The 140,000-nt window shown below is 46.0% G+C and overlaps 3 protein-coding genes and 1 long non-coding RNA gene across 4 annotated transcripts; all 4 read left to right on the top strand.

Moving 5' to 3' along the window:
• Positions 1 to 34,073: 34,073 nt before the first annotated feature.
• LOC119394882 (ubiquitin-conjugating enzyme E2 Z) lies at positions 34,074 to 34,871 on the top strand. Its single transcript, XM_037662183.1, has one exon. It carries the CDS (start codon positions 34,074 to 34,076, stop codon positions 34,869 to 34,871), a length of 798 nt encoding a protein of 265 aa, XP_037518111.1.
• A 4,579-nt stretch (positions 34,872 to 39,450) lies between these two features.
• On the top strand, positions 39,451 to 102,951 carry LOC119394060 (protein argonaute-2). Its single transcript, XM_049416007.1, has 6 exons — positions 39,451 to 39,459; positions 40,175 to 40,781; positions 49,042 to 49,733; positions 98,940 to 99,946; positions 100,362 to 100,491; positions 102,334 to 102,951. Exons 1-6 carry the CDS (start codon positions 39,451 to 39,453, stop codon positions 102,949 to 102,951), a joined length of 3,063 nt encoding a protein of 1,020 aa, XP_049271964.1.
• A 31,581-nt stretch (positions 102,952 to 134,532) lies between these two features.
• On the top strand, positions 134,533 to 137,825 carry LOC125758556 (uncharacterized). The gene is made up of 3 exons (XM_049415896.1): positions 134,533 to 134,837; positions 136,739 to 136,874; positions 137,691 to 137,825. The coding sequence occupies exons 1-3, from the start codon at positions 134,618 to 134,620 to the stop codon at positions 137,785 to 137,787; spliced, it is 453 nt and encodes a 150-aa protein (XP_049271853.1). The 5' UTR covers positions 134,533 to 134,617; the 3' UTR covers positions 137,788 to 137,825.
• Positions 137,826 to 139,251: 1,426 nt separating this feature from the next.
• Positions 139,252 to 139,914, top strand: LOC125758555 (uncharacterized). The gene is made up of 4 exons (XR_007416216.1): positions 139,252 to 139,298; positions 139,622 to 139,666; positions 139,757 to 139,789; positions 139,869 to 139,914. It is a non-coding gene; the product is annotated as an uncharacterized LOC125758555 (long non-coding RNA).
• Positions 139,915 to 140,000: the final 86 nt, after the last annotated feature.

The following is a 140,000-nucleotide window of genomic DNA, read 5'->3' as shown; positions in this document are numbered from 1 at the left end:
GGTGTCATTCCTGTAGTTTCCTGTCGAGCGGCGAAAAACGTTGACTTTGGTTGACAAGGCCCACCTTGTCAGCATTACCGGACAGGCCTGACTCGTGGAGTGTAGTATTACGCCATCCGTGGACAGGCCTAGTTGCGTTATTGGGGCGTTCAAGTGTCCAAGCGATGACTAGCATGGGAGCAGCTTTTCCGACGGACGTGGGTGGAGAATGCTGTGGGCCATTGGCTGCGATATTCTGGCGCCAGATACCGACGTAGAGTCCCAGCACAGCCCGAGTCCGGTGTTTTTACTAGGACAAGCTACGCAGCTGTCTGATGATGGAGTTGTAGTGCTTAGTCGCAGCCCCGAAGTGGTGCCCCTCCTCAGCTCCATCCTCGGCAGTAGTCTGCTCTCTGGTGCCGTAAGGAATCTGGCCGAAAGCGCCAATCACGGCTCTACTCCATTCCGCCCAGGACTCTTGTCTCACGTCTTCGTACCTGTGCCACTCCGCGGCACCATTTAGAAGGTAGTCTATGGCCACGCACCAGGCCTCGCGAGCTGCAACAGCGTTCACGGTCGCCACCCAAATGTCAGCGTTGTTCTGAAATCCCTGGAACTCAAGTAGCTGGCAGACAGCCGGAGAGCGTGGTGCAGCAGGCGAAAATCCGGAGTGCTCCGACGCTAAGAAGCCCGGTTAGGTTGAGAGCTCCGTGAGCGCACTCCGGAACTCCACATGGTTCTCGGGTGAGCTGGCCTCAATGTCTTGTGAGGCAGCTGCAGCCAATACGGCATTCATTGCGCACAATGCTGGAAAGACGGCTGGAGGTAGTTCGCGTCTCGACGCTGTCAATGCTTGGATCATGACGTGGAGCTGCGCGATGGAACGCAACAGCGCTGCGGTGTTGTCGGGTGATCTGTACGCGGAGCCAGTGGCGACGACCGATGAGTAGGAGGCAGTCACTGTGCTCACGGCAGCAGGATTCTTGTCCGAGGGAGCTCAGACAGCACCAAGGTGCCGATGGAGTTCAGAGAGAGGGGGGGGGGTCACAACGGGAAGCGTCAACGACATTCCCGGGAAACAGGAGGCCGTGCGCTCTCTTGTCGGCGCCGGGATATGCCTGCCCTCAGGCCATGGAGGAGGCCTTGACGCCGTATTCGAATGGTGGCATAGGTGCTTGCGGCAGTAGTAGTATCCTGGTATCCATGATCGAGGAAGCATAGACGTCGTTCCGACCCGCATTGCCGCAGACCCTCCAGGACACTTGGCTTCAGCCTTCAGGTTCAGTTGCCGTAGACTGCGCCATTGTAAAGAAGAGAGAACAGAGCCAACGACCGTAGGCTGAGCCCGCTGTTGTTGTTCACCTGTACTGACTGTGGCTCACACACGCTATTGGGCATTGGCTAAGAATTGAGCGCTTTTATAAAATGTTAAAACAATTTCAAATAAGGAAGTTTATGGAATATAAACGTTGCAAACTTATTCAGGAAATTTTGGTACACGATAAATTATATAAAAAAACTTTTTTACATATTAGTTATAAATAATCGAATAAATAAAGCAATAACCTAATTGTTTTATATATGTGTATATACAGGAAGATAAGAATAACGTTTAGCTAGTTAACCAATTGGTTTCATTTATATAATTACGCGCAGTCACACATACCTTTGCTTTAGAGAAATCAGAAATGGAGGCTCCAAAAGACAAAATGACAGGCACAGATAAATCCATTCCAAGAGCACGTAAAGGTGTTTCTAGCGGTGTTTTTCGTGCTGTAGTAAATCGCGTGCAGGTCAAAAACAAATTACCTATTGTTTCCATCTCACCACAGAATGCACACAGCTAGTGCAGAAGGAGCCTGACCAGACCTATGTTGGCAGAAATTTAGTTTCGGTACATGAAAGTGCAACCTCGTAACGGACACTTCCAGTCTACGGCTATGACAAAATGATCTCTGCCAGGGATATAATAGGTGCCGATTTTCGACGGAGTTCTGTCAGTACTGCGTCTGCAAAGACTTCCGTAATGACACATCTGAGAAATCGAGCAGCCGTCAATAATAATAATATCTGAGGTTTAACGTCCCAAAACCACGATATGATTATGAGAGACGCCGCAGTGGAGGGCTCCAGAAATTTCGACCACCTGAGCAGCCGTCACATAAGCGGATGATGGAAGGTACGGTAAAACCGATTCACTTATTGACAACTTCGCTAAAGAATCAACAGGTTGTTTGAGAAACAACGCTTTATTTCCAGGCACCCAAACTGATCGAACTTTTCTCAAATGTGCAGGTACTAGTGCACGAAACGCCTTCATTACGTGGGAGTCAGCACCAACAGAAAGTGCAGCACAGAGAGATTGAGTCCTCGATTATAACAGCAGATGTGAGCGCCCTGATTAACTTGCGTAAGGCAAGCACCACTGCCAGAAGTTCAGCTACAAAAACGGGTATGAAATTTCGAAAGGAGTAAGACCAAACCAAATTCGGACTGTTGAGCCTCTGCACATGGCTGATACCCACACTGGGGGATTGGCCAAGAATTGTTGATATGTAGTCTTAAATATTCTCCCCTGCGTCTTCCTCTGCTTCGCGAAAGCTGCCAGTGCGCCCGAACCCCAGCGTCGTTCTTCGTCATCACATTAATTACATTAAGCGAGTAATTTCAAGAAAGTTGCTTATTATTCACCCAATTACTTTTAACCAAAAATATTACATGTCGTTTCCCTTATGGCATATAAAAAATGTTCAACTAAGCATAGGCGTGAGCAGGGTTCCCCTTCAGGGGGTGGGGGGACGAAGAAGGAGGCTCATCGAAGACCCCCCCCCCCCTCTTAGGGAACTTGGGGGCGCCTCCCCTGCCAACGCCACCTGCGCACGCCTATGCAACTAAGAAAAGGAAAATAACAAAGACTAGTTAATCTGAGTGCCAAGCCTCAAGCGTGGAAAGTCGAACTAAGATGTCTGAGATTTTAATGTATATGTGCTGTTAATAAAGTGTACATGAGTTAGTGCATCGATGATAGTAACTTCATCACTTCTGCGAAGTGATAGCAATATATCATCATTAGTTTTGGTCAGCTGTAATTTCTAATGCAAGTTAATTACATTTAAAGCAATTTTGGAAAGTAATTAGTAATGTAACTTAATTAGTTTTTAAGAGTAATTTCGCCACCTCTGTAAATGATGTCCTTTATGAAGAGATAGGCATGGTGGAGGGGGCAAGATATTTGGCGCGTGTTGCAACGGGCTGTAATAGAATTCGCGTAAAAGAATAGGCGAATCAATGCGGTGCCTGATTGTCATAGTACAGCGCTTTAGTAGCGATATGCTGGTGTGAGGGTGAACGAATAAATCTTGCCGCGTGATAATTTACTGCTTCGAATGCACTAAAACTGCTTGTTTGTTAGATTCGGCGACCAGACTGGGGAAGCGCGTTCAAGTTTCGGACGTACAAATGTATTCCATGTTTGCAGTTTATCATAATGAGGTGCATGAAACAGGTCACGTTTCCAGAATCCCAATTTTTCCTGCGTTGGTCTAGGTGCCGTAAAGTGGACGTTTTCGTTGGTGGACGGTTGTTTGAGGCAGTAATTGCTTTAAGGTATTCGACAACGTCCTACGTAATCTGGAATAGATCAGGGTGTGGGTATCATTTTAAAGAAATATATTTTCGCCCATTTGTTGCCATATTATCGGGCTGCGTGACACGTCGCTGTTCATAGTTCAGGCTCCTGTGACCTTGACAACATGATAGGTAAATTACTGCATTTATTTGGAAGAAGTGCAAGCTTTACGTAAATAAACGAAGTAGAAAAATTAAGAAAAGAGAGAGGGGAGGAGAACGTGCTCATTTTCATGCGCTTATACAAGGGATAGAATTCAATTTGGGACTCAAAATGTTTCCTTCTTGCGGCTATCAAGAATCTGAAGCTATATGAAATTCGCACTTCTAGAATATTAAGTAGCATCCATAGCTCTTGCTAACGGCACCTTTGCATTTAATTACCAGCAAGGAAATTCATAACTGTGCCAGAAATGTCCCAATGTAGGTACAATTCAACAATGAATATTATGCTTACAATTTATTGCCATGCCGCAAGTTGCTATTATTAATACAGAAGATGTTTGTCGTGTCTCATGGGTTTGTTTGTGTATTCTTTCTTTTTTCGTTTAGCTATTGAAAAGCAAGCATAAGAAGGCATAGACCTGATGGTTTTTTTTTTTTACCGAGAATGTAAAGAAATTAAATGTTCGGCTCCAACCAGAACATTTTTGTATGTTCAATGCAGTACACAACAGAAACAATTAGACGTGCCAGAAACACTATACATGTGCGTATACAGAGTTTAAGAGTTTAGTTTAGAGCGCTAGAGAGTATACGTGGACGAATGTGCCTAAATACCATTAAGTGCGTTGGACATGGTCAATATAACATAGCAAGCTGCTCTCAGTGCCTATCCTTGTAAGCTATGCTTTATACATAGTATTTAACTCGACTGACCCCTCACTTTTCAGACCACGCTGGTGCACAATTTTTAACATCAGCGTACAAGTCACAATATTTTATATAGTTGAGAATATTTCACACATTGCACTTGGCTGAGTAGATACGAGAATTTCTCCTAAAGTAAACTGTGCCATGGAGTCCGTCTTAAAATGTTGTAGAGTTAGCTGAGTATCAGCTAATGATTTTTATCCTTTCCATACTATGTCATCCTACGTCGTTCTCATTTTTTTTTAAACAGAATTGAGAGAGCACTCGAGCTAAAGCTCTCCATAAACAAGAAAAAATAAAGAAGGATACAGTTAACCCGCTCTGTGTTTTGGCACATGCTCGTAGACTTCTCACGAGAATGTGTATTCTTTAAAGGAGTCCATGCAGGCAACACGAAAGCGACTGGCCTTGGCATGTATAATACCCACACTGCCGCTTTGGTAATACGAGCCTCTTCATGAGATGCAGTCAACCCTGGTAGAAACTGATAGGTCAAAGCGTGGCATCTAACTGAAAATGATAATAATAATAATAATATCTGAGGTCCTGCGTGCCGAAATCACTGCTATATGATTATGGGGAACGCTATAGTGGAGGGCTCCGGTAATTTTAGACCAGCTGGTGTATGCCCACTGACATCGCACAGTAGACGGGACTCTAGCATTTCGCCTCCACCGAAATGCGACCGCCGCGGCCGGGATCGAAACCGCGCCCTTCGGGTCAGCAGCCGAGCACCAAGAACCGCTACACTTCCGTGGAGCAGAAAGCTGGAAGTGAAACTATTTTTGCTTGCTTTTTCGGATTTACACACAGATGAAATTTGTTCGAATGCGTGCCACCTACATCCACTGGACTGTTCACAAATGTTCAAATCGGTAAGACTAGAGCGTTTATTATACTTCACGAGGGCAATGTCCCTTATATGACGTCTATTCATGCTGTCGGTGAACACAATAATTTTCCGAAGTATGTATTAAACATCAGCTTATACAGAAAAATAATTGCGCGTAACTTGAAAGGGACACCACAAAGAAGACACACGAAACTGACAAAGAACATTACGGAGAAGCAGCTCACGGGATCCGGACCGGACGACACACGAAAAGATCAAGATCTTTCTGGTGTCCCTTTCAAGTTTCGCGCAATTATTTTCCTACATAGAATGAACCAACTAGCCCCTCAAAGACGTCCATGATCATCATCAGCTTCTATGAAGACTTGAATATTAATTAGGTGTTCACCGTGAATGTGGGCGACCCTGTACAAGAAGCAGCTAAAATTTGGAGCGCATTTCTCTTCATTTAAGGTGCCTGCTCGTTTACAGTTCAGAGCTCCTACCTTCACTGACTTGCTGCGCCATCTTGAGACAGAGTGCGACATCTTGTCAAAGCGGCAAAGATCTAAAACAGCACGAATGGTGGCAGGTGGACACGTAGCGCCACCTAACTGCGTAAAGGCAAACAACTGACCAGTGTCCGATCGCAGACCTTCATGGATGGCGCCAGTGTGCCTCCAAGTACCGAGTTGCTGTATGTGGCTCCCTTTAAGGTGCTTATACAATAGGGGGTACTCGTCTGCAGTACTCCCTACTGGGAGTAATCGGCAGAGTGGCCTTATGGGCTCTGTTAAGCAGAGAGTACTCGGCTAGAGTAGGCTGCATGGGCTCCTAAAGGAGGCTGTGTTGTATCACTATCTTGCGGACCTGTCCGGGCCTTCACAAGGTCCGCAACCGTCACCTACGCGGCCTTGGCTACCACCCCGGTCGACCACCTGTCTTAGCGCGTTGGACGCACGTCCGCTGCATCGACCACTCCTGGATTTTACACAGGAAACCAAACTGTGCCTTTTTATTTACCCTACGCCGTAAGGTATGCTGGCACAAAAAAAAGCTTTAGCCGAGTAAACTTACTTAACGTCTCTGAACATATAATATATATATATTTCTGTGCCGAGATTTTTTTTGTAGAGTAGAAAACAAATTTTGATGCTCTTTTCTAGTTAGGAGGCTATTGAAAAGCATGGAAAAAATATCAGGAACGGTAAGTGCACGCAAAACAATGTCCAGCATACTGGACACTGGGATTCATTTGTAGCACTTGTGGGTACACACATTCTGCTCTCTGCTTTTGGCCCTGTCAGAATTCCCAGCAGGCTCCTGTTTCATTTTTTTATGGCTGGGCTTCCAGACTGTCACGTGACGCTCCCTACTAGTTTTTTTTCTCTCTCCATGTTTAGCACAATGCGCGCCAATTGCATCCTAGTGTCCAGTGTACCACATATCAATACTTTCTCGCATAGCGAGCAAACTTCTGATTGCAAAGCCTACCTTTTCGCAGCATTGTTTTAAGATGACAATAGAGGGCTCGCTGATTTAAATTATTTGAATTGCGTGAAGATAGTTTCCAAAAAAGGTTCGCGTACTTTGAGCCCACCTAGCGCGCGAGTTTCCTCGTGGTCGACGCCATTACTCTGAGGCGCCCCCATAAGAAAATGCAGCTGAGGGAGAAAGCGCATTAAAAAAGCTATTGTTCGCCTCCAAGGGATCTGCAAAAGTGGTTTTTGTTACGATTTTAGCCTTCCTTGCGCTTTTCTGCGCCTCTATTTTTTATGTCCAATACACTGGTCACGGGGTAGGAGAGGGATATATATATATATATATATATATATATATATATATATATATATATATATATATATATATATATATATATATATATATATATATATATATATTTACATAAGAGACGTGGGCCTGTCGGCAGTCGAGGATTTCATGGTCTATAATGAATACTTCCAGTCTTGCACTAACGCTTGTTATTTGCACATCGTGCTTAGCTAAACTAGGGCAACCTCTCTCCCGTGAAACATTTCATCGTGAATGAATGCATATACTGCTAATATGTCATTTGTTTCATAGAGAGATGCGGGGTACTCATGTTCATGTAATAAAATTTTTGATTGCTGATTGATACACTTATGGTATTCTGATCTCATCATATTCTCCGTGTACTAATGGTTCTTGTTAGATTATTACAACCATGTTCCATTATCACGCCGCTGGTGCTTCTCATGTATATAGAAAACGTTCTATTATCCGACAGTCAACTAATTACCAGTTTTTCCCCCTTTATAGCCTTCTACAAAATACAGGATATCGTTGCTTTAAAAACAGGAGTTTAGAGAACACGCGCGGCCAAATGAAAGCCTGCTTGTAGGCCCATTAGTAAGATCTATTTCTAGAGCTGCTAGTGATGACAGCCCGTGAGTGTTTCACTACCACTTGAGTGTGTGGAATCCGTGAACGTTATGCTCAGGACTGGCAGGCTAGAATGTCGTATGCCGTCCTTCCGCATTTCAAGGGAAAAAATCGATACAGAGCCCACCGGTCGAAAGCAGCCACAAAGCGCCATCTCCCTTTGTTAACGGAAATCTGGCAAGCAGTGTGGTCGATACCAACAACAGAGGGCGCGAATGTCGTGCGAGCGGTTACGCACTCTTGCAAAATACCCCGTAAATTTATCCGAAAAGCACCTGTGGAGAAACTTGTCAACTTGCCGTCAAAGCGACACCGCGAGCCGTGACAGACTTTCACATCACCTTTTTTATGTCAGTAAATGGCCACTTCCGATGAAAAATGTCGAATAGAGAAGCACGAATGTTGGTAGCAGTGTGATATTTCGTGTTTACGTGCCATGCATATACTCGAAGCGTGTGGGAACCGAAAAAGACTTTCTATCCCAGTATATCCAGGTGTGTCACGTAACTAGAACCAAATGTTAAAAAACAAGAGTGGTTGAGTGAATGAAACTGAATGAACCCAATGGAATATGGTTGGCCGTCATGTGGCGCTCGTTAGGGAATTTTTCATGCGGTGCTTATTTAGTTATTTAACTAAGATCAATTGTGCGGTCTTTTTTTTTTAATATTCACATTAGGGCCAAGCGCCTTTGTTACGTTGTAGAGGGCATTACAAAAGGACCAATCTAGTTTTTTGTTGCAACCTACAGGCTGCGGGGCGATTTTTACGGCGCTTAAAGAAAGCCTATTGCACAAGATTTATCCAGAAATACAGCCAACTAATGCATGTTGGTTATGCGCGGATATAACGAATCTAGAAGATATAAGCTCTGGCGGTGCCCCGCGTTACGCGGCGGCGAAGTCATCACGCCGTCAAAATGGGAGGTTGCTATTACTAGCTCCGGACTCGAAGAACAGCGGTGGTCATTCCAACGGGCCCGCGGCGCAGCAGAGACACTTGGTCTTTCTGTTCCGACGTTGGAGTAGCAGCAACGTGCTAGAGCACGTTCCAAGGGCCCAAATTCAAGTTTATTCATCCATCCATCCATCCATCCATCCATCCATCCAAAGAAATCTCCCGAAATACAAACTAAAACCACTTGGCTGCGCTCATGCGCTGCAGCACTGCAGTGCTGTCAAACGTGCTTGGAGTGAAACAAATACTTCAAGACCGGTAATTAATTAATTAATTAATTAATTAATTTCGCGCCCCAGATATATGTGACACGGCGCCTGGAAAATGCTACTTGATGGCCCCGGGAAAAGCTTAAGCCTGTTGTTTGTCTTACCGTTGTTTCCTATTTCGTCTTCGGCGTTCAGAATAAACTTGGCCAGACCTGGCCATATGTAGAACATAATGTTACAACACTCCGAGACTCCTTCATTTTTTCTTTCGGGTAACATAAAATGCTTAGTTACATGTAAAATGTGTTACTAATCGAAATTTTGAGGTTATCAAAATACTGTTAATGTAATAATTTAGCTCGCGGCAAAAAATTTTAGCAGGAAAGTCCTCATTCAACTAAAAACGTCCCAAGAGCTGCGCAGCCATCAAGGTGACGATGTCCTAACGACAATGCTCACAATATTTGAAATGGAAATTTAAAGATTCAATCAAAATTGGTTGAAATTGTCCAGTTAAAGTATTTTTTCTTAATAAAAAGGGCGGCATGATCAAAAGTACCGTTTTAGTGACTCGTCCATATCACAATATGAGTACAAAGGGGGGGGGGAGGTAGACCGGCTCTATGCGGTAAAAGTTAAATTTCGGAATTCGACAGCGAGATGTCGTGAAGAGTACTTCAGCTGTTTCCGGGTAGTGAACAAATGTCTATTCCTAGGAAATAAGAGGTGTCGGTACTCGATTAGACGAGTAATTGTTTCAAGAGCACGGCATTACAGCTGATCATGTGAACCAAGCAGCAGTTATCAGAGATGACTTCTTGTTCATGTAATTGGACAACTGAGAACTGCTCTAACCAATCTGTCTGCCATTTAATTCCTTTCTATTCCTCCGTGACCAGACACCTAAATTGATCAAATAGATATACAAAGAAGAAGCAGAAGCACAAAATTCACCCACGTCTCAGCCCATCCCCTGCATTGGGTATGAGCCGTGCTCAGAGGACAACAACAACAACAAGCAGAAGAAGAAAAGAAGCGCTTGCTTGTCCTCCGTGTTTTCTGACTGGACAAGTCTGCATACGCTGAGTATGCCTTTCAGCCACAGCGCTCAAAGTGAGTGATGTGAATCATAATCTCCACTTGTACTTGTTAAGCGCTCATGTGAACCACGTTGCTTTGCATCCCGTAAAAGCGGCGTTGGGGTGGCGAACGTAATCCTACGTCGATATTATAGCCTCCAGGCAATACGCCATTTCTCTTCGAATCGTTCAAGACATAATCTGCAGTCGTGTAAAATGCGTCGTGCAGGGGGCCGCATAATACTGCCCCGCGGGCCGCAGGTTGCCGACCACTGTACTAGGCGAGACGGTGGAGCATATTTGTATCTTTATCAGTGCTGGATTGTTCTATTTCTGTCTCAGTTTTTAGGCTTTATGAAGTACGATTATATAATTCTGTCACATTTTTTACGCGCTTAACGTTAAATTAGCGTGGTTGCGACATGGACATGTTTCCTTATCAACGGTTTTAGCAATTTATCTAGACTAAACCGTTCCTAATTTTCTTTATTAAGTGTGTAGTATAATTTTTTCCTTTCTTGAAAATGCACAACTTTAGTAAGTTCTGTTGCTTCCTGCACATACATTATTTAGAAATGTACCGTCGCTCACATGCTATTAGATTCTTCAGTGGGCCGGAGCTTTCTTTCGTCACGCTCATATTTCTCGAAGACAAGTAAAAGTAGCCTTTGATTGATTGATTGATTGATTGATTGATTGATTAATTGTTTGATTGATCGATTGATTGTTTGTTTGTTTGATTGATGGATTGAATGATGGATTGATTGATTGATTGATTGATTGATTGATTGATTGATTGATTGATTGATTGATTGATTGATTGATTGGAGGTGTGATTTTGTCATTGCCGCTATATGATCTCACGGAAAGGCGGCGTGATGCACCGTCTACAGCGCAAGCAAATTTTTTGTGGTACTTCTAGAAGGAGGCGGGACGTAGTGGTCATGTGATTCGCTTTAATTTCATTGGGGAGGCGGATGTCTCCCCCTTGTGAATACCCCTTAACCATGTCCTCACGAACGAGACCGATAACCTGGTTCAGAAGCTGCAACCCATGCAATAAGGCAGTTTTGGATTTAGCGTCTTGGCGTGTGGAAAGCCCAAATACCTGCTTTCCTTCTATCGAAAACCTGTTTCGGTTCTTTTGCACTCCCGGAATATTTGCGTTACGCTGAGACGCTAAATCTGAAACTTACTGATGACCGCACCTCCCCCAAGTCGTGCGTACGCCGCACAGACAAAAAAGCACAACTCTTCTTGTACTCCATGGTTATTCGCTTTCCACATTGGATAATTAACGTGGTTTAACGCATCCTCCTTCGTTTGATAACGCATCACCCTTTATGCTTCTCACCTTCACTTTTTTTAACATTTTGTCTGAAGATCTTCAGAAGACAGAGTAGTATACGACATTTTCTGTTGTATCGAGTCACGGATCAGTGACACAGCGCGACCACGCCATTCTGAAGTCTTTGGCGTGTACAGAGGTTGCCTTTGGGAGACGCAGTGCACAAGGCACGCTTTCAGAGTGTTTGAAAATTAAACTCTAAAATTGATATTCTCGCCTACGTTCGAGGAATTAAGGAATGACACGGTGATTACGGAGTCGTGAAATGCTAGTACAGTAGTTTGCGTTGATTCTTCGTTTACTTCCACTTCAGCCGAAGTCATTATGTTTTTACAGGGTGTTCGAGGAGATGGCTTGCTTCGCAAGTTGGTGAACACCAAAGTCCTGCGCACGTGTCCTCTTGCTCTTGATCCACACTGTTCGCGGTGCTCGAATTATTCATGCCTTCATTCGCACGATAAGGTGCATTTATTTCTGTCAGAAAAAGCTAAGCATACCTGCTCGCAGCATTCCCCCCCCCCCCCCCCCCCCACTCCCGAACATCTTTCTAGAGTATTGCATGAAAGAAAGGAGGGAATCTTGAGGGCTCGTTTTGTCTTGCTTATTAAAACCTTAATATAAACCAACAGATAATTAAATCAAGGAAGGTATAGCTAGGGGACGTTAACTGTACTGTTTTATGTGTATTGTGTTAATTACGATACAGATGTGAATAACGTGTAGTGGACGAAAAAACTTGCCGCCGGGGGGCACCGAACCTGCTAACTTCGAATTACGCGCCTGATGCCCTTAACAATTGAGCTACGGCGGCGATCGTGCTCTCGTCCACTTTATCGGGTATTTATGTACATGCCAGGCCCGTAGCCCGAAATTTTTATGATACATGGTGTTTTACCGAAAATAAGTAATGAAAATAGGCGTTTTTCTCAAATAGTCAAGGCTTTCAGCAAGCGCCCCCCCCCCCCCCCCCCGAAAAAAATTCCTGGCTACGGGCCTGGTGCATGCAAACCTACGACTGCTAGTCAGCACCGCTCATTGTCATGACGACGATTGTGGAACTTCCTTTTTTTTAGCCAGCTGGCGTCACGTAGCACGTGATGATTTTGCCTACGCTCATTTTTTTTATCCCAACTTTTATTCGCCACTACTTTTCCTGAACGTGCCAACATCCTGCTTCACTATAAATGTTACCAGCTGATTTGTTTTCATATACCGGTATTGTGCCCGGTTGTCGTAGGCTCAAGACCTCTGGTGCGGAATCCCACGCATGGCGCAGTCTCCTGGACGCAGTCAGAGACTACTTCCGGTTGGACTCCCCCCTGGGATCTCTGCACTGGCCTGCTTCCTATTACCGCCCAGGAAGAAGATGCAGCTCAAAGACAACCACAACGTCAGGTTTGGGACAACATAGATGAGACACGCGCAAAATTACGTCGAGGGTCTAGAGCCAGTAGTGTGGCATTTTGATCACAGGCGTCCCTGTGAAAGGGACACTAAAGTGCAAAACGATTTTTCTCATATTAGTAAAGTACTCTTTCACGATACCAAAAACACCACGCTTGCTGCGAGAAGATGCTTAGTAAGCGAGAAAACTGGCCAAAAGAAAATGTGGGTGGCGACGCCACCTTGAAGTTTTCGCACCATTCGCCATGACGTCACATGTTTTGACGGCGCCTACTAGGGACTAAGTAGTTCCTAATCGGTAAAAATGAAGTATATTGCCCTCTGAGGGGATCATAGACTTAACATATCAAGTTTGGAGTAATTATGTTGAGCCAATGGCGCCAAAACACGATAAGTACACATTGAAATCCGTGACGTCACGCGGGGAGATTTCGGCGCGAAATTTAAAAATGAAATCTTGAATTTGTTTTTCTCCCCTATTAACAAACCTATGATGGCGAAACTAACGAGATTAGAGTTCACAGAGCACAATTTATCGATCTAAACCGATTCATTGTTTCTCTTTAGTGTCCCTTTAAGAAAGGTGTCCGCATAACCCAACTTTACAGGCAGAACTAAGGCCACTGAGTACCCACAAATGGGTTACGATGTTTTCTATTGTAAATGGACAAATGTATGAGATGCCGTACGCGTCTCTTTGAGCTACGTGGAAAGTAATCATAATAATTGTTGGGTTTTTACGTCCCAAAACTACGATAATATTATGAGAGACAAAGTAGTGGAGGGCTCCGGAAGGTTCGACCACCTGGGGTTCTTTAAAGCGTGCACAAAATCTAAGTGCACGGGCCTCGAGCATTTTCGCTTCCATCGAAAATGCGGCCGCCGCGGTCGGTTATTCGATCCCGTGACCTTCGGTTCAGCAGTCGAGCACCATAACCACAATAGGCCACCGTGGCGAGTTACGTGGAAAGTGTAGGCGGTGTATGGGCCATGTATAAGAAACGGGCTTCACTGGTTTCTGAATTGGAAGTTGCTCATTTCTTCGATCATGACATTTGAAGAGCAAACATTGTAAGTGGGCTCTGCGAAGACTTAGAACAGTACAATGGTTTTTTTGCATAGGGATACGTATTATGACCTTCCGTATGAAAGGAAACACGAGCACGGTAAATTTAGCCTTACTTACTGCACTTTGCCAAGGGTCGCGTTGAGATGAAATAAGAAATACGAGAGAATGGTGTCATTTTCTTGTTTTTTTTTTAATTTGCTGGCATTGTGTCACGAACTTGTTTTTCTTGTTTTTATTTTTTTGAAATCTTAATGTTGGGGGCGCGTCTTTAGCTCGAAGGTGCTTCAGCGTGTGTAGTATCCCCCGCGAGATTTTCCAAAAGGACGCGCTCTAAAGCAGCGCTCCTAGATTTTGCTTCAGTTTGAAAAATGCCCTTGAAACGCGCACTAAAAGTGGCCCATTTCTGGGGCCGTATATTCTCAAACGATCGCAAAAGGCGACAATCGCAAAAGTACCGCCTTGGGGCGCGCTGACTGGCTATTGAGCAAAACCGGAAAAGTGAGGGCGCCATCTAGTATTTCCGTCGACGTGACTGTGCTCTACCGTGCTCCTGACATGCCTGTAATAAACGAATACACCTTATCACCGTCGGCTGGTGGTGAAGTCTGCCATTTCAGTGACATAGGCGGTAGCTTCTATAGTATTGAATCCTCGGTGGATGTGCGCACCATTTTTTACGCTGAAGCTTTCAGCGAGCATTACATTGGGGTGTTTTCATTATTCGTTCTTTGCCAGCGCGTGTTTTGTCGTGGTTTCAACGTTCCAGGAACATGAACGGTGCGTTGCTCGAGTGGTTTATCGCGCGCCGGCAACATGTTGAGATGTTGAGACGACATCGCTGCAGCAACACACTACAGCTGAACTCTCTGAGTACGCCTTGTTAAACTCTAAACGAAAATACATTTCACGCAAAGTTGCATTCTTTAAATATTACACTGTGCAATAAATAATAGCACAAACATTTGGCAGATCTCACGCGTTGTGGGAATCGGTTTTATGCGAAGCAGCCGGCGAGTACTTCTATGCTGTATTTTATGGCTTGAGCTAAGCGTCGCAAGGTGGATCGACGTGTTTTTGTAAGTGTAGTAGTTGTGTGCAGATCGTGCGCTTACCAGGTACGTCGACAACACTGGCGTTTAAAGGGTAACTTATCGTTCGACGAAACGTCGGCCCTCACGTTAGAGTACATACGTCAGTATTATCGAAACTAAGTGCACTTTGTGGTGCAATCATGTGAATATCATATGCATAGGCGTGCGCAATGTTCCCCTTCAGGGGGGGGGGGGGCAAAGGTTAGTCGCAGCGCCCCCCTCCCAATTATGTCAATGTATGGCGCTGACATTTCGCCCCCCCCCCTCCCTATTATGTTAATGTGTGGGGCTGACTTCGCCCACCCCTCTTAGGCGAATAGGAGGGGGGCGCCCCCCCCATTCGCTAGATAGATAGATAGATAGATAGATAGATAGATAGATAGATAGATAGATAGATAGATAGATAGATAGATAGATAGATAGATAGATAGAAACGCTCAAAGAGCCAGAGGTTCGCTAAGAAATGCTTCGCATTAAAAAAAAATAATACGCCGGGCAAACAATGCCTCGAACGCCAACGCGTGGCAGGAGACGCGGAGGAATCACTCCACGCGCCGCACTTTTCCAGAAAAAAAAATGTATCCAAGCGCGTTGGGTTGTAGCACGTTGCTCAAACGCGAAGAAGTAACTAATGTGACAGTTGTTTGTTTGTTTGCGCTTGGCCTGTGTATGCCTGTGCGTTCTTTTCGAGTGCACTTCCTTGTGTTTGAGCAGCGCGCTGACATTGTCGAGCTGTGACCGTTTTTAGTTCGCGCTCGTCCTGTGCGCGCTCTTTTCGTGCGTCCTTTGCGCTTGAGGGGCATACTGGAAGTATCGAGCTGTTTGCTGTTTTTCGTGTGACATTCTAATTTTTTGCTGTCGCATTCATTGTTTTGCCCTTGCGCGAAACTGTGGCTTTTTTAAATTACTACAACAGTTGTATATTGGGGACTATTGAAAAACAGGTGTACCTGAGCAAACCATGGGATGGTTTGGTGAACTCCTAAATGACAAATGCTGGCGTTATTAGTGTCACGGAGGCCTTGCAGATGTGCCTCGTTTATAAAACAGCACAATGAATTTCTTAACATATTATTGTTTATCGTTATCGTCCTGTCAACGCAAGAATCCTTTCGTTGACTGCGTGCTGAAATCCGTTGATGTTCGCAGTCCAGGCTCATCCTGGTACCGGCCGCGGTCGTGGTGTTCCTGATGGTCTCGGCTATTGCGGCTGCGGTGGTGTTCGGCTATGAGTTTGGCAGCAACTCCGCCATGCCACTCGAAACTCCTGAGAGCAAGGCTGATGTTGTGGACAGTGATGGACAAAGTGTGAAGACTGTCGATGCCCGCTTGATAACCATCGCAGACGACAAAGCTGAAATTTACAATGCCAGCAGTGCCAGCAATGCCAGCAATGCCAGCAATGCCAGCACGGTTACCGCCGATCCCGAGCCCTGGCGTGGAAAGTCTCACGTCCGTGGGCCTTGATAATCTGCGCTTACCACTAGAGTCTTTCAACGTTACCTCGGTTATGTTTTAGGAGAATGCGCTTATATAGCAGTATACACTTTAGTTAGCTGTAATATTACTTCGATTCATATTTCTATTTCTGGAAGACTAAGCAAGAAACCACAATATATGCGCTGCAGAAAGACTCGAATCATATAGAGCTCCAACCAAGAACGAGTCACTTGATCAAGCCAACTTAGTACATGTGTGCCCACATGTAGAATCAAATATCAGTTCTATCGTTATAACCTTATTTAGCTTTCCACATCGCCCAATTCGACTAAATGAAATGAATAATCGTATCGAATAATCACATCGCAGAAATGATGGTACATTGGTGTTCGTCCTGTTTTCTATCCTTAAAACGTTGTGAAATTTAAGCGTGTAGATCTATACCCGACACAGTGTACAATATACCAAGTATTACTTAATGCATTGAGGTCTCGCAGTCGAATTTGACCTCGTCCAGGAAATAAATTAATACCTACGTCAAAGCTTCTTGTCGCACTCGTTTGAACGTGTGATTTCAAGCATTACATCTTAATAGGTAGATCCAGATACCAAATCTCATTAACTGCGGTTGGGAAGCTTGTAAAACGCTGTTATATAATAGTGTCTTACTGTACTTACGTAACACAATGTAAGTCATTGTTATCTGTTAAATATACCTAACGCGCATTCGGGGAGTAGATGTGCTTAAAAAGCGTCTCCTACACGCCAATTTTTTTAGGTATCCCAAGCCTTTTCTGGCAGCGTCAGGGAAAACTGACAATTTCACCATCACCATATCCGCATTTGAATGTCCGCTGTTTTTTTTTTAATAACGCAGCAGTGGCAGTATTCAATATAAGGCAGTTCGTTATCGACATAAGTAAAGCAAGAACTGGCGTGATCATGATTCAAAATATTACATTAATATTATTATTGTGATTGCTGAAATAGTCTCTCATCACCTTTCATGTATTGCGTCACCCGAGCAGTTGCTTGGGTAAACATCACCTTAGCTTACTAAGATTAAATGCACAGAGAACATCGGAACGGTCACTGGCTAACCGTAAGGTGTTAATGTGGTGAGCAACGACCACAGTAAACGGAGGAATAATGAAAGCCTTTCTGACCGTGTCAGGCAAACTATGCCAATTACACCACCACCGTATATTTCTTCAATATCATGCATTAGTAGAGTGGCATGTAAGACAGTTACCTATTGAAGTATCATCTAAGGAAAGAAAGAAGTGACATAATCATGATTCGAAATATTACATCAGTATTATTGGGGTGATTGCTGAAGTAGTATCTCATCGCCTTTCATATATTGCGTCACCAGAGCAGTTCCTTGGGCAAACATCACCTTAGCTTGTTACAAGAAATACTAAGAACAAATGCACACAGAACAATGTACGGCCACTGGCTTAACCTTAAGGTGGGAATGTCATGAGCACGAACGACGTCAGTGAACGGAGCAACGTGAAGTTGGTCACTTAGACGGGCTGCACAAGGGGAGGCCACTCGAATAGCCCCTCCGTGGTTGCGTCGGGCTCCGGAGTGTTGTCCATTGCGACCACGTTGCGAGTAATCGCACGGGGAACGACGGTGGTATTTGCGCGACGCAAGGCACGACTCGCGACCAGCTGCGTGGCTGTCAAGTTGGAGGAGCTAGCGTGATGAGCGGAGTGCTCCACGCGCTCGGCGATGGAGTGCAGTGCGAGCGTGGCGACAGCGACGATGACCAGTAACGTGAGGCACACGACCAGCTTTCGCTTGAACCGGCGGGGAAGGCGCTGCGAGAAAGAAAGAGTAAAGTCGGCAGGATGTTCCCATGCTTTGGAATTGCGAGATAGTACTTTATTATACATTATTTGGAATTATTTTCGAAACCTGCCGTGCTGCAGTGACCTACTTTCTTTGCGCGACGACTGTATGGCATGGTTACTTGCTGCGAGAACTACATCATCGCGCGCGTTATCCGAAGGTTGTAGGTTCGGTCGCTACCAGCGGCAAGTTGATTTTCATTCACGTTAATTCATTTCCTCTAATGCCGTAATTGCTGCACTACAGTTATGACCGCCATGCCTTCCTTAGCGCCGTTGTCGTTTTTCATAAAGTTTTGTATAACAAAGAATACGAGCCCTCGATCAATACCCACTCTTGCGGTGACAATTTCATTTAATTTTTTTACCCTTTTGCAACACTGTATGATATACGTAGTACGAGGTACACATTCTTTCGGCGCCGAAAGTATCTTATGCCTTATTACGACAGATCTGTAGGTGCCTCTCCTTTTTCTGCGTGGTAAAATTACTTGAGTTAACTATGCCATCCTGCTTTATTGAATATTTTTTGTTACGGTGTTACGGTGTTGCACACGGATGAAGGAACACGCACATGCACACGGATTTTCTTGCAGACGCGGGCAACGAACTCGCTCGCGCATTAACAGACGCTGAATGCTTTCGTGTGAGAAAGCTTGCTTCGTTGCGCGAACGGTTGACAAGTGTAATGTTTGTCAAAGAAGGTAAGTGTTCAAATTCAGCGAATGTGCTGTCTACTAGAAATATCTAGTGCGGATTCTTTCGAAGCGAGGGTCTCGTCCCGGCAGATTTGATGACTTTAGGTAGCATGCGAGATATTGTTGGTCAGCTGTCAGTTTGTCAAAAAAAAAAAAAAGATCGCATGCTGCTTGACGCAATCAGACTAAAAAAGAAAAAAAGAAAATCTAGTAATCCACATTCGCCGTCATGGCTGCGAGTGACGCTACAACGAGATAATACGTGAATAACTTTGTCGTAGATGTTTGATCGAGAATGAAAATGTAGAAGCAGTTATTGCAGCACGAACCAGCTGCCAGTGCTTCATTGTCCTTAGAGGTCAGCTACAGTTACGCATGCTATTTTGACGGACAAATATAAGAAGGCAGCGATGTCAAAAACTACTTTTGAGCGCAACATGAGTTTCGTTGCACTGCGTAGCATGATGTCAGGCGACGCAAAATTGATAACAACCGGGCATGAACAAATGAGCTGGACCCATGTAGTGTTCCAGTTTTCGAAGTCTGTGCAGTGTGCACTAACAAATAGTACACACAGAGTGCGTAGTTTATTTGTTACAGTTCAAACGCTTTTTACTCCGTATCCTGACATCTATAGATGATGGAGACGTGGCCTGGCTCACACGCCATACTTTGCTGCATTTTCCATCTGATCCATCATCACCTACACCCTTCTCAGGCACAAAAGCACCCTTAGCGGCCATTTTAGGGTGCGAATGATGCAAGCACCCAAAAAAGGGTGTATTTTTCAAAATCAGTCATTCATGGGTGTTGAAGGGTGTTGCAAAGGGTGCTAAAACGTAAAAGCACCCTTTTTACACAATTTTTGGCGTAATATGTTTTACTGTGTAGCTGTCTCTAGACTTTTCTCAATTATGTATGCTTTCGTTGTCTTCATTAAGTTCTTATCATCACCTGACTAATTGCACCGCATTAACAACTCCGTAATGAAAATATTTTTTGTCGATTGTCTTCGACGCCAAGCCTTTTCGAACAGCCTTTTCATTTCGAATGAGCCGTTAATCAAGAACAGCCATGCTACAAAACAACCGTCCAACCTCTGCAGATTGAAAGGTATGTGTTCTAATATTACATAGAGCTAGAGTTATTAATTCTTCACAGGAGAAAAGCTGCCAGTGCCACTGTATATTCTTATTGTAAAATAGTTTAGTGCCATATAAAGCGTCGAGTTTTGCCGCCTTTTGTAAAAGTTCGTTGGGTATGGAGGAATAAGAAATATAACTTAGTTAATGGACACCTGAATGTGGATAGGACCGTTAATTTTTTGGATGGAGGTAATATTGAACAATGTCAGTACCAGTGGGATCTATTTACTACGCGTCATGAATAATAATTGGCCTGAAAGGGACGATCCGAACAGTTAGCTTGCTTTATGGTAAAGGAACCCTCTAAGCGCGATGTCCGGCAAGAATGTGCCTTGAATCACACACAGTATGTTTAACAAAGCAAATAGATTGTTAATTTGATACTTGTGGCTGACGACAAGAACATCAAAAGGATCGTATAAATACACAAACGGATCCCTTTGGCACTTGGGTAGCAGAAGCTACTTGCAACTTTGGGAAGCACTAGACCGCCAAGTATGATAGCGGCATGTTTTGATTATCACTTCAAGGATCTGGCTTTGCCTTCTGGCGACCCCTTCTATTTCATCTGGAAAACTTTGCTGTGCCTACAGAAAAAAAAAGCACGCGACTGCCGACTATACCATATTGCCCAATGCTGTGTTAATTCTACAGTCGTAGAGTTATTCTATTGCGCACTCCTCTTTAGCAAAGATGCACGCAACTCATCTGCTACTGTGTGGAGCGTTCGTAATTTTGCATTCGTTGCTGTTCGCTCTTTTTTTTTTTCATCGTGGCAGTATTTGGTCGAAGTAACATACCTATATGAACATTATACCACTCACCTTTGTGGGATAAATTATAACAAGAAAGCTCATAATCCGTAAGCGACAAAAATGTTTAACCAACAAGGTGCACTGAAATATACATATAATAAATAAGGCGGCGGCGTAGCGCTTGCCACTCTCACCTGCTGGTTCGGCACCTGCAGGACAACCTCAGCGTGGTCGGCCTCGTGAACGCGTATCTCTGGCAAGCGTCCTACGTCAGGCGCTGCAGCCTCAGGCAGAGGGCCCTGTTCCTGCATTGAGCTGGTGTGAAGGCTGCTTCGTTGATCTTCAGGGGAGTGGGACAGCGTACTACGGCGTAGACGGTAATACGATGGTGATAGTGGTGGTGGTGGTACTGCTGCTGCTGCAGATGATGATAATGATTTATTTTTATGGCTGGGACTCTCTAAATGAGATGGGCCATTAATTGGGTAGCAGAAAGTGTACGGCAACGGTGTATTAGGTCAAGATTGACAAGAAATCTAAGTTAAAATAAAATATCGAGTAAGGCAACCTGCTAAAAGATGCAACTATAATGCAAATAATGCGTTGGTGGGCTAGTTGGTGAAAATCCATAGTGCCTTTTTAGCGCAAAATCGTCACCACAAGAAAGAAGGCAGAACACAGCGCTGTGTTATGTCTTCTTTCTTGTGGTAACGTTTTTGTGCTAAAAAGGTACTATGGATGCAACAATAAGCTAACGGATAAATGCTCAAGAGGATTTTGAATATATAATTTTCACAAAGCATTCCTTGGGCGTACGAATCCGCGTTTTAGGCCAAGCTTTGCTGAAGGACAGCTGAGACTGGCGTCGTAGACACGTACATCGTCATTCCCATGTCTGCAAAACGTCCGTAAAGAAATTCGAACAGACGGCAAGAAACTCTATGACGAAAATGACAGATCAGGCTTTTCGCGCAACATAGTCAGGCCATGAGCAGAATTTAGATGAAAAAAAGCTTTCGTTGTGTATGTTGTTCTATTTACAAGACTAGAAGAAAAACAAAAAAAATCACGCCATATTCACGGAATGAATGATGATGAGTGGGGCGAAGCTCGAGAGGGGAGATCATCGGTAGAACCGTAACTCTCCCGTGAAAGTTCGCCCATTATATCATTAAGAAAAACGTAAGACTCGCAAGTGCACTCGTGGTGCAAGTGCACCACGAAAGACATGCATGTACAGACCCACGGCTTTAGGAAGTATAGCGTAGTGTGTTCCTCGCAAGTTCACTTAAAATTATGATGATTTATAGCGTAGTGGGTTCCTCGCAAGTGCACTTCGCCCCTAAAATTATGATGATTTATAGCGTAGTGGGTTCCTCGCAAGTGCACTTCATAGAACTAGGCGGTCACGTACCACGAAAGACATGCATGTACAGACCCACGGCTTTAGGAGCTTCACCCCTAAAAAAAGCCAGGCCTGCACGGTAAGCGCAGCACAGTCGCAGCGAAAGCTGGAAGAGCAGCATTTCTAGAGCCCGTTCTAAGATCTCTTGGGGCTACCAATACAAGTATACTAGCAAGGTGCCCACTACGCATAAATCATAATTTTTGTGAAGTTGGGAAGCACCCACTACACCATTATTCGTCATTCTGTGGAGAGGCGAGGTACCAGCTACACATCTGTAAGACATTATGTGCACTTTCTTGATGCGACGACTGATGACGATGAAGAATTGTGGCTGAGCCCTTTGTAATGGGTTGTAAGCTTTAAACGACACACTAGTTACGTAATTCGCATTGTGTGACGCCGTTCGCTATTTTCCTCTCCCATCACGCTATATGACATACAGTAACGTGAGAAAGAGAGAGAGGGCAAGAAGCTTGCTGAGACCCCGAGGAAATGGATCATAGGGGCCTTACGGGCTTTCTTGGCAACCAGTACAAATGCACTTGCGAGGAACCCACTACGCTCAGATAAATCATCATAATTTTTGTGAAGTAGGGAAGCAGCCACTGTGCCATTTTTCGTCATTCTGCGGAGAACCGTGGTAACCGCTAACCACCTGTAACGCATTATGACCACTTTGTTGGTGCTGTGCCGATAATTTCCTCATCAGCCCCCTTCATTAGGATGGTCACTCAGCTAAGATATGTATATGAGCAAATCGAAAGTCAACCAGAATGGTATCCGGCAATGGTGAGGTGCGTATCCTTACCGCTGTTCTAGCATATAATTGGAAAAGGCCGTTACTCGATGTATTCGCTATAGAGATTATTGCGAATTCTATGGTGCCGTCTGTTCGTCATTGTGTTGCGATAAGAGCGTAATCAAAATATTAGTTCTTTGTCTGTATTGAACTGCTTTCAAGTGCCATGTCTATGTTGAATAAATATTATGACAGAGAAAAGAAGGTTCTGAGGTTGAATACTAGGCTCCCACGCAGAGGGCGCAGGTTCGAACCGCGTTTAATCCTGGATATTTTTTTATTTCGTTTCTTTTTATTTCGCGTGATAGCGGTTACAGACACCGGCGGCGGCGGCGGACAACTACGGCATCAAAAATGGCCGTTGAAATGATCGCATGACAGGTTTCGCTGTAATAAGACACATAATAAGCAATAAGCAACACTTATCACAGTTCTTGGTGTTGCCAAAATGCACGGTGCCTTACAGATAGCTGAAACACGCGCAACATGATGAGCCTAATGTGGGTGATTGCGGTTCATGCACCAATTTGAAGGCGTCAGAAGGCAGAGGCCCCTATGGAATTATTGGTGACAGCGAACGTGAAATACACGTAATGTTGGGGCCTACAGCTGAGCTTAACAACAATCAAGTTGACAATTTCATGTACATCCGACTTCTCTACTTATTGTAAAGGCGGTGTAATTAATTATTTCTGAACTTATTTTGGCTGCCACTGCCGCTAGTGATAGCAAATTTGTGGCCATATGATTGCTTTTCTCTTTCCTAGGCATATCTTAAAGTTACATTGACTACGGTAATTCTAATGCAGTGCTCCTTTCAGATAGGGTAGATTATTTCGTCATTTGCCTTGCACATTGAATGCGCATTTGCATAACAATTCATATTATAAAATCTGCCGTCTGTATCAATTCCACTTTTTGAAAGGATCCTCTCGTTAAGCCTAATTAATCTAGAGAAGGCGTTTCTAATTTATGGACATGATACACGGCATTGCGTTATTAAATTACACCCAAAAAGCATTTAATACGCGTGCGTGCAGCACTGAGCCGTCATGTTGTATCCACAGGGGGGATGGTCTCCAGCTCGTCCTCTAGGTCAGCGACACTGCTGGCCTCAATCTCTGCGGCATCAAGAGGATTGTCACTCTGGACGGTGTTGTTTGCCTCCTCGTGAGCCGTGCTTGTGGTGGTGGCGACCGTCGGCGGCTCGGTCTCGGAGTTCCTGACCGCCTGAAGGGCGTAGAAGCTGGCCACGGCGGCCAGCGTGATGAGCACCAGCGCCACGCTGAATATGAGGGTAAGGCTGGGGCCTTGGACGTCCGGCTGCAAGAAAGTAAGGCGACCATCACTGGAAGTCAGCGAAAGTGCCGCCTGATCACATGGTGTCCGAGTTTTGTATCCGTATCTCGAACCGCTCGCGTCGCGCACCACTTCCGACGGCATAGGGTTAGGTACTCTTATTCCGAGAGAGCGTCTCTTAGGTTGCAGATTTGTGGATCGCTCATTACACAAGGAAAAACTTACAGAAACACTGTTCTGCGGGACTCGGCAAGATGGAGGAAGGCTCATGAATCCATGTTTATTCCTGGTACAAGTGGTCGAATAATGTGCCCTCGCAGGGCTATCTCCTGGCCTTTTATAGTTCACGCGGATGATGGGGCACCCGCCTCATGGAGACGTTGGTCCGGGTTCAAATCCCGAAACAGAACAAATGTTTTTTTTTCAACTGCTAAGTTTTACTTATAGGACGTCCGTTAGGTTTCCTTTGTGCCTTCGTGATGGAAAACGGGCACTCGGCCATGTTTCACTTTTACGAACACTAACGTAAGCGTAAGATTTATGGCACAAATCCGCTTTGGTACTCTCGCGTTATTTTCTAGATATGAAAGAGCGTTGCAGCAGTTCGATTATCGGACAGTGTCGACCTTCCTCGACTGCGGGATTGAGCTTGGCGTGAAGACAGCATTTCTAGTTGCCATTGGCCACTGGCTACAACTGTACCTTCAGCTAGTGGCTGTCGAGGAACGCTGCGGTCTCAAACATCAGGTAGTGCCTCTATAGTGCTACCGAATAAGAACGACAGCGGAAAGGAGCACTGATGAGCGTGGGCTGGGACGCGTAAGCTACGGAGTATGCATGCCTTGCCCCGGTTCGGGAAAAAATTGTGGAGCCTTTACTCTCGGGAAAATGGGGCAATCGAGGCTTGACGTGCGCGTGCCTGGCGGACTACTTTCGTTTAATTATTTCTTTATATCACATTGCGCAATGCTCCCTCTTAACTGTTTTCTTCCTCCAAGCCGCGAATGGGACCGCCATCCACGTGTTTAGGAGCGCTACATTTCATTCGAAGCAGGCAACAGCGACGGTCGTGCGTTCATATGCAGGCAACAATGAAACGTGGCGACGTGAGTCGACTTTTCACCTCGATAAAAGATCAGATCGCCATATCAGAAACGGCTGATGGTCGACAAGCCTGTGATTGAGGGAGCATCAATATTTGGGAAACGGCGCGTACAGATACGGATGTGACCGGCGCACCATCGACTGCCTAATTCCAGTACACCCACAGTTCCTTACATTCGCGGGCGCCGGTTTTTTTTTTTTGCGGTTCCACGTACAACGCCAATTTGTGAGGCAATACAAGCTTTGCTTGAAAGAATTACATCCTGACGGGGAGGTGAAGCGCCATAGCGTTTACAAGGGCCTGTGCTCACCGGATTCAACATTAACCTCTGTTGTGCCTTGGCGGGATCATCGGGATCATCGGGATCGTCCTCATCGTCGTACTGCCTCGCCGGAGGCACGAAGGCAGGCACGATGGGCGCCGCGCCAACTGGAACAGCCACCGCAGGCGGCGCCTTCGCCTTCGCCGCGTCGTAATCCGGTGGCTCCATTGAGGGCTTCTTGGAAGCTGCCATGGGTTCTTCGGCGGCCATCGTGTGCTCCGGTGACAGAGGTTGTCAAGGATGAGGTGGACTAAGGGACAGCCGTTGCTCGTGTTCTACTCAGGCGTCCGTTAGGCAGTTCCTGATGCCGCTAGCGTTCTGACAGCACGTGGAGCACGAGGAGTATGCCTGATGATAATGATAATGATGCTGATTTTCCTAGATTGTGGAACGTACCCACAGTTGGGGATATGCCAACAACTGTGTTGGTGAGCATTCAGTTAATATCTTGATACATTGCATATCGTTAAAATTGGAATAGAGGAACCACGTTCGTTTTTTTCGCTGATGGCCCTTATTCGCTACGAAAGATTGACGAATATTCTGATGGTACTAAGAAACGGGCTTGCCCTTGGGTCGATTTGAAAAGGAGCCAGAACTCAAACTAGATATAGCCAAATTAACCGTAACATTTGATTTTATCGCCAAATTTGTGGCCAAATAGAAGAGACGTGGTATTGGGACTACATTTTTTATTCTTTAACAGTAAATAACTTTCTGAATTACCGAAGCCATAAAATAAGAAAACATTTCTTTCTCGCTTGATCGGTCTTCAAGCCGCAGATTGACTGATTGACTCACTGACTGACTGACTGACTGACTGACTGACTGACTGACTGACTGACTGACTGACTGACTGACTGACTGACTGACTGACTGACTGACTGACTGACTGACTGACTGACTGACGGAAACAACTTCATTGAGGTGCAGCGGGGCGCTCCCGCTACAAGTAAATGAATTATTACAATTATTAAATGAATAAATGAATTACTTGCAAATAAATGAACCATAACGAATTCAATTCCTCCATATAGTTTATATGGAATAGCTAGAGTCCTTGCCAGATACAGAGTAATTTTATAGTATTCGAGCAAACAAGTCAGTAAGAACTTTAAACTTTGAAGCACTGTTTCCTTCAAGCCGCAGATTGAATTTGACTGGTGAAGTACATATTACCAGTTCGCTTCGTATAGTGAAGTCTGGTTGGAGATGAACAGCCTGGCTTCATTTCGTTGTGTACCTGTTTTTGTTTAGTTCACACGAGAACACCCACTGCACATCAGAACTGAAAACCTGCGCGTGGCATCAGCATAGATGGCGGGCAACGTGAGCAGCGTGCTAGCCAGGCGTTTGCCAACATGCGCATAACTTCGTGGGGCGCTATACATGACGCGCATCAGCCTGCCGAGTGGGCAGAAGGGGGGGGGGGGGGGACGCACGCTCGCATTGGCTGGCGCGACAGAAAAGATAGGAAAAATGGCATTTATTCTGCAAACAATGAAAAAAAAAAACGGCTACCCGATGGGCCAAAACGGCCGCTAAACCGTAGCCAGAAAGAAGCCATGAAGCCAATCTGAAATTTTTGTCGCCAAGTGAGGTTGTTAAGTAGCCTATTTGGCGCAATGCAGCCCCCAAAGTTAACACTGCTAATAATGCGTTAAGCAGCTAAAATATAAAAAGGAATGTTGGGAAAATAATGAAAAGTGAAGTACGAACATCTTATCAAGGATATGATCCTAAAAACACTGGCTGATCCCTCCGTCACAGGAATCGGTATAACACGACCATAGCGCTGGCATTGTTTTTCGCTGGTATCGAGACGCTTTAACCATGGCCTCCGATAACCATGGTCTCAGAGGCAATGCTTTAACTGCGTCGACGCCAAATCGTTCTCTATAGGCGCTAGTAAGTGTCATGCCCCATTTCTCACGTCACCGCTAACAGGCGGCGGCACCGCACCGGCCCGCCTAACCCCGCCAACAGAGAGCACCGTGAGAGAGAGAATGTGTGAGAGATATAAGGCGTGTTTGTGGAGTGTCGTGCATCTGCCTCGGTAGCTCAGTCGGAAAAGCGGCGGGCTCTTATCGTCGCGGCCAGTGAGGTCGCAGGTTCGCTTCCCGGCGGTGAAACCTTTCGTTATCATTGTTTTCCTTCTCTTCCGTTAGCGTACATTTTATAAACGTCATATTCGTGACGGAAATACGTCCCTGATGTCTTGGTGGACCGCGCCGTAAAACACTTTCATGTTAAAATATCTCCACTGCTGAGCGAGCATGCCTGCCCTAGCATGTATACTCGAGTGGAGGCTTTTATGCTCTATATCTGTATGTCATGGAAGAAAGAAATCCAATAGGCATCTCCCGCCGTACGTCACACCGCGGCGTCTTCGTCACTGCGTGACGTCACTTGCGTACGTGCAGTGGCGGTGGTTGGCAAAACACCCCCGCCGCTGGCTCAGCGGGGTACAGTCACACGGTGCTTGGCGCACATTTTCTTTTTTTTTCTTTCGAACCTCTACCTTCATCTTACCGTTGCAAAATGAGTTGTGGTGTATGTCAAGAAGCATATAGTTCTGCGGTAAACTGTGCGACGAAAAATTAGCCACGCTGGGTGGCTGTTTTACTTGGAGAAGTGAAACCACGCGGTGGTCTCTTCCAGGAACAGCGGCGTCGTCTCAGAAAATGTGCCGCATTTATTGTTGCATGTAGTGTGCGTTGAAAGACAGCGACAGTATTGGCTCACCGTGGTGTGTGCGGCGTCAATAACGATGCACCTTGCTGGCGAAAACATTGGCATGCTTTGTGTCTAACAGGGCCAGTTGCAGCGAACGGTTGTCGACGGAACATCAAGATTCGACATTTTACTGAAGGTAAAAATGAATGTGACACGATGATCTGCGTGTGCGTACTATATCTCAGAGTTTACGTCGTGTGCAGAAAAAAATATATGCATAATTTCCGGGCTGAAAGCTACTGCGACGCATGAGCTCCCATCATGTTTCAGCATTTGCCGGCGAAAGCTGCATGTACGCGTCGCGGCGGCGAATACGCAAACCCATTAAAAGTATCGCGTTTTATCGGATATCTCATAGGTCTTAATGGAAACAGTGGAGAATAAGCTAGAGCTGAGCTAGTCAGTACGTATGCATGTTTAAAGAGAGGGCGTGCAAACACGGACGCTTGAGAGAAGTCAAGACCACTGCGTTTGTGGTGTCTTGACTTGTCTCTTGTGCCCGTGCTTGCAGGCCTTATCTTTCAACGTGCACATTCTTCTTTGTCATATTCTTGCTAGCTTACCTCTTACGGCTCGATCTTTATGAAGTGACATTGCACATTTCAAGATTCTGTATCAACTATAAAGCAGCAAAGTAAGTATGCAAACACGCTGTAAACATCAGATACAGCGTAATAACCGCGCAAGAGAATATACATATAATTAAATTATAGTGTTTAACATTGCGAAACTGCTCAGTGGGTAATGATGAACGCCGAAGGGAAGAACTTCGATTTAATTTTCGCGTGGATTTATTCACCTTAAGGGAATGCAGCGTGGCGACAGTTCCCTTCTTTTTTCTTGTTCATTCATCCCTGATCATAATTTTGCGCAGTGAGTGAGAATCTAATCCGTGACCAGGCGCACAACCGCTCAAAACCATGTTGCCGCCATGGCTGTACATCGTTTAAAACTGCAGTGCAGATGTCGCGACGGAAATCAAGTAAGTTCACATCCATGCCATGCAAATATTTCTCCGAACAGCAGTTATCGTAAAAATCAAAAACATTAGCTTTCGAAGAGCTTAAGGTTTTTTTTTATGGATGTCATTACTACTACGAGCAAGACACCACATGTTCACCTACGAGAATCGTGCATTATAGGCGATGCGCAAAGCGCCGACGACGCCATCTGCCGCCACGGCTCGGAAGCGCTGACGGGTCCCGGCGAGCAGTGTTCCCGCGAGCGTCTACGTGAGTGCACGGATGGATGTGTTTTCGTCGTGATTTAACGACTCTGTCGGGCCTCAGCGATGTCGAAAAATAACTGCTGCGTTGTCGGCTGCTCAAACACACACAGAAAATCGCAGGAACGCACTTCTACAGGTTTCCGGTGCTATTTCATGAGCGAGAGCGACGGCGGCGGTGGATTGCGGCTGTACAACGTAGAAAGTAAGCAGTCGCGCTTTGTTTACGGCAGTGTTAGAACGATTACCGTGTTTTTATTTCTCCATTTATGTCGCTACGTATTCAGCGAACGCTACTACGTTTACACTTGATCGCCTCGCCTGCATTGTAGACGCTACAATGCACATGAGGTTGTTATTAGTGTGAAGACGCGATGCCTAGGCTCTCTTGAAAAACGAATGGCGCGAAGCGCAATGCCAGAGAATGTGGGGAAGGTGACGGCTCTTTTACAAAAGCGCCGTGGAATCACACGTGTGCTGGACGAAATCGGCTGCATTCTACCTATTGATGGCACTGGAATGCGATCATCGGTGTGGAATGTTCGCTGTGCGCTTCTGCACCGATGATGACAAGTGTATCGTTTATTTTTTCACAAGTTTATCGTGCTGGTTTCAAAGTTTTACCAACGCTGACCCTTCGCGTGGCCGCACCTGTGAAATCTATACGACGGTGCGACAGCACTCCCTCAAAATCTACTATATAAACAAATGGCACGTAAACGAAGCTACTGTGTCAAGAAAAAACGTTGGTTCACGCGTCAACGCATGCAGGCATTATTGATCGCGACGTTATAACGAAGGCGGTGTACTTACGATGAGCTCCACTTCGTAGGGAAGCTGGTTGACGCTTGTCTGTGGCAAACACTTGGCGCGTATGGTGACGTACATTGTCGTCCCACACAGGTTTGACATCGGACACGTGTCCACTATTCTAAAGTTGCGGCTCCTTTGCGCACACTATCGCCGCAAAAGTAATTATCTGGGACGCGCACAAGCGGCAAATCGCACGCGCGCCAATGAAGCGTCTGCTACGCGACCGACCAGCGGTTCAAACGGCCGCCGCTAGGTGGCTTTCAGTGGCGTCCCTATAGGCGCTGCGCATGGCGGATAGACAGCGACTCTTTCTCTCAAAATCCGAGAATTCAGAAAATAGCAATTTTCAGAAACTTCTGTCGAAGGAATTACACACGCAGCGCTGCTATGCAAAAAGATCAACGCCGGCAGTACTCTTTTGTCAACCAGTGCCTTCTCAGAGGGAAGGGCTTGTGGGTGGGGCACTTGCAATGACGTCACATTGTTTGCAAACAGGAAAAGGTCTGTGGGAGAAGCCTTGACAGCATGTTGTTTCAAGCCTAAAGTGCAGCCACAGTGGTGGGCTATCTTCCCCTGCTTCTGCAGCTTCTGAACCAGCTCGCCCGTAGGTAAATATTGCATTTTCGATGGAGGCAAAAATGTTTAAGGCCCGTGTACTTAGATTTAGGTGCATGTTAAAGAACCCCAGGTAGTCGAAATTTCCGGGGCCCTCCACTACGGCGTCTCTCATAATCATACCTTGGTTTTGGGACGTTAAACCCCACATATTATTATTAACGGCCGTAGGTATGCGAGATTCAAATTTTTAACTGTGACGGGCCGCTGATAATGACGCGCTTCAGAACAATATCTGCGAAACTCCAGTAAAATTTCAACGCGATAGCATTAGAGCTCGTTTTGCAGAAATTCCGGTGCCAGCGTCGTGTGAGCGAAAAATCGAGATCGATGCAAATAAATCCATAATAAAAATCTTCAGTTTGAGTGGGAATCGAACCCAGTTTTTCTGCATGGCAAGCAGATGTTGTAGAACAGAGCCACAACAGTGCATGAAAGCGTTTCGGAAAAAAAACACAATGGGCGAATGTCATGTAGTGCGAGGGGTCTCTTTAACGCATTCAATATTGAGTGGCAAAAGCCTAGAATCGCACGAGGCGTCAACACTTGCGAAATGGTCAACGAATGGGTATTTTAAAGGTTGTCTCATTAAAAAACGTTTAGTCATAATTAATCATCATTAGTAGCAGCATCAACAAAATGTGCAGCAGTGCAGATGCGCGTGTTGCCTTACGGATGTGTAGTGGGTTCTGAATGGAGATAGGGTCTCCAAAACAAACGTGATCAGGATCTGTTAAGTGCAGAGGTAGCTGTTGTGTCAGTAGTAGACAAATAATGTGCATATGATAATGCACATTTTGTATTATTGCTCGTCTACTTTCTTCTCCTCGCTGTCTTGCCGGCCTCGGCGGCCCCGCTTGGATTGGGGCAGAATGCTAGAGGCCCGTGTACTGTGCGATGTCAGGTCACGTTAAAAAACGCCAGATTGTCGAAATTTCCTGAGCCCTACAATTCGGCGTGCCTCCTATCATGCCGCGGTTATGAGCCCCTAAGCTTTGTACTGAGATTTGCAGAAAAATAATGATAGTTGTCTTGATTAATGCAACTCAATGGCCACATCAGGGAAGAGTGTAGTGCAAGACGCACTAGCGAGAGGCTTGCAGACAAGATAGTTACATGCAAGGTTGCCGTGTATATAGGTATGACGGCCAACTACTCGTAAGTATCTGCGGCATTTGCGATCCCAGTGCGACAGTAGTAGCAATTTTATTTTACAGTAGGTTATTAGGGCGAGAGTGGGTGTGTCCCCTAGTCCAGGGCCCCACTGGCCTGTACGGCTTGCGGGGCCTAATCGAGCAACTTGGCTTTCCAGATCCTTGCTCGCAAGCCTGACATCGTACTGCCTTTCAAATGAGTTTCTCTCTAGTAAGATAGAGATACTCAAACTTAAACCTTTACATGCAAAATATCAATCAATAACGAAATAATTTTTTCTGTGTTTTCAATCGATTTTTACTCATCCAAATGTTCTTCAAGCAAAGTTTCATAAACTTTGAAAAGTAATAAGGAATATACGCCGACCTCAACAATTTCGTTGATCTGCCAAAAGAAAGAGCAGGAAGCCGGTCAACTGACACTGTTGATCCCAGCGTGATCCGATCCTATTTATGGTGAAGCCTGCTCGAAAGAGTTGTTTCCACTTTCTAGGCACACCCTTTGATAGCTGATGTGCTCAAGAAACTCATCCTTTAATAATGACTGGAAGTAAGCATATGGGGAAAGCACCCCATCAGGAGCCACATGCATCTTTTTGGGAACTTGTATGTTCGCTATATGTTTTTTCTCAATCGTTCTTTTTTTCTTACATTTCATGACGCCCCCCCTTCTTTAGAAACACCTTCGTCATGTGGTTTATCGATCACAGGAGCTTTTCTTGGCTTTCATTGAAGGAATGCTGGTGTATGCCACCAAGGAACGTTTTCGGAGTCCATTACTGAAACCAACTGCATCGATCAGAACATATGAAGTCCTAGTTTACCTGTACGCACTATTCGGCCCCATGATTCTGAAGTAGTCTTCATCAAAATCTCATTACCCGAATGAAACGGAGCCAGCGCGATGCCCTTCGTTTCCCATCTGCTCCGTCGGTTAGCGCTGCGGTGATTCCTAAAACCAAAAAAAAAAACAAAAAATATCTACACTGCTTTCTCGCCACCATCTATGTTGTGCGAGTTGAAGATTTCATAAATACAGTGCATCAACATTCACAGAATTTCGGTAGACGGCAGCGAATCATGTACAACGACGAGCGCGCCATTTTACCACCATCTGGCAGATCAACAATTCTGTTGACCACCGTCACACACCACTGGTAACTCACCCAGCGTAATAAACCCTTAGAAAATCCTAATATTGCTTCCTAAGGCACCCTTCTACACAGAGACAAAAATGACAACTTGCTTACATACGTTAAACTGATTTCTCCGGCGACGCAAATGGCCGCAGCTCGCACGATCGGACGACGACGACGAAAAGCGCACGTTAGTCAAAGAAAAAACAGCTGGCGCCATTGGTTCCTTATTTTGTGAACTAAACGCTGGAGTCTAATTAAGGCTAAATTTAGCGAAGAAGGACTAAAGCTAAAATGTGTGTTGTTCGTGCAGCCTTTTTCTGAGGTCCACAATATTGTTGACTTGCCAGTTAAAGGGTTAATATTGAAACATGATGTCACGAATTAAACAATCGAAAACAAAGCGCGATGTAGAACGTTCAAATTCGCAGGTTACAAATGAACAATTTACTCTAAATAAAATTAGCACGAACTAAAATATTCAGTTTTCTACACGAATCCTTAATGTTTTTTAAGGATCATTAGCAAGTTTATTATCCTTCTGAAACACAGAAGCCACATATCACGGCACGTGAAACGCAAGCTGTTAAAGACAACGACGAAGACGACGCGTTCAGCTGTCGAGGTGCTGCCGGCCCTGGTGTGAAGCTCGACGTCGCAGCTTTACACGGCATGGCGCATGCACAGAAAGCTGCAGGCGACGGCATTCCCTCAGGGACCCCTTTATGCCCCTCGAACGACGAGGCGGAAAGTCCGTCGCTGTTGTGCCTGCTGAGGACCAAGCGGGACCTCGCCGATCTCGAGGTGAAACCCATACCCGGCGTGTTCGTCTCACCAGATGAAGATCACGCCACCAAGATTCACGCGCTCATGGTGGGTCCCAGCGGCACGCCCTACGAGGGCGGGTTTTTTCACTTCCTCATCGACTGCGGCGCCGACTATCCGATGCAGCCGCCAAGCGTCCGCCTTATGACCACCGATGCGGGTCGCGTCCAATTCAGCCCGCACATCTACAGCAACGGGATAATTCACCTGGGTGCGTCCTGGACACCAGTGCAGAGCATCGGCAGCTTGCTGGCTTCCATGTCGTCGCTGCTGCGAGCGGACGCCTACAGCGCGGGACATCTGTCAGATGAAACGTACCGGGAAGCCATGAGCCGTCACAATGCCTTGCTGCAGCACGAGACGTTGAGGGTCGCCGTGTGCGACATGGTGGAAGCGTGCCTCCAAGGCAATTCCGCGTACCCACGTGGTTTGGCGGAACTAGTTGTCCTGCAGAAGTTTGTAGGATATTACAACAGGTACAAGGAGATCATCGAGGCCAACCTTCACCTCAGCGGCAAAGAGATGAGGTCATTTGCAGGTTCTCTCAAAGGAACTTTCGACTACAGTGCACTGATGGCTCGGCTAGAGGACTTGCGTGAGCGACTGCAGCGCAAGTACGGCACCAACTCAAGTTCCAATGTCTAGGGCGTCCTGACGTAAAGCAAGCCGAAGTGCGTAACGGAACGCTTCTCTTTGCGAGAGGTTTAAAGAGAGTACCTTAGAAAAGCGTGCTGCGAAACTTGTTAATGGAAACTGCATCTGGTAACCTGCGACAAAATTAAATGTGCTGACCCTGATTTACTGTTTCGATGTTTTTGTCAATAATTGTGGTACTTAGTTGGCATATAACCGGGCCTTTCGTTCACTTGTAATTTACTTTGCATTGTCTGAGCAGATGATACGTGAAAAGTACAAGATGGCAGTATGTGCTTGGTCACCTAGGTGGTCAATAGAAGTATGGAGACGGCTAATGTCTAGCACGAAAAATTTAAAGCGTGAAAAAAAATCGAGAGGCGACCATGGCAAGCACTTAGTTTTAACTGAGGTTTATTTCGCAAACTACACATATAAGTATAAGTAGCGACAATTAGGAATCTGCGCAAGCAAAAGAAAAAACACCAGGCCTGCGCTGAAACCGCAGCACAGTCACAGCGAAAGCTGGAAGAGCGACGTTTCTAGAGCCGGTTGTAACCTCTCTTCGGGCTACTAATACAAGTTCCCGCTACGCCATAAATACAAGCAAGGTACCCACTACGCCATAAATCACAATTTTTGTGAAGTTGGGGAGCACCTTCTAAGCCATTATTCGTCATTCTGCGGAGAAGCGAGGTACCAGCTACACGTCTGTAAAGAATTATGCGCACTTTGTTGACGCGATGACTGATGACGATGAAGAATTATGGCTTAGCCCTTTGTAATGGGTTGGAAGCTTTAAACGGCCCACCAGTTATGCAATTTGCATTGGGTGAAGCCCGGTCGTTATTTCCCTCTCCCGCCATGCTGTATAACATACGTTGACGTGGGAGCGCGAGGGGGGAGGGGGGCGAAGAACTTTACTGAGACCCCGAGGAAATGGATCATGCTCTTATGGGCTTCCTTGGCAACCAATGCAAGTGCACTTGCGAGGAACCCACTACGCTATAAATCAATGTAATTTTTCAGAAGTAGGGAAGCAGGCACTGTGCCATTTTTCGTCATTCTACGGAGAGTCGTGGTACCTGCTAAACGCATGTAAGGCATTATTCGCTTTGTTGATGCTGTGCCTGATGACGATGAAGCATTATGGCGGAGCCCTTTGTAATGGGTTGGAAGCATTCAACAACCTACTCGTTGCGCAATTCGCATTGTGTGACGCCTGGTTACAGAATTCGCGTTGTGCGACTCTTGGTGCTCATTTTACTCTTCTACCACGCTATATTGCATATGTTAATGTGGTTCCTTCCCGACATGAAGCCTGTATAGGACCTTTTTGCAAAGCAGTTTGAAGCACCGGCATGGCTCAGAGGTTGAATGCTGGGCTCCCACGCAGAGGGCCCAGGTTCGAACCTCGTTCCATCCTGGAATATGTTTCCTTATTTCGTTTCTTATTTCGAGCGATAGTGGTTACGGACACCGGCGGCGGCGGCGGCTGGCGGCGGACAACTACGGCGCCAAAAACGGCCGCTGAAATGATCTCATAACCGCTTTCGCTGTAAAAAAATTGCAGGCGACCTCGATCCTTGACTTAGGTGTCGGGTAGCATAGAGTTTCCTGGTAGCGGCCAAAGAAAGGGGGCTCCTGGCCTACTAACCATCGTCGCCTCCCGCAATCGAAGAAACAAAAAAATCACAGCATATCCACGGAGTGAATGATGATGAGTGGACGAAGCTGCAGAGGTTCATCGGTAAACCGTGAATCTTCCGTGAATTCTGCCCAGTACATCATCACCGACGTGAGATCGGGCGCGTTTATACTAAAGGTTCGATGAGAGTTATGACGACTTGCAGCTCACTTTAGTTTTACATCTACGCTGTGAATTTTCATTGTTTAGAAAACCATTGCTTTAGAAAACATCTGGCGTCTTTCGTTAAGCAGCTGGCGTCTTATCGTTTTGCTTTAGAAACATCTGACGTTCTTTCGTTTTGCTTTTAGAAAACATCTGGCGTCTTTCGTTGGTTTATTTCATCAATCAACGGCGTTTTGAACAAAATTTTTATTGTTTAATCACGCACAGGAGAAATCTCACCAGGCACTACCTTGGAGGTAAACAATGGCTGCTAATGGGAATGAGAGACAGAAGAAGTCGGCTTTTAGCTAACACTTACACTTCTACTTCTACTAACGTTTCCTACTGGAACATGCCAATGGCTGCTAATGGGGAATGAGAGACAGAAGAATTCGGCTTTTAGTTAACGCGCACGCTGCGAATTTTTAATTGTTCAACAACGCACAGGAAAAATCTCCCACCGGCACCACCTTGGAGGTCAAGATCTGGTACTGGCGTTACGACTGGTTGCGTACTACTACGACTACGAGGGACGAACGGGTGCCGCCTTACGGAGCTTCGCCCCTAAAAGAAAATTCATTGGTTTCCAATGAATGCTTAGTCCTCCTCCTACAATATATACCACAGGGAACTCTGGCACTGCGATCGTTCAGCCACCATGGGTATGATGGGTAGTACGTGGATTTGCCTAATCTTCGTGCTTGCGGCTATGTTTTAGATGTGAAGCATCTTATGGCCGAGTTCAATCCGGTGGAGGTGCTGGTGGTGGTGTGCGGCGTGACCACCCTTACTGCGCATGCGCAAACCTTCTCCACTTTCCCTCTCCACTCCCCCTCTCCACTTTCCCTCTCCACATCACCTCTCCCCTTCCCTTTCCTCTTCCCTTGCCCTCTCATTTCCCTTTCCCACCCCTCTTCCCTGAGGGGAGGGAAGAGGGGGAGGGGAGAGAGGGAGAGAGGTCCCCTCCCCTGGAGAGGATAGAGGGGAGGGGACCTCCCCTCCCCACCCCTCCACCTCCCCTCCACTTCCACCTCCCCTCCCCTCTATCCGTAGGAGAGGATAGAGGGAAGGGGACGCGCATGCGCTCGAGCTCATCGCGGCGTTGCGCAGGAGAGAATTTCGGCATGTCTAGTCCGCGTTTCAGAGGAAGTGTGGAAAGGGGGAGGGGAGAGGGGAAGTGGATAGGGGTATGGGAGAGGGGTGTGGAGAGGGGAAGTGGGGAGGGGGAAAGGGGAGTGGGGTAGAGGACATGAGGAATTGTGAGGGGGAGTGGAGAGGAGGTGTGTGGATAGGTTATGCGCATGCGCATTAAGGGTGGTCACGCCGCACACCACCACCACCACCGGATTGAGCTCCGCCTTAAGATACTTCGCATCTAATACACTTTTTCTTGTCTCTTGTGTTCTCTAAACTTTTTCCTCAGACTGTATACTTTATCCGTTCTGAAGTTATGTTCCGCTAGTTCATAGATAATGGGTCTAGATTACCCCCGGTGTCACCGCGCAGATAATTACCCTATATGCACCCTCTTCTGAAATAGAGACTAGTCAACCTTGAGAAGCGAACCCGAAACAAATGAAATAAATAAAAACATTTAAGACGGTTCATCGACCACCGTAGATCAAGGGAGCACGAGGTCGAATTCCGCGGAATATGCAAGAAACGGGGCGCGAAGAAAAATTGGGTGGGCTGCGCAAAATAGCGTTTTTATCGCGCCTCGTATCATCTCTTGGCAGGCGGAACGCTGAAGTGAACAAAAATACCAAATAAAAAGCAAGCGTCAGCCTTTTCTAATCTTTTTTTTGACACTTCTACGCGCCTGCATCGCCCATCTTCCGATCACCTAGCATCCTGTGCACACACGCCCGATTCTAAGATTTATGCTGAACAAGGTGTGCTTTTTTTTCCTTTTTTTAGCAGCTTTTAGATGTTACTTGTGCTGGGAGAAAAAAGACAGGGGGGAAAAAGCGAGAAAGAAAAAAGTAGCGCAAAATATGAAGGTTAATAGAAGAAGTTTGACGGTGAGCGTAGTTATTTGCAGCGCCACAACCCGGGATTCAACAAAAACCTAAAGTATGGCCTCCGAGATTTTCTCGAAAACGAGACTCGAAACGAGATTTCACAATTTACGTTACATTTTGTAGCAATACGTAGCAATAGAAGCTAGATTTAAGAAACAAAGGAAAATCAATACAGCTTTAAAAGGTGACACTAAGAATAAAAACCCATCATCTACAGCTGCGATTCGAATCCGAGCCTTCTGAGTAGGAAGCGGGCATTCTACCCCTGCACCACTATGCCGGAGCCGCGCGCAACTCTTAAAACGACGGCACATCGCTTGGGCTTCACTTTCTGCACGTTGGTGCTGTGGCTGTTCCGAGCACTCCCCTGTCCTAGTACACTCTACTAAAGCTAAGTACATAGGCCTCAAACATTTTCGCATCTACCGAAAATGCAGCCGCCGCGGCCGGGACTCGATCCCGCGAACGGCAGGTCAGCAGTCGAGCACCATAACCACTAGATCACCCTGGCGGCTTTTCGTTCTTCATTGTGTGGATGTATAATAGAAAATTTGCAAATGTACAGAAGTATCTTAAGATACAATTGGGTGGGTGCCATAACCACTAGGCCACCGTGGCGGGGCGATTGGCCGGCTTAGACAGCGTTACAATCTAGGCGAAAGATAAGGGCCAATTCGTTCCCTGATGATCGGAAGTTTAAAAGTAAAATCACAATGACATGAATAGTGTGAGTGATGTCACGTGCTCTCTTTCGCATTTTGCTCTCCTTTCCACCGACGGCGCTCTCCGTCTTCGATTAGGGTGACCACGACACAGCCTGCACCTTGGTCACGGAGCGGGACAAGAAAATAGGAGTTTCATGGGAGCAATTTCACGTAATCTGGTTAGCTTTGTCTTGTATCCTCGCAGGCCTGGGGAAAAAAGCGCCCGGCACACAACAGTGCACAACACGCACGTGCCACTGAGAGCCGCCTTAAACGAAGCCCAGTAGAGTATCAAACTGAGATAAGAGAAAATGACGGGATCTTCTTCTCTCTTTTAACGGAAGAAAGATCGTTTTGTTTGGGTGCTTTAGGTGTGATGGCACTGCGGCAGCTAGTAATGATCACACATTTTAGTTTGAGCAGTACTCCGTATATATATATATATATATATATATATATATATATATATATAGGCATCGTCTTGCCACCGTTGAGGCGAGGCGGAATTCCCTAACGAAACGTGATGCTGCCGTCCCAGAGGTGGCTGTTTTTTGTGGCGCGGTGCGTTGCCTAGCGCCATTTCTTGCTCCTTCCGCAACATACAGGGGCAGAGGAAGTTACAACATTGCTAGCGCTAGCGTCATCACTTCAGAAACACGTGACTTCGTAGCCGAGGGGCGGTGCCTGATCTCTTAAATAGTCGCAGCAATCGTCGGCGTCGTGCATACGTGTTCACAGCAGCGATGGCGACAGGTGGTCCAGGCAAGTGGGGAGGGCCTGGACGTGGTGGAAGCCCTGGACGTGGTGGAGGCGGTGGAATTGCTGGACGTGGTGCAAGTCCTGGATGCAGTTGGGGCCCTGGACGCGGTGGAAGCCCTGCACGTGGTGGAAGCCCTGGAGGTGTTGGAAGTGCTGGGCGTGGTGCAAGTCCTGGATGCAGTTGGGGCCCTGCACGCGGTGGAAGCCCTGCACGCGGTGGAAGCCCTGGAGGTGGTGGAAGTGCTGGACGTGGTGCAAGTCCTGAATGCAGTTGGGGCCCTGGACGCGGTGGAAGCCCTGCACGTGGTGGAAGCCCTGGAGGTGTTGGAAGTGCTGGGACGTGGTGCAAGTCCTGGATGCAGTTGGGGCCCTGCACGCGGTGGAAGCCCTGGAGGTGGTGGAAGTGCTGGACGTGGTGCAAGTCCTGAATGCAGTTGGGGCCCTGGACGCGTTGGAGGTCTTGGACGCGGAGGCAGTCCTGGGCGCGGAGGACCACAGCGCGAAGAAGGTCCGTATGGACGACAACGTGAAGGCGGACAGCTCGGACCGCAACGCGGAGGCGGAAGGGGTGGCCCGCAGTGGCGAGGTAAGGCCACGCTTCACCATTTGATAACAATCAAACCTCTTAGTTGATTCATTACTCCGAAACGCGGATGCGTCGCTGGGGCACGCGGAGTGTTTCAGGACGACCTGGCTTGGTCACGGTGCATCGGTCTTCGCAACGTTTTACTTAGTGCATGTAGGTAATGGCATGGCGGTGGCATGTTTGGTTCCATGCCAGCGTACGGTATAATCGCTTTAACTTCCACTCGCTCGAAGTTGAAGACGTTCCCATTTCGGTTTCCAGTCTTCCCATCGCGCGTCATAGTCGCAGAGCCAGATAGCAGCATTATGACGTAACCGTGACCGATGCGAGTGTTTGAAAATATTCTCCACTAATCTGTCACTGGCAGTTCATATTTCAAAACACGACGCTTGCTGACGAAACCCGTGAAATCATGTGTAATGCGGACAACCCTTCTTCCATGGTATCCGTTGATATAGACATCGTCGCCTGCCCTCAGCTGAGTAAGCATTACAGATGAGGTATAGGGAATGCCAGGGCGTTGCGTCCTTGTAGCGCACGCAGTCTGCTTGAGTTTCCGTAAATGTGAAGGAGCTATTAAGTTCTCTAGAAGATTCCATTGTATGACTACGGCACAGCGCAGTTTACAGTTGTGCGTTTTTTTTTGTAGTTTTATCCAAGCGTTCGTTTGCGCAACCAACGCGGAGAATGTTCCTCAGTACAACAGACCGTAAAATACGGATCATGCGAGCGCCTGGAGAAATGGCCGTCTCGTTTACATCGGCCATGGCTCCTATTTCGGTCGTCTCAATCGCCTTTATTTTATTGTCTGACTTACGCCGCCATAGCCAACTTTTGCAACTTGGTAGAGTCCGTACAATCGGTCTGCTGAAAGATAAATTGTGGCTTTTTTCGCGCAAATACAGGTCAATGGTGTCCCGAAATTTATGCTGCGAACGTCGACGGGAGGCTCGTCATTTGTAGAAGCTTGAGAGAATTAACTACAGCGTGGTTTGAGTCGTGCATGTCCATAAAGCGGTAGAGCGAACCGGTTGCACAGGCTGCAGCATCTACCTCGCATTGACTGCAACGTTCCGATTGAGTTTGTATTATAGCTGATAGACCAAACGTGCGTATGATCATGCGGGGCATGATTTCGAGGTCCTCTGTATATTTTCGCAAATGGCTCAGTCTGACTCGAATGATTTCCCACTCGGGACAAGTAACTGACTGTGCCGTTGCGATGTCGATGTGAACCCCGCGGAATCAACTTAGTGTACGACGAAACAGAACCGCGCTACCTTGTCGCTTCTTTCTAAAGTTTATTCTGTGCGGTACACTGCCCATGTGCTTCAGTGCGAACGCTTGTGCGCAGGTCCACGTAGCCGCGGAACATTTCATAACGGTGGAAGTCGTGCCTTAGATTCCAGACCGTGGTGCCACATTTTGCATAGTGGACGAAATACAAGCAGACATACTAACCTCGTTTTCGCAGAGCTGGCGGATCAAGCTTCGATGATGCGGTGAAGCTAGCCAGATGTGCTGCTTATTAAGTGTTCGAAATGTAGCGTTGCATCTGTTAGGCGTTGCACGATACCTTATGCTTATCGTACTGAACAGGGCATATATATCGGCGTAGTCTTCCCCCATTCCGCCTTCACCCCGACGCATGCGCAATCTTTCCGTCTTGTGGGTGCTTCACAGTACAAGCCTTCATGGGATCATTCTGTGAGGTGGCTTCGGTAGCAGTGTCTCCTCTGGCCTCCGGTGTAACTCGTCGCTACCCCGCATACTAAAAAAAAAAAAACCGGGTACTCTCCTTGGGAACCAATCACTCTATCGTTAAGCCACGCCAGGATTTCAACCTTTTTCGGAATAAGACTTTCTGGACGTCGGGCGTCCAGCTTAGCGCTATCACTCTGACCACCTTGTACAGGTTTTCTACCGGGCATTTACCGCTATACAAACACCGCTTCCGACGTAGTATCGCACCAGGCGTCACGCCGTGTCGGTTTAATAGCTGTTGGGGGTTCTATGTCCCAAAACCGCGATTTGATTATAATGCTCACCGTGGCGGAGGCCTCTGGAAATTTCGACCAGCTGGGGTTCTTTAACGTGCAATCTAAGTCCTAAGAACACGGGCCTCGAGAATTTTCGCCTGCATCGGGAATGCAGCTGAGATGCGATGCAGTATCTGCTCAGTAATGAGTTTCTATATTAACCCTGCCCATCCGTTACAAGAGCTGAACCACGTGGTCGAAATTTCCAGAACCCTCCACTACTAGTGTGCCTCATAATCGTATCGCTGTTTTAGCCCGTACAACTCCATATGTTATCATTAGAGATCTGATGTGAAATTGCCATTTCGGGACGATACATCTCGCTGCAATCTGCAATAGTTTTCGTGCGTTTGTTGTACCCAGCCTAAATTCTTTTTCGACGACCGACGTATTCCCTGGTGGTGCTCCGTGTTGCGCATGCTAATGCTACACCAACGATCGTTGGGACGCGACCCTACGTAGCCCCGAACCGGAAGAACATAAATGGATAGGCCATCGGGCACGCGATGCGACCGAGCGGCTAGGCTTTTCGCTCTCGGCGGGAGAGGGGCCGGTTCGGGCTAGGCAACTAGCGCGACCTGAATAACCTCTATGGTTCTTGATGCCATATCCACATGTACAAAATCTGTCGCTGGTAGCGCTGCGAACTGTGCACGATAGTTGCGTAACGACTATCGACACGCGTTTGTTCTATTTCCGAATCGGTGCAGGCTGTTGTGATCGTCGCCGCATCATCTCCCAGTGTCTGTTCATTTTTAATCCCTTCTTGTCGCAACAATGTTGCTGCACATGCGCATTGCTGTATCCGTTTGATACCGTGTGCGGGCTTCTGTTTTTTGCGCACATTCTAACAGCGAAACACAATTTATTTTCTATCCAATCTTTATCGCAAGCTAGTCGTTGCTGTATGTTGAACTTGCCTTAACGCCGTACAGAAAGAGACTTGCTTTCAGCGCGGCAATTCCACGTGGGCCTTTCTATTACAGATAACTGCACGATACCAACGGCAGTCTTCTCGTTCCTATAACCACACGACCACCATGTAATGCCATCCATTGCTGTTGATAAGGTACAGGGGGAAAGGTTCCGGGGAATGTCGTAAACTTCAATAGCGTGCTAGACTGTGTTCTATGGTTGATCTTCATGGTAAAAACAGCGCGAAAAGACTGCAACAGGAGATTTGATGCAGTAATGCTTTCGTTTGGGCCAGTTGGTGCAAACTTGTAACTTGACTTGACGTGTAACTACACAGGATCAGCGCCTGTCCTGTATCGTTCTTTGTCTGCTGTTTCCGTCTTTTCGCGCTGCTTTTGACTTGTATACTTATTCACATCGATTTGAGAAATGGCCCACCGAAGGACGTTAAACTCCCACGCTTTCCACCACTTCTAGGCTTGCGTAACCTCGATACGCTACCTACCCCATGCCTTTGGAAAATTGCAGCCCCACCTGCTTAGAGTAACAGAGCTGAGCTAGTTGGTAAATATTCATTCTAAAAAGACAGGGCGTGCGTCCGTGTGTGCACGTCCTGTCTTTTTAGAATGAATATTCACCTGCTAGTCTTGGCTGCTGCGCATCCACATCGCACATAGAGAAACCTAAGCTGCAACAGCACTGCTGCTTTGGCCTGAGCTCTTTCGAAATGATCTAAGCACGGCCCTGTATGGAGCATAGCCCTGCATGCACTATCCCAGCTTGAAAAATTCGTTTACGAAGTCTCTCGTTATTACGTAACGGATCGCATAACGCGCACCTGTCGACGTACAATGCGCTGTGGTATTGTTGACGCTGATAGCCGTGTTATATGCTAGGTCCTTACCCACTTAACTGCTTAACACATACTTTAAATGCGCCGTTATGCATACGCACTTTAAGTACTTCAGTACAAGTACTCTCTGATCATCCTTATAGTCGCTTCGCACAAATCGCCTTCGCGCAAATTTTCAGTTAACTGCTATCAAACTTACGTCAGATGTGCAGTGATCCTTTCTTTTGTTGCTTTTGAAATCATTGCGTTTCACTTATGCTCTTCCCATTCAGTTCGTCGATGACGCCAAGTGCATACATGAACACTTCGGTGTCAGTGCTAACACTTAACCTGTTGGCTCAAAATACGCGCCCTGGTTCGAGCATACTGGTGCTTTTTACCGGAGACGTCATGGTTGGGCGTGCTTCTGCGCTGGGTCACTTGCAAACGCATGCTTTCATTCACTTTCCCAGTTTTGAATCAGGATTGCGCGAATTTCTTTAATGCGTCGCGTCTTGACGAGAACGCGAAGTCATCAGAACGTACATGCATATGCCGGGGCGCTGCACCTGGCCGAGCCCATAGTCATCGCGCACGAACCCATTCCTCGTACTAAATAATTCGGACGTCTTTTCGCATTTTCAAAACGTGGGTCGCATTGCGCACTCGATGAATAACCAGATACATGTTGGTGTCGATGCGAAACAGCGCATGCGGGTTAAGGGTCGGCTTTGTTTGTAGCTTCATGCGTGATCACTTCGATAACATCGGCGCACAGGTTGACAATTTCGGCCCTTCACACGCCACGCATCTGTTTCCTATTTGGCCGCACTTACTCGTTGTGTGGGGGTGCCTTCTAAAGCCAACCTTCAGTTTCTTCGCCATGCCATTTTTGCATGTCTTGAAAACCACAATCTACCATTTGCTTTACGGAGATTCAACACGTTTGCTTAGTTTTATGGCCACGAGCACGAAACTTCGTGAAGCACAGCGACTCAGTGTCCCACAGGGGGAGTTCCCGTTCGATTCACTGCCTGTGTGATGTGCTTGGAACATCCGAGCAGCAGGTGATGCAGATCCTCGCTGTCGTGGCCGCACGAAGATTGCGACGACGGCGCACACTGAATTCGGAATAACAAGCGCTTTGTGTGAGCAGTTCAGTCTTAGGCGATGCATGATTGTCGATACGCCGTGAGAGCTGAGGGTTTAATTTGCAGTCAAGGTTATGGCCAACAGCGTGTAAGGTGTGACATATCCGTATCGAGTTTGACGCTGAAGTCCACCAAATAGTGATCATTGCCGTCTGAAAACCAGGTGGACAAACGCAATTCACGTTTCAGTCATCGTAATATGCGGTGTATGTGGCATTGTGATATGAGAATGAGACGGGGTTTGGGAATACTGGATGCGCGACTTTTGCCAACTCATCTGCAATTTCGTTTGATTCCGCAGTGAATGGGAACCCACTGAAATACTACCACTCATTTCTTGGTCGCGATCAACAATGTTTGCTAATGTATGGTCCCAAGTATACCGTATCTAGTTTCACGTTGACGTCAGCCAAATCGCGATCTGGGGGAGCCTGAACGCGATTAAGTGACCTCGTAGATCACCATATATGGCCCGGGTCAGCCCTGGTCGCGATCAAGTGCCCCTGTGACACCGGTATGATACGTTGCGCGATTGAACGGCGCAGCATGGTTATTGTCTTTGAACGTCTTCCACTAGCCGCACAAGTAAATTCAAGCGCGTCTCTTAGACTAAAGCAACCGCTGCTACGAATTACGTTGAGCATCGCTCCATGTGCGTAAGCAAGTGGGCGCCAGTGTGCGCGTGGATTTCTTCGCTCCTTTACAATCTTCTTCAGGCGTAAATATCACGTGAATGTTCCATCGTTATGGCTATGAAGTGTCCTTCGACCACTACGTACTCTTTCTGGATGTCTGTACGCCCTGTTCATACCGTTTGAGAACCATATATTCGCACTCATCGTGAAAGTTTACGCGGCTAGTGCGCAGTTTATCTATTGCATTGACGTGTCATGTGTATGCGCACCCCGTATTTTTTTTTTTCGTCTCTTAATATTCTCTTAAGCTTGGCAATCGTGCAACGGCTTTTTTGTTTATTTTCACTCATACTTTAGCGCTCGTTAGAGAGTATCAGCCACACTCTGGTCTACTACTTGTACACGGCGAGATTTAGATGACCTTAGCTCTTTCATTAGCGCGAATTCTGGATCTAGCATGCATCTAAGCATTGCAAAAGCCTGATAATTGTTCGAGTTTGAAAGATTAGTATTTCAGCAACCCGTGATGAAGCACCGAGGGCTAGGACGCGTAGCCAGTTTTCAGGGTATGGGAAATATGTTCGCGCGTGTTTGCAGTTGTGCCTGTGTAGATGAAATTGAAAAAAAAAAATTCACACGGTTTTAACCCCCTGGCTATGCCAATGCTGCGTCGCGTCATGGGGAGCGGTGTCGTGGAACACAGATGTCTGTAGTCCAGTCTCGTCATGAATCCCCACACCACCGAGGGCTATGCCAGGACACGCCCGTCACCAGATCGGAAAAAAGCCGGTGGGTACTGAGTCACGCTCTATCCCTTAAGTGGTTGTATAGTACGCAGTCGTACGCTCTGCCGCTTAACTACCGCTGCGGTTGTGAAAACGTTCGTGGTAGCTTCGTCTTTAGGCCGCCTACTTCCTTTCTCTTTCTGCTCTGAATTTGTTTTAGTTTTTCGTCGTATTTCAGCGTACCTGAAGCGCAAGCGTGAGAGTTCAACCGTGCCTGTCGTATTCATGGAACTCGATACGACAGGCATAGGCAGCAAGAGACTCGTAGACTATTTTCTATATAACAAAAAGGAAACGAGGCAGAGCAATGTGAAATCCAACGGTTACACATGCAAATGAAACACGGTATAACGGTAGTCTCTCACGAGGCCGGTGCAGGAAGGCATAGCGAAAATGTTGTGTAGCTTGGGTTATATATGGCGAGCGATTCTGCATGCTCGGCGTTCCTGTGGCAAGTGCTACGACAGGTGGTTGGAACTGTGACTAGTCATGATATCGGCCCCCGGAGAACAGCCAATTTGAAGCTGCGAACGCTGAATCATTCTAAGTAGTTCCTTATCAAAACTTCTGATGTTACGACGTTTCACAGGGCATAAGCAAAGCGTACAAAACTCACGGATTCAAACGCATCTTTTAAAACAATGGTTGGTGTGTGATTGCTTCGTGTCGCGACGAATCTCTCTAAAGATAAATGTTGACTCGGATGTACACGTTCTAGTCGAAATTAAGCCGACATGACCTGGGCTGAAGACGGTAGAAACGAAAGTTATTTGCGTTACTTAGCCCTAAATTGTCCTTTTTCAATCAGTGATTCGCCTAAAGCCGCGGTATCTATGTAGATTTTGTTCATGAAAATTTGTTACTATTTTCGCGCATTTCTTGCCAACTTCACTAATTATTTTTTTTGTAAAATTGGAAGATAATAACGAACTCTTTTTATAGGTTGGTTCTAGTCGAAATCTCAAGTAACGTCTGTGTCTGCCGCTATTGAGAATTTTCTTCGTGGGTCGACTTCATGAAGTAATGATCGCTTAAGATACAGCAACTGACCAGAATGCTACTGTAGTCATGAAAACGACAATGCGCAAAGTACGCTAACGAAAGGGAAAAAAAACTTAAAAGAAGCAACTATCGAGTTTGGGCACTCAGTCTCACATTACAGAAATTACTTGGTCCGTGGCCTGAAAAGCATCTTCAGCAAAAGGCGAACATCTTCCTAAAAGACTTTTTAGTCGAGTAGATAAGCGTTTGTGATGAACTACGAGTTGCTGTAAACAAAGTTAGTGCGTATACTGTGGGCAGATTTAGGAATGCGTGCGTGCGAACGTTCTATTGAAATGTGAACTCTTGCAAGCGAACTGCACATTGCCATGTAATTCTTACAATTTTTTACAGCTTGCTGTTTGTTTTTTCTTCAATTGTTGATTTTTGATGTTGCGCGACTTTTCTTTTTTCGCTTCAGAACTCGTAGAAATGGAGTCGCCGAGGTGATGTAAACCTCAACCTCTCCCCAGTAAACCAGTTAGAACAGAACAAAACATTTTGTTTTACAGCGAAAACTGTTATATCACAAAAGCCGTTTTTGTCGCTGTAGTTGTCCGCCGCCGGTGACTGTAACCGCTATCGCGCGAAATACAAAAAAGAACGAAATAACAAATGTCCCGGATGGAACCGGGTTCGAACCGGGTAATGGCGCAGTGGATGATTTATGGCGTAGCGGGTACCTTGCTAGTATACTTGTATTAGCAGCCCCAAGAGAGTTTACAACGGGCTCTAGCAATGCCGCTCTTCCAGCATTCGCTGTGACTGTGCTGCGTTTTCCGCGCAGGCCGGGCGTTTTCATTTTTTATCCTTTACATTTTGTGTATTGTCGGCAAGATCCATTATTGCGTTGAACTCGCAGGTTCTGGAACGCAAACACAGCTACCTCCTGCTGAAGACGATGTGTCTCTCCAGAAGTGTGCACGGGAGTCCTGGAAGCCTTCTAGCGAGATATCGCTGCGCACGAACTACTTCCAGGTCGAACCACTAAGCGGTGTTGTATACCATTATGACGTGGAAATCGGCCGCATATACGAGACCGAGCCTTCCAGCGACACTAAGCCGCGGGGCCTCAGCACACGGGTCAAGCGTCTCGTCATAGGTGCCCTTCAGCAGTCCTCGGCGTTCAAAAACTACTTGCTAGTGTTTGATGGCAAAAAAAACATCTACACGAGTCAGGAATTGCCATCGAAAGAAGTTGCATACCCCGTAAACATCGACGAGAAAAGCAAGCAGGACTTCTCCGTCACACTCAAGCTCGCATCCAGGCTAGACATGAGCGAGCTGAAGAATCCCTTCGACTCCGATGTACATCAAAAACATATTCAGGCACTCGATATCGTAATAAGGCACGCAGCACGCCAGACGCACGTACCTGTGGGGCGCTACTTCTTCGAGGCACCGAAGCAACCTACCGATCCAGGTGGATTAGCCGATGTGTGGCGCGGATACTACACAAGCATTCGGCCCTGTCAGAGTGCGCCGATGCTAAATGTTGACTTTACTGCGATGCCTTTCTGCCGTTCAATGGACCTACTTCAGTTCGCAGAGAAGGTCATAAAGGAAGCGGGTGCGAGCACTCCGTGGGACCACATTGTGTTGTCGAAGGAGCTCAAGGGTTTGCAAGTGTACACTGAACACTTGAACTACAGACGGTTTTACAGAGTGGTAAACGTTAGTGAAAACAGTGCTGAACGTCAAAGTTTGAAGAAGGGAACTACGGTTGCCCAATACTTTAAGGACCACCACAAAAGCCTTCAAATTCAACCAGACCTGCCATGCATACAATGCGAAGGTGAAGATCAATATCTACCACTGGATGCATGTCACATTCAAGCACAGCCGTACAAGCATAAGCCCACCAAAGAAAAAGCCGAGGACATAGCTCGCCAAATGCAGGCCTCAATGTCGGTTCAACTCTATTGAAAAAAATGCTACACAACTTTTCTCGACAGTCCAAATTTATTTCAAAGAGTTCAAGATGGAATTTATCCAGAAACTGGTAAAGGTCAACGGTCACATTCTCCGGCCTCCATCTATTAAGTTCTCGAGTAGTTCGCAAATTCCAGAGGACGGCGCGTGGTCCATACCTGAAGGCGATCACTTTTTCGAAGCCAAGAAGGAATATCGATTTCACAGTGCTGGCGCTCAACTGCAAAATGGACGATGAAGAACTACGCGCAGCAGTTTCCCTATTCGAAAGATATCGCCGAATCCCTTGGCGTTGAACTGAGTCGTGAGGGTATTCAATCTGTGTGCACCAAAAGTACGGACCTTTCACAGGAGCTCTCTGATGCTTTGAAAGAAGCTTCGGAAAAAGTGAAAAAAGGTTTTGTCCTTGTTGTTCTGGGAGATGCTTCTCTCTATGCGGCCGTCAAAGCTGAGGCAGAACTAAAGGTACGAAGTCTAGGAGTCATGACTCAATGCGTGCAAGAAAGAAAGCTACAAACACTAAAACGGCAAGGTTCATTGTGGAAAAACATCTGCCTGAAGGTCAATGCTAAGCTTGGCGGCTGCAACAACACTCTCCAGAGCGTAGAGAGCGAGCCGTTCTTTAAAGATGCCATCTTCATCGGTATTGATGTGAATCATCCTGCCCCTGGGGACAAGTGAGTACTCGTTTGTTTTCCAGCCTTCCTATTTTCATTAGTACTCACGCGGACCGAAAATTGATTGCAATCCAGTCTGTAACTCAATGTGATGAACAAAAAAAAAGTAGATTGGGGCATGAATACATCCAAGCAATATCTCAGCTACTTAACGACGTGGGTACTCCTCGTTAACCTATAGCTACAACAAGACTTCTGTTCCTCTTACTGCTGTCGTATTTATAGTCTTCATGAGAACAGATATTTCACATCTTTGTTCTCATACAATTGCCACATCGACACACACCACACTGGGTACACAAGCTGTTCAAGATATCGCATGCTACGTGCTCAAGTTTCTGTTTGCGACCTGCAGGCCCGATGGACTGAATGGAAGCACGAACTTACAGTATTCAATATTTTATGCAGCCACAAGCCGTCCATTGCTGCATGCGTCGCTAGTATGGACAAATACGCATTCCGATACCGCGCTCGGGTTGCAGTCCAGATGGACGTTGATAAACCTGTGGCACGCAAGGAAGTCGTGACGGACCTGGAGGTCAGTAAATATTTCTCGTATGTCGTTCGGTGATTCACTTACCATAGTTATTCCTTTTTGTGTGCCAATCATTGGAGGTGGCGACGAGAGTGCGATGCAGATTTATATTACATAGCAACGTCGTGAATCCTGCGCACAGGCGATTTTACGCTTCACAAGTTGAAACGGAGCACTACTTTATGTTCCTTTCAGCGCAGGTTCTCACTGCATGCCTGTCGTATCTTCCAATCGGTTGATGTTTTAAACAGCGGAGCTATTTTTGGTCGACCCGGCGCCGTCGTAAAGCTTAGCGCTGGAGGCTGGCATATCGTGCGCAACAGCAGCTCTCGCAACGTTGCTTACGTTCCAGCTCAACCATGGTGGTAATACGCGCTCTGGGCGGGTGCACTCCTAACAAAAAATATAGTGGTACCTACTACACAGGTAGCAAACGTGACAAGCATTTACTACGTCAATGTAACTGAAGGTAGTAACTGCCAAGTTGGTAACCTTACTACCACGACACTTGCTACTTACAGTTACAACCTACAAGGAAGTAGCAATAGAAAGTAACTTTACAACGCTGACAAACCAAAATAAAAAGTGACAGTAGGACATGGTATCTTCATTTGATTAACCCTAGCAAATACACTACACAATGACATCCTCCGATGTCTGCGAACACGCACACCATATCATGGCTTCTACACGATACTCCAAAAGCCACCCAAAGGTCCTTCTTTGGGGTAGCATACACTGTACAGATGAGCTAACAATGAACTCGATTTACATTTTACGTTTTGGACCCGGCTTTTTGTACCTCAGTGCTTGCATATACGTGTGCGATGACGTAGCATAAAACTGTTTTAAACAAAATATGAAAAACTTAGCCAGAAAATAACTAAGAATTGCAGCATAATATACCACAGCCGATAGCGGCAGTAACGTTTACTAACTCGTCACGTACGCCAGTAGTAACCTTCAGTAACTCTGACACGCCAAGTACTAGCGGCAATATTTACTACCTCAAATCGTTAGCGAAAGGTAGTAAACGTGTCAAGGAGTAGTAGCTGCTGCATTTACTGAATGCACAATTACGTGAATGAGCATATCTTCCCGCGGCATACACATGTCTTAACCTGAAGAATAAAGGAACCCTTAGAGAAACCTAGTCGGAACATGGCTGTCAAGAAGAGTGGAAAGGTGTTCCCCATATATCTTAACATAGTGTCGAATAAGGAGCAATGATACAACACAGAAGCACTTAGAAAAAGACCTACAAAACAGACATTCTTGGACTTGCAGCACACACACAAACACGCCCACAAAGGCAATAGTTTGACGAAAGGGGGCATCATCTTCGCTATTTCGACGCCTTTCACAAGGAGCTAGCTGCATTTTTGGACAACTCTGTTGCTCATATCGTTATTCGAATATTGTGCGCATACCGTGATTGATCTTATCCGAAATCGTTGTTTGGTGCCTAAATGTTTTGTAAGTTGATTCACGTGGCGCCTGGCGCTGCCCAGCTCGGTATACTTATGTTCGGCTGTGCTAAGGAACTAAATGTCGCTGTGGTCCGTAGCGCCTGTGTGTCCATTATGTTATTTGTACGCTACGCTCGACAGTTGCCTTAAAGATGTACCAACCAAACCCACTTTGTCACCCTCGGCTTCATCTGTACTTGAACATTTCGTCCTCCTGAAAGCTAGACACTTCGGTGTAATTGTATGACCCTGTAACAAACCCTCTTAGGTAACACGAAGGGGTCTGCCGTTAATATATAGCACACTAAGCTTCCTTTCCACAAGCTGGAATAAACCATTAGCGCTTCACACCACAAAATTCAGATTGCAGCACCGTAACACTCTACAGGTATATCTTGCTGAAGGACTGTAAAAAAAAAAAATTTGGAAGCGCACTTGTCACCCTTTGAGACTCGCTGTTGCGGTGAATGCAACCCTGGCACCGGGTTCCTTCATGTTCGAAAACGAGCTCGGCAGTTTATTTTTGTTAGTATGAAAAGCAAAATATGCCAGATGAAAAATTTCCGCATGATATGAAATAGAGCAACAGATAAGACACACGACAAAGTGCAGAGCCATCTTTGAGAATGCACACAGACTAAACGAGCTTGCTCACCGCGGTACAGGAGGCGCACCGTAGCCACGACAGAACTACTAAAACAAGAAATGCGAACATACGGGAGATTACGGCAACATCTAAAAGAAAAAAAAAGCAGTTGCGTGTTACTACTTTAACGAGAAATAACTGATGCGCAGTACAATTTACGCAAGCCATATTACCACTCGGGAATCTGAATCCTTCGAGTTGCTCAAACAACGCCAAGTATCATCGGCATCAAGCCTACGCTTCGGACATTTACGTGAAGAGTGTGCAGGCGTTGTAATAGGGACAACATTCGATAGGGACTGCAGGTCACTCCCAATGAGATTCGTAGCAATGTTCTTCCATACCAACATCACTTAAACAACAAAGTTCCTAATTGTCATGAGCTCCCTCCTTCGCTCGAACAAAGTGTTCCGAACTTTTACGTGCCATAAGTGAGACGGAAAGGCGGGCTAGCTGGTTTGCATGCATTTTCCATCTAAATGCGCGCACTAAACGACGGCAACACGACCATGATATAAGGACAAAAAAAAATGCAAACTCCAGCTGATCCGTATTCAGTTCGTCGTCGTATAGCGTGCGGCATTTAGATCGAGCATTTTGCGTGCATAGTACAAAAAACACTCGCATCAACCACATTTACTTTCTCTCACCCTATGTAGGTCTGAGTGTTCACTGATACAGACTTGTGTGCGCACGTAATACATTCTCGCTGTGCTAAAAAAATGTCGGAGGCTTGTTCTGCGGCCGCCTTCATTTCAATTTTGCCTCCTGCAGGACATGGTACTAGGCCTCCTGAATTCCTACGAGAGCGACCATGGCCAGCAGAACCGTCCAGGGAGGATAATAGTCTACAGGGATGGAGTCAGCGAGGGTCAGTTCAAAGAAGTGAAAGCTAAGGAGGTCGCGGCACTCAGGACAGCGTGCATGCGAATGGATCCCGCGTACAAACCCTCAGTGACATTCATCGTCGTGCAAAAGCGGCACCACACTCGTTTTCAGCCTCTTCACGAAGACCAACCGGTGGACCTAAACGTTCCTCCCGGCACGACCGTCGATAACAAGGTCACCCACCCGGAAAACACAAACTTCTTCCTCTGCAGCCACCAAGGCCTGCTGGGAACGAGCAAGCCTTCGCATTACCACATTCTCTGCAACGACTCCGATGACAAGCTTGGCAAGTTGCAGAAGCTCACATACGACCTGTGTCATCTGGTGGCGCGCTGCACCCGCAGCGTGAGCACTCCGGCACCGGTCTACTATGCCCACCTGGCTGCCTTCCGGGCCAAGAACCACATAGAAGGCTCCCGTCTCGATCGTAGCGCGTCTGCACAACAATATAAAGATGCAGTGCAGGTGCACGAAGAGATCGCGAACAAAATGTACTTCGTGTGACTGCCTCGATGAATGAGGGGGTGCTTAGAAGAGAACCTCACCTGACGCAACGTGCAAATTTCTGCACAGAGGAACTTTAGTGACTCTACAAAATTTTAGGCCAATAAACTGTTTTTATCTCCTGTCACTTTTCTGTCTTCAAGACTCGAATACTTTGCCTGAATGCGCAGGGCATATAGCACCACTTTTGCGACAAGCGCTGAACGTCTATAAGGGGTTAACACGGATATGTTTCATTGTCGTTCGAATGCTGATCTCCACTGCGGTATCCAGCCTAGGCTGCCTTGTTCTGCCGGAACACCAGAAAAAGGAAGGCTCGTACAACAGCGCTGACTTGCAAGAAAGATTCATTCAACACCGCGCAATATATATGCGCAGTCCAAAACGAAAAAAAAAAAGAACGTAAAAATGGCAAAGCAAGATGACTTAAATGAACTATCACTGCACACCATGCTCACTGCCCGTACAGCCGTGTGAGAGAATAAATTTTCCTGCCTGTCAAGGCAACTGAAGATCTGCTCGCTAATCTGGGTTAGACTGGGCAGCGGGAGCGTGAGGAGCCCTTCAGTTGCCTTGGCATGGAAACTAATTATCTCTCAGATGTATGTAAGTGCAATGAGCATGGTTTGCAGTGATAGTTTGTTCTATCACATGTTTTTCATTTTGTTTTCTTTCTTTTTGTTTTAGACTGCGCATATATACTGCGCGGTGTTGACGAACAAACATTTTTGTAAGCCAGCGCAGTTGTGTGGGTCTTCGTTTTTCTGTTGTTCCGTCTTTTGTGCTGTTTTATTTCCGCTATGTCGTACCACCAGGCCCAAGCAACCACTTTAGAGATAAATATCCTTGCGCATAGGTTCAGGCGTACAATAAATAGAAGTATTTAGTGCGCAATGTATAGCTTTCCGTTGAAGTGAGCCTGAAAATAATTGTTTATAATGTGCTTACACACGAAGGCCCAGTGGGTGAATTGCGAGCTCTTCGAAGATTTCCCGGGCACGGCAATCACGATATCGGCGCAATATTCGCGTCTTTCCAAAACTGGGAGTACAGCCACATTTTTCATTTCGTGTGGCGCCACATTCGGTCACCATGAGTTGAAACGTAACCGTGCAACGAACTGCATATTTGAGCATTGGAATCGACATTTCAGTCATTCTGCGGAGCAGTATTATGCTTCTCGAACCCTGACGTCAAATGAAACTTTGCCCCAACCTGAAGGGGGAAGTCTTCGAACGCCTATGCACGTCGCTTTTGCAGCCAACAACTGCACAACGACGTCCTTAGCGATCTTTCCCAGGAATGAGCCAGATAATGAAAAATTGGCTATATTGCATTGTAGCGTAAAACACGTCTAAGTTTTTTTTAAATGCGAAGCATTTCTTAGCGAACCTCTGTCACTTTGAGCGTTTCTATCTATCTATCTATCTATCTATCTATCTATCTAGCCGCCTACGTCTGGGTCCTCTCGTCATCGCCTCCTTAACTTGGTGTAGACCAAAATTAGCATGGGAGGGTAAAAGGATTTGACGAATATCACTGTGTGGTCATGACATGAATAACGTGAAAATCCTGTCGCGTGCGTCGTCACACTTTCCTCCAGACACGTGTGGCACATACCAGTTTACCACCGGTTGCGGTGTACGAGTATGCGCCACAGGTGATTGACAGTTTAAATCTACCCAGGAACGGCGAGAACAGACATCGGTAATTTAAATGCGAGAGTGTTAAGAAAAACTGACATCGGCAGCGTTGACCCGACGAATGGAAATAATAAAAATCAGGATCCAAGCGAGAATCGAACCCAAGCATTCTGCGTGGCAATCGGGCATTCTACCACAAAGCCACGCCAGGTCTACAAACTGGTTTGGAAAAACAGCCTATGCAGGCGTAATGGCGGTACAACGTCAGTTGTGGTTGTGGTGCTGGGTATCTGATTTTACAAGAAAGCAATAAACACGCTATGTAGTCCTACAATACAGGCGTCATATCAGATTAACGTCCGTCATTCCAGTGTTGGCTCCGCTTTTATAGCAGTCTATTAGACTGCATAACATGTGTATTCCTATGATTCAGCAGGCTATATTGAAACATTGCTCGGCCCCGGAGGAATACATTAACGAAAGTTACGTATGATATTCACATCATCGCAGCGTAACGTGCACTTAGTCCGCCAGAACGACGCAGTGTCCTCTTCATTTCTTACGAGGCTCGGCGATGACCTCATTCTGACCGAGGATGATGACAGATTGATTGGCAGCCGCTTTATATACTAGGCTACGTAGGTCACATACGCCCAGGTAGGCTACGAATACGACAAGCGCCATCCACTCACGTTGGTCTACGTAGCCCTATCCTGGCCTACCAGCCTCAACGGCCTAAACCTCACCAACGCGATGGGTGACTTCAGATTCCGATATGTCGCCGGCGCTATGGACAGACAATTTGTCGAGGAAATGACCGAGGCATCCACGATTTCTAACAGCTGTACTATAACTCATACTTCACTACACATGGACCCCTCGCCACCGTGATCGCGACCGGATCCGATAACAAGTTATGACCAGCGTCTAGTGCTCACTGATCACGGTGATGATGACCTTGTTCAAGAACTGTTAGGAACCCCTTCCACACATGCACACGGGTTCGTGAAACGTGCGTCCTTTCTCCACGATAACGAACAAGCACTACATATCAGCTTACCGCTTCTGGTGTTACTAATACCCACGTTGCCGTTGGCAGCGTTACCCAACTGTAAACAACTGGTTTATAACACATATGCGACAGTTCAGCATATATATGTGCGTATAAAATTTATATAAATCTTTAGCATCATTTCGTAGCGTTTCGCTCAGTAAAAAAATACGCCACAGTAACCTTCCCGCCGCATGCTTCGCATAACATCGACTCCCACGGTACGTGGGATCTGCCGAATTTTTTCAGTTTAGGAACATTTCTAATCAAAATTGGTCAAGTGCCAGTCTAAGCATCCGTTTAGAAAAATGCGTGCCGAATCAAACAGGACTCGTATCCTGGGAGGGCAGGGTTCTGTTTGGTGTCGCAGAAGTTTGTTGCCAGACTGAGACGCGCGAAGCGGCTCGTGGGTCGCGCCCCAGTGACACGGGCACACCACGGACGCTGGCAAAATATTGAGAAGGGCGAAGCGGCTCGTGGGTTACGTGCGCCCCAATGACACGGGCATACCACGGACTTCTGCGACACCAAACAGAACCCTGCCTCCTGGGAGTCCTTGAATAGACGTGAACTCCATTCACTTTCAACCAATCACCGTGCTCCGCGAATACCGCGTGGCCAAAAGAACCAACGCAGCAGTGCTGCCAACCTGCGGAGCCACTTTTTCCCTCTCTGGAGTGAAAAATTCCCTAGATTTCCCTAGATTTTCGTGGAGAGCGGTTTTTTGAAGACTAATATGTTTGTGCTGTGGAAAGCGACTTCAAAGTTCACTTTTATGACGTAATGGTGCATTCGTTTGAAAGTATTCCCACACACACACCTTTGTTCATGCCGTACATCGGAATGTTTTGTTAGCAAAGGCTATATGCATTGCTTTCTTCGTGGTAGGTCGCAGTGCCGCGGGAGTTTTACAGCGAAAGCTGTTATGAGATCATTTCACCGGCCGATTTTGGCGCCGTAGTTGTCCGCCGCCGCCGCCGCCGGTGTCCGTAACCAGTATCGCTCGAAATAAGAAAAAAAAACGAAATAAGAAAAAAATTCCAGGATGGAACGAGGTTCGAACCTGGGCCCTCTGCGTGAGAGCCCAGTATTCAACCTCTGAGCCATCCCGGTGCTTGAAACTGCTTTGCAAAAAGATCCTATACAGCCTTCATGTCGGGAAGGAACCACATTAGCATAAGCAATATAGCGTGGTAGAAGAGTAAAATAAGCACCAAGCGTCGCACAACGCGAAATCTGTAACCAGGCGTCACACAATGCGAATTGCGCAACGAGTAGGTTGTTGAATGCTTCCAACCCATTACAAAGGGATCTGCCATAATTCTTCATCGTCATCAGGCACAGCATCAACAAAGTGCGCATAAAGCCTTACATGCATTTAGCAGGTACCAACGCTCTCCGTAGAATGACGAAAAATGGCACAGTGCCTGTTGCCCTACTTCTAAAAAATTACAAGGATTTATAGCGTAGTGGGTTCCTCGCAAGTGCACTTGTATTGGTTGCCAAGGAAGCCCATAAGCGCATGATCCACTTCCTCGGGGTCTCAGTAAAATTACAGTGATTTATAGCGTAGTGGGTTCCTCGCAAGTGGACTTGTATTGGTTGCCAAGGAAGCCCATAAGCGCATGATCCATTTCCTCGGGGTCTCAGTAAAGTTCTTCCGCCCCCCCCCCCCCCCCCGTTCTCTCTCCCACGTCAACGTATGTTATACAGCATGACGGGAGAGGGAAATAGCGACCGGGCGTCATCCAATGCAAATTACATAACTGGTGAGCCGTTTAAAGATTCCAACCCATTACAAAGGGCTGAGCCATAAATCTTCATCGCCATCAGTCGTCGCGTCAACAAAGTACACATAATGCCTTACAGACGTGTAGCTGGTGCCTCGCTTCTCCGCAGAATGACGAATAATGGCTTAGTAGGTGCTTCCCAACCTCATAAAAATTGTGATTTATGGCATAGTGGGTACTTTTCTAGTGTACTTGTATTGTAGCCCCAAGAGAGCTTAACGGGCTCTAGAAACGCCGCTCTTCCAGCTTTCGCTGTGACTGTGCTGCGGTTTCAGCGCAGGCCTGGCGTTTTTTTTGAGCTCGTGTTTATTCCGCTCGCTACGTTTCAAGCCCTAAGTGTTCCCAGCTGTAATGAACATGTGTCGTCATTCTGTTACAAATACTTGCACCGGAAGGCCCACGTGAATAGACAGGCGGCAAAAACTTCCGATCGGTGAAGCGCATGCAGTGATTCCCCGCCCCCACTCAGTCCGTGTCAGTGGAATGTTTCGTCACCATAGCCTATGCAGCCATAAAATATTTTATTTGCTGTTTTTTTTCCTTATCTGCAATTAGTTTCGAACACGTAAGCCACACGTGCTGTATAACCAAATGCGCTACACGTGGCGGTGCTCGTCTTTCATTATGCCTCTGGATAGTGAGCCCTGTAATGCGCGTTTCGTTTCCTGATCGACATCCAGCTTGTACCACCCGTGAAACCATCCGTTTTCAAAGTGCAAGTATTGACGAATCTTCGGCATTTTCTCTTTGGAGTTTCTCTTTCTACAGTATATGTCTTAATTTGGATTAATATTTTTCTTACGAAGTCATCTTTGCTCGCTCCCCGCGCATGAAAGGGATGCCAGTCGCTGTCTAAGAAAACAAGTAAGGTTTCACCTTGCGAAGAAAAAAGTAGGCGAACGACCCATTTTCTACTTGAGCACCTTTGCTGCCGCGAATGTTTTTTTTTTTCTTGTGCACACGAAACAATGTTAAAAACAACAAAAGTTTCGCAGTACAAGATTTCATCTGTTTCGTACGAAAGCCGTCTTACTATATATCTTGTCGTTCCTACAATGCGCATATATTCTGCTCATTCCCTGCAAAAATGTTACGAAAGCAAGAAAAGAACGTACCTGACTTCAAGTATACGCGCATTAAGAAAAATTATTGATGTTCCTTGGCTGTCATCTGATAGCGCCGTGCATTGTGATTCTTTCAACCTAATGTAAGGAGCTCGGTACGCATTCATACACCGAGCGCGCCAGTCGACTGTAATTAAGCAATATTTCTCACGCGAATGCAAAAGCAATTTGCGAGGGCTGACATTAAAACGCAGGGTCACTTCTATAGTTCTGTGGCATCAGTAGTTTATAAATAAGTGTTCAGGAAGAAATTTGAGGGAAAAAAAACACACACTTGACGTATACGACGTTCTTAACTGTGGTCCCATATTGGATTGTTCCAACCGGTTTTTCCAATCTCGTCTGCGACTTAAGCTTTGTAACTGGCATTCGCTGCATTTTATTCCCCCATAACCCTTGCTTGATTTGTGGCAAAAAAAAAAAAAAGACACTTTGCTAGGCTGAACGCGAGAAAGAATAGCTGAAATGTGTATACAATTAAGCGTGTAACGCATATCACTTGTAATACGTTTAAACGTTATTTCGTTTTCTGTGGCACTTATTTAGCACTTTTGAACTCTCCTGCAATGCTTGGTGGTGTTCATATAAAACATGAAGTGATGCACGCTTACATAACGTATAAACAATGCCTTGGAAAACGTACTCTCAATCTTTGTCATGATATCTGATACAGGATTTTGTGACGAACAATAGTGAAAAACCATGAAAAAACCATGAAAGCATATGATGCGCCACTTGGCAGTTCATCCCTCGCAACCTGCTGAATGGTTGCGAAAAGATATAGTATTTATTAGAAATGTTGACTGCCATATATTCGTTTCAAATATATCCTTGCAGCCTTCCAGCAGCCACTTTTTTTTCCCAGCTGTGCAAATAACCGCATCATACAGCCTACTGCTCTGGCCGCGCTTTTCACAGAAACCTTGGTGACCTTGGCAGAGCCACATGGCTCCACGAGGCAGCTCACTAGCAACGCGACCGACAAAAAAACAACAAACCAAAGAAATAACGCCGCAGGGTGAAAGGCGAGAAAATAGGAGGTTGGTGTAAAGGAAAACTTATACTTGGCGGGCTCGGGAGAGAGCACATTTTTTTTTCTTGATTCGAACCGGGAACAAAGAACGCGGACGGCACAGAATGAACCGCAATGAGGTGGGGGAGCTTTGCGGGCGGAGACCGGCCCTGTCGCCCCCTTGCACCCCTCGGAAACGCTACTGGGCATGGCATAGCGCCTTTGGGTAAGTGTAGAGGGGGTGTAAGAGAGAAAAAGAGGAAGAAGGAACAAAAGAAAGGTTGTGGGCGGGAGGTCCCTCCGTCGATCTGCTTGCTTCACGTGGACGCGAAAAATTTCCCTAGATGTTGACAAATTTCTCTTTTCCCCTAAGTACAACCAAAATCCCCTAGGTCTAGGGAAATTTCCCTAGAGTTGGCAGCACTGCAACGCAGCCAGCGTGCGAAATTATGGGAACGACAGCCTTAGTGGCGCCACCTAGAAGCAGTCAGGCAATATCGATTCTCCTCGAAATAGCCACTGAGACGGTAATACGCGTAAGTTTCGGAGGCCTCAGTTTCTGTTCAGCGCTTCGTTTTGTTCACGATAGGGGGCGAAACAAATCCATGCTTGTTCTCGAGCACTACCACGATTTTTTTTTCAATCCTACAAGTCCGGATCGAACGTCGTAGCTCATTTAGACGGGAACACTTTGGGACAGGTAATGAATGAATACTTGTGCCTCATAATCACATCGTGCTTTTGGCACGTAATAAACCAGAAATTATTATTATGAATCAATGCTTTTCGGTACTTCATTAGCTTCAATACTCCTTGAATGTGTACTGTGGCAGTGCTGTAGATTAGTTCCTGCTCGTTCATTACTGGATTTTCTCAACTGCCTCGCTTGCTAATCAATTAGTCAATCAAAAATCAGTGAGTCACTTAACGTGCCTAAGAAAAACTGAGGTATGAGGGTTAGCGCACGGAAAATGAAAGCAAACTACTAATGACAAACAATAAAGCGACATTAAAGTGAGGCTTTATAAAAATGTGACAAAAGTGTTAACTTAGGGAGAGGACGCATGTCGTCGTCTAGCGCACTACGGAATATTTAAAAGGAGTGGCGACCTCAAATTTGTGGCTTGCGCGTTCTTTGTTGCAAACGTTTCTTATTGCTCCGGGAAGCATGATACACGCTCTAGGATTCATGTATTTTTGCAAAATAATTTAATGTCTCCTTGTTTATGTGAAGGACTTTCGGTTTCGGTTTCTGGATGCCGAGTTGGACACTGATAGTGTGTGCTCACAAGGCTGTGAGGCACGCAATGCTGCATCGTCTGCTCTCTCAGCCTCGTTAATATTATCTCGTTAAACACTCGTGAAAATTGTCTAATAGAGAATATTAACGTGTACGGTATTCCGGTACATGCAGAGATCCGGACTACCGGATTACCGAACGATGGTATCGACATGTGACGCTGAGTGCAACCACAATTACAGATGCGTTTCTTTGTTTTCGCTGAGTGACCGCGGCGAAAAAAATGTTTAAAAGGCAACGTATTCGGAACTACGCCAGTGCCGAAAATTTACAGCAGCAGAGAAGTTGAATACACTAGGTTTGTGCAAGAGCAATTCTGTGCTTGCCTGGTTCATCTTAGCGCCACCAGGCGGCCCCAGATATCTAGCCTCTCACGTTTACTACTACGGCAATTAAGTATGCTAAAGCAAAGAAGTGTGCAAACGAACTAAACCTTTCTAATGTGGCATTCGCAATTTCGCGTGACGATGCGAAGTACTTTGGAAAATGCGAGTGAGTTCGGCTACTTCAAGAACAAGCTCAGAAGAAATGAGGGTAGTTCGCAGCCCATGCCCGGTGCAATGGCTGTGGGTCACCGCTCATAGCACGATATTCTAATATGGCCTGACATCACTACAACGTTCTTGACGCCTCCTACCCAGTGACGTCGCTGTCAGTCGCGCTAGCGCAGTGCGCTAGTGGCGGGTCTCGATCGCGAGAATGAGCATATAGGCGCACTTTGGAAGCGAATTCAAATATAATGTAAACGTCGCCTTTGTCGAACACTTCGTGTTGAGGGTCCTTGCATAAAGAGTATGCCTACAGCATGCTTTCTATAGCTTAAAAATTCGGTAACACCATAATTTTAAACAGACACTCGAGTAGTCATACTTACGAGTCGTTCAGAACCTTAATTATTGATTTCATCAACGTCTGCTATGTGGAAAGTGGAACATTGCTGAAACTTGGTTTTACGTCGCCGGCCGGCTAAGCGAGAGAAACCAATTGATTCAGCGTCCTCCTCAAGGTCGCCATAACTTGTCTTCGGGCTCAACTTTGAAGAAAAGACAACCTTCTATCGTTGCCGTCGTTGAGCTGACGATTATGTACATGTCTGGATGATTGCCTTCATAGTTCTCTTCGATGAAGGACTTTTCTCGTCGTTGTTATCGTCTTTGTTTCTTGCTGTTGGAATCTAACGGCCAAACGAAGAACGGCATAGATTTTATTATGTGCGGCAATCCCTGCATTTTAGCGTACGTTGATATCATAAGCAAGGTAAAGTCCAGTTGCCATGGGTAAGTAAGGGCCAAAATAGCGCATAATTTGAGGCGATCTCGAGCAAGATTAACTAATACAGAACAACCCAAGCTAGGAGTGGTAAGAACAGAATCGGAAGATTTCAGGATTACGATCGAGAACTAAGACGCCGCTTTAGGCGAAGAGGATAATACTGACATCGAGGGAGTGAACAAAACAGTTACTAAATTGCCTTTGAAGCTGCTGAAGAAGTTGAAGGTAAATCGCCAACATGAGATCTAGGCAAGCTCTCCCAGTCCACAAGAGACTTAATAAATAAGCGACAGCACCTGAAGGAAACTAACTCAAGATCTTAAATAGACTTCGCTGAGCTAACAAAGTTGATCAAGAACAAAGTCGGGTACAAAAGGAACTACACGTCAAAGCGATAGACGTAGCAGTAAAAAAAGGCACCCGCGTCAAAACAGCGAGAAATAGACTCTATATAGGAAATAATAAAATGCACGATCTAAAGGACAAGAGGGAAAATAATTCCAATGACATCGTTCAGGTGGCACAAGAACTCTACGCCGAAGTATATAGTAGTTCGAAAATGAGACATCACCGTCGAGCGATAATAACGACGAGCAAGGTACGGACGTTTTAAATGTAACTACCGACGAGATTAGAAAGGCCACACGTGATATGCCAAGCGGAAAACCAGCCGGGGAGGACGGAATAACGGTTCCAGTGAGCTGGAAAAATGCCGACTTTAAACGAACACACAAGAAAGGGGACATAAAAGATTTAAAGAATTGTAGGCCCGTCAGCCTACATTCAGTTACATACAAAATATTTACAAAGGCAATTTCAAATAGGATAAGAGAAACACTCGACTTTAACCAACCTAGAAGACAAGCCGGTCTCAGGAAAGGCTAATCTACGGTGGATCACCTTTATGTGATCAATCAGCTGATGGAGAAAGCTGTTGAAAGCAACAACCCCTTTGTTTAGTCGTTATAGGCTACGAAAAGGCACACAACTCAGTACAGATAGGCAGTCTTAAAAGCACTACGTCGACAAGGAGTACCTAAAACTTATTTAAATACCTTAGCGGACATCTGCAGAAACTGCCCAGCTACCTTACTTCTCTACAAGAAATGCGATGACATTGCAATAAAAAAGAACCAGTAGAAGAAAAAATACTTCAATGGACGCGATCTTACTCGATAATTAGTTAATCGGCCAGTCTCGGCCAGTTAATCGACCAGCCAATTGCAATGGGCTGCGCAAGGCTTGAGACATAGCGAAGATGGCCGATCATGGTGCAACTCGTACTCGGCTTCGGCATGACTACGGCGCGGCTGCTTTCGTGAAACGCGTCCTCACAGAAGTACTAGAGAAAAGCGTTCGCACATTCTTTCGCCCGTGAAAAAGACTGTCACTGCTCTGAGAGTTATGATGCGGTGAGAACAATTAGTACTCCGTTCACGGATAGCAAGTGATCGTCTAGTTTTCGCTAGAAGTTGGAGAGTTCCTGTCTTTGCCAATCAGATCGAGCACAGTGGCTCGAAAGAGGGTCGTTGTTCTGTTCGCAGCCGTGTACGAGCCAGGTCGCACTCCGAGTTATTAAGGCGAAAACCTTACATGACTCATCAAAACGCGAAATTTGACCGTAAGCGCCGGCGTCCCGCGGCGTCGGGGACGAGTGTTGCAAAAAATCATCACGTGATGACATCGCCATATGACGTCATCATGACGCCACATATTCTGGCGGGACGTCACGCGATGTAGCGTCACATGATGCCGTCACCACATGACTTCGTAGCTTGGTCAATGGTGGTCCGATCACGGAGACAATGCGAAACCAGGTGGGGTGCCTCTGATCTTGGAGGCAGTGCAAAACCACGTTAGGTGCAGAAAGCTTTCGAAGGGTGGCGGGGTAGAATTAATACATCGACTAAGAAGAAAAAGAAGGTGGCTTGCGCCTTCCAGCCGTCTTAAGTGAATGCACATGGGACCCTGTGAGTTTTTCTCCTTACCTGGGCGTTTCTGAGGACTACCGAAGGCACCTAGAAAACTGACAGCGACTTTCGGTCAACGTTTCTAGAGACAACGCAATGACTGCGTGTTCCTACGCATAGCGTCATCCGCTCATGCAGCTGGGCTTTACGGCAAGATCGGCTCCACAGGCAGACCGGCGGGTTTTCGGAAGCAGTTTTTGATACGGCTTGGCTACCGGAAAAAGCGCTGCTCGCTGATCCGAGCCCTGTGGTCACGGTATTAGCAAGGTCAAACTATAACGATTGCGAAACTTGGAACGAAAAGTGGTCGAAAACCTATTGCCACAAACATCAACGAACGCGGTACGATTGAAACTCGACTAGGTGAGATGGGGAGAAAATAACGAAAACCAAAATCTCAATCGAATTCTTTTCGAATAATTTTATTTTATATATGCCCGAGTAAACTAGAAATACACGTTACGGTTTATCTGAAACTTCGTTAATCGCTAATTGGCTCATCTTATTTTTGGTCGAGCGCCATAAATGAGTGGGTGGATGCAGGCAGTCTGCTATGTGGGCTTGTATTTAGTTCGGCGCATTGTCGGGTCACCGAGGCATCGCTCGCTTTTGCGCGGTTGTTTCGTGCGTATCTTCCGTAGGTTATTTATTTGCTTATGTGTTGTTTACTGGCGTGGCACTTGAGAGAAGCTGAACTAGCTCACAAAATGTGTAGATAACCGCTCCCGTGACTGCAGACTGCTTTCGCTAGTGCACGGCCGGCGTGCTCTCGCCTTTCGTGACGGTTTGCGCGGCACGCTAAGCGAAGAAACGCTGTACTGTACGGTCCCCAAAGTGATACTTTCAAGGCCGATATCTCGCTCCAGTAGTCTTCCCTGATTGGGCAACGTGAGTTTTTTAATTATTGTGCTAATGTGATCGTGAGCGTTCTATCACATTTTCTTCATCTGCAAAGTATTTTGGTTTATATTGCAAGTACACTATTTGACTAATAAAACAAGCTTGCTTCCCCAATATTTCTTGTTGATCTTCCGTTTCCCTCACACACGCAATTGGCGAGCTATAAAGACGCAGTAAAGTGGCGTTGTTATCAAAGGCATGTAAAAGTTCAGCAATTAAAAAAAAAAAAAACATCAATTTCCCGCCATGCAGTGAAAATGCGTGACGTCGCCGCCGCTTCTGGTTTTGACGCCATATTTTATTTTTAATTTTTTCTTGCTGTTAGTTGTCCCCGCGATACGTAGATGGCAACGGTGGCAACGAGCTGCCAACGACTTGGTACATGGGCTTCTATGGAAGTTTCTCTACCAGTTTACATATACCGTGTTTTACATCTTAAAGTGCAGTATACCAATATACCGCGTGTGGCAAGCCAACTTTATCGGAAGGCTGATTGAAAATGCCGCTTCCTGCCACGCCCATTGTGAACCAACGCAGCCTCGACGAGCGTGCATAGTACAGCGGTGAGCACTCTTAGGGTGAACACGCGAGCGCGTGGCCGACGGCACTGTCGGCGCCGCGTAACGGTCATCAGTGGAAACATTGCGCATGCGCATCATGCGTTCTACGAAATACTCTTTCCACCGCGCGCACACAAGCGTATCCCCAACAAGCATATCTATGACGCGGTGCGCGTGGTGGAAAGAGTGTATCGCAAAGCACATGCTGCGCATGTGCAATGTTTCCAACGATGGCTGTTGCGCGGCGCTGATAGTGCCGTCGGCCACGCGCTCGCGTGTTCACCCTAACAGTGCTCACCGCTGTACATATTTTCTTGCAGTGCAAGCATTGCAGTGGCCTTGTTCGCTGCTCGCAACACTTAGCAGCCGTGGATGAGCCGGTGTGACCTTCATGACGTCCAGAATGCGTCTTGTGTGCCGTGAACATTAGGCTGAAGTGCCCAAAGTGAGCATGCATGTTCTGGTTACGGAGGGAGCCGTCGAGGGGTAAGCAGCGCTATTGCTATGTCTTCATCATTTGAACGACATCCTGTGTTCGCACTTGATACAGAATGTCGATTAGGTTGTCTCTAGTGATGTGAGGCGTTCATTATACGTCGAATTAACGTTATACGTTTGTGCTTACTTGCTGTCCTATGCATATTTCGAAGAAGGCCACGGCAATCGTTAAGGGCGCCGTCTTCACGACGCTCGCCGTTTTTTTTTTGTTACATTTCGCCGCTCAATGATGTGTGGGTATATTTACATTAAATTGGTGTGCTCCACGACTTGACTTCCATGACGGTTTCAATGCGCTACGCAACCCGTCGCGGTGGAATCAGGGTTATGGTGGTCGGCTTCTGATCCGAATGTCGCGGGATTGAATCCCGGCCGCGGCAGCCGTATTTCGATGAACGTAAAATGCTGATAATATTAATAATATGCTATTAATTGTTGGGGTTTTATGCCCCAAAGCTACGATATGACTATGAGGGTAGCCGTAATGGAGGGCTGCAAAAATTTGAAACATATGGTGTTCTACAACGTGCATTTCGGTGAGTTCTTTTGGTATTCATTAACTAGAATTTCGCGTCCATAGAAATGCGGCCGCGGCGGCTGACGTAAAACGCTAGAGGCCCGTGTGCACGTTAAAGAACAACAGGTGGCCGCAGGTGGCAAAATGAACCGCGTGTTCGTCTGAAAAACGTTTAGAGTAGAAAAATGAGCGAGTTGATAATGATTCATATGCAGGACTGGGCAGCGCTCCCAAAAAGGGACAAGGGACAGAGGTGCACACTGCTTGCGCTGACTCTCAATTGAATTTTTATTCCGAAAAACACAAAGAAGTAAACAAGAAGAAATAATCGAGTCACGTGACTTGTACTCCAGACGAAAAACGAATAGATCATGCCTGGCTGTTGCCCCTTAACATAGCATGCGCACAACGAATTTTAAGTCACATTGCCGCACGTGCTGACCAAAAACTCTTATTCCCTATCCCATAGCTTTATCGACGGCTGGCTAACGCATCTTTCGTAGCTTCTTCTAATGTGGAAGGGCTCGATAATTTCTCGGCAAAGCTGCTTTTTGTGCCTGGAACGAACCATGGTATCAGTAAAATGCGGGGTACACCTGCACTCCCGGCAATGATCTGCGAAATGAGAATGCATCTCTCGTGTTAATGAACGCTTGTGTTCCCCCAAACGAACATTCAGGAACCTCAAGAACATTGAGGCACCGTGATAGCATGTATATGACATTCTCTGTTTCCGTCCAAACAGCAAGTTTGCTTTAAAGGAAGGCCCCGCCACGGTGGTCTAGTGGTTATGGCGCTCGGCTGCTGACCCGAAGGTCGCGGGATCGAATCCCGGCCGCGGCGGCTGCATTTTCGATGGAGGCGAAAATGTTTGAGGCCCGTGTACTTAAATTTCGGTGCACGTTAAAGAACCCCAGGTGGTCGAAATTTCCGTAGCCCTCCACTACGGCGTCTCTCATAATCATATGGTGGTTTTGGGACGTTAAACCCCAGATATTATTATTATTAGCTTTAAAAGAAGCGAATCGTCGATGTAGTGGTGTCGCCTTCCGAGCCGTTAATAATAATAATAATAATAATATTTCAATATTATTTCATATGTGTATACGCAGGGACAAAGAAATTGGGAGGGAGTAAGCAAATGACAGAGACGCAGTGAGAAGCAGATTAAGTCATGCCTCCATTTTTGTAACAGCTTCGATGTAATGGGCTGACCACATCTAAGCAAGAAAAGCGTATCAGTACTGAACAGCCGCCGCGGTGGCACTATGGTTACGGTGCTCTACTGCTGAACCGAAGGGCGCGGGTTCGATCCCGGTCACGGTAGTCGCACTTCGATGTAGACGACATTCTATAGGCCCGTTTACTTTGATTTAGGTGCATGTTAAAGAACGCCAGGTGGTCGAAATTTCCGGAGCCCTCCAGTACGGCGTACCTCAGAATCACATCGTGTTTTTGGCACGTAAAACCCCCAAAACCATTATTATTAGTATTCAAGGTGGTAAAACTGGAGCGTTTATTCTAATTCATGTGGGAAATGTCCTTCCCATGACGTCTAACTATGGTGTCGATAAGGGCAGTAATTATTTTCCGAGTTATGTATTAAACATCGCATTCAATGTAGTCTTGAATACTAATGCCGTGTTCACCTTAAATTAAGATGACCCTGTACATTGTATGCTGTGCCTTTTTTTATTGCGCGCATGCGCATGGCTTGATGATGTAAGCGCCTAATATGATCGTAACGTTGCGAATGCGATATATTTGTTGCAGCAATACTTCTTCGCAGACTAGTTGGTTCATATTTGTGAACTCGACTTGCTGCGCAACCAGCAACAAAGAGTGCAGAGGCGATAGATTTGCTCGAGTTTTGAGGAAAGGAACTGATATGAGCTTTGGAAATGCCAACCAATCATTTCGAGACCGCCGAATAAGTTGGTCGTCAGTTGCGTCAGCGAGGAGGCTGGTATTTTTGATGGATGAATGGTTGTTGAGTGCGGGGCTAAGGAGTTTTCATGACGACGAACGTATCGCTTTGGAAAAGTGATGACGAAAAGTGCAATACCTGGTTGTGAATAAAGACTGTACAACGCAGTGACTAAGGCATATCGCACTTAACGTTTGCGGCGATGCGTTTAGAACGCTCGCTTACACGGCCACCGAAATTTACGAAGAATGTGTGGCAGCGAATAGGTTTGTTTGGAAGGTGCGCGAATGATTTACTAAAATCGAGAGACTGATTTTATCGAAAGAGCCTGGAAAATGAAGAAGTATGGAATTTAGATTGTTCTTTGATGTTGTTTGACAAATAAAGGAGATGGCGCTCAAGTACGCCACCGGCAGTTCTATGCGATTTGAATGTTTACACGCGTACTTATGTAGGCGCATGAGCAAAGTTTACGTGCGAGAAAAAATAAAAATCGGTTGGATGTAGTGTGCGTAAAACTGCAGCGGAAATCTTGTCGGCCGTCATTAAATGCACCGGAATGTTCATAAGGCTTCCAAGGGAGGTTGGAGTTTCCCAAGGCTCTCATCAAATCATAGATTCCGACGAAATGCGACGAATAATAGTCTTTATTGAACAAATGATACTGGTAAATCGAGCTGAATTGTCTATGTGCTGAGTTTGCCTTTTTTCCACATTATATGAATGAAATAAAAGAAAATACATTGTTTGGGGCGCCATATGTCAAATGTAGTAGCCGCTGTAGAACGTTTCTGGGAATTAATGTCTAACAGAGCAGATTAATTACCATGAATGCGCAGTATGAAAATGTTGAATGCGCAACTTAGTCGAAATGCGAGTGCCGATTCCGACAAGTAGTCAGCCTGTTCTGTATGTTCTGTAACAGAATGACAGTGTCACTAAGCCGCCATGTATCTCCCTCTATCTCTCGCGCGCGCAGAGAGAGAGAGAAAGAGGAGACAGAAAGACCCATGCTTTAATGATACGTTGGAGACGTCAGCCTGGTTGACCGTCTGGCTTACTACGGTTGCTGGGTGGTAACAACATGGTACATACAGTGATCGCATAAACACACGAATGACACAAAAATTCTGAGACACACTCGTACACATGAGTTATTCGAAGACGCAATTCGCCAAATTTGAAGACGTAAGTCGTCAAATGTTGTGATACATTCATAGGGTACAAATTGTTAGGCTACGAATTCATAGGGCTTGGTAAGTGCGATCCTATGATTCTTTGAACCCGAAAATATTGACTCTGAAACTAACTTTACCGAATTGTGTCGAGAAGAAATTGAGTGCAGTTATGTGAGCTTATATACATTAGGGAGCTTATACATCTCGCCAGCTGCGATCAGTCAAAATTACTTTCGCTGAGGGTGAAAGCGATTTTTCGATTCGAGATTGCTACTGCAGGCATGTGGCCTTGTGCTCATCTTGAACTAAATTCGCATGAAGGATTTTCGTTAGTGATGTTGTGTATTTACAGAGCCAAAGGTGACATGCAGCTGCATATAGCAAGTTGCCTAGATAAAGTGACACACGTTTGGGTTAAGGGATTGGTTGAATGGCGTGTAGGCTGGTAGATCAGCTTCCTTCTAACGTGATTCATAGAGACCGATACTATGGCTATTAGGCAACGAAGTATACCGACCGGCCAAAGTTTGTGGGAACAAGCCTGTGGAAGTGATAGAGAGGCAGACAAACTGGAAAGAGGTTGACAGCTGCTACATTGCTAATGACACTAACTAGTAGTAGTTAAGACACTAGTTTTCAACAGGACATAGCGACGCCAGTGCGCACTGCAAAGTTATTGAATGGACTTAACGTTCCGCAGTGTCGAAAGAAATGGTCGCTTTTCTGATTAAAACAAAACGCTGATATTGCGAAGGCCCTCGGGAACTTTGACAGACTTAGCATAGAGGGAGACGTGTCAGATTCTTCATTCGTAGATTTCTCACCATGTTCAGCCATATCGCGCGAAAGCGCGCGTCACATCTCAACGCAGAGAGGCCACAGTCGGCTGATGCAAAGTATGTCTGCAACAAACACGTGTCACATTATAAGACAACACAAACACAACACAGCTCTCTCCTTTCGCGTACACTATATTCACGGACGTCGGGATCGAACCTACAAGCACTGTAAAGTGCAGCAAAGATGTAACGAACACGCCTCAAACGAGACGTATCGCGTTTTCATTTACCGAGCTCAAGACCTGATCCGCCGGTGAGTCAACGCGGCAGCCGAACGAAATCGCAGAGCCCATACCATTCTCTTTGCCCATGCAGTTTCGAAACTTCCTGATTTGGAGCGCGCTACTCGAGCAACGAGCAGAGAACACCGCGGCTAATGAGTTTTCCCTCCTGTCACGCAGAGCAAGGGACAGCTAAGCGGAGAAAATTGCCGCATGCAATATTTTTCTTTCTTGCTTGCTTTGCTTTAAACAGCTTGGTTCTGGCCAAGCAAAGAAAAATAGATAAAAATAACAGTTAGAAAGAGAAGACAAAACAAAATGGCTTGTTCCAGTAACGCGTGTTACCGTACTCTCCGAGTGCTACAATTCACATTAAAGCCATGTGAAGCCAATTACTTTCGGTAATTAATCCAAGTAAAGTCGTTGTTGTCTTGTTCTTTTCAACTAACACCTCCAGTGTAATGACGGGCAGGCGTTGAACTCACGTGGAGCGAAGGACAGGCATGCTCCAACTAGAAAAGCAGCAGAGGAATTAAACGCACGTCGGATGTTAATACTTGTAGTAATTTTTCGTAAGTCGGGCCTGTGCGGAAATTATTGAGCTCCTCAAGACTTCCTGATAAGTTGCGCGCCTCTGTTTTGAGTTTTTGATAGGCAATCTATTACACGTCACACAACGAAAAAAAAAAGAAAAAAAAAGAAACTTCTCGTAGGTGATGTCGTGAACAACAAGAGCCATATCATGAACATACATGTAAACAAAAAGAACCACCAAGCGCTCACACGTGCACGTACACGCGCGTGCGCGAGCATGCAGGCACACTTACGTATGCACAAACAAGAGACACAAACTGGTGCACACGCGTGCAAAAAAATGTTGATTTAAAGGCAATTTGACTTTCTTTCTGGGTAGGTTAGCATGTTCTGAAGTGAGCGGCGTCAAAAGGAATTCCAAGTGGTTTCTTTTGAATTGCTCTACTGAACCTTGGAGGTAAAAAACTGGTAAGCGCAAATAAACAAGACAGGGACACAGGAAGACTGAACACGGACAGGCGCTACTTTCAACTAACTTTTATTTATCTTCAACCTTCAATATATACTCATGATACAGGGATGATCCTGAGCACGTGGTCACATGGTCACAAATCTAACCGGTTACAGAAAAGCACTCAAAAAAGCACGTTCACTAGCAAACAATGATACCGACGTGTCGCTAACACATGCCTTCCCTCTTGCAGATATATGGAACGCCTCCATCAGTTCACGGGCGGTAGTATCTTTACTCCTGCCTAATATCTTAATGTTCGCGAAAACCGGTGCACACATGCAAGCCTGGCAATGCGCAGGTAAATGCGCGTTCCCATTATTCCTAATTGAGAGCTCATGTTCCCTTGTACGGTCGTTCACGCAGCGCCCGGTTGCGGAAAGAAGCACGCTTCGGCGTATACTAGATGTGCGACTGGCGTCGTGTACGAAATACCGCTGTCTTGTGGGAAATCTTACGTGGGCCAAACCGGGCGCTGCGTGAACGACCGTACAAGGGAACATGAGCTCTCAATTAGGAATAATGGGAACGCGCATTTACCTGCGCATTGCCAGGCTTGCATGTGTGCACCGGTTTTCGCGAACATTAAGATATTAGGCAGGAGTAAAGATACTACCGCCCGTGAACTGATGGAGGCGTTCCATATATCTGCAAGAGGGAAGGCATGTGTTAGCGACACGTCGGTATCATTGTTTGCTAGTGAACGTGCTTTTTTGAGTGCTTTTCTGTAACCGGTTAGATTTGTGACCATGTGACCACGTGCTCAGGATCATCCCTGTATCATGAGTATATATTGAAGGTTGAAGATAAATAAAAGTTAGTTGAAAGTAGCGCCTGTCCGTGTTCAGTCTTCCTGTGTCCCTGTCTTGTTTATTTGCGCTTACCAGTTTTTACCTTCAAGTATGAACCAACTCGCCCAGTTACAAGTTTTATTGAACCTTGGAGCTACCGATTATGTCAAACGATGTAGCAAAAATATTCAGGAAGCCTTGCTTAGTCGGGAAAATGGGAGCAAGCGAAGCTTGGTGTTTGTGTGCCTGACGTACTTCTTTCTTTCTTTCTTTTCATTTATTTATTTATTTATTTATTTATTTATTTACTTATTTATTTATTCCTGTCGAATTGATCAATGCGTCCCCCGAACCTCTCTCTTCCTCCATGCCGGGAATTGGACCTTCATCCACGTGCTTAGCAGCGCAACACTTCAGTTGCTAAAGGCAACAATGACGGTGATGCGTTCATATCCGGGCAACAATGAAGTGTGGCAACGTGAAATGACAAGTCACCTCGATAAAATATCATATTGCCATATCAAAAACGGCTGATCGCCGAGAAGCCCGCAATGGAAAGATCATCAATCATTCGAAATCGGCGCAAAAAAAAAAAAAAAAAAAAAAAACACGTGGCTGGCGCACTTTCGAGGCCTGCATTTCTGTACGCTCGCGGTGCCGTGTTTTCGCATGCGACGCCACCACCAAAATACTTATTACTCTGAACGAGTACCCTGCCATCGAGAATGATGACCTCCGCCAACTCGACCCATTGGGAATTTCTTAGTAGCTTAAGCCATTGCCTATACGCCTATACATATCAAAGGAAATCACTTAAGCAGATCACCTGAAATATTTTACAATCTTCACCGGCGCACCCTTAGGCGATGTTTTGCTCCAGCGGCACTGGAAGGAACAAAACATGATTTCTTAGTCGTCAAGGCCTCTTCTAAAGGGCCGTTTGACAGCGAAGCTGTTTTTAGTCGAAGCTTTCATCCTTTGGCCTTGCAGTGTGACGAGAGTCAGGCTCGCGAGGAAGGGGAGGGCTGTTACGTGCTGCAAGAGGCGAGGTGTTGGCGTGCTACGATATGCGAGGGCGTGCTGCGAGAAGCGAGGGAGAGGGCGGAATATGTCGAGTGTCGAGTGGTCGAGAACCTTACAGAAACGCGCCAAGATGGGGTGACGGTGAGGCGCAGTGGAGTGTCTGTGTCCGTGTTCAGGAGTTTGCGCTTTCAGTATGGCGAGCATTTCTCGTTCTCCCGATGAAGAAGCCACCCGACGTAAGCGTCAGCGAGAGCCGACGCGAGAACGGGAATGTCGTCGCCGAGTCAACCGCGATGTTCGCGCAAGGAAGGCCGAAGCCAGCGAAGGGAAGACTTCAAAAACCTAGAAGTACGATATAGCCTGATGAATGACGGGCATAAGCTTCGCTGTTTCGACAGTGTTAACGAAGAGGAGCTGGCTGGATTTTTTTAGATGCAAAGTATCTCTTGCTCGGGGGTATGTCACGCGGCGTGGTAATCCGCACGCGGCGTAGTAGTCCGCACTCACACTACGCATACGCAACTGTACTCCTTCCCTCTCTCCACCAGCTGCGCGTTGCTCTCTCCACTTCTCTGCCAGCACCTGCTTGCGCTTTTCCTGCGTTCTCGCTTCTACTCTCACGGCGCATACGCTACTCTCCTCCTCTAGTCTCATCTCCTTCAAGTGGTAGAGCGCTGCGCGGGTTCAGTCCAGCCCTTGCCTCGGTTGGCTCCTCTGAAATGCGGGTTCGACATGCCGAAATTATCTCCTGCGCAGCGCCGCGATGAGGGCCAGCGCATGCGCGTCCCCACCCCCTCTCTCTCCTCTCCTACGCTGCCTCTCTCTCGCACGCCTGTCGACCGCTTTCCCCGCACGCCCTGTGAGAAATAACGGCCAGGCTAGAGGGAACACACGACGCGCGTAGTGTTCCTCTTCGCGTTCTACAACGCGAGGTCGGCATCATGCCAAGCGAACGCCAACGGAACGCGATCGTGCAAGTGCTCCGGTTTCGCATCGCCTCATGGTCCCCTTTAGCGGGAGATGGTGTAAATTTTCTCTAAATTATTGCTTCGCAGGACACAGCTACGAACAAAACACGATATTTCAGAGTTAGCACGGGCTCTTCTAAAGGATCGCTAAGCAGTTCAGAAAAAAAAAGACTATTGCTTCGCAGGACGCGGCTAACGGCGTCGCAGAGAGAATGCTGCCAGAAACCTGTCCCGAATGTGGTTTAATATACGTGACCCCGAGGATGTTTGCAGCGTCGATAAACTGAATGCGTTCGAATTTCGAAGGTGGAAGCGGGAGAAGCGAGAAAACAGTGTTTATGAAAATGTAAGAGTCCCGTCCGGATGAAAGAACATTGTAGAAAGATAAATATAATAAAACATGCAAACAGAAACGACACCTAGATCGAAGCATCGGGCGACTTCAGGAAACGAACGCGTGTAAGCACCAAAACGTACCCTTTAAAAAAACTTCAAATTCTAGAATGCATAGCGTGGTGGCAGTAGAAAAGCAATAGACTGCTTTCAAATGACCTGAGACTTGTCTTCAAGCGCCATCAATGAAGTCCGCTGGCCAGTCCTAACGAGCGCAGCCGTTAAGGTGCCAGAAACAGTGGCAGGCCGGAACTCGCCATTAATTTTTTTTTCTTTTCAGCTTTGTCCCCCGCCAGGCTTGAGTCAGAGCACCACACAATGAAGGTATTTTTTGCAGAGGGAGCGGAAAGTAAATAAAGTAGCGTAGAATGCCACAGTCGAGTTCATTTCAAAGCCAAGTGTTCTTTTTCTCTTCTTTCCACATTTTTTAACGCGCTACCTGCGTCTCATTGTTAATTTTTTTTGTTTACGCCGCTTTATGTGTTTTATCGTTTTGGTTTGTTTACAGAAGCGGTTCCTCCAGAAAATGTCTTAAACGGCTTATGTTCTTTATATTTCGAAACGATGGCTGCACGAAATAACGTTTCTTTCTCAGACACAATTTAAAGGCGCCGCTTAAACAGATTAGCGCATGTGCGTAGCATCCGCATATTTTGCAAGCTTCAATGAACATTTGCAGAGCCCGGCTGCCAGCGCGTCATCGACGCTCTGAACATGTTATAAATATACAGGGTATTTCACGTAAAGAGAACCAATGACTTATAAAGGAATTGGTTAACCGCAACTGAATGAAACTAATCGTATGGTTTGCGCCGTGTGGCGATTTTTAGAGCATTGTTTTATATTCGAAATAGTCGAAAGTTATGGAAAAATTGCGAGCAGTCCAGATTTAATATTCTTGAGGATTACACATTTTTTGCGCGTTTGTCTCATTTAGTCTCATTAGCTTGGAAGCCTTTGAGCATTATTTTCACCTTGGTATGATGTGAAGTGGCTGATAAGCTATGAAAGTGTTTTAATCGTATTCTTGTTAGCCATCTGTCGAGATAACGAACACGGATGTAATAAAGGCCGTTTCGTCTTCCTTTATCGAAAAGTGATTATCAAGCCCGTTTTGCGTACCGCGAAATGACATAAAAGTTCGTACTGGAGATTCGCAACGTTACTTTTTAATATTTCTATATGCCTTGATAGAGCAGGTTCTGCCCTATGAAACATGGACGGCTACTTAAACACGCACGTGGAAATGTTACTTCTGGAATAATATGCCACGGCAATAAAACAATAAAAAGGTGTAAACTTTGATTTGGTGTCTGGTAGCGGTACTCGCACGTCAGCCTTCGTGTACGTTTATGCATTTCTTGGTTTAAGTGTGTTTCGCGCGCTACCGAAGCGGATCTCGGAGGCCACGTACAAAGAAGCGCGTGGTTGAGATCTGAAACTTAAGAGACAGTAGGATTGGGCGTGTTGGTATAACATGACAAAGAGTGCTTAACAGCGCAAACGACCGGAGGGGATAGAAGAGATGAGACAGAGCGCTGAACTGCCAACAGTTTATTTCTTGCGAAGCTCTTCTCTTTTTATACAGTCACCATTAGCACTAGTCATGCGCGAAACACAAAGATAATGCATAAGTACATCACACCGACAAGCGAAGGAACAACTTTTCTTTATCGGTGAGCGCGACAGAAGGGGTCCTAACACAAGCATCTTTCAATGCGCATATCTTTTCTGCCTCTATGATCTCGCGTGTGGTGCGATCCCTGCATGTAGCAACAATAGTACACTCTGAAAATATTGGCCGGCAGCCACACGTGCTGCAGTGAACGGACAGCCATTCTTGTTTATAATGATTCACATTGTACATATGTTTCCTTCAGCCTCTCATTTATACAACGACCTGTTTGACCGACGTAATATCTTCCACACGATAACTGCAGCTGATACACCACATTACAGATACAATCTCTAAATTTATTTGCATGTTTAGTAGTGCAACCGAGGGTGGGTCTGGACGGAGGAACGAACAGCTTGCACAGGCGACTCAATTTTTGGGGGGCCGTAAAGATATGTACACAAGATAGCGCACAATCTTAAGAAAGTGGCACAGCTAGTTAATGTGAAGGTGATGGCTGTCCGTTCACTGCAGCACGTGTGGCTGCCGGCCAATATTTTCAGAGTGTACTATTGTTGCTACATGCAGGGATCGCACCACACGCGAGATCATAGAGGCAGAAAAGATATGCGCATTGAAAAAGCACCCCTTCTGTCGCGCTCACCGATAAAGAAAAGTTGTTCCTTCGCTTGTCGGTGTGATGTACTTATGCATTATCATTGTGTTTCGCGCATGACTAGTGCCACTGGTGACTGTATAAAAGCGAAGAGCTTCGCAAGAAATAAATTGTTGGCAGTTCAGCGCTCTGTCTCGTCTCTTCTATTCCCTCCGGTCGTTTGCGCTGTTAAGCACTCTTTGTTGAGATCTGCTTCGCCAGGTGCCTCAACGATCTCAGCCGCTCAAAATAAAAACGTCTGCTCTTTCAATGAACTTAATAAATCAATTTTCATGAATTGTCCTGACGACAGGTAATTAGTCCTTAAGCTTATGCTCCGGTATCACATATGTATCCATATAGCTGCCTTGTGTGATCTCAGGAGGGTAAAGTTTGGTGAAAAGCCTGTTGAAAAAAAGAAATACCAGGCTATTGTTCCTTTTTCTATTTGGAATTGCTATATTTTTGACCGAATCGTTTGACGGGCTGACAGGAAGAATATAGGAGGCAGGGCCGCGGCACGCTGCACTGGTGACCCCCTATTAGCGCCCGCGTCCCCATAAAAAGGATGACGAGTGACAGCTTTGACGTCCCTATTGGAATGCACCACCGGAGGGTGAAAGCTTATAACAGGCAGGGTATGGCACGATGGATTGACAGACACAAAAAAGGGGCCTCAGCTCGCAAAATTTTAATGCGCTTAATGCAATGTCCTTTGACAATGGGCGACTAACCTGAATATGAAAAAAATTGAAGAATGGGAAATTTTCAAGGATTTATTCCAATTTGGGATCGTTGGTATCCGTTTGAAAAAAAAAATTAGGCGGCCTCGCCCTGTCGGGAAAATAGGAGCAAATGAAGCTTGGCTTGGCGTGTGCGTGCCTGATGTTCTTTCTTTCTTTCTTTCTTTCTTTCTTTCTTTCTTTCTTTCTTTCTTTCTTTCTTTCTTTCTTTCTTTCTTTCTTTCTTTCTTTCTTTCTTTCTTTCTTTCTTTCTTTCTTTCTTTCTTTCGCATTGCTCAACGATCCATCGCAACTGTTCCCTTCTTCCATGCCAGGCATCGGACCATAATCCATGGGCTTACCAGTGCAATACTCCAGTTGCTACAAGCAACAACGACGGTCATGCGTTCATGTAAAGGCAATAACGAAATGTGACAACGTGAAATGACAAGTGGCCTCCATAAGAGATCACACCGCCATATAAGAAACGGCTGATCGCCGACAAGGCCGCGATCGAGAGAACACCAGTTATTGGAAAACGACGCGTACAAATTACGCGTGTGACCGGTGCACATTTGAAGGCCGCACTTGTGTACGCTTGCCCGCGCCGGGTTTTTCGCGTACGACGCCACCATCGAAATACGTGAGTCGAAATATGTGAAACAACACCACCGTCGAAATATGTGAAAGAAGGTTAACTTGACAAAGCAAAAAAAAGAGCAGAGCCTACTAAATATGTTTGCACATCTACCTAATTGTTCAACGTCAAACACGTGCACAAAAGGAGGTGCCTTCCTTCGATTACTCTTTTCTCGCTGTGTTTCCATGTCTTTTACTCAGCGACCTTTTCCCGGCGCAATAGCACTCAAAAGAGTAAGAAACTGAGAAAAAAAGTCACAGTTTCGCCGCAAGGACGAAGCAGTGAATGCGATAGCAAGAAACTAATGCTATACGAAGTGAGGCTCGCCAATGGATACTCTCAGTTTGAACAGCGCTCCTGTTGCAAAGGCAGCCGAAGCAGCGAAGGAAACTAGCGTGCTTCAAGTGTCGAGCTGTGACAATTGATAGTTCGCGCTCATCTTCTGTTTGTTCGTTTAGCGGCGTCTCTTGAGTTCTAGTAACTTTTGTACGCTCCGTAACATGAGCGCGGACACCACGGTGAAAGCTCGAAACATCCCTCTTCCCCTCACCACGAGAAAACCGCGCGAGCAGACAGCGGAAGGGCAAGGTTCTCCCTGCGCAAATACAAGAAGAAGCGAGCGAGCTGGATGACGACTTTTATTTGCGCCCGTCGCGCTCCTAGCACCATCTCGCTGGTAATTAAGAAACGCTTATAAGCGCCGGCCGTCTCTGAGTCTGTCAAGCGGTAAAGGGTGTGTATATAACGCTCGCCGTTAGCAACGTGGAGGATCTGCGTTTCGTGGCGTAGTGGTTAGCGCCACTCGCTGCGGAGCAAGAGGTCCCTGGTTCGATTCCGCGCTTCGGAAGCATTTTTCTGAATTATTTTTCTCTGGGTCTTCTATATATACACACATATATATATATATATATATATATATATATATATATATATATATATATATATATATACATACTTACACGGTGCATGACGGCGACGGCGACGGCAAAATCCAGCCGAGACCCTCCATATAATTGCTATCGCAATAAAATATTGAATATGGAAATTTTACCGGTATGTATAGTACTGTCGGCCGCAAAAGTTTGCGGGATCTGAAGCGCGTGGCGGAGCGAGGGAAAACTGCATTGCTGCGACACCTATTCGCCGCGAGATCGGGCTACAGGTGGCAGCACCGTCGCCGAGCTAGTGTGGATAGGCGGTTGTCGGCGCGTATACAAACGCGCACAACAGCGCTTCGTTGTGAGTGATTTGACCGGATTTGCGGCAACCAAAATGCGTTGACTGCAGCTTTCTGGTAATGTGTGCGCTCTTCCTTCCCGAATTAATGCACGAAGCGCGCCGAACGTTACTATTACTTGTGAGAGAAGGGCATTCTGCCAACGAACGGGTTGCTCACCTTCGGCAACAGTCAGCGTTTAAGCAATGAATGACGTTTTCTTGTTGTTGTATTTGTACATGTTTAGCTTGTGTTCCACCTACTACGCACTGCCGTAGTGCGACTGAATCTAGTATTTACTTCTTGTTCATCTGGATAGCCCCAACAAAAAGAAAGCCCGTATTCCTGCACGATGAGTTCAAATAGCAGTATGTGCACTGCGTGATCAAATATTCATCCACATTTCTTATACAGTTCTCCATGAAATGTAGGACAGTTGATAGGTTTACTGAGGAAAGCCTGACAGCGCTTTAACGCTAGACGTTTAACACGCACACGCTTGTTTTTATTCCAGTAACAGTACACAAAGGTAACTGTACAGCACGGAACTTTCTCCGATTGATTACTTGCACGTCGACAGTAATGGAACTTTGGCCCGGTTATTTCACGAGGCCAAAGTACGTTTTTTTCATGTGAATAATGTCCGCTGCCTTCCGTCAATCTACTATAACAGCGCAACACAAGCGCTCAAGATAATGTAAAGAAATAAAAGATGTGGTTTCGCGTGAATTTACTACGACATAAATGTAAAGGACGCCGTTTGGATTAATTTTGACAATCCGGGCTCTTTAACGCGTACCTTATAATCTAGGTAAATGGGTGTCTTGCATTTCGGCACAAGTTATATTTTCGCAACGCAACTCATTGTTGCGATTTCCGTGTCATGTCATTTTCTGTTCTGTTTAGGGGACAATTTGAGTACCGAAGTGTCGGACGTGACTTGACAGAAATATTTCTCTGCAGTGGGACCAGGACCGTACACAACTAAAACTCGTCGCGTAACCTATGAACGACAGTCCTGAAGTTTACACCCAACCACAACGAGCAAGTGCATGAGAGCCATTTTTTTACCACCGAGCCGCTAAAAGTCTATATTCCACATGAGATTTAATACTTCTCAGCTTTAGGACAACGCCAAGAGCACCTTGCGACGCGCTTGGACCACAGAGCGGCACCTGCACTGATATGACTCTCGTGGACGGACGGTACGACGAACACACACAGCACTCTCGACAAGTGCACTCACCGATCTTATTACAGTACATATACAGCCGATCAAGGCCAAATGCTTCTTTACATCGTGTTAGGTATACCTATACGAGCGGTTAAAGTTGCACTAACACAACGAAACAAAGTGCCTTTTGAGGACCTGCATGACCTACGCACACATGCAAAAACAACGTGGCTAGCAGACGACGCATGGAGCAATCCACACTAGGTGCGGTTCAGCCAGAAGCCGCTAGGCGGCGACTCCGCTCGATCTCGCGGCCAATAGCGTGAAGAAGCGGTCCATCCAACGTATGCCGGTGTAGCCACTTTCATTTACACTGCTGGCTTCACTTGCGTTATGTGGCCACATCCTTTAGCTAATTAGAGGGTGTACTGTCGGCCGCAAAAGTTGGCGGGATCTGAAGCGCGTGGCGGAGCGAGGGAAAACTGCATTTATGCGTCACCTACCGTGACGCGGCGGGTGTTGAGGCTATCGGCCGCGGCCTCCGCGATTAGATCCGCCAACGGCACGTTGTCTAAACGCGCCGTCGCTAATCGCCGAGGCCGATAGCCTCAACATCCGCCGCGTCACGGTAGGTGACGCATAAATGCAGTTTTCCCTCGCTCCGCCACGCGCTTCAGATCCCGCCAACTTTTGCGGCCGACAGTACACCCTCTAATTAGCTAAAGGATGTGGCCACATAACGCAAGTGAAGCCAGCAGTGTAAATGAAAGTGGCTACACCGGCATACGTTGGATGGACCGCTTCTTCAGTTGCATACATTGGATGGACCGTTTCTTCAGCAGCTAGTCAAGCAGCTTCTCAGCGTTTTCTCCCAGCCTCCCTCATCTTCTTGATGAAAAATAAAGGACCTATTTTTATTATATTATTCTCACTACCCCGAGGTCTTAGACGAAATGATATCTGAGCACGAAAACATTCGAACGCACTGTGTTCTGTCTGGAAGGTTTGAACGCACAAACACACATACAAGCACAAACACTTGAATACAAAACACCTACGTTTGTTCGTATTACAACCTTAAAGCTTTTTGTAATAGACGCAAGCATATTTTACGAGGTTGCTCCCGCTGATGGAGATGCGCTCCTTTAGAATGGTGATTTTCATCTTTGAAAATGCCCTTTCAAAATCGAAGTAATAATAATATCTGGGGTTTAACGTCCCAAAACCACGCTATGATTATGAGAGACGCCGTAGTGGAGGGCTCCGGAAATTTCGACCACCTGGGGTTCTTTAACGTGCACCTAAATCTAAGTACACGGGCCTCAAACATTTTCGCCTCCATCGAAAATGCAGCCGCCGCGGCCGGGATCAAAATCGAAGTTTATCGGATAAATCCGAATTGTCAAAAATTTCACCGGCGAATTCTTGTCAGATTTTTTCGGATTTATTCGAAAACACGGAGCCCTAAATGACTCATGACGTCGTGATCATCGGGGACATCTGTTTCCTTTGCTACTTGAAATGAGATGCATATCGTGATGACACTTTTTGTAGTGTTTTCTGAACGCTGTCTTCTTTGAAAGGTCTCCACATTCCTCTTTCGCTTTGACAGATATATTTGGAGAATACAGTGTAGCGTAGAATGCAAAGCAAATGTACATTATGCAACGCTTGCGGCGACCCAACACCCGTGCTGCGAAATGTCTGGCGTGGAAAAAAAATGCAAGAAAGGCGAAACTGTCGTTTCAGACACATCGCGTCTTCTACGCTCTGAATAGATTTTTGCATCCCGCATGAAGCATGCAACAATGTCGATTCCTGCTGCTGGCGCGATCGAGTACTCTGAGAGTCTAGGGTTAGGTCTGACAGCGAAACGCAAGAATTCCCAATGACCATTCTTGAGTGTCAAGATTTTCGACGAATTCTTCCACGCGTACTGTTGGCAACTCTGATAAACTGACGTGGCCGCTTGCAGCAGGGGTGCTATTCTGGACTTCTGCCATTTTCTGTCAAATTTGACGTAGGCGTGACGTGTACACAATGATGACGCAAACGCATGAAATGCTTGCGAAACGTGACGTGAAGGGGACATAAGATGCAAAGAAACGTGCAATTAAATAGTATTTTGTATCTGAAATTGTTAATGCAACAACGAAAAATAAAAGAAAAGTGAAGCGTTTAGTTTTAAAGTTGTGAAGCAGACGATATCGTCTGCAATTTAGCGCCATATTTGGAGATGAGCGACAAAGCCATAGTAACTTTTTTAGGCAATAAGCGAGCCAGCCAAGCCAGCGTCGACATTGCCGACATCGTTATTTCGCTGGTTGTTTTGTGTAGGTGTTCTGTGGTTATGTCGGCAGATCGCCGAACATTGAGCCGCGATGTTGCATTTTTTACCGATCGTCCCCGTATGGGGAGGGTGGTTCGCGACTTACTACCGGAGGTACAACGGGAGCCGTGACAGACGATGACAGAGCGCCTTTACCGCCTGGGCCCCAGCAGCAGGCCGCCGCCGGAGTGGCGGTGGCTCGAGCTCGAGGCGCGGAAGTGGCGGCAGCTCGAACTCGAGGCGCGGAATGACGGTGCAGTCAGGTAAGCTTGCGTTTCACTCGGGTGGTGTTGACGTTTCAGCTATGCACATGCTTATTGCAGGAGAACAGGCGGAGGGCCGTTCGATTTGGCGACGCACGTTTCGGTGGACGACGCCCGCATCGTTACAAGTATGCGCGTCGACCCCGTCTTGGGCTGCGGTGGCCCTTCGTTCCCAGGGCCCGCGGCGTCCAGAAGCGCTGCCGATAGTATAGAGATAAGGAGCTGCACAGCATTGCAAGTATTAATAATGTCCCTTCTGTTCCTTCTGTCTTTTTTGTTGCAGTGGCTGTTCCGCGTCTAGTTTATCTTAAGTAATGTGCCAACTAGACCAACAGCCAGCTGAGTTATTTATAACGTCTCCCATGCGCGAAGTATCTTCCTGAACTGTCGTGATCATTAAGATGATGCTATATGTTTTGCTGAGGATGCGGTAAGACTACTGTAAGTAAAAGTTACAATCATGTAAATATACATAAGCAGAAGCAATAAGAGTTAAGTTTCAGGACCTCACGTTACGCGCGATCAGTTGAATCTGCAAGATAAAGTCTAGGCGAATCTCAATCCACAGATGCATCTCCGAAGGTGTTAGCTGTGGAAAGTACTTCCACGTTGCCTACAACATACGGTTAAGAAGTGCATAATGGCCACAGATAAAGAAGAGGAATTGTAGTATTTCATGCAGTTGATGTTACATTGGACTGGCAGCACTAAGAATTGCACAAACGGCATTCAAAGAGATGTCTTTTATGCAGATGTGCTGGCTTCAAAACTGGCTGGTACAATATTAGAGGCATCCTTTGTTGTTGTTGGCAGCAGTGAATGATAAGACAATGATGTAAGCAATGAGACAACTTGACTGCTTTTTATTATTGCAAGGATGATGAATTGACACACAATGATGAATTGACAGAAGAAGATCAATTGACTCACAATACATTCTGAAATATCATGTAGTACTCTTGCATGTAAACTTTTATAGTCCACCGAGGAAACCAGGACAGAAAGTAGCTACACAGTGCTGTGCCCACGTTGCCCCTTTCGGTACTGGTTCGTTTTGTGCCTATAAGCGTTTACATAGATTACCAACCGCAGCAAGCTTGTGCTCTTGCATGTACGAGTGGCTACTACATGAATAGAGCTTTTGTACACACCTGCCAGACTCGTACAGTCATCACACGGGTTCGCATTGTGAATAAAGTGCTGAAAACAATGCTCTGGAATGGCATTCAAGGTTGCATGCACTGCTGCAAAATAACACAGTCTGTTTACAGAGTCACTATGGTCTTAACAAACTAGTCCTCCTATGATTTGCGGCAGAAGCTGAGCATGCTTTTGCCTAACTACTTGGTACAATTAGCATGCTCTCAATGAACGAACACAATGAAGCTTTTGTCAGAATACAATTCCTGCAAGAACACAAGTACAGGGGATAGGTATAGGATCGAACACAATGCAAGTGGCTACTTTGTCATGAAAAACAGCAACAGATTCTTGTGTTTCACGTTTCTGTGCACATCTCGCAGGAAACCCCATTACATCGAGTCGTGCCCAGCTGTGAACCACTACAGAGCGTGATCCTGCCTTTGCCTACCCGCCTGATACATGTCTACTGCAGCCTTGTCGTCGCTATTGTTGTAAAGGTCCGCATATTCTCATTCGAGTTCTTCAGTGCAAGGTATGTCGTCTGGCTCAGGCAGCTGCTGCCAAACACCGAGGTTGTGAAGCACGACACAAACTGCGATGATCTTCGACGTGAAGAGTGGGCCGTAGTACAGTGTTCTGTACCTCTGCAAGCAGCGAAAGTGGGCCTTGAGGACTCCAGTGCACAGTTATACGACGCACCGCAGTGAAGAGTGGGTGCGGTGGAATCGGGCAGCAGAGGGTTCTGCAGGATGTGCTCCAGGAATGGGGTTAAGCAGCCAAGGTTGAAGCGAGTATGCGCTATCACCTGTGGAGGACAGTGTTCCAATTAGCATAATATGAATGTATACATGAATATGTACTATTCCTTTCTCATTTCTTTTAAGTTATTCGAAGACATCGTGTCACTGATATGCACTGCTTTCCTTTTTTTACAGCTAGACATATTGACAGAATTGCTTGTCTGGTTAGGTTACATAATTACGGCTTTTGAAATGCTCCAACAAAAAATGGCTTTATCAACTCAATTCCTCCGTCAGGAGGAATGACAACGAAGCTACTGAACTGCAACCTTTAACTTCTTTCATAGAGAAGAAGGGCCGAGTGACAGAAGGCGCATCTTCTTTGGTGGTAAGGGTGTTGTGCTTTCTTTTGATTGCATGGGACTGATGTGCGGCTGCAGACGGTCAGCGCACTCAAGGCTTGGTTTCCCTTAGTTTTCTTTTGTGCTTAGGCCGTCAATGAAAAGTGACAGCAGGTTTCTTTTGCGACCGTTTGAGTTGTTTTTTTAGTGCTTTTTATGAACCATGACTGAAATACCTTTGAGTCGTCAGTTGACTTATTTTATTGCTATATAGCACATGGCTGTGCTTGCTTATTTGTATTTTTGATACAAGTTGACCTTTCTACACATAATTGTATTTATGAATGTACAACATCTATGGCAGTTGTAATTTATGTATTCTTTTTTTTAACATAGCCTCAGAGTGTAGCATTTTCTGTATCATCGCATGCTTACTATTTATTATTTCACCACTTTATAATAAAGGATCATACAATGTCTTCATGAAAGTTTATTTCATGCTTGACCTTTCTATTGCACTAGTAGTCTTTCCCATGACCATAGAAAAACAAGTTGCAATTATACACTGAGAGCAAGTCGGATCATCATGTGCCGCCTCGGGTCTCAGTATGACTTTTCTCAAATATGTGCATGAGAGAATCTTCATTCAAGGGAACACGAGTGCCACTAAAGTAGATACTGTTCGACCAAGGTAGCTGCTAGTAATAACATACGGGGCAGAAATTTGGACAAACACACTTGAGTAGTTAAGAACGATGCAGTGTGTAATAAAATTACCATGAATAATGTTTTTGCTACACTAAGACACCACACAAGCATTCTCACGCTTGCATACCAAGCAGCTATTCACCAACCTGGCCACGACGTCTACTGCCCAGTCCTGGCTCACGGTGGATGTCTTCCACATAAAGGCGTCGTGCACGGGCCCCGAGTGCGAGGGCAGTCATCGACAGGGTTGGTCACATACCTGCAGAGTGTTGTTTGCATTGGAAGGAATTCGGCAACAGCAATACAACCAGCTACATGCAGAACAACTGTGTGTGCCGACGCACTTATTTCTCTCGAGTTGCTTTCGGAGCGCAGCTTCGACAGCTGTATCTTTCATTTCATATGTGGCAGTTACTGCATGTCTGCATATCGCTCTTTATGAAATTAGAGCGCAATCAGCACGTTTGATTTCCTTTCATGCATTATTTTTCTTAAAAGCTGCCACGATCAAACACGAAGCTCGATGAACTTTTTATGGTGTCAAGTCACCCCTGCCAAAACTAAATAGTGACGGAAACTCCGTTTACCGCGACTACTGCGTTCTTTTCTGTCACTGCAGAGTGGCGAAAAGTTGTCTTTCACGTTCCTCCTTTGCATTCTACTAACAGCATGCGCGAGATTGAATAAGATGAAATTTGTTCTCACCACCATGTCGCTGAGGGCGTAAAAGTTCTTGCGGCAAAAGTAAGCAGCCTTGTTCCCATCGTCCTTTTCATACGGCGCACTTATGCACACGAACGTGTCGTCGACCACCTCAACGCAGCCTTCAAATCTTGCATCTACGTGGACAAAGCCTTCCTTTTGGCAGGGAGGGCGATCCACTCATTACCGAGGTGCTCGACGATCGCTTCCATGACAGCATGAATCGTGAGACCCACACTGGACTAGCTCGTCGCCACGTCCTCGCTCTTCGCGATCAGGTCGTGATAACTGCCGGTGGCGAACAAGCGAAGGGCGCAAATCACTTGTAGCTCAACAAAAACAACAACAACGGTCAGGGCTGTTCTCATGTCCGTACGCCGCCTCTCCAGGTCCTGGCGAAGCTCCCCGCACAGCCATCGCACAGTGTCCTTCGTCAGCCGGCACCGCAGTTGAAACAATTGATCGGTCATCACAAAAGCATCGCGGTACTCGCGGAATTCTTTCTTCCTGTAGCTCCAGCCACTACACAACAAAGGGCAGCGCCATTTTTCTTCGCTTATCTAGCGTTCTCTTGCGGCGAGAAGCGCAACTTCGAACAAGCCAAATTAAACAATAACCTTTTATTTTAACAAGCAAGCTTCATGTACAACACTTTATAATATTACTAACCGAAAACATGCTTGTAAAGTAACTCACGGAATGACATCTACACATACGTATGTGAGGCTGCATATCGAACAAGCAACTCAATTTACAACAATATGGCGGTCAATTTTGGGCACTTCATCGTTCTCACATTTTAAGCTGCAAATATGGCAGGATGCAACGTCACGCAACGTCAAATTGACGCTACAAAAAGTGAGGTCCTGTGACGCAATGGGCGCCATCAGTGCAATGTCCAATCGTGTTGCAGACATGGCGGCTCTTCTTCAAGCGAGCAGTAGTTTCAATAAACATCAAGTTGACCGTAGGCACAGCTCAGTACCATATTTCGGTTTCGTTGTTACACCCAAACCTTTATTTCTACATGACAGAGTACGGCGAAGCGTTACTTCGGAAAAAATTAACTATTTTTTGGCACGTTACGTCATCGCGGATTCCTGTGTCGTAACGCCATTGCAGCGCCACAATACGAACGACCTCGCGTGACCAATCAAAACATCAACATGGCAGAATTTGACAACATGGCGGAATTTGACAATGTCCAGACTAGCACCCCAGCTCTTTGTCATGACGTGAGCAGAAAAAAGCGAGAAAAAAACAAGTGAGTTACTCATAGAGGATAGATGGATGGATGAATAAACTTTATTTTGGTCCCTAGGAAAGCGCTCTTGCACGTTGCGGGCCGCTCCCACGTCGCAACATAAAGAGCAAGTGCTTCTGCTGCGTCGCGGGCCCGTTGGACTGCCCATGGCTGTTCTTCGAGTTCGACAGCGTTAAAATCAAGGCGAAAGATAAGGGCCAATTTGTTCCCTGATGATCGGCAGTTTAAAAGTAAAATCACAATGACACGAATAGTGCCGGTGATGTCATGCGCTCTCTTTCGCATTTTGCTCTCCTTTCCACCGACGGCTCTCCACGTGTTCGCTTCGGGGGACCATGACATAGCCTGCACCTTGGTTACGGAACGGGACAAGAAAATAGAACTTTAATGCGAGAAATTTCACGTAATCCAGTTAGCTTTGTCCTGTATCCTCACAAGCCTGGGGAAACAAGCGCTCGGCACACAACAGTGCACAACACGCACGTGCCACTGAGAGCCGCCTTAAACGAAGCCCAGTAGACTATCAAGCTGAGATAAGAGAAAATGATGGTATTCTATCTTTTATCGCAAGAAATATCGTTTTGTTTGGTTGCTTTAGGTGTGATGACCCTGTGGCAGCGAGAAAAGATGACACATTTAAGTTTTAGCAGTATTCTGAGTACTATATATAGATACAGATATATATAGGCACCGTCTTGCCACCATTGAGGCGAGATAGAATCCACTAACGGAATGTGTTGTTGCCGTCCCAGAGGTGGCTGTTTTTCGTGACGTCGCGGTGCGTTGCCTAGCGCCATTTCTTGCTCCTTCCGCAACATACAGGAGCAGCGGAAGTTACAAAATTGCTAGCGCTAACGTCATCACTTGAGAAACACGTGACTTCGTAGCCGAGGGGCGGTACCTGCTATCTTAAATAGTCGCAGCAATCGTCGGCGTCGTGCATACGTGTTCACAGCAGCGATGGCGACGGGTGGTCCAGGCAAGTGGGGAGGGCCTCAGAGGGGAAGAGGTCCTGGACGTGGTGGAAGCCCGGGACGTGGTGGAAGCCCTGCACGCGGTGGAAGCCCTGGACGCGGTGCAAGTCCTGGATGCAGTTGGGGCCCTGGAAGCGGTGGAGGTCTTAGACGCGGAGGAAGTCCTGGGCGCGGAGGACCACAGCGCGAAGAAGGTCCGTATGGACGACAACGTGAAGACGGACAGCTCGGACCGCAACGCGGGGGCGGCATGGGTGGCCCGCAGTGGCAAGGTAAGGGCACGCTTCACCGTTTGACAACGATCAAACATCTTAGTTCATTCATTACTACGAAACGCGGGGACGTCGCCGGGGATTGCGGAGTGTTTCAGGACGACCTGTCTTGTTGCGGTGCATTGGTCTTCGCAACGTTATGCGCAGTGCTTGTGGGTAATGGCATGCCGGTGGCATGTTTGGTTCCATGCCAGCGTACGGTATCATGAAGTTTAAGTCGTTCCCATTTCGGTTTCCATCCTTCCCATCGCGCGTCATAGTCGCAGCGCCAGATAGCAGCATTATGACGTGTTAGTTATAACCGTGAACCAATGGAAAGGCTTGCAAATCAATACGAGTGTTTGAAAATGCCCTCCACAAATCTGTTACTGGCAGTTCTTGGTTGAAAACACGTCTGCTGACAAAACCCGTGAAATGAAGTGTAATGCGGACTACCCTTCTTCCATGGTATCTGTAGGTATCTTCCATGGTATCGTCGCCTCCCCTCAGCTGAGTAAGCGTTACAGATGAGGTATAGGGAATGCCAGAGCATTGCGTCCGTGTAGCGTACAGAGTCTGCTTGGGTTTCCGTAAATCTGAAGCAGCTATTCAGTTCTCTAGAACACTCCATTGTATGACTCCGGCACAGCGTAGTTTCCAGTTGTGCGTTTTTTCTAGTTTTATCCAAGAATTCGTTTTTGCAACCAATGCGGAGAATGTTCCTTAGTACAGCAGACCATAAAATAATACAGATCATGCGAGCGGGTGCAGAAATGGTCGTCTCGTTTATCTCGACCGTGGTTCCTATTTCGGTCGTTTCGATAGCCTTCATTTTATTGGCTGACTTGCGCCGCCATTACCAAATTTTGCAATTTGGTAGATTCCGTGCAATCGATCTGCTGAAAGATGAATTGTGGCTTTTTCGTGCAAATACAGGTCTATGGTGTGCCTCAATTTATGCGGCGATGCTCGGCGTGCAGCTCGTCATTTGTAGAAGCTTGGGCGAATTAACTGCAGCGCGGTTTGAGTCGTGCATGTCCATAAAGCGGTTGAGAGGATGGTTGCACAGGCTGCAGCCACTACCTCGCATTGACTGTAAGGTTCCGCTTGAGTTTGTATTATGGCTGATGGACCTAACGTGCGTATGATCATGTGGGGTATCATTTCGAGGTCTTCTGCATATTTTCGCAAATGGCTTAGACTGACTCGAATGATTTCCCACTCGGGACAAGTAACTGACTGTGCCGTTGCGACGTCGATGGGAACCTCGCGGAATCAACTTAGGGTTTGACCAAACAGAACCGAGCTAACTTGTCGCTTCTTTCTAAAGTTCATTCTGCGCTGTACACTGCCCATGTGCTTCACTGCGAACGCTTGTGCGCAGGTCCATGTACCCGCGGAACATTTCATAACGGTGGAAGTCGTGCCTTAGGTTCTAGACCATGGTGCACATTTTGCATAGCGTTTTGCATCTATCGTTAAGCAACGCCAGGATTTCAACCTTTTTCGGAATAAGGCGTCGGCCTTCCAGCTTAACGCTATCGCTCTGACCACCTTGTACAGGTTTTCTATTGGGCATTTACCGCTATACAAACACCACTTCCGACGTAGTATCGGAACAGGCGTCGCGCCGTGTCAGTAAAATAATAGGTGTTGGGGGTTCTATGTCCCAAAACCTCGATTTGATTATGATGCTCACCGCGGCGGAAGCCTCTGGAAATTTCGACCAGCTGGGGTTCTTTAACGTGCAACTAAGTCTAAGAACACGGGCCTCGAGAATTTTCGCCTACATCGGGAATGCAGCCGCGATTCGATGCAGTATCTGCTCGGTAACTAGTTTATGTGTTAACCCTGCCCATGACCCGAAGGTCGCGGGATCGAATCCCGGCCGGGGCGGCTGCATTTTCGATGGAGGCCAAAGTGTCGGAGGCCCGTGTACTTAGATTTAGGTGCACATTAAAGAACCCCAGGTGGTCGAAATATCCGGCGCCCTCCACTACGGTGTCTGTCATAATCACATGGTGGTTTTGGGACGTTAAACTCCAGATATTATTATTATCAGGGGCGTAGCCAGAAATTATTTTCGGGGGGGGGGGGTTCAACCATACTTTATGTATGTTCGTGCGTGCGTTTGTATGTGCGCGTGTATATATACGCAAGCAAAACTGAAATTTCGGGGGGGGGGGGTTTGAACCCCCCCAACCCCCCCCTTGGCTACGCCCCTGATTATTATTAACCCTGCCCATCCGCTACAAGGAGCTGAACCACGTGGTCGAAATTTCTAGAGCCCTCCACTACAGTGTGCCCCATAATCGTATCGCGCTTTTAGGACGTACAACTCCATATGTTATCATTAGAGATCTGATGTGAAATTGCCATTTCTGGACGATACATCTCGCTGCAATTTGCAAGTTTTCGTGTGTTTGTTGTACCAAGCTTAAATTCTTTTTCGACGACCGACGTATCCTCTGGCGATGCTCCGCGTTGACTAGCGACTACTACACCAACGATCGTTGGGACGCGGTCCTACGTAGCCACGAACTGGAAGAACAGAAATGGGTAGGCCATCGGGCACGCGATGCGATCGAGAGGCTAGGCTTTTCGTTCTTTACGGGAGAGGGGCCGCTTCGGGCTAGGAAACTAGCGCGACCTGAATAACCTCTGTAGTTCTTCATACCATTTCGACGTGTACGAATTCTGCAGCTGGTAACGCTGCGAACCGTGCACGGTAGTTCCTTAACGACTAACGGCACCATTTGTTCTGAATCGCTACAGGCTGTTGTGATCGTCGCCGCATCATCTCTTGGTGTCTCTTCATCTGTTTTATTCTCTTCGTGTCGCAATAATTTCCTGCACATGCCTCTTGCTATCTCTGTTTGATTCCGTGCACGGGCTTTTGTTTTTTGCGCACATTGTAACAGCGAAACACAATTCATTTTCTGCAATCTTTATCGCAAGCCAGTCGTTGCTGTATGTTGAACGTGCCTAAACGCCGTACAGAGACTTGTTTTCCGTGCGGTAATTCCACGTGGGCCTTTCTATTACAGATAACTGCACATTCTCGTTCCTATAACCATACGACCGCCGTGCCGTGCCCTCCATTGCTGTTCATAAGGTTAGTCTGTAACTTACACAGGATCAGCGCCTGTCCTGTATCGTTCATTGTCTCGTTTTCGTCTTTTCGCGCTGCTTTTGCCTTGTATACTTATTCACATCGATTTGAGTAGTGGCCCACCGAAGGACGTTAAACAACCACTCCTCCGCTTTCCATCACTTATAGGCTTGCGTAACCTCGATACGCTACCTGACGACAGCCCTTGTGTTCAATACCTTAACCCCTATGTCTTTGCAAAATTGCAGCCCCACCTGCTAGTCAAGGCTGCTGCGTATCCACATCGCACAGAGAAACCTAAGGTGCAACAGCACTGCTGCTTTGCCTGCGCTCTTTCGAAGTGATCTAAGCACGGCCCTGTATGGAGCATGGCCCTGCATGAACTATCTATCCCAGCTTGAAAAATTCGTTTACGAATGTCTCGTTATTACGTAAAGGATCGCATAACGCGCACCAGTGGACGTACAATGTTCTGTGATATTATCGACGCTGATAGCAGTGTTTTATGCTAGGTCCTTACCCACTGAACTGCTTTAACACATACTTTAAATGCGCCCTTATGCATATGCACTTTAAGAACTTCGGTACAAGTACTCTCTGATCATCCTTATAGTCGCTTCGCACATATCGCCTTCGCGCAAATTTTCAGATAACAATCTTGCGGTAGATATGCAGCGATCCTTTCTTTTGTTGCTTTTGAAATCACTGCGTTTCACTTCTGCTCTTCCCATTCAGTTCGTCGACGAAACTAAGTGCACACATTAACACTCGCTGTCAGTGCTAACATTTATCCTGTTCGCTCAAAGTACGCGCCCTGTTTCCCGCTTACTGGTTCCTTTTACCAGAGACGTCGGGGTTGGGCGTGCTGCTGTGCTGGGTCACTTGCAAGCGCATGCTTTCATTCATTTTGCCAGTTTCGAATCGCCACTGCGCGAATTTCTCTCATGCGTCGCGTCTACAAGACAACGCGAAGTCGTCAGAACGTACAGTCGAGCTTGATTTGAAGCTTATCGCGCGAGCGTCGACCAAGAACTACAACAGCGCCACGTCCCAGAATACCTTTTCGAGGAGAGGGAGGTATCGGGGGAAGCTTCACTCACTCTTTTTGCCGTTCCTTAAGCTGCAATCACTCCCGTCTGAGGAAGGCGCATTTTCATTTCTTTTTTTTATGACGCATTTGAACAACTTAGCAAGTCTTTCAAATGACGCAGTGCCAAGCACCAGCCTTGCCACCTTTCCTACCAATTTCTTTATCGTCCGCAGAGATGAGCCAACGGAGTGTACGCGTGATCGCCGTGAATGGAAAGCTCAACATAGATGAGAACGAGTGAAGAGTCCGTCGTAGGGGTGATCGAACAGGTGAGGCAGATCCTCGTTGTCGTGGCCGCACGAAGATGGTGACGACGGCGCACACTGAATTCGGAATAACAAGCGTTTTGTGTCAGCAGTTCAGTCTTAGGCGATGCATGATTGTCGATACGCCGTGAGAGCTGAGGGTTTAATTGGCAGTCAAGATTATGGTCAACAGCGTGTAAGGTGCAACAAATCCGTATCGAGTTTCACGCTGACGTCAGCCAAATCGCGATCTGGGGGAGCCTAATCCCGATCAAGTGCCTGTGACACCGGTATGAGACTTTGCGCGGCGCAGCATGATTGCCTTTGTACGTCTTCCACTCGCCACCAAAGTAAATTAAAGCGCACCTCTTGGACTACAGCAATCGCTGCTATAAATTGCGTTCAGCATCGCCCCATGTGCGTAGGCAAGTGGGCGCTAGTGTGCGCATGGATTTTTCCCCTATTTTAAAATAGTCATCAGGCGTAAATATCACGTGATTGTTCCATCATTGTGGCTATGAAGTGTTCTTCGACCACTGCGTACTCTCTCCGGATGTTTGTACGCCCTGTACGTGTAGTTTCGGAACAATATAATCGCACTCATCGTGAAAGTTCACGCGGCAGTTTCCCTATACTGCATTGACGCGTCATGGGTACCCAAACCACGTCTTTTTTTTTTTTTTGATCACTTAAAGTTCTCTTAAGCTTAGCGATCGTCGAACGACACTTTTGTTTATATTTTCTTGCACTTTCGCGCTCGTTAGAGGGTTATCAGTCTTACTCTTGGTTGCTACTTGTACGCTGCGAGCATCAGCTGACCTTGCCTCTTTCATTAGCGCGAATGCCGGAGCTAGCAATCATATAAACATTGCAAACGCCTCATGATTGTTGAGTTGGAAAAATGTGTATTTCTGCAACCCTATGAGTACCGAGCGGTAGGGGCGTGGCCGGAGAGCTTCCAGGGGTTCAGAAAACCGACCGCCCTTTAAATATCTTCGCGCGTGTTTACAGCTGTGCCTGTGTAGCTGCACATGCAAAATAACAAATTCTGGACGGATGTCAACCCTCTGGCAATGCCAATGCTACGCCGCGCCATGCGAAGCGGTCTTGTGGAGCAGGGGCGTAGGCAGAAACTGTTATCGGGGGTGGGGGGGGGTGGGGCACCACCTTGATCTGAAGTGGGGGCCGGGCAGTCAGATGTGGTCGAGTGTCATTTTGTGATGTGTGTCCCATGGGAAAAAATTCAGGGGGGGGGAGCTAGCAATATGATTGCTAGCTCCCCCCCCCCCCTGGCTACGCCACTGTTGTGGAGCACAGCGGGCTGTAGTCCATTCTCGTCGCGAATATCCACACAACCGAGGGCTATGCCGGGACACCCGTCTCCACATCGGAAAACAGAACAAAAAAAAGCCGGTGGGTACCGATTGCAACACTCTATCTCGCAAGTTTTTGAAAAGACAGTGTCGGACGTTCTGCCACTTGACTGACAACCGCTGCAGCTGCAAAAACGTTCAGTGACCTACTTGCTTTGTCCTGCTGCTCTGAAGTTAATTTCGTCCTGCTACAGCGTACCTGCAGCTCGCCCTTTTCGTCGCACCTGAAGCGCGAGCATTACTGTTCAACAATGTCTGTCGTATTGAGGGAACTCAATACGACAGGCATAGGCACCAAGGGACTTGTAGACTTTTTTCGATATATAAAGGAAACGAGGGAAAGACATGAAATCCAGCCGTTATACATGCCGATGAAACATGTTATAGCAGTAGTCTCTGACGAGGATGGTGCTGGAAGGCATAGCGAAAATGTTCTGTACCTTCGGATATATATCGCAAGTGCTTGTGCGTCATTAGTTAGCGTTCCTCTGTGGCAAGTGCTACGACAGGTGGTGGGAACCGCGACTAGTCATGATATCGGCCCCCGGAGAAGAGCCTCTTTGAAGCTGCGAGCGCCTAGTCGTACTGCATGGTTCTTTATCAAAACTTCTGATGTTGCGACGTTTGGTAGGGCGTAAGCAAAGTGTATATATTTGTTTCGCCTTATGCCGCAATAACTCTGTAGCATCTGTCCATGCAAATCCGTTACTACTTTCGCGCATTTCTTGCTAGCCTCGCTATCTTCTTTTTAGTTGATGTGGTACTACTGGCCATTTTTTATCCTTTCTATTGTGTGTAATATCGGCAAGCTATATTGCCTTGCAACTTGCAGGTTCTGGAACGCCTATACAGCTGCCCCGTGCTCGCGGCCAGGTGCCTGCCGAGCTGCAGCCTGTATGGCAGTCCTGGATTTCCTCTGGAACGATCTCGCTGCACACAAACTACTTCCATATCAAATCAGTAAGCCGCGTTGTACACCATTATGACGTCGACATCTGCCGCCAAAACGAAACGGCGCCTTCCAGCGACGCGAAGCAGCGAGGCCTCGGCACACGGGTCAAGCGTCTCGTCATAGATACTCTCCAGAAGTCCGCAGCGTTCAAAGAGTGTTCGCTGGTGTTTGATGGCAAAAAAAACATCTACACGGTTAAGGAAGTGTCATCGCAAGAGGTTACATACTCCGTAAACATAGGCGAGAAAAGCAAGCAGGACTTCGCCGTCACACTCAAGCCCGCACCCAACATAGACATGGACGAGTTGAAGAATCGCTTCGACCCCGGTGTACATCAAAAACATATCCAGGCACTTGATATCATAATAAGGCACGCTGCACGCCAGTCGCACGAATCCGTGGGACGCTACTTCTTCAAGGCACCGGAGAATCATACCCGTGAACCTGAACAATTAGCCGATGTGTGGCTGGGATACTACACAAGCTTTCGGCCCTGTCAACGTGCTCCGATGTTAAATATTGACTTCTCTGCAATGCCTTTCTGCCGTTCAATGAAGCTACTTGATTTCGCAGGGCAGCTCATGAAGGAAGCTGGTGCGAGCCCTCTGTGGGACCACAATCTGTTGTCGAAGGAGCTCAATGGTTTGCAAGTGTACACTAAACACTTGGGCTACAAACGGTTTTACAGAGTGGTAAACGTTAGTGAAAACAGTGCTGAAAGTCAAAATTTGGAAAAGGGAACTACAGTTGCCCAATACTTTAAGGACCACCACAAAAGCGTTCAAATTCAACCAGACCTGCCATGCATACAATGCGAAGGTGAAGATCAATATCTACCACTGGATGCATGTTACATTCAAGCACAGCCGTACAAGCATAAGCCCACTACAGTAGAGGCCGAGAAGATGCTTGCCACATCAACTCCTGGACCTCGGTTCAAATTCATCGATGCAGCGGCGAAAGACCTTTTCAAGACTACTCAAGATAACCTGAACGAGTTCAAGATCCAGTTTCTTCAGGAGCTGGTAAAGGTGGATGGTTCCATTCTTTCGCCGCCATTTATTAGGTCCTTGCGTGATCAGCGAATGCCACAAGACGGCTCATGGCCGAATAACGGCTTTTTCCGTGCAGTGAATGATTCAAAAACTTTCGCAGTGCTTGCAGTTGACTGTGAAATCGACGCTGGAAAAATAGGCACGGAGTTGAAAAACGCCTGTAACGAGCTCGGTATTACACTGTGTGGTGACGACTCTAAATCTATATCGACCAAGGATAAGGACCCTTTGTCGGAAGCCACCACCGCTTTTCGAGATCTCGGGGAAAAGGACCTTGTCCTTGTTGTTTTGGGAAATGCTGGTCTGTATGCGGCCGTCAAAGCTGCTGCAGATGTACGTGTAGGAGTCCTGACACAGTGCGTACAAGAAAAAAGTCTCACGCGTCACCGATTGTGGCGCAACATCTGCCTCAAGATCAATGCCAAGCTTGGCGGCTGCAACAACATACTCTGCAAGACTTGGAGCGAGAGGATCTTCAAAGACGCTATAGTCATCGGTATTGATGTAAATCATCCTGCACCAGGGGACAAGTGAGTACTCAATGGCTTTTAACATTGTATTTATTAGTATTCATGTGGACTAAAATGGTGACACTAAAACTTCTGTGATAAGCAAATATGTTGATTTGAAGTGCGGCTGCAGGTCAGTGTCATAAACGGGGCATGAAGACAATAAAGCGATACCTTACTCGGTTCCTTATCAACGTGGGTACTCATTGCCAACCAGTAGGTGCCCGAACTGCTATCGTAATTATACAGTAAAATGTATGTCAAACGAATGTTATACAAACCTCTTCATACATACTGCCACCAACAGTCGTAACTTCGATGTATATGCGAACTGCTTCAACAGTCGCCTTTTACCTGCTCAAGTTTCGGACTGCGACCTGCAGGCCGGATGGGCAGAACGGAAGCACGAACTTAAAATATTCAATCTTTCATGCAGCCACACGCCGTCCATTGCTGCATGCGTCGCTAGTATGGACGATTACGCATTTAAATACCACGCTCGGGTTGCAGTCCAGATGGACGGTGATCAAGCGGTGGCCCGCAAGGAAGTCGTGATGAAACTGCAGGTCAGTGAATATACGCCCCCTGTTATTCACTTTACATTGCTTTTTTGTGTATGTGCCTATCGATGGAGGGGACGGCAAGAGAGCGAGGCCGAGCTTGAAGTCGTGCATCCTGTGCAGGAGCAATATTAGGTTTTAAACGTTTAAGCTGAGTGCTACTTGATCTTCCTTCGCCCGCTTATATTTTGAAGACGAGCTCTGCACGTCTTGTGCTCTCGCAGCAAAGTTTGCGTTATATCTATAGGCTGCACGAAGGTCGCTTCGCTTGCTGCAGCGGCCGCGTTTGCTATTCTAGCTAGCAGCTCACTCCTTTCGCAAAGTAGGTGCTAGTTGGAGTAACAACTGCGGCAGTTAGTTCGCGCTCGTCCGGTGTATACCTGTGCTCTCTTTTCGTTCGTCCTTCTTTGTGTTTGAGAAGCATGCTGCAAGTGTCGAGCTTTGACGATTGTCAGATCGCGCTCGCCCTGTGTTCTTCTCCTGCGTCCTTCGTACTTGAACGGCGCGCAGGAAGTTTCGAGCTGCTTGCCGTTCTTCCGGTCACATTCCAATTTGTTGCTATCGCATTGATTGCTTCGCACTAGAGGCGAAACTGACTTTTTTTTGGTAAGTTGATTCCCTTGAGATCTGGCCCTGCCTAGTGAGGTATACTTATGTTTGGCTATGTGATGGAGCACGTAGTGCCTCTGATCTTTTTACCCGGAGCTCGATCGTCACCTAAGCGAAAGATGTACCGACAACGCCCGTTTTGTCATCCTGGGTTCCTTTTGTATTTGATCATTTTGTCATCCTGATAGCTAAGCTTTCGTTTATTCATACAGCCCTGTAGTAAGGCCGCTTCTAATTTAACACAAACGTGCCTCCCCTTAGTAACTACCACACCATGCTGCCTTTTCATGAACCGGAAGAAACCTTCAGCAGTTCACCTACATAAAAATTTAGCTTGTAGCACCGCAACTTCCTACAGCTTTATCATGCTGCAGGACTGGTAAAAAAAAAGTATAGTTTTTTACTCTTCCACTCTGCGTTTTGGAAGACATTCAGCCCCAGTGCCGGGTTCCTTCTAAGTGTTCTCAAAGGAAGCCGGTTCTTTACTGTTGTTCATATACAAAGTAAAACATGCCAGGTCAGACATGTCCGCTTTTTTTTTTCGCATTGAGCTATTTTGCATATAAAGCGAACATGCGGCACATGACCGCAACACACAAAAACAAAAAAAAAACAGTAACTCTGTTTTACACCTCGCCTCTAATGACTAATAACTATCGTCGTAATAAAATTCATGCAAGCCGTATTGTCACTATGAAGTACGTGCCTCCTGTAAGCTGCCCATGCATCGCAATGTGTCATCGGCATCAAGCGTACGATTCGGACATTTTCCTGAAGAGTTTCCTGCCGTTGTAATATGGCCAAAATTCGACAAGGACTGCAGGTCATTTACAGTAACATAAGTAGGATTGTCACATGCCAACATCGCTTGAACAAAGTGTTGCAGACCTTTCCGTGTAGTAAGAAGGAAAGACGGGCTAGCTGGGTTGAATTCCTTCTCTATCTAAATGCGCACACGACGGCAAAACGACGTAAGGACCAAAAGAAAAATACACTCCGCTGGTCCTTGCGTCTTCTTCGTTTCGCCGTCGCTTAGTGCCCGCATTTAGATCGAGAATTTTGCGTGCCGCCCTATTATAAAAAGCACTCGCATCTGCCACATTAATTCCTCTTACAACATGTAGGTCTGAGTGTTCACGGATATAGGCTTTGGTGTATTTGTGATATAATGCATTTGTGCTAAAAAACTGCGAGACGCTCGTTCTGCGGCCGGCTTAATTTCACTTTTGCCTTGTGCAGGACATGGTATTGAACCTCTTGCGCTCCTCCATGGACTACCGTAGGAAGCGGAGACGACCACAGAGGATAATCGTCTACAGGGATGGAGTCAGTGAGGGTCAGTTCAAAGAAGTGAAAGCCAAGGAAGTCGAGGCAATCAGGTCAGCCTGTAGGCAAATCCACCGCGCGTACAACCCCTCAGTGACATTCATCATCGTCCAGAAGCGGCACCACACTCGTTTTCTGCCTGTTCACGAAGGTCAACCGGTTGATCTAAACGTTCCTCCCGGCACGACCATCGACAATGTGGTCACCCACCCGGAAAACACCAACTTCTTTCTCTGCAGCCACCAAGGCCTGCTGGGAACGAGCAGGCCTGCGCATTACCACGTTCTCTGCAACGACTCCGGTGACAAGCCTAATGAGTTGCAGCAGCTCACATACGACCTGTGCCATCTGGTCGCGCGCTGCACCCGCAGCGTGAGCACTCCGGCCCCGGTCTACTATGCCCACCTTGCTGCCTTCCGGGCCAAGAACCACATAGAAGGCTCCCGTCTCGATCGTAGCGCGTCTGCACAACAATATAAAGATGCAGTGCAGGTGCACGAAGAGATCGCGAACAAAATGTACTTCGTGTGACTGCCTGATGAATGAGGGGGTGCTTAGAAGAGAACCTCACCTGACGCAACGTGCAAATCTCTGCACGGAGGAACTTTAGTGACTACAAAATTTTAGGCCAATAAACGGTTTTTATCTCCTGTAACTTTTCTATATTGAATACTTTCCCTGAATGCGCAAGGCGTATAGCACCACTTTTTCGACAAGCGCTGGAATTCTGCTATATGCGGTAAACACGGATATGTTTCATTGTCGTTCGAGTGCTGATCTCCACTGCGGTATCCAGCCTAGGCTGCCTTGTTCTGCCGGAACACCAGTATAAGGAAGGCTCCTACAACAGCGCTGACTTACAACAAAGGTTCATTCAACACCGTGCAATATATATGCGCAGTCCAAAACTAAAAAAGAACTTAAGAATGGCAAAGCAAGATGACATCAACAATCACTACAAACCATGCTGATTGCCCATACAGCCGTCTGAGAGAATCGGGTTTCTTCCCTGTCACGGCAATTGAAGGTCTGCTCGCTAAACTACGTTAGACTGGGCAGCGTGTGCGTGAGCAGGCCTTCAATTGCCTTGACAGGCATGGAAACTAATCTCTCAGATGGATGTACAGTGCGCACCACTGTTAAAGGGAACACTCAGACTAGCACTTTCCATATTGTTGGTCCCCTAACGGCAAGTGGATGTGGAATGGTTGTTTGTGCACGGCACTAGTCTGTCAAAGGGAGTCAGAACTGTCAACCATCAGTTCCGTCGTGCAAGTCTAAGCGACTACGCTTTTGCAAGAGGGCGAAATCCGGACATGCCCTGCACGCAAGTGTTTCTTTTAACAGTGGACCCGATACTTGCAATGAGCATGGTTTGCAGTGGTGGTTTGTTTATATCACATGTTTGTCATTTTTATGTTCCTTCTTTTCGTTTTGGACTGCGCATATATATTGCGCGGTGTTTGTTGTAAGCTAGCGCTGTTGTATGGGTCTTCGTTTTACAGCGAAAGCTGTTATGAGATCATTTCACCGGCCGTTTTTGGCGCCATAGTTGTCCACCGCCGCCGCCGCTGCCGCCGCCGCCGGTGTCCGTAACCAGTATTGCTCGAAATAAGAAAAAAAACGAAATAAGAACAAAATTACAGGATGGAACGAGGTTCGAACCTGGGCCCTCTGCGTGGGAGCCCAGTATTCAACCTCTGAGCCATGCCGGTGCTTGAAACTGCTTTGCAAAAAGGTCCTATACAGGCTTCATGTCGGGAAGGAACCACATTAGCATATGCAATATAACATAGTAGAAGAGTAAAATAAGCACCAAGCGTCGCACAACGCGAATTGTGTAACCAGGCGTCACACAATGCGAATTGCGCAACGAGTAGGTTGTTGAATGCTTTCAACCAATTACAAAGGACTCTGCCATACTTCTTAATCGTCATCAGGCACAGCATCAAAAAAGTGCGCATAATGCCTTACATGGGTTTAGCAGGTACCAACGCTCTCCGTAGAATGACGAAAAATGGCACAGTGCCTGCATCACTACTTCTCAAAAATTACAATGATTTATAGCGTAGTGGGTTCCCCGCAAGTGCACTTGTATTGGTTGCCAAGGAAGCCCATAAGCGCATGATCCACTTCCTCGGGGTCTCAGTAAAACTACAATGATTTATAGCGTAGTGGGTTACTCGCAAGTGCACTTGTATTGGTTGCCAAGGAAGCCCATAAGCGCGTGATCCATTTCCTCGGGGTCTCAGTAAAGTTCTTCGACCCCCGCCCCGTCTCTCTCTCACGTCAACGTATGTTATACAGCACGACGGGAGAGGGAAATAGCGACCGGGCGTCACCCAATGCAAATTACTCAACTGGTGGGCCGTTTAAAGATTCCAACCCATTACAAAGGGCTGAGCCATAATTCTTCATCGTCATCAGTCGTCGCGTCAACAAAGTGCACATAATGACTTACAGACGTGTAGCTGGTGCCTCGCTTCTCCACAGAATGACTAATAATGGCTTAGTAGGTGCTTCCCAACTTCACAAAAATTGTGACTTATGGCGTAGCGGGTACCTTTCTAGTGTACTTGTATTGTAGCCCCAAGAGAGCTTAACGGGCTATAGAAACGCCGCTCTTCCAGCTTTCGCTGTGACTGTGCTGCGCTTTCAGCGCAGGCCTGGCGTTTTTAGGGGCGAAGCTCCTTAAGGCGGCACCCGTTCGTCCCTCGTAGTCGTAGTCGTAGTAGTCGTAGTGCGTAACCAGTCTTACGCTTTGACCTCCAAGGTGGTGCCGGTGGGAGATTTTTCCTGTGCGTTGTTGAACAATAAAAAATTCGCAGCGTGCGCTTTAACTAAAAGCCGAATTCTTCTGTCTCTCATTCCCCATTAGCAGCCATTGGCATGTTCCAGTAGAAAACGTTAGTAGAAGTAGAAGTGTAAGTGTTAGCTAAAAGCCGACTTCTTCTGTCTCTCATTCCCATTAGCAGCCATTGTTTACCTCCAAGGTAGTGCCTGGTGAGATTTCTCCTGTGCGTGATTAAACAATAAAAATTTTGTTCAAAACGCCGTTGATTGGTGAAATAAACCAACGAAAGACGCCAGATGTTTTGTAAAAGCAAAACGAAAGAACGCCAGATGTTTCTAAAGCAAAACGAAAAGACGCCAGATGTTTTCTAAAGCAATGGTTTTCTAAACAATGGAAATTCACAGCGTACATGTAAAATTAAAGTGAGCTGCAAGTCGTCATAACTCATCGAACCTTTAGTATAAACGCGCCCGATCTCACGTCGGTGATGATGTACTGGGCAGAATTCACGGAAGATTCACGGTTTACCGATGAACCTCCGCAGCTTCGCCCACTCATCATCATTCAATCCGTGGATATGCTGTGATTTTTTTTTCTGGTGTTCCGTCTTTCGCGCTGTTTTATTTCCGCTATGTCGTACCACCAGGCCCAAGCAACCATTTTAGAGATAAATATCCTTGGGCAGAGGTTCAGGCGTACATTAAATGGAAGTATTTAGTGCGCAAAGTGTAGCTTTCCGTTGCAGTGAGCCTGAAAATAATTGTTTTGGACCTAAAGCAAATAATGTGCTTGCACACGGAGGCCCAGTGGATGAATTGCGAGCTCTTCGTAGATTTCCTGGGCACGGCAATCACGATATCTGCGCAAGATTCGCGTCTATCCAAAACTAGAAGTACAGCCACAGTTTTATTTTCGTGTGGCACCGCATTCGGTCACCATGTGTTGAAACATAACCGTGCAACAAACTCCATAATTGAGAATTGAAATCGTTATTTCAGTCATTTTGCGGAGCAGTATCATGCTTCTCGAATCCTGACGTCAAATGAAACTTTGCCCCAACCTAAGGGGGAAGTCTGCGAACGTCTATGCACGTCGCTTTTGCAGCCAATAACTGCACAACGACGTCATTAGCGATCTTTCCCTAGAATGAACCAGATAATAAAAAATGAGCTATATTCCATTGTAGCGTAAAACACGTCTAAGCTTTTTTTTAGTTTAGGAACATGTCTAATCAAAATTGGTCAATTGCCAATCAAAGCATCCGCTTTGAAAAATGCGTACCGAATAAAAGAAGACTCATTTCCTGGGAGTCTTTGAACAGACGTCAACTCTATCCACTTTTAACCAATAAACGTGCTCAGGGTTGCGAAGTCGAAAAGACAAAAAATAGCCAATAAATCGGAAAAACTAGCCAGAAAGTAGCCAACTTGAGCCAGGGGCACTAAAAGTAGCTAAAAGTAGCCACACGTGTGTGAAAACGACTGCGACCTTGTTATTGAAATGACTAAATTCAGTAGCCTTTTGGTGGAAACGTAAAGAAGTACACCAGAAACCGTTCAAAATCATAATTTCTGAGAATAAAGCATAAATTGTTGACTTTAGCAATCAGTTCGTGCCGGATGATGAAGTTTCTTACGCTGTTGCAGAAATGACGTCCTCTTCGCGCGCATTGCGTGACTTTTCTTGATAGGGCTACAAGTACCACCGACGATAAAAATTAGTGCTGCATAAGTGTGCACAAAGTCAATTTCCGTGATTGAAGCATAAATTGTACTCCGGCAATCGTTTCTCGCGTGATGAAGTTCGAGTAAATAATATTCTCGAGTCGCAGTCCGCCCCTAATTCTTGGAAACGACACAAGCAGTTCGTCAGATATCCGATTTCTAATGTCGACAAGTGCATAGCACCTTGTATGCGGAGCGCTTTCGATTGTCCTGTTCACATTCAATTAGTTTAAAGTCGCGTTCAGCAATAGGTGGTCTACGAAATGAGACGCCATGCAACAGTTTTCTCCCAAGTCCCAGCCAGTTATGCATAAGATTTTCTGTTGTATAATGCGAGCGCCAAATTCAATTTCGGGAGCTTGTAGCACGCCTTGATAACCATGTTTTGACACCGCATACTCGAACGCCAGCGGCTGCGACGTCACAAGCTATTGATAATTTGGTTCAAATTGAGGCAACAAAAAATTAGCCAAAAAGTAGCCAAGTAGCCAACACACCTTTTCTGCCGCCACCGGCCTAAAAAAGTAGCCAAATTGGCGCAAAGTAGCCAAACCTGGCAACCCTGAACGTGCTCCGCGAATACCGCGTGGACAAAAGAACCAACGCAGCCGGCGTGCAATATTATGTGAACGACAGCATTGGTGACGCCACCTGGAAGCAGTCGGGAAATATCGATTCTCTTTGAAATAGCCTCTGAGACCGTAATACTGAAGTCTCGGAGGCCCCAGTTTGTGTCCAGGGCTTCGTTTTGTCCACGATAGGGGGCGAAACAAATCCATACTTGTTCTCGAGCACTACCACAATTTTTTTCTTCACTCCTACAAGATTAGATCGAACGTTGTAGCTCATATAGACGAACACTTTGGAACAGGTACTGAATGAATACTTGTGCCTCATAATCGCATCGTGCTTTTGGCACGTAATAACCCCCCTGATTATTATTATGAAGCATGGTATTTAGGTACTTCATTAGCTTCAATACTCCTTGCATGTGTACTGGAGCAGTGCTGTAGATTAGTTCCTGCTCGTTCATTACTTGATTTTCTTAACTGACCCGTTTGCTAATCAATTAGTCAATAGAAAATCAGTCAATCAAAAATCAGTGAATCACTTAACGTGCCTAAGAAAAACCGAGGTATGAGGGTTAGCACACGCAAAACGAAAGCAAACTACTAATGACAAACAATAAAGCGACATTAAAGTGAGGCTTTACAGAAATGTGACAAAAATGTTAACTCAGGAAGAGGACGCATGTCGTCGTCTAGTACCTACGGAATAGCAAAAAGGGGTGGCGACATCAAACTTGCGGCTTTTGCGTTCTTTGTTACAAACGTTTCTCATTGCTCCAGGAACCATGATACACGCTCCATGATTCAGGTATTCTTGCGAATTATTTAATGCCTCCTTGTTTCTGTGAAGGACTTTCGGTTTCGGTTTCTGAACGCCGAGTTGGACACTGATAGTGTGTGCCCACAAGGCTGTGAGGCACGCAATGCTGCATCGTCTGCTCTCTCGCACACACACGCGAGCAACCGTCCAGATGCCTTCAACACTCGTTAAAATTATATAATAAAGTGTACGGTATTACGGTACATGCAGAGATGTTTCCGAACCATCGGGTTACCGAGCAATGGTATGGACATCTTGCGACGCTGAGTGCAACCTCAATTACAGACTCGTTTCTTTGTTTTCGCTGAATGAGCGCGGCGAAAAATGTTTTAAAAGGCAACGTATTCGGAACTACGCCACTGCCGAAAATTTATACAAGCAGAGAAGGTGAATACACTAGGTTTGCGAAAGAGCAATTGTGTGCCTGCCTGGTTCATCTTAGCGTCACCAGGCGGCCCCGGCTATCCAGCTTCTCACGTTCGCTACTACAGCAACCCAGTATGCTAAAGCAAGGAAGTGTGCAAGCGAACTAAACCTCTCTAATGTGGCATTCGCAATTTCGCGTGACGATGCGAAGTACTTTGAAAAATTCGAGTACGTTCGGCTACTTCAGCAACAAGCTCAGAAGAAATGAGGGTAGTTCGCCGCCGATGAGGGTAGTTCGCCGCCGTGCAATGGCTGTGGGTCACCACTCATCGCACGATATTTTAATATGGCCTGACATCACTACAACTTTCTTGACGCCTCCTACCCATTGACGTCGCTGTCAGTCGCGCTAGCGCAGTGCGCTAGTGGCGGGTCTCGATCGCGAGAATGAGCATATAGGCGCACTTTGGAAGCGAATTAAAATATAATGTAAACGTCTCCTTTGTCGAACACTTCGTGTTGAGGGTCCTTGCATAAAGAGTATGCCTACAGCATGCTTTCTGTAGCTTAAAATTTGGTAACACTATTCCTTTAAACAGGCACTCGAGTAGTCATACTTACGGGTCGTTCAGAACCTTAATTATTGATTTCATCAACGTCTGCTATGTGGAAAGTGGAACATTGCTGAAACTTGGTTTTACGTCGCCGGCCGGCTAAGCGAGAGAAACCAATTGATTCAGCGTCCTCCTCGAGGTCGCCATAACTTGTCTTCGGGCTCAACTTTGAAAAAAAAAGACAACCTTCGATCGTTGCTGTCGTTGAGCTGTCGATTATGTACACGTCTGGATGATTGCCTTCATAGTTCTCTTCGATGAAGGACTTTTCTCGTCGTTGTTATCGTCTTTGTTTCTTGCTGTTGGAATCTAACGGACAAACAAAGAACGGCATAGATTTTATTATGTGCGGCAATCCCTGCATATTAGCGTACGTTGATATCATAAGCAAGGTAAAGTCCAGTTGCCATGGGTAAGTAAGGGCCAAAATAGCGCATAATTTGAGACGATCTCGAGCAAGATTAACTAATACAGAACAACCCAAGCTAGGAGTGGTAAGAACAGAATCGGAAGATTTCAGGATTACGATCGAGAACTAAGACGCCGCTTTAGGCGAAGAGGATAATACTGACATCGAGGGAGTGAACAAAACAGTTACTAAATTGCCTTTGAAGCAGCTGAAGAAGTTGAAGGTAAATCGCCAACATGAGATCTAGGCAAGCTCTCCCAGTCCACGAGAGACTTAATAAATAAGCGACAGCACCTGAAGGAGACTAACTCAAGATCTTAAATAGACTTCACTGAGCTAACAAAGTTGATCAAGAACAAAGTCGGGTACAAAAGGAACTACGCGTCAAAGCGATAGAAGTAGCAGTAAAAAAAGGCACCCGCGTCAAAACAGCGAGAAATAGACATCGTTCGGGTGGCATAAGAATTCTACGCCGAAGTATATAGTAGTTCGAAAATGAGACATCACGGTCGAGAGAAAATAACGACGAGCAAGATACGGAAGTTTTAAATCTAACTACCGACGAGGTTAGAAAGGCCACACGTGATATGCCAAGCGGGAAAGCAGCCGGGGAGGACGGAATAGCGGTTCCAGTGAGCTGGAAAAATGCCGACTTTATACGAACACACAAGAAAGGGGACTTAAAAGATTTAAAGTATTGTAGGCCCGTCAGCCTATATTCAGTTATATAAAAATATTTACAAAGACAATTTCAAATATGATAAGAGAAACACTCGACTTTAACCAACCTAGAAGACAAGCCGGTCTCAGGAAAGGCTAATCTACGATGGATCACCTTTATGTGATCAATCAGCTGATGGAGAAAGCTGCTGAAAGCAACAAACCCTTTGTTTAGTCATTATAGACTACGGAAAGGCACACGACTCAGTACAGATAGGCAGTCTTAAAAGCACTACGTCGACAAGGAGTATCTAAAACTTATTTAAATACCTTAGCCGACATCTGCAGAAACTGCACTGTTACCTTACTTCTCTACAAGAAATGCGATGACATTGCAATAAAAAAGAAACCGCAGAAAATAAATACTAAATGGACGCGATCTTACTCGATAATTAGTTAATCGGCCAGTCTAAAAAGGCGAAAAATTGCAATTGGCTGCGCAAGGCTTGAGACACAGCGAAGATGGCCGATCATGGCGCCGCTCGTACTCGGCTTCGGCGTGACTACGGCCCGGCTGGCTTTCGTGAAACGTGTCCTCACAGAAGTGAACCGTGCCCTCAGAGAAGTACTAGAGAAAAGCGCTCGCACATTCTTTCGCCCGTGAAAAAGACTGTCACTGCTCTGAGAGTTATGATGCGGTGAGAACAATTAGTACTCCGTTCACGGATAGCAAGTGATCGTCTAGTTTTCGCGAGAAGTTGGAGAGTTCCTGTCTTTGCAAATCATATTGAGCACAGTGGCTCAAAAAACGGTCGTTGTTGTGTCCGCAGCCGTCTACGTGCCAGGACGCACTCTGAGTTAGGAAGGCGAAAACCTTAGATGCCTCATCAAAACGCGAAATTTGACCGTCAGCGCCGGCGTCGCGCGGCGTCGGGGACGAGTGATTCAAAGAATCATCACGTGATGACGTCGCCATATGACGTCATCATGACGCCACATATTCTAGCGGGACGTCACGCGACGTAACGTCACATGATGCCGTCACGACATGACATAGTAGCTTCGTTAATGGTGGTCCGATCACTGAGACAATGCAAAACCAGGTGGGGTGCCTTCGATCTTGGCGGCAGTGCAAAACCATGTTAGCTGCAGAAAGCTTTCGAAGGTTGGCGGGGCAGGATCAATACATCGACTATGAAGAAAAGAAAGATGGCTTGCGCCTTCGAGCTGTCTTACGTGAATGAACAAGGGACCCTGCGAGTTTTTCTACTCACCTGGGCGCTTCTGAGGACTACCGAAGGCGCCTACAAAACTGACAGCGACTTTCGGTCAACGTTTCTAAAGACAACGCAATGACTGCGTGTTCCTAGGCATAGCGTCATCCGCTCATGCGGCTGGGCTTTACGGCACGATCGGCTCCAAAGGCAGACCGGCGCGTTTTCGGAAGCAGTTTTTGATACGGCTTGGCTACCGGAAAAGGCGCTGTTGGCTGATTCGCGGCCACGTGGTCACGGTATTAGCAAGATCAAACTATAACGATCGCGAAACTTAGAACGAATAGTGGTCGAAAACCTATTGCCACAAACATCAACGAACGCGGTACGATTGAAACTCGACTGGGTGAGAAGGGGACAAACAATGAAGGCAAAAATCTCAATCGAATTCTTTTCAAATACTTTTAATTTTATATATGCCCGAGTAAACTAGAATTTCACTTTACGGTTTATCTGACACTTCGCTAAATCGTTGATTGCCTCATCTTTTTTTTGTGGTCGAGCGCCATAAATGAGTGGGTGGATGCAGACAGTCTGCTATGTGGGCTTATGTTTAGTTCGGTGCACTGTCGGCTCAACGAGGCATCGCTCGCTTTTGCGCGGTTGTTTCGTGCGTATCTTCCTTAGGTTATTTATTTGCTTATGTGTTGTGTACTGGCGTGGCACTTGAGAGAAGCTGAACTAGCTTACAGAATGTGCAGATAACCGCTCGCGTGACTGCAGACTGCTTTCGCTAGTGCACAGGACGGCGTGCCCTCGCCTTTCGTGACGGTTTGTGCGGCACGCTAAGCGAAGAAACGCTGTTCTGTACGGTCGCCTATGTGATACTTTCAAGGCCGCTATCTTGCTCCAGTAGTTTTCCTTGATTGGGCAACGTGAGCTTTCTAATTATTGTGCTAATGTGATCGTGAGCCGTTCTATCACATTTCCTTCATCTGCAAAGTATTTTCGTTTATATTGCAAGTACACTATTTGACTAATAAAACAAGCTTGCTTCCCCAATAATTCTTGTTGGTCTTCCGGTTCCCCCACACACGCAGTTGGCGAGCCATAAAGACGCTTTGAAATGGCGTAGTTATCAAAAGCATGTAAAAGGTAAGCAATTAAAAAAAAAGCAATTTCGGGCAATGTGGTGCAAATGCGCGACAACGCCGCCGCTTCAGGTAGTGACGCCCTATTTTATTTAAAAGAAAATTGAGGTTAGTTGTCCCCGCGATACGTAGATGGCAACGGTGGCAACAAGCTGCCAACGACTTGGCACATGGGCTTCTATGAAGTTTCTCTACCAGTTTACATACACCTTGTTTTACATCTTAAAGTGCAGTATACCAATATACCGCGTGTGGCAAGGCAACTTTATCGGAAGGCTGATTGAAAATGCCGCTTCCTGCCACGCCCACTGTGAACCAACGCAGCCTCGACGAGCGTGCGTAGTAGATATTTTCTTGCAGTGCAAGCCACTGCAGTCGCCTTGTTCGCTGCTCGCAACACTTAGCAGCCGTGGATGAGCCGGTGTGACCTTCATGACGTCCATAATGCGTCTTGTGTGCCGTGAACATTAGGCTGAAGTGCCCAAAGTGAGCATGCATGTTCTGGTTACGGAGGGAGCCGTCGAAGGGTAAGCAGCGCTATCGCTATGTCTTCTTCATTTGAACGACATCCTGTGTTCGCACTTGATACAGAATATCGATTAGGGTATCTAGTGATGTGAGGCGTTCATTATACGTCGAATTAACGGTATACGTTTGTGCTTACTTGCTGTCCTATGCATATTTCGAAGAAGGCCACGGCAGTCGTTAAGGGCGCCGTCTTCACGACGCTCGCCATTTTTTTTTGTTACATTTCGCCGCTCAATGATGTGTGGGTATATTTATTTACATTAAATTGGTGTGCTCCACGACTTGACTTCCATGAGGGTTTGAATGCGCTACGCAACCCGTCGCGGTGGAATCGGGGTTATGGTGGTCGGCTTCTGATCCGAATGTCGCGGGATTGAATCCCGGCCGCGGCACCCGTATTTCGATGAACGTAAAATGCTCATAATATTAATAATATGCTGTTAATTGTTGGGGTTTTATGCCCCAAAGCTACGATATGATTATGAGTGTAGCCGTAATGGAGGACTGCAAAAATTTGAAACATATGGTGTTCTACAACGTGCATTTCGGTGAGTTCTTTTGGTATTAACTAGAATTTCGCGTCCATAAAAATGCGGCCTCGGCGGCTGACGTAAAACGCTAGAGGCCCGTGTGCACGTTAAAGAACCACAGGTGGCCGCAGGTGGCAAAATGAACGGCGTGTTCGTCTGAAAAACGTTTAGAGTAGAAAAATCAGCGAGTTGGTAATGATTCATATGCAGGACTGGGCAGCGCTCACAAAAAGGGACAAGGGACAGAGGTGCACACTGCTTGCGCTGACTCTCAATTGAATTTTTATTCCGAAAAACACAAAGAAGTAAACTAGAAGAAATAATCGAGTCACGTGACTTGTACTCCAGACGAAAAACGAATAGATCATGCCTGGCTGTTGCCCCTTAACATAGCATGCGCACAACGAATTTTAAGTCACATTGCCGCACGTGCTGACCAAAAACTCTTATTCCCTATCCCATAGCTTTATCGACGGCTGGCTAACGCATCTTTCGTAGCTTCTTCTAATGTGGAAGGGCTCGATAATTTCTCGGCAAAGCTGCTTTTTGTGCCTGGAACGAACCATGGTATCAGTAAAATGCGGGGTACACCTGCACTCCCGGCAATGATCTGCGAAATGAGAATGCATCTCTCGTGTTAATGAACGCTTGTGTTCCCCCAAACGAACATTCAGGAACCTCAAGAACATTGAGGCACCGTGATAGCATGTATATGACATTCTCTGTTTCCGTCCCACCAGCAAGTTTGCTTTAAAAGAAGCGAATCGTCGATGTAGTGGTGTCGCCTTCCGAACCGTTAATAATAATAATAATAATAATAATAATAATAATAATAATAATAATAATAATAATAATAATAATAATAATAATAATAATAATAATAATTTAATATTATTTCATATGTGTACACAGGGACAAAGAAATAGGGAGGGAGCAGGCTGACAAGTGCCACGAAGTGGGGAACAACGCCTGCCGACTCTTTCAATGGGAGCCAATAAATATTGTAAATGAAGATGGGGAGTAAGATATAGCAAATAAATGAGGGAGTAAGCAAATGACAGAGACACAGTTACAAGCAGATTAAGTCATGCCTCCATTTTTGTAACTGCTTCGATGTGATGGGCTTACCACATCTAAGCAAGAAAACCGTGTCAGTACTGAACAGCCGCCGCGGTGGCACTGTGGTTACGGTGCTCTACTGCTGACCCGAAGGGCGCGGGTTCGATCCCGGCCACGGTAGTCGCATTTCGATGTAGACGACATTCTATAGGCCCGTTTACTTAGATTTAGGTGCATGTTAAAGAACGCCAGGTTGTCGAAATTTCCGGAGCCCTCCACTACGGCGTACCTCAAAATCACATCGTGTTTTTGGCACGTAAAACCCCCAAAACCATTATTATTAGTATTCAATGTGGTAAAACTGGAACGTTTATTCTAATTCATGAGGGAAATGTCCTTCCCATGACGTCTAACTATGGTGTCGATAAGGGCAGTAATTATTTTCCGAGTTATGTATTAAACATCGCATTCAATGTAGTCTTGAATACTAATGTCGTGTTCACCTTAAATTAAGATGACCCTGTACATTGTATGCTGTGGCTTTTTTTATTGCGCGCATGCGCATGGCTTGATGATGTAAGCGCCTAATATGATCGTAACGTTGCGAATGCGATATATTTGTTGCAGCAATACTTCTTCGCAGACTAGTTGGTTCATACTTGTAAACTCGACTTGCTGCGCAACCAGCAGGAAACAAGAAGGGAGACAGGAAAGAGCGCAGAGGCGATAGATTTGCTCGAGTTTTGAGGAAAGGAACTGATATGAGCTTTGGAAATGCCAACCAATCATTTCGAGACCGCCGAATAAGTTGGTCGTCAGTTGCGTCAGCGATGAGGCTTGTATTTTTGATGGATGAATGGTTGTTGAGTGCGGGGCTAAGGAGTTTTCATGACGACGAACGTATCGCTTTGGAAAAGTGATGACGAAAAGTGCAATACCTGGTTGTGAATAAGGACTGTACAACGCAGTGACTAAGGCATATCGCACTTAACGTTTGCGGCGATGCGTTTAGAACGCTCGCTTACACGGCCACCGAAATTTACGAAGAATGTGTGGCAGCGAATAGGTTTGTTTGGAAGGTGCGCGAATGATTTACTAAAATCGAGAGACTGATTTTATCGAAAGAGCCTGGAAAATGAAGAAGTATGGAATTTATATTGTTCTTTGGTGTTGTTTGACAAATAAAGGAGATGGCGCTCAAGTACGCCACCGGCAGTTCTATGCGATTTGAATGTTTACACGCGTACTTATGTAGGCGCATGAGCAAAGTTTACGTGCGAGAAAAAATAAAAATCGGTTGGATGTAGTGTGCGTAAAACTGCAGCGGAAATCTTGTCGGCCATCATTAAATGCACCGGAATGTTCACAAAGCTTCCAAGGGAGGTTGGAGTTTCCCAGGGCTCTCATAAAATCATAGACTCCGACGAAATGCGACGAATAATAGTCTTTATTGAACAAATGATATTGGTAAATCGAGCTGAATTGTCTATGTGCTGAGTTTGCCTTTTTTCCACATTATATGAATGAAATAAAAGAAAATACATTGTTTGGGGCGCCATATGTCAAATGTAGTAGCCGCTGTAGAACGTTTCTGGGAATTAATGTCTAACCGATCAGATTAATTACCATGAATACGCAGTATGCAAACGTTGAATGCTCAACTTAGTCGAAATGCGAGTGCCGATTCCGACAAGTAGTCAGCCACCCACCCTATGTTCTGTAACAGAATGACAGTGTCACTAAGCCGCCAGGTATCTCCCTCCATCTCTCGCGCGCGCGGAGAGAGAGAGAAAGACGAGACAGAAAGACCCATGCTTTAATGATACGTTGGAGACGTCAGCCTGGCTGACCGTCTGGCTTACTACGGTTGCTGGGTGGTAACAACATGGTACATACAGTGATCGCATAAACACACGAATGACACAAAAATTCTGAGACACACTCGTACACATGAGTTATTCGAAGACGCAAGTCGCCAAATTTGAAGACGTAAGTCGTCAAATGTTGTGATACATTCATAGGGTACAAATTGTTAGGCTACGAATTCATAGGGCTTGGTAAGTGCGATCCTATGATTCTTTGAACCCGAAAATATTGACTCTGAAACTAACTTTACCGAATTGTGTCGAGAAGAAATTGAGTGCAGTTATGTGAGCTTGTATACATTAGGGAGCTTATACATCTCGCCAGCTGCGATCAGTCAAAATTACTTTCGCTGAGGGTGAAAGCGATTTTTCGATTCGAGATTGCTACCGCAGGCATGTGGCCTTGTGCTCATCTTGAACTAAATTCGCATGAAGGATTTTCGTTAGTGATGTTGTGTATTTACAGAGCCAAAGGTGACATGCAGCTGCATATAGCAAGTTGCCTAGATAAAGTGACACACGTTTGGGTTAAGGGATTGGTTGAATGGCGTGTAGGCTGGTAGATCAGCTTCCTTCTAACGTGATTCATAGAGACCGATACTATGGCTATTAGGCAACGAAGTATACCGACCGGCCAAAGTTTGTGGCAACAAGCCTGTGGAAGTGATAGAGAGGCAGACAAACTGGAAAGAGGTTGACAGCTGCTACATTGGTAATGACACTAACTAGTAGTAGTTAAGATACTAGTTTTCAACAGGACATAGCGACGCCAGTGCGCACTGCAAAGTTATTGAATGGACTTAACGTTCCGCAGTGTCGAAAGCAATGGTCGCTTTTCTGATTAAAATAAAACGCTGATATTGCGAAGGCCCTCGGGAACTTTGACAGACTTAGCATAGAGGGAGACGTGTCAGATTCTTCATTCGTAGATTTCTCAACGTGTTCAGCCATATCGCGCGAAAGCGCGCGTCACATCTCAACGCAGGGAGGCCACAGTCGGCTGATGCAAAGTAGGTCTGCAACAAACACGTGTCACATTATAAGACAACACAAACACAACACAGCTCTCTCCTTTCGCGTACACTATATTCACGGACGTCGGGATTGAACCTACAAGCACTGTAAAGTGCAGCAAAGACGTAACGAACACGCCTCAAACGAGACGTATCGCGTTTTCTCTCAAGCCCTGAGCTCAAGCCCTGATCCGCCGGTGAGTCAACACGGCAGCCGAACGAAATCGCAGAGCCCATACCATTCTCTTTGCCCATGCAGTTTCGAAACTTCCTGATTTGGAGCGCGCTACTCGAGCAACGAGCAGAGAACACCGCGGCTAATGAGTTTTCCCTCCTGTCACGCAGAGCAAGGGACAGCTAAGCGAAGAAAATTGTCGCACGCATGCAATATGTTTCTCTCTTGCTTGCTTTGCTTTAAACAGCTTGGTTCTGGCCAAGCAAAAAAATAAATAAATAAAAATAACAGTTAGAAAGAGAAGACAAAACAAAATGGCTTGTTCCAGTGACGCGTGTTACCGCACTCTCCGAGTGCTACAATTCAAATTAAAGCCATGTGAAGCCAATTACTTTCGGTAATTAATCCAAGTAAAGTCGTTGTTGTCTTGTTCTTTTCAACTAACACCTCCAGTGTAATGACGGGCAGGCGTTGAATTCACGTGGAGCGAAGGACAGGCATGCTTCAACTTGAAAAGCAGCAGAGGAATTAAACGCACGTCGGATGTTCACACTTGCAGTAATGTTTCATACGTCGGGCCTGTGCGGAAATTATTGAGCTCCTCAAGACTTCCTGATAAGTTGAGCGCCTCTGTTGTGAATTTTTGATATGCAATCGATTACACGTCACACAACGAAAAAAAAGAAAAAAAGAAACTTCTCGTAGGTTATGTCGTGAACAACAAGTGCCATATCATGAACATACATATAAACAAAGAGAACCACCAAGCGCTCACACGTGCACGCACGCGCGCTTGCACGATCATGCAACCACACTTAAGTATGCACAAGCAAGGGGTACAAACACGTGCGCACGCGTGCATACGTGTGTTGATTTTGAAGGCAATTTGACTTTGTATGTATCTTTCTGGATAGCTTAGGATGTTCGGAAGTAAGCTGCGTCAAAAGAAATTTCAAGTGGTTTCTTTTCAGTTGCTCTACTGAAGCTTGGAGTTACCGATTATGTTAAATGATGTAGCAAAAACAAAACAAAAAATTCAGAAGCCCTTGCCCTGTCGGGAAAATGGGAGCAAGTGAAGGTTGGTGTATGTGTGCCTCACGTACTTGTCTCTTTATTTTTCCTTATTTATCTATTTATTTATTCCTGTAGAATTGCTCAATGCGCCCCCCGAACCTCTCTCTCTTCCTCGAGCATGCCGGGCCTTGGACCTTCACCCACGTGCTCAGCAGCGCAACACTTCAGCTGCTACAGGCAACAATGACGGTCATGAGTTCATATCCAGGCAACAATGAAATGTGGCACCGTGAAATGACAAGTCACCTCGATAAAATATCATATTGCCATATCAGAAACGGCTCATCACCGAGAAGCCCGCAATTGAAAGAGCAGCAATTATTGGAAAACGGCGCGTACGAATACGCATGTGGCCGGCGCACTTTCGAGGGCTGCATTTGTGTACGCTTGCGGTGCCGGGTTTTCGCATCCGACACCGCCACCGAAATCCTTGTTACTCTACACGAGTACCCTGCCATCGAGAATGATTAGCTCCGCCAACTCGACCCATGGGGAATTTTTTAGTAGCTTAAGCCATTACCTATGCGCCTATATATATAAAAGGAACCAAGCAGATCACCCGAAATAGTTTACAATTTTCACCGGCGCGCCCTTAGCCGACATTTTGCTCCTGGGGCACTCGAAGGAACAAAACATGATTTGTTAGTCGCCAAGGCCTCTTTTAAAGGGTCGTTTAGTGTTTTTAACAGCGAAGCTGTCCTTAGTCGAGGAATTCGTGTCCGGGTTGGACGTAGAACTGATCACATGGCCTTTGGCTTTGCAGTGTGGCGAGAGTAAGGCTCGCTAGGAAGGGGAGAGCTGCGCCATGCTGCGATATGCGAGGGCGAGGGAGGAGGATGTCGAGTGGTCGAGGGGTGAACCTTCCAGAAACGCGCCAAGTTGGGGTGGTGAGGTGCAGTGGAATGTAGAAATTGGGGGACGCTTAAGCTTCGCCATTAAGAGTTGAACGTGATAGCGATATCCGGCCCCATCCTCATCGCGCTCTGTTTCGCTTGTAATTATGTTCAGTCACCCGGTCTCACACACACGCACACACACTCGACATACCTATAGTAAAGGTAAATGTTTACGCCCTCTTACACAGCACTTTTATAACAACAGTGTACCCACTACATGTGTGTAAGAGAATGCGCGCACATGTGTATGCCCTATGCAATGGGTGGCATGCTTTAAACCAGCAGCAATTACGCGAGTGATACTTATTCGAAGTTGCGATGCACCCACTACGTGTTCCTAAGGGAATACGCGCAGCAATGTGTGTGCCTTTTGTAATGGGTGGTCGGCTTTAAACCACCAACTCGTTATGCGTTTCACATGGTGTCACGCGCGATGGCCGTATACACTTGGACCCCGTTTTACTGCGATAATACATCTCGTACTGTGACATCTGTACACAGGACGCGTGTGTTTGTGAAGCATTCAAGTTAATTTCAGCGCAGTTCCAAGCAATCGAATGGCTCTGTGGTAGAACACCTGCTTGCCACGCAGACAGCCTGGGTTCCATTCTGACTCGAATTAAGATTTTTTTATTATTCATTTTATACAAGATTCTTCGCTCGCAACCAATGACGCCGACAGCGACACCGACGCCGGCACCGGAATTTCTGCGGAACGAGCTCTTTAACGCTATCGCGTTAAGGAGTTTGCGCTTTCAGAATGGCGAACATTTCTCGTTCTCCCGATGAAGACGCCACCCGACGTAAGCGGCAGCGAGAGCCGACGCGATAACGGGTATGTCGTCGCCGAGCCAACCGCGATTTTTGCGCAAGGGAGGCCGAAGCCAGCGAAGGGAAGACTTGAAAAACGTAGAAGTACGATATAGCCTGATGAATGACGGGCATAAGCTTCGCTGTTTCGACACTGTTCGCGAGGTGGAGCAGGCTGGATTTTGTTTTTCTAAATGATTACTTCGCAGACGCAGCTACGAAGAAAACACGATATTTCAGAGTCAACACGGGCTCTTCTAAAGGATCGCTAAGCAGTCCAGAAAAAAGAACTATTCTTTCGCAGGACACGGCTAACGGTGTCGTAGAGAGAACGTTGCCAGGAATCTGTCCTGAATGCGGTAAATATACGTGACCCCGAGGATGTTTGCAGCGAAGGCGCTCGAATTGCAAAGGTGGAAGCGGGAGATGCGAGAAAACAGTGTTTATGAAAATGTAAGAGTCCCGTCAGGATGAAAGAACATTGTAGAAAGATAAATGTAATAAAACGTGCAAACAGAAACGACACGCAGATGGAAGCGTCGGGTGACTTCAGGAAACGAACGCTTGTAAGCACCAAAACGTACCCTTTAAAAACACTCTTCAAATTCTAGAATGGATAGTGTGGTGGCAGTAGGAAAGCAACAGACTGCTTCCAAATGGGCCGAGACCTGTCTCGAGAGCGCCATCAATAAAGTCCGCTGGCGACTACTAACGAGCGCAGCCGTTAAGGTGCCAGAGATAGCGGCAGGCCCCGACTCGCCATTCATTTTTCTTTTCTTTTAAGCTTTGTCCCCCGCCAGGCTTGAGTAACAGCGCCGCTCCCTGAAGGTGTTTTGTTGCAGAGGGAGCGGAAAGTAAATAAAGTAGCGTAGAATGTCAGAGTCGAGTTCATTTCAAAGCGAAGTGTTCTTTTTCTCTTCTTTCCACATTTTTTAACGTGCTACCTGCTTCTCGTTGTTATTTTTTTTTTTACGCCGCTTTATGTGTTTTATCGTTTTGGTTTGTTTACAGAAGCAGTTGCTCGAGAAAATGTCTTGCACGGCTTATGTTTTTTATATTTCAAAACGGTGAATGCACGAAATAACGTTTCTTTATATAACACAATTTAAAAGCGCCGCTTAAACGGATTAGCGCATGTGCGTAGCATCCGCATTTTTGCAAGCTTCAATGAACATTTGCAGAGTCCGGCTGCAAGCGCGTCATTGACGCTCTGAACATGTTATAAATATACAGGGTGTTTCACGTAAAGAGAACCACTGACTTAAAAAGGAATTGGCTAACCGCAACTGAATGAAACCAAACATACGGTTTGCTCCGTGTGGCGCTTGTTCGGGTATTTTTTATATTCGGAATATTCGAAAGTTGCAGAAAATTTGCGAGCAGTTCAGATTTATTATTCTTGAGGTTCCTTGCACATTTTTGCGCGTTGGTCTTAATAAGTCTCATCAGCTTGGTAGCCTTTGAGCGTTATATTCACCCTACTATTACGTGAATTGGCTGATAAGCTATGGAAGTGTTTTAATCGTATTCTTGTTAGCCACCTGCCGAGATAACGAAGACTGGTGTGATAGAGGCCGTTTCGTCTTCCTCTGACGCAATGTGATTATCAAGCCCGTTTTGCGTACCTCGAAATGACATGAAAGTTCAAGCTGAAGACTCATAACGTTACTTTTTAGTCTCTTTCTATATGCCTCGAAGAGCAGTTTCTGTCGTATGGAATACGGACGGCTACATAAACGCGCGCGTGGAAATGTTGCTTCTGGAATATTATACAGCGGCAATTAAACAATGCCTGGTACCGGCACTCGCACGCCGGCTTTCGTGTATACCTTTGTGCATTTCTTGGTTTAAGTGTGTTTCGCGCGCTGCCGAAGCGGATCTCCGAGGCCACGTAGAAAGAAGCACGTGGTTGAGATCTGCTCCACCAGGTGCCGCAACGATCTCAGCCGCTCACAAGAAAAGCGTCTGCTCATTCAATGAACTTAATAAATTAATTTTCATGAATTATCCTGACAGCTTATTAGTCCTTATCTTAAGCTTATGTTCTGCTATCACATGTATCCAATATAACTCTGACCCTGAAACCGCACCATCGAATTCGTACCAATTTTTTAAAGCTCATTTTCTCAGTACTCGGAAAACCGGAAGTAAGTACTCGACCGGAAGTGCTTGGGAGAGTAACAAGCGTGCGACTCGTTGATCAAGCCACTACCCAGGTAGCACAAAAGAGATAAAATCCGTCTTATTAGGGGATATATCGTCTAAACTGACTCCAGGCTAAATAGAAGAAGTCAACTTGAGGACGAATTCTATCCAGACGGAATATCCTGCTGTAAGACAGACTTTTGAAAACCTTTACAAGCGTCTTCTTCTTTATCATTTGTGTTGTTCACAAATGTATTTCCTTAGCCGTCTGCAATACGGATAGAAGAAGCCACCTTAAGTAAGAACATAAGGTGAATCTAAAATCCCGCTTGAAGTTGGATTTTGTAAGACCGTTGTTCTTGCGCGATCGTTGTCAAATTGTGGCGGGAAATTTTGGCGGGAGATACCTCCTTTTTTTTTTTACTTCTGGCGAAAAAAGCGCGCGAAAAGGCAGCCCCCAGTAGTTGGCGCGCACAGAAGAGCACTTCTGTCAGTGACGCTCTTGCGTTGATGTATCATGAAGACAGCTAGAAAGAAAAAGTGTTATGCTGACCTTTCAGACCGCCAGAAGCGCCGGAGAGTCAATGAAATGTTGTCAACTTCTGCAGGTATCGATGCCGACGATACCACCCAGAATGTCTCAAGGTATGTTGAAGTTAAGAGATTGTGCACATATGAGCAGTCGGAGGACAGTTGCTGCGAAAGTGACTTCGCCTGCACTGATGACGAAAGCGGAAGACGTACTGCTATCGCCGAATTACCAAATGAGCAGAATCAACTGGATAATGTAAACTTGTTTGTCTTGACCAGTGAACATACAAACGCGCATAGGATAAGCAATATTTGCTCAAGAGAAAATACGGACCGAAACAACTCTCCGCTGAGAGCTGAGATAGAAAATTCCAGTTCTTTGTCCGATGACACGTCCTACGCAGAAAGCCAAGCAGGAGCTCATATTGGGCGTAACTGCGTGGAGTTTCAAGCATGGCTTGAAGCATGGGTCACAACTCACCGCATTCCTCACGTCGCAGTTTCTCAGCTTCTACGAAAACTTAACAGCACATTCGACACGGATCTGCCAATCGATGCCAGGACGTTGTTGGGCACTCCCAGATTCACTTCGACGCGATCCGTTCCTCCTGGGGAATATGCGCATTTTTCTTTGGAGAAACATTTGGAGCGTGTGATCCTAAACTCAAATGAAGCAGTTCAGTCGACAACACTGCATTTATTTTTCTACATAGACGGTGTAAGATTGGGAAACAGCACCGTTGACCAATTTTGGCCGATTATTGGAAGATGTGAGGAGCTCAGTCCTCAATTAATGTTCGTAATTGGTTGTTATCAAGGCAAAGGAAAGCCGCATTCGGTGGACGATTTCTTATCCGAGTTCGTAGAGGAGCTCAGCTTGCTTTTACAAAGGGGCATCACTGTGCAAGGTAGCCATTATGATGTCTCCTGCAAAGCTTTCATTTGTGATGCTCCTGCGAGGGCATTTCTCTTGGGTACAAAGTATCATGGCGGTTACTACGGCTGCACCAAATGCAAACAGAAAGGCCATTATTGCAGAGGCAAAGTAGTGTTTCCAGAAACAAATGCTCCCCTCCGTTCGGACTTGGACTTCGCTGAGAAGTCATGTCCAGAGCACCACGTCAGCAACACGCCATTATCAGCCCTGCCTTTTGGCCTCGTATCAGGATTTCCGTACGAATACATGCACTTGGTCTGCTTAGGAGTACAAAAGAAACTAATTCAGCTATGGAAAGGCGAAAGGCGGTCGACCTTCAGGCTTCGCCATGACCAAATATCGGAACTTTCAACAAAGCTAACATCAGTTGGCTCGTACGTGTGCCGCGAGTTCGCACGCAGACCACAGTCACTCCAAGATCTTGGCGCTTGGAAGGCGACCGAGTACCGCCAGTTTCTTCTCTATAGTGGTCCGGCACTTCTGCAAGGCTACCTAGACAGAAAAAGGTACGAACACTTTTTGGTGCTTCATGTTGCCATCACCATTCTCGCGCATCCACAGCTGTGCTCCGAACTAAATGACTATGCACGAAGGCTGCTGACATTTTTGTTCATACTTCCATCGACATCTACGGCATTGAGAATGTCACGTACAACGTACACGGCCTTGTGCACCTGGCTGATGACGTCCGTTTGTTTGGCCCTCTAGACGCTTTCAGTGCATTTGCAGCAGAGAGCTTTATGGGAAAGTTGAAGGCTCTTGTTCGCCCGGGTAGGCTGCAGTTGCAGCAGCTGCACAGGCGCCTGTACGAAGCAAGACAAGCTGCAGACGACAATGCCTCGTGTCCTGACACCCCACAGGAAAATCAGCGCTTGCGCTCAGAGCATAGGGGAGTTTGCCTGCCCGAAAACTGTTGTGGACCGCAGTACTGCGTGGCACGTGTGAATGGTACGTTTCTGAAAGCAGATATTGCCAACAGTTGCTGTCTGCTCAAAGATGGCAATGTCATCGTAGCAGAAAGCTTTGCATTTGACAGTGAGAACATGCCAGTAGTGGTCGGCCGCAGCTATGCACGAAGAAAACCACTATATAACTATCCAATCTGCTCATTATTTCTAGATGTTCAGAAAGTTTCAGTGCTGTCGCAGAACCTTCGCTCATGGAAGTTGGACGACATAAAAACGAAATGTTTTCGAGTCCCTACTGGTCATGATGAATTTGCGGTCTTTCCCCTTATTCATGCCGCAGTGATGTAATGCGGCAGTGCTAACAATAACGATGGGGCACACCTCGACAACAATCAGTCCGCAATTAAGTAACTAAAGTGAACAAGTTGCCTAGCAATCTGCGATGATGATCGATGTGAAATGCAAGACAAAAGTTATGCGTTTACAAAGGTTTTAGGTCACTTCAAGATTTTTGAATTCCCGTGACTTGTCTAATCACGTTTATGCACACTTTCATTTAGTCGAACTTTGTGGGACAAACAACAATAAGGTTGTGTCAACAGTTACTGTTTGTGGTGAATCAGCAGCGATCGACCTGTGGCAATCATCATTTTTGTTTTCTACGTACGTCTTCAAGATCTTCTCATGCTCGATGTTTATTTGTTTGCAAAGGATCATGGTTGCGCCAGCGTGCCCAAGGTAAGCAAAATTTTTTTCTTCAGCACACGGGGCCAGATATATATATATATATATATATATATATATATATATATATATATATATATATATATATATATATATATATATATATATATATATATAATGTGTGTGTGTGTGTGAGGAGCTTTTTTTCCAAAATGGGCCAAATGCAAAACCGAAACTAGTTAAATGAGGCTGTGTTGGCACATAGATACTTTCAACTTTGCTCTAAAACAGTTATAACAAATTACTACTTATTATTATTAATTTATTAGGAATGCTTTTAAAGGAAAGTTTAAAGTATGTATGGGTCAATAGAGCCTTGAGCTAGTTTCAGTTTTAGATCTGGCACACTTAAAAAAAAAAAAGCCTCCTCATATATAAATAGTGAAAGTGTGTGAAACAAAACTGTGCATCTCTTTCCCCGTGGTGCGTGCAAGTCTGTACCATTTATTTCATTATGAACCAACTTACTCAGACGGAAGCTTTTGCGTACACGGGAGAAAAAGAAAAGAAAAAGGTGCAGCAGCGTTTCTTCTGAGATAAAACCGCTATGTTAAATAAAAAAAACATTTCAATTCTCTTTTATCCCAACGATGGCTAGCACGGCCTAAAGCCCGTTCACCATGCGGAGTCATATTCGATCACCAGTCTTGGGTCACTGGGAAAATGCGACCACATGATGCCTAAACGTACGAGTCTCCGTACCACCACTCAGGCACACAGGAACTCTCTAGTGCACTTCAGTATGAAACGTTTACCACCAACAAAGGTGACATACGAGAGCCACGGTTGCTGGATCCAGCGGCCGTGCCTGAGTAGCTTGCAGCGCTGTAATTTCTGCAGCGGTCGGCTGACAAAACTCCGGAGTGCAGCGCGCGCATGCGCGAGCTGACTATTGTCTTGCTCACCCCGTATTCTAGAACGTCCCTTCACTCAACGCTCCACCTTGACTTGAGAAAGTCGATGGGAGCGCCGTTTCTAGGCGGAACAAATCACTGCATATCAGCGATTATCTGCGCCGATTGTTGAGAAGCGCGGCGTCATTTTCGGTCGAACAGCGGCGCTGTGCTCGACTTGTTCAAGTGAAGGACGAGATTCGAGTCGAGGAGCGTTTGTGAATACGGGGGTCAGCTGTCACCACTGTCACCGCTGCCGCTTGTATTGAGAACTCTTTGTTGTTTTTTTGTGTCGATGACGGCGTAGTTGCATCGCGGTGAGTATTTGAAATTGTATTTCTCCGCTGCAATGTTCACTTGTCCAAGTCGGCTGTTGTATTTGTGGAGGATGTTTCCGTGAATCGGCAGGCTTTCTTCGTCTTCTCACTCGCGTGGGTAGTCGCCGCTAAACTTTCCTGCGTCCTCGTCACGCCGCTTAGTTTTTGGCGGGATACTCCGCGATTTTGAAGCGATGCACCGGGATTTCGTTTTATTTCCGTGTTTGCTTTTTCTCACTGTAACTTTTAATGTTTTTATGTAAAGATCTCTTGAAATTGCCACGGCTAAAAACGCCCGCATTGTTAGTTTGTGTCTCGTGTTCTTGCGCCGTTTTTAACCATGAACCCACACCAACTTGCCCAACTATCACTTGTACTGAAATTGCCATGTTGTAACGTTCCTTTCGAATAGAGTATACATTTTCTGGAAATGTTCCTGTCGCAGCTCCGTGTTTCTCTCACCACGCGGCAGCTTTTACTGTTATTCTAGTACATTGTGCTGAAGTTGCAGCAGCTTGTTGGTGTGGGCGTTATTTGACATGTCAACTTGCTGAGTCGAGTGATTTGCTTGTGTAGACTAATTGAGTAAGTGCTAGCGCTAGCTAACATGCTGAGCTTGTTGGTGCCTTGAGCCGTGTCAGCGGCGATTGTAATATAGCCATAGGCGTGAGCACGGTGGGGGGGGGGGGGGGGGGGGGGGGCGCAAAACTAGCCCCGTACATTGACATGATTCGCAACTTCCAGGTACCGTGGCGCCGCCGAGCGGTGGCCGCCGGAAGCTCTGTTGAGATTATTGAAATGTTGGACCCGCTTGAGTCGGCGAATGTTGCCACTTGTTTTGTCTCGTTTGGGGTCGTTTTGCGACGGTGTGCACGGTCTTGATACATGACACTTTCGGTTCCTCACTGTGAACGGAAAATAAAAGAAAAAGGCAACTGATTTTACTGCGGGCCTCGGTGCTCACAGCGTACAGCGGGAGGCAAAGCAAAATCTTCCCCTTCAGATTAGCACCTCGAAAAGCCGTGAGTGGTTAAGCGGGTGAAGCTTCGCAAGCAAATAACTAAGGCCCATGAATGTACGCAGAATCCCATTTTGTGTCCGAGTATATACCTACTACTACTACCTCATATCAACTTTCTCGCGCTTCGTTCCTCCGCTCGACACAGTCGCTGTGCAGACAGTACCAGAACTGATAAGGAATGCGTTCCGCCTCTAGAATATAATGAAAAGTCCGCTTTCAAAGCGTCCATTGCACCATTCCACGTCTGAAGTGGCTGTGAAGTGCCTCCGTGACCTTCACATCTCCAGCTCTTTTTGTTCTGTATTACTTGCTGATGGCGCTGTTTTTTCGTCCCTGTCCCGTACGATGTTACTTATTGCACTTCTCATAAACACCGAAAGCGTAGGATGATAACAGAAACGTCCCTTCTTAAACGTGAAAATTGCGTCTCGCGCTGGTTTCATTCGCTGCTTGTCGACCCATTGTGGCATTCCGCTGGTTTTTTTTTCTCATTTTTACCAAGAAAGCGCAATAAAATCGTATTTCCGATAATCGCACATGCCTCAAGTGGTTCTTGTGCTTCGGTCTCGAAGGGCAACACATTTTTTTTTTTTCGTTTACTTACATTACTTCGTGCTTTGAAGGGAGCTGAGCTAGCTACGCGGCAGAATGCAATGCAAGCAAAAATGAGATAAAGCATGTCTCCGAGAATGTCTCTGATATTACTGAGACATCTTTACTGAGTCTCCTACTACCATATCGTGCTAACAACACAGCGGGGGTTGCAACGCGTGATTAAGCGCCGCAAGCAACGCGACTAGTGTGTTTGCTTTATTTACAATTATGTGCATATTTATCTTCCTAATGAGGTTCCAATCACGTACCAGACATTTGTTTACTTATTATAATATGTCACCGCAACCATGCTTTCACTAAAACATAAATCGGAGTGCAGCCGAAGCGCAACGAACTGAACTCTTCGCCAAACATGTACGTTCCTAAATCATCCGCAGCGGGCCGATAATCTCAACGACCGCCATGTTGGATGTACAGTCGCGCCACCTATAGGCCGTGAAAGTTGCGAATAGTGAGGGGGCGCTGTGCCGAACCTTCGCCCCCCCCCCCCCTCTGAAGGGGAACCTTGCGCACGCTTATGAATAGAGCTCCGCGTTTTCTTAATAATAATAAAAAAAATCCGCCATCAAACCCCCGCCGGTAAAGTTTTGGCCTATTCAGATTTATTCAATAAACTCCTATTTTCGAAATGGCATTTTCAAAGCTGAGAATTGCCATTCTTTTGAAAGGAGCACACCTCTATCAGTGGCAGTAACCTCGTAAAGTATGCTTGTGTCTATTACAACAAGTTTTGTATTTGTGCTTGTGTGTATACGTGTTTTTGCGATCAAGCCTTCCATACATCTAAAATACATTTTCTGGGTTCACACAAAATCGTGGTCGCATCTCATATCATATAAGATTTTCGAGTATTTAGAATAATGATAAATAAAAAAATAGGCTGTGAACATGCTGCTGCCATTTTGTGGTCACATCTCATTTCATATAAGATTTCTGAGTATTGAGAATAATAATAAATAAAAAATAGGCCGTGGACATGCTGCTGCCGTTAGCAACAACATATTCTTGTAAGAAGGCATTCTCAACTTTAGCCAATCTGAGAAGTACGTGGAGGAATCGACTGAATCACTGCAGCTGACATGCGGCTTACCATGAGTGTGACTGAGCCTCTCATAGCTTTGTTGGCACAAGAAAAACGAGTTCAGCCTCATTTCAAAGAACAAGTTTATATATATCTGTTTTTGAATTTCTTGCACGTGAATGTGGCATGAACAGACAGAAAAATGATTGCATGAAAATGTGAATGGGGGAAGGGGGAGTTCCTTGGTGCTTGGCAGGGCTCCCTGAGACCAACGTGCTTGAGAGAACCCGTAGTATACATCATGAACAATCTGTACTCAGCGTAACTTGAAAAATATCTGTGCTACGTCTACTCTTCTAGTCAACGAAGGTTTGACATTTGTTGGCATTTTTGAATAGTAGTATGTTTGCATGCATCATAAAAATTTTATAGGAACCACATTATCAACCGTCATGAAACAACAGGTTGCAGAGTATTCACAGATTGAAATGCGATAGCTTGAGTGGTGTAAACATGATGCATTGATGCTGGTGGAAGAAAGGTGCAGTTTTGTGCTGTACAGTAAAGGTACGAGTATTTTTGTGGTAGAATTACTATTTAATTGCCATCATCAATGAGCCAGTACCTGTCATATTCATGATGTTATCAGCACACCTATTATATTTCCTCACCACACATTGCTTTAAACATATTTAAGTGCTCTGTAGAACTGTTTTCCACGTTGGACAGGACTAATTCTTTACCAAATGTGCTAAGACCTTCTTGCTATACCACAATGCAACACCTTCAATGAACAGACATGGATGTCACAGCGTGTACTGGCATCTAGGCACTTCCACTATTTGCGTTTCATTGTTCAGCTGCATCAACGTCTGTGGTGAATGCCTGAGCAGCCGGCCTTGCTCTGTGGGGCGACATCTGCAGCAGTTGCAGGCTCTGACATGGTGTGCCCATGAGCATGTGCAGCCTAGTAGGCATGCCAACCTTCTTAGCACATTTTGCATGGTGAATGTGTTGCGTTGCAATGGTTGAATTAGAATGCCGATTGGTACGGGTTCAGGCATCCCCTGTAGTTATAAGCGTGCGCAGGGTTCCCTCTTTGGGGGGGTTTGTTGCAGTGCCCCCCTCCCAATCACGTCAATGTATAGGGCTGACTTTGCATCACCCTGTCGCCCCCCTCCTCCTTCCGTATGTGTCAATGTATGGGGCTGGCCCCCTCTCCCCCCTGCCTGCCCCTCCCCCTGTGCACCCACCTATGCTTGTAGTGGCTTTTCAAAATAAATAAGCAGTCTCACATGCCTTTGCCATGCTGAAAGCTTGTTTTTTTGTTTTTTGTTATTGCAGTGATATAACTGCATCTCTTGCTCAACCAGTATGAGTGAATTTGCGTTGAGAGCCACCACTTCTAAAGCAGCAGCAAGAAACACCTCTGCTAAACATGGCAAGTAATAATGTACTGCAGAAAAATTGCTATAATGATTACTAAATTGTGGGACATTGGGCTGATGTTCACCTTGTGTTGTAGTGCACAGCTCAGTCATAGGGTGCAATCTCTGCAATGGCTGGTAAACTGCATTAAAGGTAAAATGCATAAAAGTCGCGCTTGTAATATATAAGCTATACCCCATTTGATATAGCATGGTGTTACAGGCTAGGACCTATGAAATTAAGTAGTGTGCGGGAAAAAACAAACAAGTAAGATAGTCCACACATGTCATCGCTGAGCGGTACAAGGCATGCATTCAGGGAATGCGGGCCATGACAGCTATGTCATGCCTCAAGATCGCTCTGAATCTTGCCAAAGCGTGAAGCTTAAAAGCTGACCAGTGCTGGGGATCCCCAGCCCCTCATTTCTGTCGCACAGAGCCTGCTCAAAAGCATGAGCCATTGTTTGCAGTGTTGTGAAGCCAGTGCACCACCCAGGCAGAAGGTAGCTGAGAAACCTTATGTGCACAAGCTTTCGCACAATTTGAAAAAGTTGTATTCTCAGTGCCAAACAGGCTGTTTAAGTTCTGCAAAATGACTGACCCGGAGGCAAAGATGCTGCAGGTCGGTTAGCACAAAGCACAGGCATTCCTTTGCTGACAGCACAGAAGGGATGATTTAGGAAGTTCCTATAAAGTGCGAGAAAGTGTATGTTGGCCATACTGGGAGTACTGGGAGATGCATTAAGGGTGAGCTAAGGGAACATTCAAACAATTAAACTAATGTGCGTGATGGAAAGGATTTCGAACGTTTCTTAACTAGTCATTGTATAACTTGCCAAGATTGCAATCCCGACTTAATGTTTAAGTAAAGCAAAACATGGATCAGCCGTGAAATTATTGAAGCAGAATGCACTACCTATATGGGGGAGGGTTGTGTAAGCGTGGATTTCCTTTGACTTACTGATAATGAGATGGCATATCTATGCATGTGCAGTGGATGTCGTCTGTGTCAGACAGTATAAATATACCAGCAATTTTCCAGTATAGGTTGTTGAAAGTTCAGCACTCGTCATCGTCGTTTGTGTTCCTTCCGTTAGTTGTCTGTTGTCGTTTGTTAGCTCTCATTATTATTATGCCGAACAAAGAAAGCGAACCCTTAAATTTACACTTTCCTTCCGTCAGTTATATATTTGTGCACTGTGTAGTGTGTCAGGATTATGTACCAACAAGCCCAACTTGCCAACTACATGGGCCCTGGTTTGAATGGCAGACTCTCTCTTAGTGTTCATAAAAATTAATGAGTGCTATTTTCTTGTGGTTGCTTGCATTACAGTCAGCTTACCAATATCACTCTAAATGTAAATGATGAATTAGTACGTTAGGAAAAAATTTGTTAGCACTCTGAAGAGTCAGAATTTTTTTTCAGCATATATGTGGTGTATCTTAAGATGAACATCATGTAGTGTGAAGCTATCGTGCTTTACAAAATGCAAGATTGCTAGAGTCATTTTGTGAGGTATTTTCACACTTCGTTACTTGTACTTTGTGGCAGTGCGAATAGACACTCCAGTTCAGCAGCCACAATATCGAGAACTATGTGGACTGTCATCTTCAGGGAGCGTGCCCCAGTCGCCTCGTAGATGTCAACAATGAGTGGCTTGCACTGCCTTGAAAAACTTTACAAACTTTACAGTAGATACAGTAAAAGCTCGTTAATTCGACTCTCGTTAATTCGGAAAATCGGTTAATTCGGACACGTCATCTGGTCCCTGTAAATATATGCATCACTCTATGAGACTGGGCGCTCGTTATTTCGGACAGATTTGACCGCAAATCGGATAATTCGGCGACTTTCGGGCCGCTGGCGAGGCTCGAAAACGAAAAAAGAACTATTCGGAACAAAAGTGAAGCTCAAACGCAGCATCGCCATGGACATCAATTATCGGCTTGGCTTGACTTGAGACTGATTGAACGCCTTTTCTTCGCGCGTGATAGCGTGTGGGTTTGGCGCGGTGTCATTTTTGTTGCTTTGCCGGCTTTGCTCCCGTTGGTGTGCTGCATCGTTGAACGCCGTTTTATCGAGGAACAATTCAGTACGGCTCCTTTAGCTTGATCGTTGCTGGTGCTTTTGTGCTGACTTCTCGTGTGAACACACTCTCCGCCGATGGCAACGCCGGCGAAGCGGCCCAAGTACGAGGCCAAGGACTTCACCACCAAAGTAGAAATTTTGCGTGCCCTAAAAAATGGGCTCTCCCGGCAAGAAGCTCCTGTGCCATGACGTCGGCAAACAATACGACGTGAGTCTCCTGAGCGCAGTTAGCATTCTTTGCGTATGTGTGGCAGAGCACGCCTGCGCACGCCATTGCCAACTGTTTCAGGAACAGTGGCTTTGTTGTACCCGACTCCAGCGATGCCGCAGTGGCCGAAGTGTCGCCGAACGACGGTGCCGATGACTGGCAGGATTTCGGAAGTGTTATGCCTGATGCAGTGACACTCGACGATTATATCGGCATTGATGGCGTTGCCACTGCCGGCTCTCTGACTGATGAGCAAATCGTCAAGGAAGTGATGCATGGCGACGAATCCGAGAACGAAGAGCCTGAAGAGGAGCAGCCACACTATGAGCCACACAGGCCCCCTCGTACTGTGAAGGAAGCCGCGGAGGCCCTCGTCGTCCTTAAAGAATTTTGTTTTGGCACTGCAGACAGCATGCTAGCTGCTGAGCACCTTGAAGGGCTCAGAAAAATTGTGTCCGCGCGAATTTCTGCTCGAAAACAGAGGCGCATCCGCGATTACCTGTAAAGTAAAGGTATGTTGAAAAACTCTTGCATTTATTGTGTTTATTTCGACCATTCGATAATTCGGACATTCGGTTAATTCGGACATTTTTTCCGGTCCCTAGAAATCCGAATTAACGAGCTTTTACTGTATCGTCAAATACATGCGACGAGGTGATGCAAGTTCCAGCTGAAGTGGGAGACACTATCTTCTTTTAGTTGGATGTTCGGATCATGCAAAATCTGCTGTAAACAAAGAGGAATCTTGGAAGTACTATGGTGCTTGTGATGCTGAAGTTTTAAGCATGCTTAAGTCTTGCCTGTTAAAAAAAAGTAACGAAATACCTATCTATTGGTGTTCACAGTATATTCTATTGCATTTGAGCAGCATTGTGCGCATTTGTCGCATGTATAGCACCGTATTATGCTCCCAAGTTCTGGCATTATTGCGCGCTATCTATGAAATGAAATGTAGACGAAGCTTGTTAATCTGTTTAGTCAAGATGAACTACTAGAATTTAAAAAGCAGTTGTAAATGCACAGCTCGCCCAGTCAGCATGGTAATTGAATTAGTTATCATTTAGGCATCTATGGTGGTGACTGCCTTTCTTATTTTGTTTTTAGGTTTCACAATAGTCCGCTTCGCCGAAACTAATGATGTGGAAGCAGTCCCTTCGTCATGGGTGTGCGGCCATACGTGCTTGTGGCCAGTGGCCTACACCCCTGCCCGCCTCACAAAGGCTATATCGCATTGTGAACTCCCTAGTGCCTCATTTTCGAAGCACCGGGTGGTCGTCATAGCTACAGCAAGTAAGCTTTTTTCTGAGGTCATCAGCACTTCTGTAAATCATTAATGTGCAGCGCTCACAAAATAAGACTTTCCAAATGTCTGGCCACTAGTACATGTCATGCCACTGGTGGGTGCATGTTGACACGCAAATGATTGCATTGTGGTACGTAGCAAGAAAGAGCATTTTCAGGGCTTGAATAAATGTGGTGCCAGCAGGCGAAGCTTTCGAGCACTTTTGTATCCCAACTGAAACAGGTTTGATAAAGATCTGCAAACTTCATTCATCATCTTGTACTTCTTTAAAGTGGCACTAAAAAGCAAGAAGATTTTTCTCATATTCGTAGATTACTTTTTTGCAATACCAAATGCACCACTTTTGTCACAACAAGAAGTTTTGTAACTCAGAAAACATATAAACAGAAAGTTCAAAAGGGATTTCACCACTCTTCGCACACCAATCGCCATTATGTGACAGATTTTTATACCATAGTCCCTGTGTGGGTCTGCACATCTCTTTGTCGACAAAAAATGAATTTTGTAGTATTTTATGCGAGCTTGAAGTTTTATGTTAGTCTTGCCATCCATGACATCTCAGAGGTGCAAGCTTCAGTACGAAACTCTAAAGTTGAAGTAACTTTTATTTCCCAGTGTAGTATGTTGGTAAAATTTACGGCAGTATATTTCTGAAAACGTATTTCATCAGTCTAAGCCTATTCAGACTTTTCCTTTAGTGTCCCTTTGCACAATTGTGATGTTCATTCTATAGATGCACGCATATATTGGCATGCTTGGTCATTCATTACTTTGGCTGCTGCGGGAGGTCGTGACATGTCTGCGCATGCTATCTATTGCATTGAAAAGCCGCGTATTCTCAGGAAAAAAAGAAAAAGAGGGAAAGTGCTCAAGGTCACGAGGCATGCGTGACAGATTTTCTTTTTCATCCCTCCCTGGTGAGCTTCCAGCACTTTCGTCAGGAGGAGAGAAAAGAGAATGCAATTGCAATGTGTGACAAAGTTTTGCAACTCGGCTCGTATGGGACGGATTCTGAAAATTATTGCAGCGGTGAATTCATGAGGTAATAAGTTTCTCGATTGAATCCATTTCATGACTACTTGAAAAAGTGTTGCACGGCACCTTTTAAACTATGGACAAGGTCACTGGGTACCAGAAAAAGTAATTCTGCTCCAAAGGCATGTTCACCTTTGCACAATGCAATGGCATGCTTCTATAGGAGCCCAAGGGAGGCATGGCTTGTACTAGTGGCCATGCACTGGTATGGTATCATTGCGTTGCAGTCCGTGAGTACTGCTGAGTGCTCATTTAATGATGGTCGTACTCAACCTCCATGGTGTCCACTGTCTTTTTGTGGCACTCGTGAGTGATATGGGCATCAGTCATCATTGCAGTACATAGTTCAGCATGTCACATCCACGCATCATGCAGCGCTTTGCAGTCGCACGTAGAAACGCCAGCAGCCATGCACTCAGTATATTGCCTATCAATTGTTGACCCATCTGCATGTTTTTGAACATTACATTGTGCGACTAAAGCTGTGGCTTCTGTGCTGTATCTTTGTTTACAAGGGCAGCAAGTTTACAGAAGCATGTTCACTCACTACCCAGCAACAGTCTTGAACAGTTTTGGCAAGCCCATTTGTGGCATTGGGAAACATTGCATCTTCAGGCATGCACTAAACTTTTATGCAGCATGTAAAGACCAGCATAAGCAAGTGAGGCATAAGATGAGCGGCTGCTGCTCACATCAGTTTTATGGAAATCTGTCACAAGAAGTCATTAACTACTATACTCTGTGCTTAAATTGACACTATTTTATGCTACTTTAGTGTATACAACAGTAGGTGTGCATGTCGGACTAGCTCAACAGTGTCGCAGCAAAACATGCCTTGCAACTTCATGTGCAGGTACATACCTGCATGCAAGAGCAAAGGCACGGGAGGCAGAAGATACGGACAACGTGCCTGCTACAGATACTGAAATGGGCAGAGGCAAACGTCGCCGCCGAAATGGCCATGAAATGCCAGACGAACCAGATCTAAGGTTGCTATCATTTCAGTGATGTGCATATGAGTATGCAGGTATTAAATATAATGAATTGCAAGATGCGAAATCAAAGCCTCTTTGCATAAAGATTTACAGGGAATATCCTGGATATGTAAAAAACTATGCTAGTTGCGAGAGGGCTCTTAAAGGTAGGGACATGTTAAAATGTAGCAAATCTCTATGGCAAACTCTCTCCTAGGTGTTGCATTTTGTTATAAGTATTCCCTACGCTGTGAAAGACAGTGTATGAGTGAGCTTGTCTTTCCAATTCGACAAGTTTCTCAAGCTGGTGATTTTGTTCATAATTTTGTCCATGTTAAGTTCAATTTTCCTTAACAGGAAGATTTTGTCCAGCTATCGTTGAGTTTTTGTGGCTAGCAGGCATGAAATAAATCTGCTTGTCCAATATATAAAAATTTAGTTGTGTGCAGTTACATGTTAATGGTGCTGCGGTTTCTAGCTAATGAACCTCTTGCATTTCACCTTCATTGAAATAAGACTTTCACTGTGGAAACCGAATTCATGTCTCTTGCAAGGTGTATGATGTTTAGGTTTGTGCAGACCTGTTTGGGAAACACATGTAACGTAACATACAAAATAATTAGGTCGGATATATGTGCTTGATCAAGGAGAATTAGGTTACCTAGCTTGTACTTTTGGGAATAACTTGCCACTTTTTTGGAGAGATTACGTGGGAAACTAGTGTTAGTCCTCATTAAATTAGATTTTATAAATGGGGTAATAAAAACCTATTATTACACAAAAGCAGCCTCGTAAAAGTCCCATGTGTATGTGCTGCATTTGCCCATATAGGAGCTCCCCATCTCCATCCAGCAGCACGGAGTTGGAACCAGGCCTTCATGCAAGTGCACTTGGGACACCACCACGTTTCGTCAGCGATGATAGGTAGGGTAGTTGTTTTAGAAATCGTTAATTGTGGTAATTTAAAGGCGCATGAATACCCCATTCTGGCCTAATGAGTTCTATATTTGCAGCCTAATGCCCATTAAAGGCCTAATTATAGTTGGACATGTTCAACGCATCAGGTCGTGTGAGCAGAGGTTGGATACGCTTGGTATATGTAGCCAGCGACGGCGGCCAATTCCTCACTTTAGAGACCAGCGCGCTCACCATGCCGCAGCGAGCAGCTTCGGAGTGGCGCATGCGCACTGTCTTCATTTAACATGTCTGCGGCTCCGCGTTTTTTCGGTTGAAACATACACCATTTTCTCTTTCTTTGCTGCTCAACCAATGCCTTGGTTGATAAGCGTGCATTTTCTCGCTCTGTGCACTGTTTGGCTTAACATCGGAAGCATCTTTCCTTACAAGCATTGCTTTAAATGCTCTAGGACCCAGAAAATAGCAACAGAGATTGCATTGGAAACAAAAGCGAAACATCTATGTACATACGAGAGTGCATTCCGAAGGCTTCCCAGGCGTTTCTTTTTCTCTCCTAGTCGCAGCAGTTCGCACTGTTGCTGGTCTACACGCACATGTCATCTGTAATTCCTTCGAGTTGACACAGAATAATTGTGGTCGTTAATCAGCGTTGAGTAAACCACAGCCGCACTTTTCAAACGCGCCCCATGCACTGCCATTTTGCCACTGCCGCACTCGGTGCATTGTGGTCTAATGTCAGCGCGTGAAATAGGAACACGCTTTATCTCTGCGGCGGCAGCGACAAGCACGCCAAACTCTGCCGGGAGCGGCTACACTGTGACGCCACACTATATGTTCTTTACTTTTCGCCCGCGTAGCTTAACCATGTCGCATGTACGCGCTACGCTGGACTATATCTAGCCCTTAAACAAATCCTTAAACGCTGTACTGATAATTTTTCACTTTTTACAAGCTGTAAGTACTTCCTGCATGCCGTGTGGATATATAATTGAGGCTTATGCATGTTTCTCTAGGGAATTCTGAACACACCGTTGCGGTTGGAAATTCATTCTTGGAAGCTGAGCATTGTAGCTCATGCACTGTTTTCCATAACTAGGAATAGTACAACTTTTCACACTGTTTTTGGCATAATGCTTCCTCAAAGACATTTCTCACTGCATCACAGTAGTCAATAATTGGACAAATCCCGAGTTTGTTGTAATGGTGATTGACTGTATATTTATCCCAAATACATTTGCAAGATTTAGAAGCTCTGAAACCTTTATTCAGATATGATCATGGTGGCCGCCAGCCTGCATCACATATGTGCGCATTACCATTTTCTTGGCAGTGTCTGGTATGTCATTTTTATTCTAGTTGAGCACATTCAATAGGCAGCCACTATGCTGGAGATCAAATGCGGTTAATTGATCCACGGATGTGTGTTATGTTTTTTTTTTCACCATGAACAAGGCTTCTAAATAGTAATCTTTTCAGCCCCCAGAGCCCACAGATCACACCTGTACCTCTTCTTGAAGCAGAGTAAGTGTTTTTAGTTGCTGAGTTCTTCATATCTAAAGTAGTCATTGTGCCTGCATTGTTACTGATTGATGACATGTTTGCGAAATCTAGAAGCTCTAAAAACTTTTTCGGATGTGAACAGGGAGGCTGCCAGTCTGTATTAATGTATGTGCTCATCACCATTTTCTTAGCAGTGTCTGGTGTTTCATTTTTGTTCTAATTAAGCATACTTCAACAGGCACTTGCAATCCTGGGAAGCGAATGCACAAATTGGTCCACCATTAATATAAGTGTTTCTTTTTTTTTTTACCAAAGACAAGGCTTCTAAAACAGACACTTTGCAGGCACCAGAGCCAACAGAGCTCACCTGTACCTCCTGTTCAAGCAGAGTAAGTGTATTAAGTTGCTTATTGTGCATGCACTGTGTATTGATCGCAGACCTGCTTGCAAGACTTAGAAGTTCTAAAACCTTTTTTCAGATATGAGCACGGAGATCGCCAGCCGGCATTCATGTAAGTGCTAGTTGCAGTTTTTTTTTTTTTTGCATCGTCTAGTATACCATTATTGTTCTAATTAAGCACATTTCAACAGGGAACCACATGCACGTCATGGATCGAGTCTGCAAATTGACGCGCCAGCAAATGTGAGTTATGTTTTTTTTTTTCTTTTTCGAACCTAAGAGCAGGTTTCTAACACAGTGATACTTTGCAGGCATCAGAGCCA

Source organism: Rhipicephalus sanguineus, chromosome 5, assembly GCF_013339695.2.
Source record: "Rhipicephalus sanguineus isolate Rsan-2018 chromosome 5, BIME_Rsan_1.4, whole genome shotgun sequence".
In the NCBI taxonomy this organism is placed as follows: Eukaryota; Metazoa; Arthropoda; class Arachnida; order Ixodida; family Ixodidae; genus Rhipicephalus; species Rhipicephalus sanguineus.
This window is presented reverse-complemented; position numbering and strand designations above follow the sequence as displayed.

What these genes read in the sequence shown, in the direction of transcription:
- LOC119394882 (XM_037662183.1), top strand. Translation starts at nt 34,074, where the DNA reads ATGGCGCATGCACAGAAAGCTGCAGGCGACGGCATTCCCTCAGGGACC.
- LOC125758556 (XM_049415896.1), top strand. Translation starts at nt 134,618, where the DNA reads ATGGTGGTGACTGCCTTTCTTATTTTGTTTTTAGGTTTCACAATAGTC. An exon ending in GGTCGTCATAGCTACAGCAA is followed by an intron (nt 134,838 to 136,738) that starts GTAAGCTTTTTT and finishes CTTCATGTGCAG; the next exon opens with GTACATACCTGCATGCAAGA. An exon ending in CCAGACGAACCAGATCTAAG is followed by an intron (nt 136,875 to 137,690) that starts GTTGCTATCATT and finishes TTGCCCATATAG; the next exon opens with GAGCTCCCCATCTCCATCCA.
- LOC119394060 (XM_049416007.1), top strand. An exon ending in TACTTCAGTTCGCAGAGAAG is followed by an intron (nt 49,734 to 98,939) that starts GTCATAAAGGAA and finishes TTCGCAGGGCAG; the next exon opens with CTCATGAAGGAAGCTGGTGC. An exon ending in AAGTCGTGATGAAACTGCAG is followed by an intron (nt 100,492 to 102,333) that starts GTCAGTGAATAT and finishes TGCCTTGTGCAG; the next exon opens with GACATGGTATTGAACCTCTT.